General features: G+C 38.9%; 1 protein-coding gene across 1 annotated transcript; it reads left to right on the top strand.

Moving 5' to 3' along the window:
- Window positions 1–4,682: 4,682 nt before the first annotated feature.
- SEL1L2 (SEL1L2 adaptor subunit of SYVN1 ubiquitin ligase) lies at window positions 4,683–115,857 on the top strand (the record flags this gene model as incomplete). The annotated part of the gene is made up of 20 exons (XM_082856803.1): window positions 4,683–4,740; window positions 22,573–22,628; window positions 30,779–30,947; window positions 57,335–57,437; window positions 62,024–62,186; window positions 84,988–85,041; window positions 85,457–85,516; window positions 85,602–85,683; window positions 86,877–87,031; window positions 87,675–87,731; window positions 95,017–95,085; window positions 95,945–96,022; window positions 99,795–99,857; window positions 100,416–100,503; window positions 102,162–102,310; window positions 103,466–103,631; window positions 103,744–103,818; window positions 107,938–108,110; window positions 115,468–115,596; window positions 115,738–115,857. 20 exons carry the CDS (start codon window positions 4,683–4,685, stop codon window positions 115,855–115,857), a joined length of 2,067 nt encoding a protein of 688 aa, XP_082712929.1.
- Between the last annotated feature and the right edge of the window lie 9,839 nt (window positions 115,858–125,696).

Genomic DNA, 125,696 nt, shown 5'->3' on the forward strand with positions numbered 1-125,696 from the left:
CTAGAGCGCAGGCTCAGTAGTTGTGGTGCACGGGCTTGCAGTGGGATCTTCCCGGACCAGGGCTCAAACCCCTGTCCTCTGAATTGGCAGGCAGATTCTTAACCACTGCACCACCAGGGAAGTCTGCCACCTGTGCTTTCTTAGAAGAACTGCACTACTGATTATCCTTTATCTCATGTTGACTCAAAGAACTGGGACCATCCATCAACTTTTAAACTTTCTCAGGTTTCTCACATGTTAAAATAAATAAAATAAAAATAAATACAAATGCCTCCCGTGATCCCACACTCCTACTGCTAAGGGAAGTTACTTTCCAAAGTAACTTCCTCCTTTCCAAAATGTTGTGTCAATTTTCTTGTATCCCACTTTCTGCTCTTCAGTCCACTCTAATCTAGGTTCTATCCTATAAATAAACTTAAACGGCTGTTACTAAGGTAATCAATGGCCTTCATGTGATATTTGATGGACATTTTTCAATCTTTCTCTTACAAGATCTCTCAGCAGCATTTAATAGTATTAACCTCTTATTCCTCCTGACAGCATTCTTTTCCTTTAATTTTGTCAGCCTTTTGAGTTTCCTCCTGTCTGGTCATTTCTTTATAGCCTCCTTTGTTGGCCCATCTTACTTTTCAGCCATTACATTTAGGAGTTCATTCTTTGAATAATTTCATCCATATTCATGGCTTCATTTATAACTATAATTCTCAACCAGGGGCAATGCTGCCTCCCTTGGGGACATTGGCAATGTCTGGAGACATTTTTGGTTGTCACACCTGAGGGGAAAATGCTACTGGCATTGAGTGAATGTAAACCAAGGATTCTGCTAAGCATCCTACCATGCACAGGACAGTCCCCTGCAATAAAGAATGCCAATACCGTTGAGGTTGGAAAATCCTGAGTTACATCAATGACTCCCACATTTATTAACTACAGGAAAGTTTTCTTACCCCTCTGCCCTGAATCTAGAGTTATCTTGTCAAGTGTGATCAGGTCATTTTACTGTTGTAAATCATTCAGTGACTTTGTGGTGGACTTTACCATGGATTGAACTGAGTTCCCCCAAAATTCATACAGCTCACAATGTGCTTATATCTAGATATAGGGTCTTTAGGAGGTAATTATGGTTAACTGAGGTCATAAGGGTGGGGCCCTAATCCAGTAGGACTGTGGCCTTATAAAAAGGAGAAGAGTTCACACTCTCTCTCTCTCCCCTTCCCTCTGACTCCTGCATTCTAACTCCACTGTCCCCCATCATGTAAAGACCCAGTGAGAAGGCAGCCATCTGCAAACCAGGAAGAGAGCCTTCACAAGAAGCAGACCATGCTGTACCCTGATCATGGACTTCCAGCATCCAGAACTGTGAGAAAACTAACTTCTGTTGTTTAAGCCGCCCAGTGTGTGGTATTTTGTTATGGCAGCCCAAGATGACTAACACAGTCTTATAAAAACTGAATCATTTAGGAGTGACCATCACCTACCAATTCTGCTTTACCTTATACCATGCTCCACCCCCACCACCCATCTCTGATTCCAACCATAGCAGCCCTTAGAGCTTTTCAGTTCCTTGAACATGTCTTATTCTCACCACATGGCCTTTTCACATGTTTATCACTATACCTAGGACATGTTTTGCTTAGTTAACCCATTCTCATTCTTCAGAGTTTAGCTGGCAAAATTCACTCCCTGGCAAAGCCCTTCCTGATTCTGATCCCACCTGACCTCTACGTACAGCTTCCTCTTCTGTGTCCTTAGTACTCATTCATTTTCCTATAAAGCACTTTTTATACTTTTTAATTATACATTTATTTTTGTGATTATTTCATTAATATTTGCCTTTCACTCTAGACTTATAAACTCTCTGAGGACGGGAAATATATCTTGTTGCTCACCATCCACAGAAAATGCACAATACTTGGCACATAATAAAAATTTATTGAATAACTGAAAGTTAAGTGAGCATCCATAGAGAAATGCTGGCAAAACTAAGGAGGAGCACATGACACCAAAATGTGAGCCCCTAATTTAATGTGAAGACCAAGAGAGGAACTAACAAATAAAATTAATGAACACCTCAAAGAGTATTACCTTTCATCTTTAGCATATAGCAGATTTTCGACATGTAAATGAATGAGGCAGGGAGTGGTAGAAGAAGAATGAGAAGATGTGTTCAAAAGTGTAAAAAAGTAACTGCAATTCAATTTTCAGAGAAACCAATAATATGTTTTCAAGAAGATGTTTATGGTCAGAAATGTCAGATGTCTCACAGAGACCAAGTAGGATAAGAACTGAGAAAAGATAATTGGATTTATAGTCTATGTAAATTAGTGAAAATAAAAACAAGTAGTTGAAGAATAAGTGAGAGGCAACAAGCCAGAAGCAGTGATTAAGGAGTATTCTTTCAAGATGTTTAGAGGCTAAGGGATAAGTAGAAAAGATAGCAGTAGGAAGGATACGAGAGTCAAGGGAAAATTTTTCTAGGAGAGGTGGAATGAAGAGTTTTTAAATTAAGAAGAAGATTGGTACAAAAAGATTGAAACAAAAAGAGAGAGAGAGAAAAAGTTAGAAGAGAAAAGAACAAATGTTAGATAGAGTGAAGTACCAGAGAAAGTAAATGTGGAAAGAATCAAAAGTGAGAGAAGTTTGGATTTAGAATATAGGAAGTGCATTTCATCTTTTGGGATGAATTAGGAAAAAAAGAACAGATGGAGATTCAAAAATTTTTTTTAATAAAAAGGAAGGAAGTCGAGGTAAGATAGGTCAAATGGCCTCAGTTTCCATGAAAATAGGAAGCAAAATCATCTGCTGGAAGATGATGATAATTCTGGATCCAAATGGGGACTGGAAAAAAAAGGTTGTTTGAAGAATGTTTAATGGATGATATTAAGAGTTTAAATAAATTTTATTTAGATACTTTTTTGAAGTACAGCAGTTGGGCCAGTTCTATTTTGAAGTCTCTTGGTGAGAGGAAAAGATATTAGGGACACTGGTAGACTGAATAATGGTCCCAAAGATCTCCAGGACCTAATCTCTAGAACCTATGAATGTTACTTTATTTGGCAAAAGGAACTTTGCCAATATGACTGAGGATTTTGAGATCAGGAGATTATCTTGTATTTTGGTGGTGCCTAAATGTAATCGCAAGTGTCCTAAGAGGGAGACAGAAGGAGATTAAACCACAGAAGGGGAGAAGGCAAATGATGATTGTGCACAGATTAGAGTGATGTAGCCACAAATTGAGAAATGTGGGCAGCCACTAAAATCTGGATGATTCTAAGCAAGGAATGGATTCTCCCCTGGAGCCCCCAGAACCAATTAGATCTGCTCTTAATTTTAGTCCTGTAAGAATCCTTTTGGACTTCTGACCTCCAGAACTGTAAGACAATACATTTCTGGGGTTTTTTTCTGTTATTTTTAACCCACTAAATTTGTAGTAATTTGTCACAACAGCAATGAGAATACAGGGAGTAAACCTAAAAATTCAAGGCAATAAATACATCTGTTTCTGAAGTAATTACCTGAACACACTGTAAAAGTTAGATATATTTTAGGTATGATTTCTCTACTAACTCCATTCTTTGGGTATTGTTAATATTGCGATACTTTACCTAATATTCATTTTGATTTCTGGTCCTAGCCTTAAGGGTATTCATTCATAAAATGCCCATATATTTTAAGAGAGTAAAGAAGGCATTTTAAAACACCTTTTAATGAAAGTTTAATGAAACACCCTTTTTTTTTAACATCTTTATTGGAATATAATTGCTTTACAATGTTGTGTTAATTTCCCTTGTCTAACAAAGTGAATCAGCTATATGTATGCATATATCCCCATATCCCCTCCCTGTTGAGGCCCCTCCCTCCCACCCTCCCTATCCCACCCCTCTAGGTGGTCACAAAGCAGGGAGCTGATCTCCCTGTGCTATGCGCTTCTCACTAGCTATCTATTTTACACTTGGTAGCGTATATATGTCAATGCTATGCTCTCATTTTGTCCCAGCTTACCCTTCCCCCTCCCCTTGTCCTCAAGTCCATTCTCTATGCCTGAGTCTTTATTCCTGTCCTGCCCCTAGGTTTATCAGAACCATTTTTTTTTTTAGATTCCATATATATGTGTTAGCATATGGTATTTGTTTTTCTCTTTCAAAAATGTAATTGATGACTGGGATTTGTTTGTCTTGGTCCTAGTAAAATGTCAGCAGTTCCTTACCTGAACAGAGTATAAACATTTTCACCAAGATGGGGACCATAGCAGACTTGGTCCATATATTTCCTGTCCACCATAGCCTTGAGATCTTAGATTAAAGGATGATGTCAGGTTAGTTAATTGTGTTTTCACATAATTGCAGCTTGCATCTCTGGAGGTACCATAAAAATAAGAATTTCCAGCAACTCTGAACAGAATTCAGAGAGCAACTCCTACCTATTTCGAGACTACCACTTATCTCTCACCGGAGAAGTAAGAAACTAGATATGGTTCCTTCCCCACAGCCTGCTCTGTCCATCAGCTGCCTTCATTCCCCGTTGAAAGGAACTTCCTGGCCTGGCAGCTCATTGGCCCAAGAGTAAAGAAATTGTTGCTTAGCAACCAAGTCCTGACCCCTACAGACCTAAAAAGAGGAAGCTTGTGGACCAGCCACCTAGTTCTGCCTGTGTTACAGTAAGAAGGAGCTGCTTAGGTGAAAATGAAGCCCTTGTCCCTGCTAATAGAGATATTGATAATTCTTGGGGTCACAATTAAAAGTAAGTTTTTCTGTCCTTATGGTTCTCTATGAGCGGTTTTAGCACTAAAGGTGGAAGCTGATTAGAAAATCATATGTAACTTCACTATATTCCTAATTAACACTACTTTTGGATAAGTACTTTAAAATATTCAATTAGGATAAATAGTAATGATACTCTCATTTAGGACAATACGTGGGAAGGGTGTGTGTGTGTGTGTGTGTGTGTGTGTGAGAGAGAGAGAGAGAGAGAGAGAGGGAGAGAGAAGGAGTGGGCTGGGAGAGATTGAGCAAATCTATGAGAAAAGGCTTACAGTAATTTTTATAGAGTAGGGATTTGAGACAGGTTAAGTTTTGTTAAATCTAGAATATCATGAAGATCTAGTTCTAGAACTTTAAATGAAAAGTATAGAACTCAAAGAGTGGTAAAGTGCTTTAATTTATATTCTTATAGTCTCTTATAATCTTTCCACAATATCAATTCTACTTTCAAAGTTTCCATGATTCCTAACTAATTACTATCTTAAAATGGAAATTATTTTCCAGTCTTGTTTCTCTGGCCGTTTAACGAGTTAATTTTTACCCAATCCTCAGATACTTTGCTCATCATGGATTCAATTTAAGGAATATTTATTTGCATTTAACCCAGGAATGCAAGGTTGGTATAACATCTGAAAGTTAGTTAATGTAACACACCACATCAATAGATCAAATGACAAAGACCACATGGTCATCTCAATTGATGCAGGAAGAGCACTTGACAAGTCAACTTCCCTTTTGTATAGAAACTCTCAACAAACTAGGAATAGAAGGGAACTTGTCAACCTAATAAAGTGCATCCTCAAAAAACTGGCACCTAATATATTTAATGGTGAAAGACTGAATGCTTTCCCCGTATGGTCCGCCTAAGATCAGGAACAAGACAAGGTTGTCTACTCTTGCCATTCCTATTCAACATTGTACTGGAGGTTCTAGCCAAGGCAATTAGATAAGAAAAAGAAATAAAGATTGGGAAGGGAGAAGTAAACCTATCTGTATTTACCAAAGACATGATCTTATACACAGAAAATCCTAAGGTATCTACTAAAAAACTATGAGAACTGATAAATGAGTTCAGCAGGGTTGCAGGATAAAAGACTAATAGACAAAAATTGATTCTATTTCTATACCATCACAGTAAACAAACCAAAAATGAAATTAACAATTTCATTTACAATAGCATCGAAATAGATAAAGTACTTAGAAATAAATTTAACAAAAAAGTGCAGAGCTCATACTCTGAAACTGCAAAAATTGTTAAAAGAAATTAAAGAAAACGTCAATAAATGAAAATACTTCCCATGTTCATGGATTGGGAAATTTAATATTGTTAAGATGGTAGTAATCTCCAGTTTGATCTACAGATTCAATATAATCCTATCAAAATCCCAGCTTACTTCTTTGCAGAAATTAATAAAACAATCTGAAAATTAATATGGAAATGAATGTTCTTCTTGAAAAAAAAGGATAAAGTTAGAGGACTCACACTTCTCAATTTCAAAACTTACTACAGAACTACAGTAATTAAGACAGTGTGGTACTGGCATGAAGATAGACATATAGATCAATAAAATGTCATTGAAAGTTCAGAAATAAATCCTCACATTTATTGTCAATAGATTTTTGGCAAAGATGCCAAAACATTGAGTTAATGGGGAAGGGGAATAATAATTCTTCAACATATGGTGAGGGCATCTGGAAAGCCACCTATCTCATACTAGTTGGACACCTACTGCATGCTGTATATAGAAACTAATTCAAAATGTGTCAAAGACCTAAATATAATAGCTAAATCTTTAAAACTCTTAGAAGAAAACATATACATAAATCTTTGTGACCCTATATTAGGTGATGATTTCTTAGATATGCCACCAAAAGCACAAGCAAAAAAAACCCAAACTGGATGTCATCAAAATTAAGCACTTTTATGCTTCAAAGGACATCATCAAGAAACTGAAAAGACAACCCACAGAATGGGAGAAAATGTTTGCAAATCATACATTCAATAAAGGTTTAGTATTCAGGATATATTAATAACTGTTAGAATTCATCAAAAAAAAAGACAAAAAACCCAATTTTTAAATGGGCAAAGGAATTGCATAGATGCTCTTCCATAGAAGCTATACAAATGTCCATCAAATGCATGAAAACACATTCAACATCATTGGTCATTAAGAAAATGCAAATCAAAACCACAATGATATATTACATCATATCTATTAGGATGCCTATAATAAAAAACAAAAAAGGAAAATAACAAGATTTGACAAAGATGCAGAGAAATAAGAACGTTCACACATTGCTAGTAGGAACGTAAAATGGTACTGCCACTGTGGAAAACAGTTTGGCAGTTCCTCAGAAAGTTAAATTTAGAATTACCATATGACCCATCAATTCCACTACTAGGAACACACCCAAGAGAAATGAAAGCATATGTCCACACTGAAAATTTGTATACAAATGTTTATAAAAACATTATTTATTATATTTAAAAGGTGGAAACAACCTAAATAATGGATGAGTCGATAAACAAATTGTGGTGTATACATACTATGGAATTCAACCATGAAAAGGAATGAAGTACTGGAACATACTACAAGTTGGATAAACCTCAAAAACGTTATGATATGTGAAAGAAGCCAGATACAAAAGGCCACGTATTATATGATTTTTATTATATGAAATATATGTGAAATATCCAGAACAGGCAAATCCATAGAGACAGAAAACAGTTTAGTGGTTGCCAGTGGATGGGAGAAGAGATAATGGGGAGTTATTTAATGAATATAGAGTGAATTTCTGGGTTAAAGAAAAAGGGCTTTTTTGTTTGTTTTTTATTTTTTATTTTTTTGGCTGCGTTGGGTCTTCATTGCTGTGTGCGGGCTTTCTCTAGTTGTGGTGAGCAAAGGCTACTCTTCGTTGCCGTGCACGGGCTTCTCATTGCTATGGCTTCTCTTGTTGCAGAGCACAGGTTCTAGGTTCACATGGGCTTCAATAGTTGTGGCGCTTGGGCTCAGTAGTTGTGGCTTGCAGTAGTTGCTCCACGGCTTGTGGGATCTTCCCGGACCAGGGATCCAACTCATGTTCCCCTGCATTGGTAGGTGGATTCTTAACCACTGCGTCACCAAGGAAGACCCAAGAAAAAATTCTGAAACTAAAAAGAGATGGTGGTTGTGAATGCACTAACAGTCACTTAATTGTACACTTTAAAATGGTTACTTATATATTATGAACTTCACCTCAATTTTTTAAATGGTACGATGCTTTGGAAAGCAGCCTTGAAGTTCCTCAAAAGATTAAACATAGAATTACCATATGATCCAGAAATTATACCCTAGGTATGTATCCAAGGGAACTGAAAACATTCCCATGCAAAAACTTGTACACAAATGGCAGCATTATTCATAGTAGCCAAAAAGTGGGAAAAAACTAATGTTCACCAGCTGATGAATAATAAATATACTTTGTTATATCCATGCAATGGAATATTATTCAGCAAAAAAATAAATGAGGTACAATATGGATGATCATTGAAAATATTATGCTAAGCAAAAGAAACTAGACATAAAAGGCCACATATTGTGTGATTTCATACGATGAAATGTCCAGAATAGGCAAGTCCACAGAGACAGAAAGTAGTTTGCTAGTTACCTAGAGCTGGGAAGTGTAGGGGATTTGAGGAGATTATGGCTAAGAGATTACTTTTGGGGTAATGAAAATGTTCTAAAATTAAGGTGATGGTTGCACAAATCTCTGAATATCCTAAAAGCCATTGACTTATAGGGAGAAAAAAAATATTTAATAAAAGTTACGTGCCAGGAGTATGGAAAGAATATCTAAGACACAGTCCTTGTCCTTGAGTAGCTTAGAGTCTAGAACAAAAAAACAAGTAAACAGGGAATAAATTGTAAAGTGTTGTAGGTATTAAAATAGAGGCATTTATAAGATACTGTAGGGCACAAATCAGGGAGGCCAATTCTACCAGTGTGCAGAGCAGTCAGAGGGCTTCATAAAGGAAAGGACATAAACTGAATCTTGAAAGATTAGTGAGTGTTCACTAAGCAGGCCAAAGAGAACGAGAACATTTCAGACCAGGTAAAGGGAACAAAGGCACAGAGGAATAAAAGAGCATGGTATATAAATAAGTATGTCAGTTTGCTATGGTTTGGGATATAAGATGGAACACAGCAATTGATGGGGGGAGAGGTAGGCAAAGACTGTGTGATAGGCTTTGAAGTTTGGGCTTGATCCTGTGAGCAATGGGGAGTCATTTAAGGGTTTACTCATTGAAGAACATGAATAGACTTTATGCTTTTTAAAAATGACTTTGGCAGTTGAGAGGTGGATGGATTCTAGCTGTACAACTCTAGTGACAATGTAAACAGTAGCAGACTATTGAATGGCCCAAACAAGGAACTATGAGGACTTAAACTATAGCGATAGCAGTGGGGACTGAGGAGTAGATGGAAAACAAGACTAAAGAGAATAGTGTCATAAGAGTCCAGAGTGAGAGCGTGCCATGAAGATGGGAACAGCCAATAGTGCCAAATGCCGGAGAGAGTAGGGAAAAGAGGTAAGAGCCACCAAGTGACCATTGGATTTAGTAGCTGGAGAATCCACATTGCCAAGACAGTTTTATTAGAGAAGCAGGGACAAAATTTGATTTCAGTTGGTGGGAGTGAACAGGAGGAGAGAAAGTAGAGACAGTAATGATGAGTACAGAGCTCTTCCTGGATTATGACACGGTGCCAGGGTCAGATGCGTTTTCAACAGATCATTTACTGATTGCAGGTGTACAGAGACCCAAGGAAGTAGTTAGTGGGGGAGAAGACATTTGCTTTACAAACTAGTGCTAACACACCTAAGGTTCATACATAAAATCAGCCCTTAACCCCACTCTATTTTTTCTCTGCCTACCTCTCTACCCCTACTTCTCAAGGCAAAACAGGTCTGTCCTTTTTCACTCACATGTACCTTGCAAGCTTGCATGTTGCCTTTTTATGCATTTTTTGCTTGATGCTCAATATACTTCGATTTCACCTCTGTAAAAATATTGAAAGAGGGATGATGCCATAACTACGTGATTTTCCCTGACTCTGCATTCACCTCAGGAAAGTTCTAAAATAGTTACCAACATTTTTCCCTTTTAGTAAATCCTCAGGAAAAAAGTAGTTGATGCTTATGGAAAGAATGAGCAATCTATCCCAAAGTGTAGCTTACAAAATGGAAATAAAACTAATAGTGTGTTTTTTCTGTATCCACCCTATCCATCCAGATGCTGATTTAAGGTAGTATAAGGTATATAACTGAGGCAGAAAAAAGACATTGCCAGAAGTTCCAGCTCTAGATTGTCCAGGATTCAAGGTTTCTCTATCCTGTCTCTCTTTTCAGGAGTAATTTCTCACTGTCATACAAATTCTGCAATTAGAAAAAAATAAAGTAAAATTCAAATACAAGCTAAAATAGAAAGTTCATAACAGCTCTGTCCCCTGATAGTCACCCACCCAACAACCCTCTTCCTCAGTTGAAAAAGGCAAGTAGCTCATCGATCTCACACTAATCGGTGGTCAGAAAACAATTGCCTAGCAATCACATCTATATTCCTGGAAGGTCCAGAGAGAACCACATAAAGGCCAAGTCCTAGACATGTTGCAGTTGATTCTGGGCCTAAGCAGTACAAGCAGGCAATGTCTTACTGCTTCAGAAATGTACTTCCATTACCAGTTCTATTTTGAATAACTTTTGAAATCCAAGAATTTTAAATTACCTTAGCTTCCTTTCAGTTTTGTTTGTTTTTTAATAGAGTAGTTCTTTCTTTTTCAGTTAATTTTATTTATTTATTTTTTGGCTGCATTGGGTCTTCGTTGTTGTGTGGGGGCTTTCTCTAGTTGTGGCAAGCAGGGGCTACTCTTCGTTGCGGTGCACGGGCTTCTCATTGCGGTGGCTTCTCTTGTTGCGGAACACGGGCTCTAACCGCGCAAGCTTCAGTAGTTGTGGCACACGGGCTCTAGAGCATAGGCTCAATAGTTGTGGTGCACGGGCTTTGTTGCTCCGCAGCATGTGGGATCTTCCCGGACCAGGGATCAAACCCATGTGCCCTGCATTGGCAGGCAGATTCTTAACCACTGCACCACCAGGGAAGTCCCTCAGTTCTTTATATTATGCCTCTAAACAGGGAAAGAATAAATTGCCAGTATCTGGAGCATCTTTCCTTGCAGAGAAGCAGGAGGGAGCAGGTGTGTCATGGTGGGACCATTGACTACTAGAGAGAAGTTTGATTTCTGTGTTATGTTAGGGATCAGTAAGGAAGCTCATTTCTCCTTTGTGAATTGTCCCGAAATATGTAAAGCTTTTCCTTGTATTCATATCCTAGAGTCACCTGAAAGGTTTCTATATTAACCAATTACTGTTACTCTTTGGAACCATCCAGTAGGACAGCACTCAGTGGGGAGAGGGCAGCCCTCAACCTGGAGATCTCTGGGAGAATAGACGCCCCTGCTGAACCCATGAATGCCCTTGCACCAGCTTTATTTCTGGTTGCTCAGTTAGCTTTGAGGAGCTAACCTCTTCTGCCAGGTCCTTTTGTCATACCAGAAATCACTCTTCCCAATTCTACTTGATTTTGTCCATGCAGAGACTCATAATCCACTTCTACTCCATTTTCTCCATGCAAAGACTCTCATGTCTCTCTTATCACATAACTACTCCAAGAATTCTCTCTGCCAGTAATAGCCCTCTACTTGCTCCTAACTGATTCTAAGATCTACTCCCCATCTATTGAGACTGCTTTCTCAAAGAACACCAATAGCCAATGATTACCAATCCAGTGGCTCTTACTGTTCTTACTACTTAACCTCTCAGCAGCATTTGACACTATATTCTTTCCCCTCTACCTCTGTAGAATCTTCTTAGGCTCTTTCACTGGCTTGTTTTCCTCAACCCTCCCTTTAAACGCTATGCCCAAAGTTCAGTGCTTAGCTCTCTTGCTCTTCATATTCTATGCTTCTGGTGCTCTCTCCCAAGCCCCACAGCTTCATTTACCTGTGTATTTACACCCTAGACCTTCCTCTGAATCTCCAGGCCTACGTGTCAGCTGCATGATGGTCATGAACAATGTATGGTCTGCGAACATCTTAAATTCAACATTTCTTCTCAGAGTTTGTTCCTCTCAGACTTCTCTGGTGGTCCAGGGGTTAAGACTCTGGGCTTCCACTGCAGGGGGCACAGGTTCGATCCCTAGTCGGGGAACTAAGATCCTGCGTGCCTCAGAGCGCAGCCAAAAAAAAAAAAGTTCCTCTCCTATGTTTCTTCTCTTCTTAATGACATCAACATCCCTCCCAGCTCCCTTGGTTCTCAGTGTAAAACCTGCAAATTATATGATCATACAGTTAATAATGCACTAATTATCATCTAATTCAATGTTTTTACAGATGATAGCAGTGGCTCCCAGAGTGGTGAAATTAATTCCCAAGCGTTATTTTGCAAGGCCAGTTCTGGAGCCAAAATCTCCTAATCCTTTATGATTATTCATTCCTTTATTCCTTCACCAAATCCTGTCAGTTCCACAGTGCTTCTCCCATCTATACATTTTCACCATCTCAATTTATAGTCTTATTTTTGTATTTTTTATTTATATTACTGCACTTCTAACTTTCCCCTCTCTTATTCACAATACAATACTGCGGGAAATAATATTTCTAAACCCCAGATTTGATCATGATTTTCCCTGTTTCAAGCACCTACTTTATACAGAATAAAGTTCCGACATCTTGTCCAGCAGTCAAAATCCTATGCAGTTAGATCTGAACTTCCTTTATTTCAACCAATTCAAACTATGAGCTACTCAGTATACCTAACTCTCTCACTTCCACATCTTTCTCCGTCTGTTCTACAGACGGACGGTTTGCAGGAATGGACTGTCATTCCATCTTCTTCCCCATCACCACCATAGATCCACAGCATAACATCCTACTAATCTTTTAAAGTCCATTTCAAGTTCTACTCCTCCAAAAAAAGCTTCCCCAAGCCCTTCCTCATAGCACATTGTGCCTTTACTTTCTTATGCATCACAGTTTCACAACTGAGTTAGTTTTTAACCCTTCTCACTATAATATCAACTACCTGAATGCAGAAATTGTGTTTTACTTACCTTTAGTATTTCCTATAGCACATTGCAGAACTTGGCATATAATAGATGCTCAGTTAGCACTTGTAAAATAGAATAACTAACATCTGTGTAATACTTTGAAATTTGTAAAATACATTCCCAAAACCTGTGGAGTAAGTCATGTAAGTATTTTTATTATTCTAAATTTACACATTTTCAAAACTCTGAAATATAGAGTTTAGTAAAACCTGAATCCTCTAATAGGAACCAAGCTTTGTTTTTTGTTTTTTACTCCCTATCACCTGTTTGTTATGCTAAGTCTGTATTCTTCAAAGTAGACTTCTGAGAGTATTTGCCTTATTATCATATTTACTTGCCTCAGGCTATTTCTACATACTACCAAACAGCTAGATGAAAAATAAAAATGCAATCAATCTTCCAAATATTTTAAAATGTAGTATACATATGTTTGTTTCTGTATAGAACAAACAGCTAGGTGATTGATTTGCATTATTTCCTTTTCAACCAGTTGTTTCGGCAGTGTGCTGATTATATAAACTCCAACAGTGGCATTTTCTCAGTTTTTTGTTGATTTTGTAATTTTACTGCCATCTGCAATTTTTTTACAGTAGCCATCTAATTTTATTTATATAGTTTATTGCCAATGAGATATGGTAGGCAAGAAAAACTGGTTTCTTTTAAGTCTTCTTTAAGCCTGCCCCACAGACTTGGAGCCAAGGTTACATGGGATTGAAGAAATATCCCAAATTGGAAAAAGTACTGTAAGGTACACCCTGCAGCTTCCCTCATAGAAGAGTTAAAAACAAAAAAAAACCCAACTCATCAGCTCTGAAAAACAAGTGCCTTTGATGAAAAAGGAATTAGGAATACCTAAAAGACAAGAGATAGAAATGGATTGAAAGAAGAAACTTTTGCCCAAAAATGTACAAAAGAGAATATGGCTAGAAAAACATGTACAAGTGGGTTCAGGAAAAAGGGAAGGAGCCCGAGGGCAAAAAGAAAGGGTTGTTGGTTGAAAACAACATTAGGAGCAGCCTAGCAGTTCTGACCCCTACTCCCCTCATCACTACATGGCACTACCACCAGGTACAAAGGAAAAGTCAGCACTTTGATTTCTGGTAACAAAAGGCTAGGTGACTAGGTTATTTGGACCAACCCTCCCACTGAAAACATATGACACAAAAATATACGAAAGTCTTAAATTTGTCAAAGAGTTGAGAAGTTAGTAAAGGACTACCAACAAAAAAATCTACAGAATTGCTGGAATGCAGAGAAGTAAACACAGAGCACCTGAACAGGGCCTGGACTTGCCTTACCCTGGTCCCAGCCCTGTACCTGAATATCAAAACAGCTTTTGCCCTGAACAAGATAAACTTCGGCTTTGGTTTTAGTGGCCTCACAAAGCAAGAAGGACGGAACTGTAGTCCTCAAGACCTGTTAAAGGTGAGGCATCTAATAAGAAACTTTTTCATCATTAACCAAAGTCCATAAAGTGCTATACTCATAGGATAAGGGCAGACCAGAAGTAAATACACCCCTTCCAAAGTCCAGGAATCTGCAGACAGCTTGACACTTAGCAGAGCACGGAGAAAAGGAAAAGGATAAATTACATTTCTGAGAAGTTATGGTCTCAGGCCAGCCCTCCTGGAGATTTACAGCCTTGGTAATCCCAGGTATCCTGAGCCTAGAACTAGATCTAAGATGGTCCTGTACCGTAGTGCCCTAGGCACTTGGCAAAAGCAAACTCATGTTCTCCCCACAGGAAGGCAACTTCATTGTAGGTCTCAAAGAACCCACTCAGATAAGGTTTTCAGTACATAATAAAAATAACTAAGCACACAAGGAGACAAAGCACCATGAAGCAGGGGCATTTTGGGGTGGGTATTTGGGCCAGAGATGTAGGATACAGCTGCAAGTGGCTAGTGATACTCAAGCAGCCTGTATTCCAGAAGACTAGCTCCTGTCACATCCTGATAGCATATCCTACAACACTCCATTACTAGTGGCAAGCTGAGGTAATTGTTATAGCATTCACAGACAGGTTAAGAGGGAAAATCCAAGTCCAACATGAATACAATCAAGAATCACCAAACATTTGAGAAAAACTAACACCATGAGAGAAAAGCATCAGCCTACACACACACACACACACACACACACACACACACACACACACACACACACACACACACCCTGCTAACACCTGAGGAAACAGAACAAGTAGAACAAATGGTTGACAACTAAAACATAAAATGATTGTCATAAGATGTATTTAGAGAGGTTGCTATATCCTTGAAACAAGAGCAGGTCTAAAAGATGAGCTATTTTGGAAATGAAATAAATAATGGTTAAAAAAAAAAGCCTCAAGGGTAAATAGCAAAATTGAAGAGCAACCTGGAGGCTCAAAGATCAAACTGAGAAATTCTCTTAGATCACACTGCAAATGGACAGAGAGATGACATGTATAAAATAAAGGTTAAAGGCCTTGGAGGAGCCACCCAAAAGTTACAAATCCACATAATGGGATTTCCAGAAAGAGAAAATCAAAGCACTTAGAAAAAGAAATAAAGAAATCAAATAAAATTCCCCAGATCTGAAAAACGACTCAGATTTTTAGATTAAGTGCCACTGAGTGCCAAGCAAGAAGACTGAGAAAAGACCCACTCCTAGAAAATAATGGCAAAATCTTAATATTTCATGGCTAATCAGAAAATCCTAAAGGCTTCTAAAGAGAAAAAAATACATTATTTATAAGGAATAAAAGCACCATGTTGACTTCAAATTCATTAGCAACATTGGGTACAAAAAGATACTAGAGAAATATTTTCTTAGTATTGAGGTAAAATGATTTTGAATCTAGAATTTTATAATCTGACAAACTATCAGACAAGTGTAATGCCCAAATAAGATATTTACAGACAAGAGAAGATTCAGAAAATTTACCATCCACAAATTTTTAGCTGAAATATTGACTTGAAGATATGCTCCAGCAAAATAAAACACAAATTCAGGAGGAACACCAAAAATCAATGGTAAGCAAAGAAATCTTTAAGACTTATGATTACTCTAAATAAATGTTCATTTTAATTTTAAAAAATATAACAATCACAAATTCATTAAAAAAATTCCTTTCACAATAGTGACAGAAATTATAAAATAGGTAGGAATCAATTTAATTAAAGTGAAACAAGACATACATGAGTAATAAAAATGAAATTTTTCTGAAGACCATTAAAGAGAAAAATCAAAATAAATTAAGGCTATAAACCTGAATGGATCTCAATATTGTAAATATGGCAGGTCTTTGTAAATTAACATGTAAATCCAATGCAATCCCAGTGAAAAGATCAACACATTTTTAAATGAATCTGACAAACTTATTCTAGAATTTATCTAGAAAAGAAATTATGCTAGAATCCCCAAGATAAGTTTTTAAAAGAGGAACGATGAGGGTGTGTTTTGTGTGTGTGTGTGTGTGTGTATCTGCACAGAGAGGTTCTTGCCCAACCAGATTGTAAAATATGCAATTATAAATCTGCATTAATTGGAGTATTGGCAGAAGAATAGACAGATCAAGAAAATAGAACAGAGAGGTTTCAAACAGGATTTGAAAAATAGTTTTGAATGTGAAGTTAAACCTGATTATGGAGGAAACTGGAAGTCAAAATAGGAAGTTAGTCTTTGTACAATAAGACTTGTGGGTTTCTAAGTAGATGTATGCCTTGCTGGAAACAGTAGTTGGGGAAAATTATTCTGAGGGTAGATGTAAGTTAGATTAAAATTAGAATAATCATGATTAAATCCATTAGGAAGCTGTTATAAGAATGCAGGCACGAAATGATGAGGGTCTGATTTATGCTGTGCTTTCCACAGGGAACCAAATACTCACCCCCACAAAAATCCCTTTGGCAGAATTTTCTCTGGACCTTTGTAGGTACCAGCCCTCACTCTTCTAACTCCTACATTTCCAGAGTTGTTTACTCATTTCTCGCTCATCTACACTTCTATTCCCACCCTGGCCTGCTCCCATGATTTTAGTCCCAGGTTTTGGAACTGTCCTTGTTGCCAGGTTGTCTCTCATCACTTGTCTCACTTCTGCCAGCCTGGATTCCTTCTCTGGATTCTCCTGTTACCTGTGTTTTTCTGCTTTCCAGCCATCACAGTTTGATTCCCAGGGTTTTACTTCTTAAGTGGCCGCCTGTCCCAGAATCAGTACCTTATTGTTTCCTAGCTCCTGACCTCCTGCACTCACCATCTGTCCACTTCAAAGTCTTTGCTGACCCCACTCAGCTCTTAGATCATGCCAGAGAGAAAAGGTGAGGATTGAGCATTAAGAAATACACAGTCGTTAGTGGATATAAAACCAAAGAGGAACTCTAGAATAGGGGTTTGAAAGGAAGAACGATATCCAGGATAGTGTAAAGTTACAGAAACCAGTGTACTACACAGAATCTAAAAGAAAGTTTGGAAAGGAACAAATGGTTAATATTTTTATACCAAATGAATCAGGTGAAGATCTAAGTGAGGCATAAAGCACCATTTTAGAGAACTAGGACAGGAGAATCAATAAAATACTTCTGTTTAGTTTCATTTGTCAGTGTTGTGTGAACAAAGAATCAGATTTTATTTGGCTTTAACTCCCCAGGCAGATCCCCCATAAAATACAGAAGTGTTTTTTCATAACTTCAGTCAGTAAAAGAACAGTCACATTAACTGGTGTCCCAATGTTCATTTAAAGGAAGATAAACCGTGTCCTGGAAAGAAAGGAGGTGAGCAACGTTGGGGGAATTCATGGTAAAGCCAGGAGTTAATGTATATCAGGCCTTTCATGAGAAAGTGGATCTGAAAAGAACTGTGATCAAGGCAATATTGGGGGATATTATTTTTTTCTAATCCTTTTCTCAATGCTATGAATATATTATATACGGTTTATTTTGGCATCATTTATTGGTCTAATGTGGCTTCTGAGAAGTGAGAATTCTATCCAAGGAGTCCTCGTAGGCTGAAGAAACAGGCTTATTTCAGTTATCAATTGCTGCATAACAAACATCCCAAACTTAGAGGTTTGAAACAATGATTTATTATTTGTCATAATTCTCTTTCGGGTTGACTAGGTGATTTTTCTGCTGGTCTCATCTGGGATCACTCATGCAGCTTCACTCAGCTGATGATCAGTGGAGACAGCTGGGTCTCTCTCTCCATATGATCTATTACTCCTGGCATGATAATCTCAAGGCATTTTTCCAAGAGGGTAAAAGAGGCTTAAAGGTCCAAGCACTACCCTTGGAAGTTAAACAGTGTCACCTGCCACATTTCTTTTGGCCAAAGCAAGTCACAAGGACAACCCATTCAAAGAGTAGGGAAAATAATCTCCATCTCTTGATGGGAGGATTGGGCAAAGTCACATTGTAAAGGGGTATCAACGTGGGTAACGGTGATTCACTGGGGACTGTTGTTGTGACGATCCACAACAGTCTAACCTTAGACCTCAATGATTCACATCTCTCTCATGTGATTCTCCCCCTTCCAAAATTGTCCAAATCTTATCCAATTATAGCATCAGGTTCAAAATCCATGATCTCATAATCTGCATCAGGTCAAGATGTCAATGAGGCTCCTTGGTGCAGTTTTTAGATTCAGGCACCTATGAACTAAAAAGGCAAGTTACCTTCCCATTACCTCAGGCACCCAACGTACACTGGAGAGATAGAAAAACCACACTACCGTAGACACTGATGTTCAAAAAAGGGGAAGGGGAAAATGTACAACAGCCACTGGTCCATGACAATTTGGAAATCCAGCCAGGTGCGTGTTGTCAGGTTTCTATACTCCAGGAGTAGACAGTGTTGCTTGATTGGAGTATATTCCTAATCTTTTGTTCTTCTGGGTTCTGGGCAACAACCTCTCAGCTCCTGGCTCTGTCCTCTTGGTTGTCCTTCCTTCTCCGTAAGAAATGACCTGTGTTTGTAGGTGAGAAGCTTTCTCATCCTTCTTCCTACTCATTGAAAGATAGAGGCCCAGAAACCTCTTTTTATTTTGAACTATCTCAATCTCTTTTACTCTAAGCTAGTACTGTTTTTTCAACACAACTCTTAAAAATTTTGTGGTTTTTCTATAAAGCTGTTGGGGTTCACTCCATGCCCCCAAAAGGCGTATGGATAATTCTTTTGGAGGCAATGAGCTGTAGTGCTAGTTTCTTCTTTACTATTTCAAAATTCTTCTTTCTCAATGGGGGATAATAAATTAAAACTCTTGTGTACATAAAATGGTGTGTTTCACATTATGCAAATAGAGATACCCTGTAAAATTTTGTGCATAAGTCAATTTTTTATAAAGTCAGTGGACTGCATGTCATTGTAGAAGCTTGCCATTCAGTCTATTGTGAATCCTTTGGTAAAGTTGGGAGAGACAGTGGAGTAGAAAGAGGGATAGCTCTGGAGTCAGACCTGCATTTGAATCCCACTCTGCCATGTGACCTTGGACAAGTTACTTATGCTCATTTGATGTCAGTTTCCTCATGAGTAAAATAGAAATACAAATATTCTGTGCTTACTCCTTAACAACCCAGCTTCTGTGCTGGGTTGTTAAGGAGACCAGAGCTAAATTATGCAAAGCAACTGGCATATAATAAATTATAGCTAGATTACAGATGTAGAAAATAAACTTATGGTTACCAGGGGATAAGGGTGGGGAAGTATAAATTGGGAGATTGGGATTGACATATACACACTACTATATGTAAAATAGATAACTAATAAGGACCTACTGTATAGCACAGGGAACTCTACTCAGTACTCTGTAATGGCCTATATGGGAAAAGAATCTAAAAAAGAGTGGATACATGTATATGTATAACAGATTCACTTTGCTCTACACCTGAAACTAACACAACATTGTAAATCAACTATACCCCAAAAAAAAATTTTTTTAATAAATAAATTAATTAATTAAAGCTAGAGCTACAATCCTAGAGCTGAATAAAACTTTAGTCCCCTTCCAAAGCTGACTCCATATCAAAACTTTTTGATGGTATATTCTGTTGTATGTATATTTATTTATTTATTTGGATGATATACTACTGATCTAGTATATTATAAAAGACACCACAAAAGTAGAAATTATAAAGGAGATTTTTAAAATCACACATAAGTAGGTCTAATATATTCTTCCTGCACACAGTGGATTGTGTTTTTCTCAGGGAGTGCTGAAATTTGTGGCAATATCAATATTCACATAGAGGGAAGCGATGAAACAGCGGGACAGGTCTCCAACAATCACCAGTGTTTCTCAATTGATATAAAAACCTACAAGAAAGCATTGTGCAAGGTACTATTTGAAGCAGAATGGTTCCCCCAGTAGCCAATCAAAAGTTTGTTTTCTCTAGGTGAAAACCTAGAAACCTGATATTTAGGAAAGAAACACATTTTTAAAATGAGTTTCAAAGGAGGTCTTTTTTTATTGTGCAACTTCTGCTGTAAATAATGACCAACTACCTTTATCTTCTTTTTATGTTTTAAGCTATTAAATAGTTTGTTCCTTCAGTTAGATTATTGCACCTCCTCCCATTTCACTAATTCTTTTATCTGCATTTATTCTACCTTTGATAACTGCTTTTAGCCCTGTAATTTTCATGACAGTTTGATTTTCTGGTCCAGTGTATAATACAATTTATTCCATTTAATATCCATAATTTTCTTCTCTTATTCTAATACACATGACACTTTCTACTTCTTATTCTGTGTCTGTATATTCTGTGCATACTAACTCTAATTTTATTCTCTGTACTTTGGAGAATATAATAATGGGAATATACCAAATCACATTGCTTTTTCTAGTTTACTTCTTCTAGTTGTGATAATGGAATTTTTAAATTAGTAGACGTTTGCTGTGACTGTAATATCAGTCACACTGTCTGATTTCCAATACACAAATATAATTAGACTAAGTAATTTGTTTTGAAGAAAATACCTTAATTCAGAAAGAAGTCATATTATAGGCAAAGCATTAATAAATTCTAACAGAGTATTAAGTCTTTAATAATGCTTTATTCACCATAGTCCTTTTAAAATACAAATTTACATGTACTATTATCTTGAAGGCATCTTAAGTCCTTTAAAGAAGTAGGCTTCATATAACAATAATAATAATATTATTATTTTTATTATATATGTAGCTAACATTTATTAAACATACTGAACATGTATTAAGTACTGTGCTAAATATGTTACATGGATTATTTCATTTGATTAGCATAATAAATTAATGAAGTAGGTATAAAATTAGGACTTGATCACAGTCCTGTGTGACTCAAAGTCTACACGGTGGGCCATGATGCTATGTTGCCTCTGATAATGAGTATACATGGCCCCAAAATTAGCACTTTGCAAACTTGGGATAAAGAAAGTTTCATTTGTAGTAAACATTTTTATTCTGGTAAAATTTATTTTACATCCTGAAGCTAAAGAGCAATCCTAATGTACATAATTGTATGAAATATATATAATCTTTAAATTTTTCATGTGCTTTGTATTAATGCATTTGTCACCATGTAATTATTGGATTTTTATTTAGAATTTGCCAACTGTTTCTCTAATTTGACAGAAGACTAAATATCAAACAACCTAGGACCAGTTTCTTTAAGGACTGGCTTATGAAGTAAACAGAATTGTGAGACCAAGTGCTGAAGTTCATTAGTGAGAGAAAGAATAAAACATATCAAATTAATAAATAAAATGTCAGAGATAACATTAGAAAATTCGTAACCTGCTCTTAAAGTACAAGCTCATGACTATTGGAAATATAAAATTTTGACTACCCTATATTTGTCTTGAGTCAAGTTCTTCAGTCTGTAAAACGTGAATGTATCACATACATGCATTTTTTTACTTCAGGAAATATGTGGGGTCACTTTTGCTGTGCATCAAATAATTTTTCAGTAATTGAAACTGAGCAATACTAATAAAGTAGTTGACGTGTCATGAGGTATCACCCCTTTATATCAGGTTTTCAAATTCTTATTTTTCTAAATACGTAAGTTAATAAATTTCAAGTACTGTGCAAAAATGAAATATATCAACAACTACATATGTATTCTATATGGTATATATAGTCTATTCTTCATAAAAAGATTCATTAAAAATTGCCTGTGAAAATTATTTGCTTAAATTTCAAAGCCTGATATAATTATACTACTCTACATTTCTCAGATATTTATATCATTCAACTATATTCATTTTTAGTATCTCTCTGCCATATGGATGAGTCTATAAAAATTTAAAAGACTGTATTCTCTCTTCTATGTTTTAATATTTTAATATTCTATGTTTTAATATTCTCTATTAATAGATGGCTTTTATTTACCTAGATACTTTTTAATTAAATTCTAGCTCAGAAAGTTTTCAGCTGTTGTAATTAACTCCATTATTTGTGGAACTTTTTCATGTTATCTCAATTTCATGATGCTTGATTAAAGTATTTAGATTATGTCTGGTGTCAGGTTACATCTTTAAAAATTATCAGTAAAGGAATTACTTTGTAACACACTATTTGTAACGTTAAACTGTATATTATTTTAAATTATTATTTTTAGAATTCTAAGTTATCCCAAAAGTTTTTTAACAAGAAACTGTAGTGAATTTTTAAAAAGAAAATGTTTTCATATTTTATAAAAATGTTTGTATATTGCAGCTATCGAAGCAGAAAAACATAATAAAAAGCAAAAAGAAAGAAATGTCACCACACAGGTAAATATTTTGCTAAATCATTATATTTTTCCAATACAAAATATAAGCTATAGGCACTATTACTAGTGTTTACTCAGCATGCTCAGATTTTCTTAAACAACTAATTATTGACTATTGTTTCTGTTCCTTTTTTTTCATTCTCAATCAATATTTTTTGTTCATTCATTCAACAAATATTTGTTCATTCCACTGTGAGAAGATAAGAATGTCATCAGGCCTGAGCCTTTCTATACACCATGGCCTGTCTGAGGTCCTAAATACTAAGACAAAAAGGGCACAGACCAGTCTGGCTTATAGAGTCACAGATGCTTATTAACCTTTATTAACCTCAGGATGTCTTCTGACATCTTCAAAGAATTTAACATTTTCAGTCTATTCTCAACCCAGCAATCAGCATAATCCTGTAAATGTTAAGTCATTTCCTTGCAACCATCTCACACCGATGTCTTGCCTAACAGACTCTGTGGTCTGGCCCCACTGCTTTTTCTCTGACATCACCTCCCTTACACACACCATTCTAGACACACTGGGCTCTGTGCTGTTCCTCAGAAACCCCAGATGCGTGCCCACATTTCTGTTCTTTCTGCCTGTAACATCCTTGAGCCCAGATATCCACATGGCTCCCTTCCCTCTCCTCCTTCAGGTCTTCGCTCAAATGTCATCTTTTTTGGAGGGTTCTTCCCTAGACATTCTATAAAGTTGCAGTCACTCTAAAATCACTATCATAACACCTTCTATCTCCCTTCCTTGTTGTATTTTTCCTCTCAGAATTACCATTATGTAACATAACATATTTTGTTATGTTTGTTGTCACTCTCCCTCCACTAGAATATAAACTCCATGAGAGCAGGGGTTTTTGTCTCTGTTGTTCACTATTACCCCAATAACTAGAACAGTGCCTGGCACATAGCAGGCCCTCAGTAAATGTTAATTGAAGTAATGAATAAATCTTAAATCCAGATTAAAGAAGTAAACTTTGAAAAAATGTTTATATAAATTAAAAACTCTCTACATTGCAGCATTTTCTAAACCTCTGCAAATTTAGCTTTTTCCCCATAACTACCACATCCCATAATTAGCAGTGGGATTGTTATCTGCAGAAATAGAAGTGACCTTGGCATAAAGTTCAGTTTGTCCTTGAACAGGTAGAGATTTAAGGACATCTGCTTCATCAGGTCATCTTGCTTTCCTTGTTATCTTATGATTTGTAGTGCCTGCCCAATAGCATATAAAAGCCCCCTTTGGATTCGAGGACCTCCTTACTGCTTGGGACCAAGGATGCTGCTCAGGCCCATAAGCGTCCTCCCCAGTGAGATTAATAGATGAGGCCTATACAGTAAATATGGGAGAGGACCCCATCTCTACCCATGTACAGCCAAGCAAAATAGAAAACTATAAACTGTACTAGAGATCTTAGAATATTGGAAAACAAAAGCACTATCTTCCTGTCAAAGATGGAAAACATGCCAGGGTGGCCTGTTTGTAAACTATATATCTCACTCAATTCCCCTGGAGTTTCTTCTTTTTTTACCTTCCTTAGCACCAACCTCATAGAGCACAGACTGAGGAAGTGAAAAGACCAAAGACTGCAAATGATTCTAATGCAAAGTCCCTTACATCCATTCTATACTACAGCCAGGATCAAGTAACCTTAATTCACTCAACTTGCCATATTGTTTCATGACTACTTTGTAATAAATAGGATATTATCTGGCTGAAAACATTCTCTGCCTAGCTCTACCCCTACTATAGACATGGTAAATTCTAGTTATCTTTCATAATAATTACTATTTGCACCATAATTTTTTTAAACACTCACCTACGTATAGCTACTCTTTCCCTAGGTTTTCTCTTTCTGGCTTTATAACTCTAAACTCCACAAGAGTATCATCTACTCCTCCATCCCCCAACACACACTTTCTAAAAACACACATTCACACTTAAAATAATGTTTAAAGACACTTTGTTTTGTGTTAAGGATCTAATACTTTCAGGAGTTCTGTGTATTACTTCCTTCAATATTAAAGAATGATCATGATCACAGAGCGGGGGTAGACTCTCAGGTATCTAATGTCCTACCATGGAGTAACTGAGGCCGCACAATGTAGCAATTCAAGTGTATGGCTGAGGGACCATTATGACAACCACCACTACCAAGAGCAACAGTGAAAATTCTGAAAACAAGGAAAAAGTAGCCCAGCTCGCAGGATTGCACAGTTTCACCGGAGTTCCCAGTTCCCAGTTCCCAGTTCCCAGAGTCCTCAGTTCCTTTCTCTGCTTCACCTAAGCAGACACATTCTGCTTGTTTTTGAGATTATTGTTATTGTTCTAATAGTTAGATTTTTTTTTTTTACACATTTTGGTACCTTGATTTATGTCTTACAGTTATGTAATACTTTAAATTTTGTAAAATCCCTTCACATATACTATTCATTTCTCCTAACATTTCTGTGAAGAAAGTTAATTAGTTATTTAAATGATTACTTATTAACCCCATTTTACGGATCAGAATAACCAAACATGTTCAAATTTAAAAGATCTTTGTATTACAAATTTCATTCATTCAACACAATGCCTACCATGTACCAAATACAGTCACTGGAATCTGGAATTTCCAAAAGATTCTAATTTTTTTTTAGCTTTGTGAAACCTCCATTTGATATTGCTTAAACTTGATTGTGAGCTTCTAAAGGGTAAGAAGGTATCTTGTCAAACTTTTTTGCATATGGTGGATACTGTAAAGATTTACAGATTTAATTAAATATGGTGCTACCATCTAAGACTTTCATTATAAAATGGGTGGATTCTCCATCCCGTGGACTCTTATTTTTTTTCTAATCACCTATCTTGGTGTCATACTTCTCCAAATGCTGCCTTTACCTTCATTTTAACTGAAATCTGGTTGTCTCCTGAGAACTTCTTTCCCTGTAGCCCTCTTGGGAATTTTCTCCCATTGCAAAATAATATTGGTCCTAGTTGGGGTGGTCAGCATCCATCTTCCTCCTTATTGCTACATTCTCATTGGGAGAATAATAGGAGATGGGGACAGAGAAGTAGCCCATGGTCTTTGTCTCCAACTCTGCTCCTGTCATTGTTCTTAGAGACTTTAATACCCATGAATCCTAGCCTCTCTGTTCTGTTATTTGGACCTGTTAGCTCCAAGAATTGCACACTCCTCTCTACTCCCATGGTCATAATCTGGACTATGTCTTTGTCAAATTAAAATTTCAAGTTTCCAAGTCTCTAATGACCCCTGATGCTTTCCAGGTTACTCCGTCAATACTTCAGTTCCACCAGGACCTCAAGTCTATTTGTCCCTTTTACTGCTCATCATTCCCCTCACATTCTCACTTCCCTTCTTACTTGACTTAGAGTTGGCGGCTCATCACTACAGGACCACAGTTTCTTTTCTAAAACCCTTGGGAACAAGTATGTTACAGAATTCAAGGTTTTTTTAAAAAAATTGTGGTAAAATATACATAACATAAAGTTTACCCTCAAAACCATTTTTAAGTGTACAATTCATTAGTATTAGGTACATTCATTCACACTGTTGTGAAACTAAATTCCAGAACTCTTTTCATCTTTCAAAACTGAAACTTTATACCCATGAAATAATAACTCTCCACTCCTCCCCTACTCCCAGCCCCTGGCAACCACCGTTATAGTTTCTGTCTCTATGAATTTGATACTCTAGGTACCTCATATAAGTAGACACATACAGTATTTGTATTTTTGTGACTGACATTTCACTTAGCATAAAGTCCCAAAGGTTTATCCGTGTTGTAGCATATCAGAATTTTCTTCCTTTTTAAGGGACAAAACAGAAACTCTAGTGAAAGTTATGAGGAAAAAGGTACTGAAATTAATGACAAAAACCAGGTTTCTAGGGTTACCTTTTGATTTTAATTACCTGTTTATCCCTTGTACCATGAATACTTAATACGGCTATATGTTTAACTATAATATTTTCTGCTCCTTGCATGTAAAAATGCAGAATATAAATACTCTAATATGTATTGGTTCTTAATGTTCTCTTAAATTCAGAAAGCTACCCTTATAATGCATCTGCCAATTAATAGAAATGTTATATTAGCACTGTATTATTGGTATCACTGATGCTATTTTATTTTTCCCCTATTACTTTCTACTTCACCATTTTCCCACATTTCAGAAGTTATCTTTGGATAGCTGTCTACTGTTGTTATTTGGTGACTTTTGAAGGTAGATGTACAAATACACAATAAAATAATTAGTGTTGCCTTTGCCAAGAGAAAGAAATATTTTTACTGATGAATGAGTTATTTCTTCTATGTAAGAGGTAGCTATTGTTTTAATTTACAAGTGGCTATTGCCATATTTGCTTTATTTTAAAAAAACTTAAGCATGTTAGGAAAAAGTTTTCAATATTATTTTATATCCTTAACTGAATATAGTCTAGGAAAAATGAAAAATAATAAGATCATTACCAAAAATACATTTGCTTCAATTTAAGCATCTCATAAGTAAAATCTTACTTTAAAGGAGAAAAACTACTAAATCAGTGAGCTTTTCTAATTTAAAAGTGCCCGTCATTTTTCCCCAAATATATATATATATATATATATATATATATATATACACATTTATTTAAGACCTAGAAAGCTCGAGTAATCTGTTACAACTTAAATTCCTTGTTAAAAACCATAATCCAGACAATCAGCTTCAATGTGTCTTCGTTATGTGTGTAAATATCTTCACTGTCTGATGAGTGATAGAAATTTTATAATATTTTATTTGTGTACTTTAATTCCATTTTAATTTGCTGTCTACCTTCTTCACCATGTCCTAGGGCAGGGGTTCCCAAACTTTCACATGCATCAGAATCAGCTGGAGGACTTGTAAAAGCACAGATTGCTGGGCTTCACCCCCAGAGTTTTTGATTCTGTAGACCTTAAGTGGAGCTGAGAGAATTTGCTTTGTTTTCCTTCCACGGGAAAAGTCATGCCAACTTCCGTAAGGCTACAGGCTGGACCAAGTCCTCCTACCTCAAGACCTTATGTGGCTGGGCTGCTAGTGCTTATTTTGCTCTCTCTGTCACAGCTCTGTAGCACCTCACTCATCCCCCCAACAGGGGCCACTAATGAGGAAGTGCTGAGCTAGTCTGGGTTTGCCACTGCTCTCGTCCTCACTGATGATTTCAATAAGTTCTTACTTTTCATGTACTCTTTTCGCAAAGAGGTTTTTCAGCAGAATTTAGGACCTTACACAGTGCCAAGGAACAGTGACTGTTTTGGGGCATGTGAGATGGGGGGAAAAGGGGACACAGATAGTTAAGGAAAGCAAGATACACCCTTGATTATTGAGCCCTAGGGAAAGTAAGTCTGACAGGCAAAGAATCCTTACCTTCCAGTTCTTCTTTAACTTCTCCGCTATCTCCCATTTGCAGGGAATGATGCTCACTTCCCATTCCATAGCAAACATGATTCACACTTATCCCCACTTAGACAAAAAACCAAAAATATTTGTTTTCCATGTATATAGTCACACAATTTGGAGACATTACCACATGTATGTGTGTGGCGGTATGAGAATAATTCCTTCCTCCACAATTCCTCCCTGCTCCCCATTCTTCTTCATCCCTGTAACTGGAATCTCCATCAACTCAGCTTGTCCAGCCAAAAAGCAGGAAGTTATCTTCAGCTTTGTCCTTGGGGATAAGCCTATATACAGTCCCTATCTGCACTACTTCCAAAACATATCCTAAATCTGCCCATGTAATTTATCTCTATTGCTTCTACACTCATCTGAGTCCCATCATCCCTCACCTGGTTGACTACAATAGTCTCTGAACTGTACTTTTTGTTCCCACCGTTAATCCTGTGCAATCCGCTCTTCACATGTCAGCCAGATGTTCCTTCTTTCTAAAATTTAAATGAGACCCTGTCACTTAAAACCCTCCAGTGTCTTCCTCTTGTCTTTATTCTTGTTGAATAAAATGTCAACTCCTTACCGTGTCCCTATATGATATGATCCCTACTTCTCTCTATCTTTCTCTTTTCTAATTCTCCCCTTAGCTCACACTCCTTCAGTCACTGGGGCCTTATTTGCGTTCCTAGAACATACACGTTTGTCTCCACTTTAGAGCACTGGTACTTGCTATTCCCTCTGCCTGGAATGCTCTGCCCCATATCTAGGCAGGACTACTTTCCTGTCATTAAATTCTTGGCTACAAAGTCACCTCTTCAATGAGGCTTCTTGGACATCCAATCTAAATTACCTGTACACCAATCCCTCTTTACCCTGCATATCACTCTTTTTGACATCTCCTTGTTTTAGTCTCTTCATAGCATGTATTGATACATGGTACTAAATTGTTTACTGGTTATTGTCTGTCTTCTCACAGACGAATGAAAACTCCATAAGATCAGAAAATTCTTCTGTCTTATTTGCCACTGTGTGTTCAATTCCTAGAGGGTCTACTCAAATACTATCAGAGAACTTGTCCCTTAACATCCGTATCAAATAACACCAACTTCAATCAGTTCCATCCCCTTACTCTTGTCTTTTTAAACCTCCTTTTATCAGTTGACTCTTATCTTCCCCACCAGAACATCAGCTTCATGAGGACAAGGAATATTTTTGTTCGTGTCTATCTCCCCAGCTCTTAGAACAGGGTCTGAGGTAGACACTCAATAAATACTTGTTATTGAGTTATATAATCTTCAGATGCTTTTAAGAGTTAGAGGAAGGCTCTCTGTCTGCCAGGGCTCCCTGATACTAGCTCCAGCTGGCTATTGTTCTGCCCACTCCTACTAGGCGAGAAAGGAATCTAAATCAGGAAACAGCCTCTGTAGAAGGAGGATATAGAAACACCAGATAAGCAGAGGCATTTGCCAAGCTTTACTGCCTCCTCAACTTAGCTGTTGGCTATTTTTGAATTGAAAAATTCAATTTCTTTTAATAGCAATAATATATGATAATCCCATTGTACCAAAGAATGCTGGAGGCCCATCGAAGTCCATGTTCTCTTCTTCATGATACCCAGATAGATTATATTTCCCAACTCCCCTTGCAGTTGGGTGGGGCCATATGACAGCTTCAGCCAATGGAAAGTGACTGAAAGCAGTGTATGCCACTTCTCGGTCTGGCCTATAAAAGAAAATTGAGCAAAGCAAACCAAATGAAATAAAGCAAAAAACAAAACAAAACAAACAAACAGAAAACGCTTTCTGCACAAGATCTTCTGTGCTCTTTCCCTTTCTGTCTGCTAGATATAAATACTCTGGGAAACCTTGGAATTCACATGTTGAAGCTGGCACAGCCTTTATCTGCCCAGGTCCCTGAATGAAAGCACAGAGCAGAGCTGCCACTGACTTGAACACCTGGTTATTGCAGAGCGGCCGCTGAGCCATCATACACTATGGGTCCATTTGTTAACATACACTCTTTGTCACATACTTATACTTTTAAAAATTTCATGCTTATGTGAAATTCAGATTTAACTGGGCACCCTGTATTTTCTGTTGCTGAACCTGGCAACCCTACAATAAGAAGAATCACATTTAAAGTCCTCATTTATCCATACAGAAACTTGTATATGAATGTTTATAGCAACATTATTCATATAGCCAAAAGGTAAAAACAGTCCAAATGTCCATCAGCAGGCAAATGGATAAGCAAAATGTAGTATACCCATATAAAGAATAATATTTGGCCATATAAGTGAATGAAGTGCTGATACATACTACCACATGGATCAAACTTGAAAACATTATGCTAAGTGAAAGAAGTCAGTCACGAAAATTCATAGACTATGTGATTTCATTCATATGCAAATCCAGAATAGGGGAATGTGTAGAGATGTAGAACATAGATTAGTGATTGCACGGGGCTGGGAGTAGAGAGAATGAGAGAAGAGGGAGGGTAATAGCTAAAGGACTCATGGTTTCTTCTTGAAGTGATAAAAATGTTCTAAAATTGTGGTAATGATTGCACATATCTGTGACTATTCTACAAGTCGTTGAATTGTACACTTTAAATGTACAATTATACATTTATAATTATGGCATATGAATTATATCTCACTAAAGCTGGTTTTTAAAGAGTCACTTGTTTCATTTTAAAAAGCTACAAATGAAAAAAATGAGCAAAAATCTTTTTTTTTGTAGGTATCAGTGAGTGAAATCAAACAATATTTATCAAATATATTGGAACAAAAAAAATCAATTAATGTGATCAATAAAAAAGAAAATCTCTTAGAAAAAAAGAAGAATCAGCATAAATTAAGAATAAAAGGAATTCAAAATAAACATCTGTGGAAAAGAAGTAAAAATCATTGTAAGTAGAATGCCCTCTCACAGGTAAATTAAAAATGACTTCACGTACTCTAAAATCAAATTTTGTAGCTACATTCCAAAAAGTCTTAGGATATGGTCATAAAGAGCTATACACACAAAAGCCTTAAATTTTGTCAGTTTTTGTCCACTGACTTAATTTAGAATTTGTACTGATGGTAATAAGCAAGGATGAAAATTAAGACTCATGAATAAAAAAACCTCCATAATTATGTAAATAAAACATTTCAGATATTCTGCTAATAGAAACACTCATACTTTAAAGAAAATCGAAGTTAATACAGTGCTCTTTTATTTCTGGTCTAGCAATCTTAAACTGTCTCTAGTAAAGACATAACTGATTAGTTGATAGATTTCTCTGGATGCAGGAAGAGTCTAGAAAATATAAACAGTGGAAGCGCATGCTCACCTTCCCGAGGCACGCTTTCCCCTTCGCGAGTAGAGCATGGGTACAGAATGTCACCATCCTTTGCCTGATTTCATCAAACAAGCCTTCTGACAGGTCTCCCATGAAGCTATCTCCTTGCTTCAGGGCATCTTCTCCAGTATGACCCAGCCGTGTGACTGACAGGGTCATGGTGCTCGGCCAGGTGTCAGGCCTGAGCCTCTGAGGTTGGAGATCTTAGTTCAGGACATTGGTCCACCTGAGACCTCCCAGCTGCTAGAAATATCAATCAGCGAGAGCTCTCCCAGAGATCTCCATCTCAATGCTAAGACCCAGCTCCACTCAATGACCAGCAAGCTCCACTGCTGGACACCCCATGCCAAACAACTAACAAGACAGGAACAAAACCCCAACCATTAGCAGAGAGGCTGCCTAAACTCATAATAAGTTCACAGATACCCCGAAACACACCACCAGATGTGGTCCTACCCACCAGAAGACAAGATCCAGCCTCATCCATCAGAACACATGCCCTAGTCCCCTCTACCAGGAAGCCTACATATCACACTGAGCCAACCTTACCCACTGGTGGCAGACACCAAAAACAACAGAAACTACAAACCTGCAGCTTGTGAAAAGGAGACCCCAAACACAGTAAGTTAAGCAAAATGAGAAGACAGAGAAATACACAGCAAATGAAGGAGCAAGGCAAAAACCCACCAGACCAAACAAATAAAGAGGAAAAAGGCAGTCTACCTGAAAAACAATTCAGAGTAATGATACTAAAGATGATCCAAAATCTTGGAAATAGAATGGAGAAAATACAAGAAATGTTTAACAAGGATATAGAAGAACTAAAGAGCAAACAAACAATGATGAACAACACAATAAATGAAATTACAAATACTCTAGAAGGAATCAATAGCAGAATAACTGAGGCAGAAGAACAGTTAAGTGACCTGGAAGATAAAATAATGGAAATAACTACTGCAGAGCAGAATAAAGAAAAAAGAAAGAAGAGAATTGAAGACAGTCTCAGAGACCTCTGGGACAACATTAAATGCACCAACATTCGAATTATAGGGGTCCCAGAAGAAGAAGACAAAAAGAAAGGGACTGAGAAAATATTTGAAGAGACTGTAGTTGAAAACTTCCCTAACATGGGAAAGGAAATAGTCAATCAAGTCCAGGAAGCACAGAGAGTCCCATACAGGATAACTCCAAGGAGAAACATGCCAAGACACATATGAATCAAACTAACAAAAATTAAATACAAAGCAAAAATATTAAAAGCAGCAAGGGAAAAGCAACAAATAACATAGAAGGGAATCCCCATAAGGTTAACAGCTGATCTTTCAGCAGAAACTCTGCAAGCCAGAAGGGAGTGGCAGGACATATTTAAAGTAATGAAAGGGAAAAACCTACAACCAAGATTACTCTACCCAGCAAGGATCTCATTCAGATTCAACAGAGAAATTAAAACCTTTACAGACAAGCAAAAGCTAAGAGAATTCAGCACCACCAAACCAGCTTTACAACAAATGCTAAAGGAACTCCTCTAGGCAGGAAACACAAGAGAAGGAAAATACCTACAATAACAAACCCAAAACAATTTAAAAAATGATAATAGGAACATACATGTCGATAATTACCTTAAATGTAAATGGATTAAATGCTCCAACCAAAAGACATAGACTGGCTGAATGTATACAAAAACAAGACCCATAAATATGCTGCCTACAAGAGACCTACTTCAGACCTAGGAACACATACAGACTGAAAGTGAGGGGATGGAGAAAATATTCCATGCAAATGGAAATCAAAAGAAAGCTGGAGTAGCAATTTTCATATCAGACAAAAAAGACTTTAACATAAAGACTATTACAAGGCACAAAGAAGAACACTACATAATGATCAAGGGATCAATCCAAGAAGAAGATATAACAATTGTAAATATTTATGCATCCATCATAGGAGCACCTCAATACATAAGGCAAATGCTAACAGCCATAAAAGGGGAAATCAACAGTTACACAATCATAGTAGGGGCCTTTAAACCCCACTTTCAACAATGGACAGATCATCCAAAATGAAAATAAATAAGGGCACAAAAGCTTTAAATGACACATTAAACGAGATGGACTTAATTGATATTTATAGGACATTCCATCCAAAAACAACAGAATACACTCTCTTCTCAAGTGCTCATGGAACATTCTCCAGGACTGATTAAATATTGGGTCACAAATCAAGCCTTGGTAAATTTAAGAAAATTGAAATCGTACCAAAGATCTTTTCTGACCACAACACTATAAGACTAGATATCAAGTACGAGAAAAAAACTGTACAACATACAAACACATGGAAGCTAAACAATACACTACTAAATAACCAAGAGATCACTGAAGAAATCAAAGAGGAAATCAAAAACTACCTAGAAACAAATGACAATGAAAATACGACCACCCAGAACATATGGGATGCAGCAGAAGCAGTTCTAAGAGGGAAGTTTGTAGCAATACAATCCTACCTCAAAAAACAAGAAAAATCTCAAATAAACAACCTAACCTTACACCTGAAGCAATTAGAGAGAGAAGAACAAAAAAAACACCAAAGTTAGCAGAAGGAAAGAAATATGGAGATCAAATCAGAAAAATATGAAAAAGAAATGAAGGAAATGATAGCAAAGATCATTAAAATTAAAAGCTGGGTCTTAAAAGATAAACAGAATTGATAAACCGTTAGCCAGACTCATGAAGAAAAAAAGGGAAAAGACTCAGATCAATAGAATTATAAATGAAAAAGGAAAAGTAACAGCTGACACTGCAGAAATACACATGAATGTGAGAGATTACTACAAGAAGCTATATGCCAATAAAACCCTCCAGAAAGTAGGCATAGAGGGAACTTACCTCAACATAATGAAGGCCATATATGACAAACCCACAGCCAACATCAGTCTCAGTGGTGAAAAACTGAAACCATTTCCACTAAGATCAGGAAATAAGACAAGGTTGTCCACTCTCATCACTATTATTCAACAAAGTTTTAGAAGTTTTAGCCATGGCAATCAGAGAAGAAAAAGAAATAAAAGGAATCCAAATCGGAAAAGGAGAAGTAAAGCTGTCACTGTTTGCAGATGACATGATACTATACACAGAGAATGCTAAAGATGCTACCAGAGAAGTACTAGAGCTAATCAATTAATTTGGTAAAGTAGCACGATACAAAATTAATGCACAGAAATCTCTTGCATTCCATTCATTAATGATGGAAAATCAGAGATAGAAATTAAGGAAACACTCCCATTTACGATTGCAACAAAAAGAATAAAATACCTAGGAATAAACCTACCTAGGGAGACAAAAGACCTGTATGCAGAAAACTATGAACTGATGAGAGAAATTAAAGATAATACAAACAGATGGAGAAATATACCATGTTCTTGGATTGGAAGAATCAACATTGTGAAAATGACTCTACTACCCAAAGCAATCTACAGATTCAGTGCAATCCCTATCAAACTACCATGGTATTTTTCACAGAAATAGAACAAAAAGTTTCACAATTTGTATGGAAACACAAAAGACCCTGAATAGCCAAAGCAATCTTGAGAAAGAAAAACGGAGCTGGAGGAATCAGGCTCCCGGACTTCAGACTATACTACAAAGCTACAGTAATCAAGACAGTATGGTACTGGCACAAAAACAGAAATATAGATAAATGGAACAGGATAGAAAGCCCAGAGATAAACCCATGCACATATGGTCACCTTATATTTGATAAAGGAGGCAAGAATATACAATGGAGGAAAGACAGCCTCTTCAATAAGTGGTGCTGGGAAACCTGGACAGCTACATATAAAAGAATGAAATTAGAACACTCCCTAACACCATACACAAAAATAAGCTCAAAGTGGATTAAAGATCTAAATCTAAGGTCAGACACTATAAAACTCTTAGGGGAAAACATAGGCAGAACACTCTGTGACATAAATCATTTTTGACCCACCTCATAAAGAAAGGGAAATAAAAACAAAAATAAACAAATGGGACCTAATGAAGCTTCAAAGCTTTTGCAGAGCAAAGGAAACCATAAACAAAACCAAAAGACAACCCTCAGAATGGGAGAAAATATTTGTAAATGAAGCAACAGACAAAGGATTAATCTCCAAAATATACAAGCAGCTCATGCAGCTCAATATCAAAACAACAAACAATCCAATCCAAAAATGGGCAGAAGACCTAAATAGACATTTCTCCAAAGAAGATATACAGATTGCCAACAAACACATGAAAGGATGCTCAACATCACTAATAATTAGAGAAATGCAAATCAAACCTACAGTGAGCTATCACCTCACACCAGTCGGAATGGCCATCATCAAAGTCTACAAATAATAAATGCTGGAGAGGGTGTAGAGGAAAGGGAACCCTCTTGCACTGTTGGTGGGAATGTAAACTGATGCAGCCACTATGGAGGACAGTATGGAGGTTCCTTAAGGAACTAAATATAGAACTCCCATATGACCCAGCAGTTCCACCACTGAGCATATACCCTGAGAAAACCATAATTCAAAAAGAGTCATGTACCACAATGTTCACTGCAGCACTATTTACAATAGCCAGGACATGGAAGCAACTTAAGTGTCCATCGACAGATGAATGGATAAAGAAGATGTGGCACATATATACAATGGAATATTACTCAGCCATAAAAAGAAATGAAATTGAGTTATTTGTAGTGAGGTGGATGGACCTAGAGTTGGTTATACAGAGTGAAGAGAAATATCTGGAAAGGGATAACAAATACCGTAGAAAGAGAAAAACAAATACTGTATGCTAACACATGGAATGTAAAAAAAAAAAAAAATGTTCTGTGGAACCTAGGAGCAAGACAGGAATGAAGATGCGACATAGAGAATGAACCTGAGGATGTGGGGAGGGGGAAGGGTAAGCTGGGAGAAAGTGAGAGAGTGGCATGGACATATATATACTACCAAATGTAAAATAGATAGCTAGTGGGAAGCAGCTGCATAGCACAGGGAGATCAGCTCAGTGCTTTGTGTCCACCTGGAGGGGTGGGATGTGGAGGGTGAGAGGGAGATGCAAGAGGGAGGGGTTATGAGAATATATGTACACGTATAGCTGATTCACTGTGTGATACAGCAGAAACTAACACACGATTGTAAAGCAATTATACTCCAATAAAGATGTATTAAAAAAAAAGAAAATATGAACAATGTCTCCATAGATTCTGTGTGCAGGAGTTAACTAGTGCTCAATTATAAAATTTAAGACTCATTTTCAACATTTAAGTCTGATACATGAAAACTTTCTCTTTTCTAACAGATATGTATGAGTTTCTATAATTTAACATCTTATTTAGGAGAGGGAATCTTCTTGGCAGAGATAAAGTAAGAATATCAGTTTTTAATGACATTATAAAAATATGTACATATTTTAAAGTTCTTTTAAATCTAAATCATATACATTGAAACGTACATTTGACCATTTTTTGGCATAGAAACATGGGGTGCCTTTTATTTAGCATTGGTCTACTGATTGGCATTTCTAGTATAAACCACACTCAAACTGTATCATCTATGATTTCCCATCTCAGTTTTTAATGAAAAAAAGGAACTAAAAACATTTATGGAACAAGTATGGGCAAGATCCTTCCAGATATTTGCATACTTTTCTCCCAGTCATTTATAAATGCTTTGCCTACAATTAAATTTGATAACTTTTAGTGGCTCACCTTATCATGTTTTTTCATAATATTTCAATCACTTTACATAGAAACAACATTTTCTTTTTGTACTTATTTTAGTAAGTTTACATATTGTTTGGTTAAATTCTGTAATTATAATAACAGTACAATTGATACAAATAGATTTGGGATCAAGCACTCCTGATCTTTGGTAAGTATGCAAAGGGTGGGAACAGAAGTAACACCTGTACTAAAGAGAATCCCACTGGCCACAAACTAGTTCAATATGCTGTGGACATCGGTCAGTAAGTTGGATAGAAGACACGAAAATCATTGATTAATTTGGCGAATAAGGTAGGTAGAGGTTGTTTAAGAGAGCTTCTGCTGTTTAAATGAGTAACTAATGTCACCCTTCAAATGAGATCCCTTTCCCTTATATGGAACTGGTTATATTATACCTAATAATAATAGATAATAAGCTAATTCTAATTGAGCATCCCCCATATTTTTTAATGTTCACTTAACTTAAGATAGGTTATATCATTTCCACTTTGTAAGGTGTGAAACTTGCAACACAGAGAAATAATTTGCTTAGCATTATAAAACCAATATTTAGTAGGGAAACTAGGATTTGAACTTAGATGGTCTGGTCTTAGACGGTTTGGTGTCAAAGTCCTCTAGCTCTTAGCCGCTATACCATATGCATCTCACAAAAGTATGCTGACAATATTAAGAAATTTTAATCCCTTGCTTCTCAAAATGGCTTAGGGCAAATATTGAACTGTATGCTAAAGATGCTCAATTTCCTGAGCACCAAATTTACTTGAATATTTTAAGGGAAATAAATAATGGTAGAGACTACCCTTGTTGCACAGTGGTTAGGAATCCACCTGCCAATGCAGGGGACACGGGTTCGAGCCCTGGTCCAGGAAAATCCCACATGCCATGGAGCAACTAAGCGCATGCACCACAACTACTGAGTCTACACTCTAGAGCCCGCGAGCCACAACTACTGAAGCCCGCGCACCTAGAGCCCGCGCACCACAACGAAGAGTAATCCCTGCTTGCCACAATTAGAGAAAGCCCGTGCCCAGCAATAAGAATCCAACACAGCCATAAATAAATAAATTTATGGGGAAAAAAATAATGGTAAATAATTGAAAACATTTTCATTTTGGTACTAACAGTATAATGTATGCAGTAGATTTCAAAACTCACACTTTGAATTATCAAACCTAAGACTTTAAAGAAATGTATTCCTGTCCTCCACATCTCTAGGGAGTGTACATGCATTCATTGATGCCTACCTAAATGTTTCAAGGACATTTGAGAACCCCTGTCTTATAATAGTCATAACATCCATTCATCAAGATTTACACAAATTAGAAAATGTTTCCTTCTGCCAGAAGTATACATAGAAAAGTGATCACTACTAATAAGAGCAATAGATAGACATTGAGAACCAAGGGATTCCAGAGGAGAGACATGTTAGTTTTGGAGCTGGAAGGACTCTTACTGACCTAGTCTGTCCTTGGTCTTTATGAGAGTCTTGCTTCGACAAAGATTTTTAAATTTTTTTAATCTTAATATTTTAAGAGTATTTTTCCCACATTTACTCCGAAAGACTGGTTGACTGCTCATTTGAAGAGTTGGCTCTATATAGGACATAAAAATGTTGACATGCGTGTTACTTGAAGTACCAGGTAGGATTTTTGACAGGAAACAAATGACACATTTAATTTGAGTCATATGGGGACTTCCCTGGTGGCACAGTGGTTAAGACTCCGCTCTCCCAATGCAGGGGGCCTGGGTTCGATCCCTGGTCCAGGAACTAAATCCCACATACATGCCTCAACTAAGAGTTCACATGCCACAACTAAGGAGCTAGTAAGCTGCAACTAAGGAGCCTGCCTGCCACAACTAAGACCGGACACAACCAAATAAATAAATTTACTTTTGAGAAGTGATATATTTATTTATTTATTTTTATAGATCTTTATTGGAGTATAATTGCTTCTCAGTAGTGTGTTAGTTTCTGTTGTACAACAAAGTGAATCAGCCATATGCATACACATGTCCCCATATCCCCTCCCTCTTGAGCCTCCCTCCCATCCTCCCTATCCCACCCCTCTAGGTCATCTCAAAGCACCGAGCCAATCTCCCTGTGCTATGCTGCTGCTTCCCACCAGCCAGCTATTTTATATTCTGTAGTGTATATATGTCAATGCTACTCTCACTTCACCCCAGCTTGGCCCTCCCACCCCATGTCCTCAAGTCCATTTTCTGTGTCTACCTCTTTATGGAAAACAGTATGGAGGTTCCTTAAAAAACTAAAAATAGAACTACCATATGACCCAGCAATCCCACTACTGGGCATATACCCTGAGAAAACCATAATTCAAAAAGAGACATGTACCGTAGTGTTCATTGCAGCACTATTTACAATAGCCAGGACATGGAACCAACCTAAATGTCTATTGACAGAAGAATGGATAAAGAAGATGTGGCACATATATACAATAAATACTTTTTTAAAAATAAAAAATTAAATTTATATGAGTAAAATTTAGTCAAGGGCCTATTTCTAAAAGTGCAGACAGGGTGTGGAGAAACCTAGGAGAGTAACCACAGTGGTATTACCACCCCTAGGTCTGCAGGATCTCAGGGCAGTAGTGGCTACTGGGATGCTGAGAAAGAAAGCAAGAGGTATGTGGAGAGGACCCTCTGACAGAACTATGATGTGAGGTCAAGGGACTAAGCCAGCCTGCAGCAACCCAGACTTGGGGAGCTGGAGAATAAATACTCCTACCTCGTTCTCTTCCTACCCTTCGTACTTCCAGCTGGTGCCTCTCAGCCAAATCTAACCAGAAGCTGGAGGGCAAGGGAGTCCTTTGAAGAAGCCCATATGGCCATAGAGCAGGATGGAATGGCTCTAGAAAAGCAATCAGAAGACAACGAACACACCAGGTTTTCCAGACAAGGGAAATTAAATGGCATGAACTAAAAGGATGAGGACATTTAGTGGCATGCATTAGAAGCATAGTTATTAAAAGTAAAATTACAGAACCTTAGAATTAGGGAACACTAGAGGTCATCTAGTCTAATATGTCATCAGATATTCCTGGCATTCTCAAAAAACTTCCTGATTCTTAGTGATAATATCTCCTTAACTCAAGGCTCACAAACTGTGTATAAAAATTTGTTCAAAAAATGAAAGAGAAATTAAGGAGATTGGCATCAAGCTGGTTCTAGAATATGAATATATTTTTCTACATCTTGAAAATAGGAGAACTATCTACCAATTTTCAGATCCCTATCACTTTTTCCTTTACCTAGAGATTGTCAAATATAACCAATAGCATTTGTTTTCCCTTTAATTCAAGGCAAGATCTGTGCCTGGCATTGTGTCTGTCACATACTTAATATGAATAAATATTTGCTGAATTAAATTGAGTTGAATTCTTCCTATATAGAGGTAGAATGTAAACTCAGATCTTCTGACTCCAAGTTCAGCATTATCTACAATATACTACAATATAGGTGCTACATAAAAATAATAAAACCTTACAGTTTTAGAGTATGTTTGAATGGTGTTTTATAGTTGAACACAATGCTTTCATATCCCATTACATTTTTTTAATGGCATGCTCATTTTCTCTCAGGGTATCTTATCACTAGAACTTCAATAACTAATTCTTCTTTCTGAGTAAGAATTGAGTCTAATAGAGTAATTATCTTTATTAAATTGTTAAAAAGACAAATCAATAATTAATCATGCAGTGGGAACAGTGGAGCCTATTCCTGCAGGCAACTGGAACACTAGTTTCTTTGTCCTTCCTGACCAGATCCTTCCTGGCATTTCTTGGAATTAATCATCATTAATTTTGGTGATCAGACCATACAGCTCCTGTGTTCTTGGTTGGAGGGGAGTGTCTTAGAATCCTGCTTTAAGCCAGGGTTGGCATTCTTTTTTCTCACTTCTAGGGTCTGTGACCAGCTAGGCTAAGTTTATCTTTTGTATTCCACTTTATTGACTGTGGAATGTATGTGGAGGACACTGGGAAATGCCATTCAGATCCTCTCTTCAAAGAGGGACTTGTTGCCCAGTTGCTGGAAATGAAGTTCACAGACAGCCTTCAGCAGTCAGTCCCTTTAGAGACTGTCTCAGGTGCAGACAACTGCATAGCCCAAAGTTATGCCTCCTTCCTGGGAGAGGCAACTTCCAATGACTAATCAGTTCGGGAACATAAAGGCCTGACCATGTCAGTCTAACTTGAGATGAGTTAGAAGAGACATGTTAGCTCCAGAGTACCCTCTGGGGTCAAGAAAGGGTTTCACTGGGCTTGTTACCGAGTCCAAGCTTGTACTGCTTGCCACATGACAGGCCAATAAATCAAGAGACAAGTTAGTTGTTGGGGCAAGGAATAGAGACTTTATTCAGAAAAACAGCAGACTGAGAAGATGGTGGACTACTGTCTCAAAGAACCATCTTACCTGAGTTAGAATTCAGGCTTCTTTTATACTAAGATTGAAGGAGGTATGGCTCATTCTTGCAAACTTTTTGGTGCAGGAATCCTTTGTTCCTGCAGCTGTCCAAGTAGGTCTGGTCACAATGTTCCTATATAACACCAAGAAGACAATTATTATTTTCTGTTCTGCAACTTTTTATCTCTATATGTATGGAAAAGTGTTATACCTTCAAAGGTCAGAACCTTGAGAATGGGTTATCATGTATATTTCAGGCTATAAGCAACATTCTTTTACAAAAGGAGCAGAGCCAGCATGGCTGAGCACAGGCAACAGAACACAAGGGTTAGAATTAAAGGAATAGATCTGATATGGAGTCAGGTTTGTTCTTCTCTGTTGCAGGTTGCATAACAGCTTCTCTTTCTGCCTAATCCAACTTCTTCACCAGGTGTGCTTCCCAAGGGCACTTCTTCTTTCTTTTTATTTATTTATTTATTTATTTATAGCTGCATTGGGTCTTCGTTGCTGCGCGTGGGCTTTCTCTAGTTGCAGTGAGCGGGGGCTACTCTTCATTGCTGTGCGGGGGGTTCTCGTTGCGGTGGTTGTCTTTGTTGCACAGCACAGGCTCTAGGCACACGGGCTTCACTAGTTTTGTCATGCAGACTCAGTAGTTGTGGCTTGCATGCTCTAGAGCAGAGGCTCAGTATTTGTGGCACATGAGCTTAGCTGCTCCACAGCATGTGGGATCTTCCCGGACCAGGGCTCAAACCCATGTGCCCTGCATTGGCAGGCAGATTCTTAACCACTGCACCACCAGGGAAGTCCCAAGGACACTTCTTAATAAATACTCCAAACTCTTAAAGTCTGCTTATCAGGGAACCCAATCTGTGTACCATTTAATATCTTTCCTATTACTTAAAGTTTTTCTTTAAATCAACACAAGTTTTTTTGTGAATGAATTTATTTTAAAAAAAAAATCACTAAAGATCTCCTATTCTGGCAAAATAGTGGTTTAATCCAATATGAAAATCCTACTGCTTACAAATACCTAAAAATGACACCTAATATATGCCAAAACACTTTTTTTAAATGAAGGCCTGGGCTTACAAGAAACTGAAATCCCCAGGTGCTAGAAATAATGAAAAATAAGCATGTGAGTTGATGTTTTGGCAAGCTGTGATCAGAGCTGGTAATGGATGAGCCTTGGATTTTAAATCCCAGGCTGGGAAAATAAAAAAGACATAAAGATCTTTGACAAGGGAATTGAGATGAAGAGTTATGAATAAAACTAAGAGTCTCATAGAGCTGTGCATACAGTGAAAGGGGAGATTAGGAAAAAACAACAAACCACCCACCATTATATGTAAATATCAAGGAAGCTTTTCCTCCACTTCGACTCTCGCAGGGAAAAACATGTTCCTGGAAAATAACCTACACAATATCCCTGCACCTTATACAGATTTGAATTTGAATTTATGCCACCCGATTTTTGTGTGTGTGTGTGTGTGCGTGTGAACACTTTCAAGACAATATGTTCACATACACAAATTTCTTTCCACCAATAAGATGATAAATCTGGAAACCTGAAAGAAGCAATACAAAATAACTTCGTGGAAACAATTCCACAATTCCTACATTAAAAGCCTTGTTGGGGGGGTGGAGTCAAGATGGCAGCGTGGGAAGACGTGCAGTTAGTGTCTCCCCACAACTAGGGTGCCTGATGGCCACTGGTAAGATGCCCAAGGAGACGGGAGGAACACCCAAGTGAACCCCCAAGTGAACCAGCTTGGTTCACAAGCCAGGGGTCATGCAGAAGCTCCTGCGGTGGGTGCTCTCAGTCCGAACCACTGGACTAACAGAGAACCTCAGACTCCAGGGGAATATTTATCGGAGTGAGGTCTCACAGAGGTCCTCATCTCAGCACCAAAACGCAGCTCTACCCAACAGCCTAGAAACTCCAGCGTTGGAGGCCTCAGGCCAAACAACCAGCAAGATAGGAACAAAATCCCACTCATAAAAAAAAGGAAAAAAAAAATGAGACGGCAAAAAACTTTGTCACAGATGAAGGAGCAATGTAAAAACCTACGTGACCAAATAAATGAAGAGGAAATAGGCAATCTATCTGAAAAAGAATTCAGAGTAATGATAGTAAAGATGATCCAGAATCTCAGAAATAGAATGGAGGCGCGGATTGAGAAAATACAAGAAATGTTTAACAAAGATCTAGAAGAACTAAAGAAAAAACAAACAGAGATGAACAACACAATAATTGAAATGAAAAATACACTAGAAGGAGTCAGTAACAGAATAACTGAGGCAGAAGAATGAATTAAGTGAGCTGGAAGACAAAATGGTGGAAATAACTGCCAAGGAGCAGAATAAAGAAAAAAGAATAAATAGAATTGAAGACAATCTCAGAGACCTCTGGGACAGCCCTAAACACACTAACATTCGAATTATAGGGGTCCCAGAAGAAGAGGAGAAAAAGAAAGGGTCTGAGAAAATATTTGAAGAGATTATAGTGGAAAACTTCCCTAACATGGGAAAGGAAATAGTCACCCAAGTTCAGGAAGTGCAGAGAATCCCATACAAGATAAACCCTAGGAGAAACACACCAAGACACATTTTCATCAAACTAACAAAAATTAAATTCAAAGAAAAAATATTAAAAGCAGCAAGGGAAAACCAAAAAATAACATACAAAGGAATCCCCCTAAGGTTATCAGCTAATTTTTCAGCAGAAACTCTGCAGGCCAGAAAGGAGTGGCAGGATATACTTACAGTGATGAAAGAGAAAAGCCTACAACCAAGATTACCCAGAGGATCTCATTCAGATTCAATGGAGAAATCAAAAGCTTTTCAGACAAGCAAAACCTAAGAGAATTCAGCACCACCAAACCAGCTTTACATCAAATCCTAAAGGAACTTCTCTAGGCTGGAAACATGAGAGAAGAAACACACCCACAAAAACAAACCCAAAACAATTAAGAAAATGGTAATAGGAACATACATATTGATAATAACCTTGAATGTAAATGGATTAAATGCCCCAACCAAAAGACACAGACTGGCTGAATGGATACAAAAACAAGACCCTTATATGCTCTCTACAAGAGGCCCACTTCAGACCTATGGGCACATACACACTGAAAGTGAAGGGTTGGAAAAAGATATTCCATGCAAATGGAAATCAAAAGAAAGCTGGAGTAGCAATACTCGTATCAGATAAAATAGATTTTAAAATAAAGACTGTTACAAGAGATAAGGAGGGACACTATATTGTGATCAAAGGATCAATCCAAGAAGAAGCTATAACAATTATAAATGTTTATGCACCCAACATAGGAGCACCTCAATACATAAGGCAAATGCTAACAACCATGAAAGGAGAAATCAACAGTAGCACAATAATAGTAGGGGACTTTAACACCCCACTTACACCAATGGAGAGATCATCCAAACAGAAAATAAATAAGGAAACACAAGCTTTAAATGATACAATAGACCAGATACATTTAATTGATATTTATAGAATATTCCACCCAGAAGTGGCAGAATACACTTTCTTCTCAAGTGCACATGGAACCTTCTCCAGGATTGATCACATCTTGGGTCACAAATCAAGCCTCAGAAAACTTAAGAAAATTGAAATCGTATCAAGCATCATTTCTGACCACAACGCTATGAAATTGAAAATCAATTACAGGAAAAAACTGTAAAAAACCACAAATACATGGAGGGTAAACAGGGCTGTACTAAATAACCAAGAGATCACTGAAGAAATCAAAGAAGAAATTTTAAAAATGCATAGAAACAAATGACAATGAAAACACGATGACGCAAAACCTATGGGATGCAGCAAAAGCAGTTCTAAGAGGGAAGTTTATAGCAATTAAGTCTCACCTCAAGAAACAAGAAAAATCTCAAATAAACAATCTAACCCTACAATTAAAACAACTAGAGAAAGAAGAACAAAAAAAACCCAAAGTCAGTAGAAGGAAAGAAATCATAAAGACCAGAGCAGAAATAAATGAAATAAAAATAAAAACAATAGCAAAGATCAATAAAACTAAAACTGGTTCTTTGAGAATATAAACAAAACTGATAAACCCTTAGCCAGACTCATCAAGAAAAAAGGGGAGAGGATGCAAATCAATAAAATTAGAAATGAAAAAGGATAAATCACAACAGACACTGCAGAAATACAAAGGATTATAAGAGACTACTACAAGCAACTCTGTGCCAATAAAATGGACAACCTGGAAGAAATGGAGAAATTCTTAGAAAGGTATAACCTTCCAAAACTTAACCAGGAAGAAATCTAAAATATGAACAGACCAATCACAAGTAATGAAATTGAAACTGTGATTAAAAATCTTGCAACAGGGCTTCCCTGGTGGCACAGTGGTTGAGAGTCCGCCTGCTGATGCAGTGGACACGGGTTTGTGCCCCGGTCCGGGAGGATCCCACATGCCATGGAGTGGCTGGGCCCATGAGCCATGGCCACTGAGCCTGCACGTCTGGAGCCTGTGCTCCTCAATGGGAGAGGCCACAACAGTGAGAGGCCTGCGTACCGCAAAAAAAAACAAAAAAATCTTCCAACAAACAAAAGTCCAGGACCAGATGGCTTCACAGGTGAATTCTATCAAACATATAGAGAAGAGCTAGCACCTATCCTTCTCAAACTCTTCCAAAAAATTGCAGAGGGAGAAACACTCCCAAATTCATTCTACGAAGCCACCATCACCCGGATACCAAAACCAGAAAAAGATATCACAAAAGTAGAAAATTATAGACCAATATCACTGATGAACTTAGATGCAAAAATCCTGAACAAAATAATAACAAACAGAATCCAACAGCACATTAAAAGGATCATACACCATGATCAAGTGGGATTTATCCCAGGGATGCAAGGTTTCTTCAATATACGCAAATCAATCAATGTGATACACCATATTAAAAAATTAAGGAATAAAAACCATATGATCATCTGAATAGATGCAGAGAAAGCTTTTGACAAAATTCAACACCGATTTATGATAAAAACTCTCCAGAAAGTGGGCATAGAGGGAACCTACCTCAACTTAATAAAGGCCATATATGACAAACCCACCACAAGCATCATACTCGATGGTGAAAAACTGAAAGCATTTCCACTAAGATCAGGAACAAGACAAGAATGTCCAGTCTCACCACTCTTACTCAGCATAGTTTTGGAAGTCCTGGTCAGAGCAATCGGAGAAGAAAAGGAAATAAAGGGAATACAAATTGGAAAAGAAGAAGTAAAACTGTCACTGTTTGCAGATGGCATGATACTATGCATAGAAAATCCTAAAGATGCCACCAGAAAACCACTAGAACTAATCAATGAATTTGGTAAGGTTTCAGTATACAAAGTTAATGCACAAAAAGCTCTGGCATTCCTATACAGCAACAACAAAAAATCAAAGAGAGAAATTAAGGAAACACTCCCATTTACCATTGCAACAAAAAGAATAAAATACCTAGGAATAAACCTGCCTAAGGAGGTGAAAGACTTGTACTCAGAAAACTACAAAACACTGATGAACGAAATCAAAGATGACATAAACAGATGGAGAAATATGCCATGTTCTTGGATTGGAAGAATCAGTATTGTGAAAATGACTATACTACCCAAAGCAATCTACAGATTGAATGCAATCCCTATCAAACTACCAATGGTATTCTTCACAGAATTAGGACAAAAGATTTTACAATTCGTATAGAAACACAAAAGACCCTGAATAGCCAAAGCAATCTTGAGAAAGAAAAACAGTTGGAGGAATCAGGCTCCCTGACTTCAAACTATACCTCAAAGCCACAGTAATCAAGACAGTATGGTACTGGCACAAAAACAGAAATGTAGATGAATGGTATAGGATAGAATGCCCAGATAAACCCACACACATATGAGCACCCAATTTATGACAAAGGAGGCAAGAACATTCAATGGAGAAAAGATAGCCTCTTCAATGAGTGGTGCTGGGAAAGTATAAACAGATTATACACAGACCATTGATTATCATTTGGATGAAGATTAACATAAGATCCCATCCCCACCTCATATACAAAAATTCCAGTTTTATTAAAGACCTAAATGTGATTATCAAAACTTTAATAATTTTAGAAGAAATTATGTTATTGGCATAAGAAAGGGGTCTTAGAAAACATAAAAATAAAACCATAATGGCAAAATTCATAAATTTGACTACCTGAAAAAATTTTAATTTGAATATATATTTTTTATTATAACATAAAAAAAAGCCTAACAGGCTGGAAAAAACAACAAATATAGTCAACAAAGAATTAATATTTGGTTATATAAAGAACACCTACAAATCAACATGAAAACCAAATAGAAAAGGAACAAAGGATACAAATAGGCAATTCTTTATTTTTAGATTTATTTTTTATTGAGGTAACATTGGTTTATAACATTATATAAGGGGACTGGGGACTTCCCTGGTGGTCCAGTGGTTAAGACTTCACCTTCCAATGCAGGGGATGTAGGTTCAATCCCTGGTCAGGAAGCTAAGATCCCACATGCCTCGCAGCCCAAAAACCAAAACATAAAACAGAAGCAGTATTGTAACAAATTCAGTAAAGACTTTAAAAAAATGGTCCATATCCAAAAAAAACTTTAAAACATTATATAAGTTTCATATATATAACATTATACTTCTGCTTCTGAATATACTACAGTGTGCTCACCATCAAAAATTTAGTTTCTAACCATCACCTTACAGTTGGCCCTCTTTATGCATTTTGCCCTTCTCTCCCCCACTTCCCTTCTGTTAACCATTACTCTGTTCTCTATATCTATGTGTTTGTTTTGGTTTGGTTTGGTTTGTTCATTTATTTTTTATTTGTTTTTCATATTCCACATATTAGTGAAATCATATGGTATTTGTCTTTCTTCATCTGATTTATTTCACTTAGCATAATACCCTCAAGGTTCATCCATGTTTCATCTTTTTTGATGATAGCTGAGTAGTATTTCATTTTGTGTGTGTGTGTGTGTGTGTATATGTGTGTGTACCGCATATATATGTATATGTATGTGTGTATATATATATATATATATATATATAAAACATCTTCTTTATCCATTCATCTATTGATGGGCACTTAGGTTGTCTCCATACCTTGGCTATTGTAAGTAATGAAGTGATGAATACAGGGGTGCACATATCTTTTCAAGTTAGTGTTTTCAAATTCTTTGGATAAATACCCAGAAGTGGAATTGCTAGATCACATGGTAGTTCCATTCTTAATTTTTTGAGGAATCTTCATACTATTTTCCATAGTGGCTGCACCAATTTACATTTCCAACAGTGTATAAGGTTTCCCTTTTCTCCACATCCTCACCAACATTTATTTCTTGCCTTTTTGATGATAGCCATTCTAACAGGTGTGAGGTAATATCCCATTTTCCTAAAAGGTGAAAACAACCAAAGGCCAATAATTATACTTAACTTCATTAGTAATTGCAGAAACAAATTCAATAGCAAAGATTAATTATTTGACACAGATTAGCAAAACTAAAAGGTCAGATAGCCCCATGAGTGATCCAGAATGTGAAGAAACAAGAACCCTTGTACATCACTAGTGAGAGCATAAGTTTTGTCCAACCTCTTTAAACAGCAATATGGTAATATTTAGTAAAGTTTAAGATGCATATATCCCATACTTGGCACATGTACTTTTAGATAAATTCTCACACATCTGTAGAAGGAAATGTGCATGAGGATTTTTATTGTAGAATTGGTTTTGTAACACAGAAGTGGAAAAACCTAATGTGCATGGAATGAGTAGGATAAATAATGAAGCAATGAATACATAAAGTGGATTATACATACAAAGAATTTTAAGCAGACAGTTGGTGCTGTTAAAATGAATGAATGAAACTTGCTTGACTCAAGATGAATAAATCTCAAAAAGTGAAAAACCGGGCTTCCCTGGTGGCAAAGTGGTTGAGAGTCCATCTGCCGATGCAGGGGACACGGGTTCGTGCCCCGGTCCGGGAAGATCCCACATGCCGCGGAGCGGCTAGGCCCGTGAGCCATGGCCGCTGAACCTGCGCGTCCGGAGCCTGTGCTCCGCAATGGGAGAGGCCACAACAGTGAGAGGCCCACGTACTGCAAAAAAAAAAAGTGAAAAACCTAGTTGCAAAAGTATATACAGTATGATGCTATTTATACAAAGTATAGAAATAATATTGGGTACATATACGTAGTAAAATAGCTACATAGCAACTTCAGGACAATAACCCCTCTGAAGAGGGAACAAGGAGAAAGGATGCTGGGAGGAGGCTTGGGTGTTTCTGTACATTCTGTTTCCTTAGAGTTGATACTTAAAACAAATAAGGCAAAATGTCACCATCTGTTAACCTGTGTGTGTAAGGGGGGAGGGTTATAGTGTGTTTCACTTTCTGGATTTTTTTTTAGATGTTTGAAATATTTCATGGTTAATTTTTTAAGGAAGAAAAATGGAAATTAGCATCACTTGACACAAATAGAATTTACAGGTGAATATACATTAAATATATTAACTATCAAAGTATTAAAGTTTGTGTGTGTACTTCTTAAAATTATCTTATGTACCCTTTGGGAAACAGTGATCTAAGGTGTTACAAATTAGCAAGTGCAGCTAAGTGTCAACCCAGCCACTTTCAGCAGGCACTCTTGCCCACCCCAGAGGACATGGGTACAGCATGTCACCATCTTTCCCTTGCCCCTGCTCCCACTCATTACTGAAAGTCTTCCTATTATCCAAGGCCTCCCACAAGCACTGTCTTCTTACATAATCTTGTCCAAACCAACCAGACTAGGCATTGTCAGGTATGCCTAATGATGCTCTGAATCATCAAGACCAGGTTACACCATGCTCATTATCTTCTGTTGGGGAAGGTGGAAAAATATACTGTATCCTTTTTAGACAGATTTCCATCAGAAAACAGTCAAAATAAAAAGGGATATGACTCATCTAATGGGGAAAATGATTTATATGAAACATATTTTTCAATAATGTCAGATAAATGAAGTATTACTATAAATAAACAACTTTAAAATATTTATAACAAATTATAATAAGTTTATTTTTTAAATATATTTAAATTTTTTTTATTTTTTCAAATTGTTCATCATTTGATAGTAACTTTGCATTTAACACATGAGTCTGCATATTGTGTAGCTCTAAGAAGTAGTATGAGCACAGACTCTGGAGTCAGACTGCCTAGATTTGAATCCTTGTCTACTGGGTACCAGCTATATGACCTTAGGTAGGTTACTTAACCTCTCTGTGCCTACATCACCTCATCTGTAAAATGGGAATGATATGGCGCCTTCCTTTTACAGTCAGTGAGAAAATTGCCTTGGGACCCAAGTGCTTTATAAATATTAGCTCCTATTTATAACTATAACTATAGATATATATTATTTTTGATTCTTCACTTGTTTTATAACCCATATTTCTTTCTGCTAAATTAAGAGTTTTAGATTGTGATTTGTATCTGTCAGAATCCCTCTTATTTCAAGCTTTGCTTAATACATATTTAAAGAGAAAAAAATTTTTTTTCTACTGATAATTTGTCTACCATTTCTAAGAAATACCACTGGAGGTATTGATATCTGAGGACAATAATCTGGGGACAGAATGAATAAACTTGACTGTTGTAAATATCTGTGCTCTATTCAAGTGTATTTGAGTTGATCGCATCTTTATCTGACTAAACTCTGCTGAGTCATTCTTTCTTGGATGGAATGTTATTTTTAGAAATGGATCGTTATTCTCCCTCCTTATCTTAGATTGTATCTTTCTAGCAGACATTAAGGGCAAATGTGAAGAGCTCTTCTGATGCATTATTCAGAAAATCAGAAACTGAAGTTGGTTTATATTAAAGACAATTAAAATTAGATAGATACAGTGTCTGTGGAGGCAAGATTTTCTGCAGGGCAAAGATTTTCCCATTTTGTCTTTTTGTGTCATTTTAATGGTGAAAGCACCTGATTTTTAGTCAGACTAAAAGATATTCATCTCCTTTAACTCTCAGTGACAAAACATTCTTTTAACTCTCAGTGATCCTTTATGTGGTTCACAACGTAACTATAATTTGAGATTCAAAATAATGAATTCATTATTCTTTTCCCTTTTATTTTTCTAGATAATTTAGATGGTATTTATATACTTAAATTTAAGTGCTAAAGTTCTAGATTTTCTGGTGAAACATACAAGAAAGTGAGGAATGCAGGCTAGGGCAAGGAAAGGAGCTGAGCAAAGATAAGAGTTTCAGAAGTTTAGGGCTTTGAAGAACGAATTGCCCTGGAGGATTGCCCCCTTTGTATAGGCAAGGGGGCTGGGCTTTTTTACTCCCACATCAATCAGCCAATGGCTATAGGCCACCAGCACCTTGGAGGGTTAAATATATATGTTGAAAGACCTTGCCTTACTTGTTGAACCTCCTTGACTCCAATCAACTTGTCTCTATTCAAACTCCAAAACAATTGTCTCTGATCAGAGCCATCCTCCTGCCACTTCTATTCTCTCTCTTTCTCCTACCAAACCTGCCTTCACCTTCACAATGACCTCAGTTCCCTCCTCTCTCTCCTTCTTCACCCCTGTGTCCGCTCTCCTCAGTATCGCTTACTTCCGTAGCCAGCTTTGACTGCATGACCAGCCGTGACACTCAAGCTCTCATTCTTCAAGATACACTGCCCCCCAGTTCATTTGCATAGACTGTTTCCTCCAAATGGAACACCAGTTTCATCTTCTTGGCCTGACAAATTCCTACCTACGTTTTAAGAACTATCTAAAGTGCCATTTCATCTGTGAAGATTTCTTTATTTCACAAAGCCAGAGTAAGGGGCATGAAATGGGTGGGCATTTGCTGTTTGTGGGCTTCCCATCACCCATTTTACCCTTCTCACCATCCCAATTTCCTCTGAGGAATTAGATCTTCCCCAATGGATACATTTTTATAGGAAGGTAATGAGAAACCTTGTTTTCCCTGCTGACCCATCAGATTCATCATGGAGTCTTCCTCAACAGAGAGAGGAAGGTCCTAAAAGGATTGGATTCTAGTCCATCCCAGTAGCAATGTCTGCCTCTGCTTCCAGAGATACTTTGATTCCTGATCAACCCCATTGAGTCTATGAACCTCCTAATAAGTTTCTTTGGCTTAAGTCAATCATATTTGGTTTCTGTTGCTTACAAACAAAGAAGCCTCCTTTACTCCCACAGTGCCTTCTTATGTAGTGCCTACCACGTGGCCTTGTAATTTTTGGTAAACATGTTTGTCTCCACCAGGCTAAGACACAATATCTAGCATTGTGTCTAACACATGGTGAGTATCAGTTCATACCTATTAAATGAACGAGTAAACGTATGAATGACAGAGAACAAGTTGTCTCCAGCTTTCCTTCTTCTCGTTAATATCTGAAACAAGCAGGTGGGCCATTTTTGTTCTAAAGATTTGCTTCTAGTCATTATGAACAAGAGGATTCTGCACGAATTCCACAATGGCAAATGACAGGAATTAAGAAATAGACTTGATTAGAGAATTTTACAACTGAAGTATGAGCAGGATAAGGCATAGATTCCCATTTCTCCCACCATCTCACAGAAAGGTAATCTGAGTCCAAGTATTTCTGGACATATGCAAGGTCTACCTACTACACTGTACTTTGAGTACAATCATGAGAAAGTGACTTTGTCAGACGTGAGCTACTTGGGCATCCAGCTGCCTGGGAAAGTCAGATGTCCAGCACCTGGAAACCTTGGGGGGCCATGGGAAATTTCAGTCCCTCTTGCTTTTAGAAGGTAGCCACTGATCTGATCAGAAACTGAGTTTGGGGCATCCTTTCTCACAGGGAGAAGGGACAGCTTGTTTTCCTTGTGATTTGGAGTTGGCATCAGTATTAGTTTGCTATGGCTGCCATAACAAAATACCATAGGCAAGGTGGCTTACACAGCAGAAATTTATTTTCTTACAGTTCTGGAGGCTGGAAGTCCATGATCAAGGTGTTTGCAGGGTTGGTTTCATTCTAAGGCTTCTTTCCTTGGCTTACAAAGGGTCACCTTCTCAATGTGTCCTTACATGATCTTTTTCTGTGCCCGCATGCTCCTGGTGTTTCTTCTGCTTATAAGGATACCTGTCGTATTGGATTAGGGCCCCAACCTAATGGCCTCATTTAATCACTTCTTTAAAGACCTTATCTCCAAATAAGGTTACATTCTGAGGTACTGGGGGTTGGGACTTCAATATATGAATTTTGAAGGACACAATTCAGCCCATAACAGTCCCCAAGTTAGATAGGGAGTAATGATAATAAGACTGCAGAAGTAATAAAGTATCTAGAACTCTCTACAAATTATATCTCTGACAAACCCTGAAATACAAACTCATCTAGTTGGAGCACTTTCCACAATTACTGCTGCCTTAAATACTTCTCTAGCACACCTATTCTCCCTTTTATTCCTGATGCTCATCCCCACCACTTCTCAGTCACCTTAGAGCCCCTACCAGTACAAAACAGTTGGCCATTCAAAGGACTTCAGAGTCATGAAGGTCTTTTACATCAACTTCAGAATGGTCTCCTCAAATCCACAAATCATTTCCTGACTGTAATTTTCCCCAAATTTTGAAATCATTAAACCATAAAAAGAAAATCAAAGTGTTGTCAAGATAACTTTTTCTGATAATTGAGCCCTCTTGTGTTAAAGAAAACTTGTATTTTAATACATTTGGAAAACCAAAAAGAAAATTACACGTAAAGGTAAAAGCCATGGCTAGAAATCTGTAGTGGTAAATCATTTCTCATATGTATATGGATGCAGAGTCAACCTTTCAAAATTTATTCTCACTCTTTGAAAGCATGTTAATAGGAGCAATTGCTATTCCAAACACAGATGAGTAGATTTTTCCCATTATTTTTCCTCTTTAATCATAAGTATAGGTAATATACAACCCAAAGCAGAAGTCAGACACAAAACTTGTCTGGTGTTACTAAATTGATTGGATAACTTGAAGCATTCAAAATAGTTGTAAACTGACTTTTAAGTTTGTTGTGTTTGGGTTTGTTTTTTAATTTACAAAAGAAAGTGCACAACTCTGATATCTTGTCAGGAAGAAGAAAAACAAGAACCACTTTAAAAGTTCTTTGTTGTCTTGTTAATGAGGCATCAAATCCCAGAATGCCTCTCCTTTAAAATGACTTCAGCAATCTTCAGAAAGAAAAACGGAGCTGGAGGAATCAGGCTCCTGGACTTCAGACTATACTACAAAACTACAGTAATCAAGACAGTATGGTGCTGGCACAAAAATAGAAATATAGATCAATGGAACAGGATAGAAAGCCCAGAGATAAACCCACGCACATATGGTCACCTTATTTTTGATAAAAGAGGCAAGAATATACAATGGAGACAAGGCAGCCTCTTCAATAAGTGGTGCTGGGAAAACTGGAGAGCTACTTGTAAAAGAATGAAATTACAACACTCCTTAACACCATACACAAAAATAAACTCCAAATGGATTAAAGACCTAAATGTAAGGCCAGACACTATAAAAATAGTAGAGGAAAACATAGGAAGAACACTCTATGACATACATCACAGCAAGATCCTTTTTGACCCACCTCCTAGAGAAATGGAAATCAAAACAAAAATAAACAAATGGGACCTAATGAAACTTAAAAGCTTTTGCACAGCAAAGGAAACCATAAACAAGAAGAAAAGACAACCCTCAGAATGGGAGAAAATATTTGCAAACGAAGCAACTGACAAAGGATTAACCTCCAAAATTTACAAGCAGCTCATGCAACTCAATATCAAAAAAAAAAAACAACCCCAATCCAAAAATGGGCAGAAGAGCTAAATAGACATTTCTCCAAAGAAGATATACAGATTGCCGACAAACACATGAAAGAATGCTCAACATCACTAATCATTAGAGAAATGCAAATCAAAACTACAATGAGGTATCACCTCACACCAGTCAGAATGGCCATCATCAAAAAATCTACAAACAATAAATGCTGGAGAGGGTGTGGAGAAAAGGGAACCCTCTTGCACTATTGGTGGAAATGTAAATTGATAGAGCCATTATGGAGAACAGTATGGAGGTTCCTTAAAAAACTAAAAACAGAACTACCATATGACCCAGCAATCCCACTACTGGACATATACCCTGAGAAAACCATAATTCAAAAAGAGTCATGTACCACAATGTTCATTGCAGCTCTATTTACAATAGCCAGGACATGGAAGCAACCTAAGTGTCCATTAACAGATGAATGGATAAAGAAAATGTGGCACGTATATACAATGGGATATTGCACAGCCATAAAAAGAAATGAAATTGAGTTATTTATAGTGAGTTGGATGGACCTAGATTCTGTCGTACAGAGTGAAGTAAGTCAGAAAGAGAAAATCAAATATTGTATGCTAACACATATATATGGAATCCAAAAATCAAAAAAGGTTCTGAAGAACCTAGGGACAGGACGGGAATAAAGACACAGACGTAGAGAATGGACTTGAGGACACGGGGAGGGGGAAGGGTAAGCTGGGACGAAAGTGAGAGAGTGGCATGGACTTATATATACTACCAAACGTAAAATAGATAGCTAGTGGGAAGCAGCCACATAGCACAGGGAGATTAGCTTGGTGCTTTGTGACCACCTAGAGAGGTGGGAGGGAGACACAAGAGGGAGGAGATATGGAGACATATGTATAGCTGATTCACTTTGTTATAAAGCAGAAACTAACAAACCATTGTAAAGCAATTATACTCCAATAAAGATGTTAAAAAAAATAATAAAATAAAATGACTTCAGATGTGGTTCACCTAATCAGAGGTTTCAGTGAGTGTCATAATGGACTTCAAGAGGCACTGTGATACTATGGAGAGGTGTGTGTGTGTGTGTGTGTTTGTGTGTATGTGCGTGTGTGTGTGTGTTGGGGTGGGGGCTCTAAAGCAGACTCTCCTTCTAAACAGCTTTCCCCATATGTAAACCGGTGCTATGTTTTGAAAATTGTGAATTGTTATATAAATGTTTTAAAATATTATTATTGTAGCAGGTAAATTCCTGTTTCCTTATTTTCCTTAAATGCTATAAAATTTACTCTGAGTCTCCATCCCACAAGGCAAATTATTGTTGATACTCTCTCTGTGTGTCTTCTCCAAGGTCCAAAGTGTGTCTTGGCACACGTACTCTGCCCTCTTATTCCTGATGCTCATCCCCAACAGTTCTCAGGCTAGAAAGGTCTGAGAAAGGTTCTGGGGAGGAGGGGGGAGCCTTGGGCAGAGCAAAATTTTCAGGAAGATTCTCTCTTCCAATCCTAGGTACACAATGGTCATCTTGGAGATGCCCAATCATAAGATTGCTCATGAAATCTTAAGGTTCAGACAAGGGATCTGAGAGCTGAGAGCCTGGTGTCTAAGATCCAGCCTGTAGAATATACCAGGCAACCCCTTCCCTTAGAGGCCTTGCTTCCTGTCTTCTGCTTACAGGACTTTGTACCCTCTTCCCACACCTGGAACACCTCTCTCCCTCCTACCATCAGAAACATCTGTCTGTCTCCTCTACCCTCCAAGACCTTTCACAAAAGAGAGGAAGAGAGTACTTTTGTAGGCAGCTTCTACCATCTGACCAAAGGTGAGGTGATCTTGAAATGCAGAAGTTAGAAAATGAGAGAGAACCCCAAACTAATATTCAAGCACATTATTTTTAAAATATAAAACACAAAAATAATGCTATTTGTCCTTGTTTGTCCATATACAGTAAAAAAGAAAACAAAGAAAATTTTCACAGATGAAGGAGACCAGCTTTTTAAGATGGGCATCAAGATCCTCCAGCAGTCTAAAAGCCGAAAACAAAAAGCAGAGTAAGTCCATCCAGCTACTTAAGCCAAGTTCAATTTCCAGGTTGAGAAAAAGGAACAATCCAAAATCTAATTTGTCATTAAAAGCTTACTGGTATAACAAGTAAGCTTATTTGTCTGTAAGCTTTTGTTTTTAAAAGGATCAAATGGTGTTTAAAGAATCCTACAAATTATCCAGCCTACAAATGGAAGGACAATGTGTGAAATTGCGGTCCCTACACATTAAATGAAAGGCAGAATTCAGCCAAAAATATTCTGTTTTGGCTTTAATTGATTCAAATGAAATAAAACATGTATTATTTGAATTAGAGAAGTTATTGTTTTAGAATGCTTTATTCTGCCTAACAGCATTTGTACATCACTTTATGGTTTTCAGAGCACTTTCGTGCATGTGACGTCATTTTATCCCCAGAACAGACTTATGAGTTAAGAAGAGTTTCATTTTTTCCCCCTTTAAAAAGTTGAGAACAGAGATTCAAGGATGTTAAAGTGAAGTGATCACAAATGCACAGCTGGGAGGTGACCAAGCCGTGGCCACATGGTCTCACACCATGTCCATTGTTTCTCTTTTCGCTTATCTATTTTGTCTAAATGGGAGGCAGAAATATCTTCTACCCCCAGGAGAGGGGCACAACTTGAGGTCCTATCAACTCTCTAGTTAAAACCTTGGGATCACACTCTGGCTCTGTCACTACTGATGTGATCCTGAGCAAGTTACTTAACTGCTTCGTGCCCTGGATAATGCAATCAAGCTCTTAGAACAATGTCCTTAGTAATAAGGAGATAAGTGTTTGCTATTTTTTTTTTTTTTTAATTTTTTTTTTTTTTTTCGGTATGCGGGCCTCTCACTGTTGTGGCCTCTCCCATTGCGGAGCACAGGCTCCGGACGCGCAGGCTCAGCAGCCATGGTTCACGGGCCCAGCCGCTCCGCGGCATGTGGGATCTTCCCGGACCGGGGCACGAACCCGTGTCCCCTGCATCGGCAGGCGGACTCTCAACCTCTGCGCCACCAGGGAAGCCCAAGTGTTTGCTATTTTTATCTCTAGTCCTCTAAATGGTAAGTGGAAGGTGTGGAAGAGAAGAAGGCAAGTGTGTCTTGAACCATAATAGAAAGAATGGACTCTGAGCCCTCGACAAGGAGACTTCTTTTGTTTTCACACAAATTAGGCATACCAGCCCCACGGGAAGCATCCCAGAGCTGTGGTAACCAGCCCGAGGCAGGCAGCCGCAGAGTCCATGAATTCTTTCTGAAAACTCAAAGACTTTGAGAAGAGTGTAAGAGTGTAGAGGATGAGGGTGGGGGTGGGGCACTCAACTGTGAACCTGGTTATAAAAACATCACAACGTCCATTTTTCAAGGTCCTTCTTTGTGTTAATGTTGTAGGCATTTATGTGTGGGATATTACTCATTGCTCATGATGATACTGTAAGACATAAATTATTATCCCCAAATTATGGAGGAGGAAATGGAAGGTCAAAAAGATTCTGATTTTTCCAAAGTGACAAGAAGAAGGAAGTAAGGGATTTGGTCCTCTCTCTAGGGAAAGTTAAATTAGAAGCTCTTTATAAGAGCAAGGGAAACCATTCTTAGCAAAACTCAAGCCTCATGCTGAGCATTCCTGGGGGCTCTCATGATGAGGATGGAGTTAAATCAGACCCCAAACTACAATCCAGCCTGATGGGGAAGTCAGCTCACTCAGGTGCCAATGAGTATATGAGTAAGGATAGGATTTCTCAAGCTGGCCAGGCTAGATGAGAGAACAATGGGAAGGGCTGTTCCCTGAGATTTCAGACTAGCTCTGCCTATAGCCTGTGAACCCAAGATGAGGGGCTCCATCAAGTCCAAGGAAAGCCTAGATTCAGCCTGATGGGACAAAACCACTCTTAGAAGGTTCTGCTTAACCTTGATGCGTGCCTTCCTTTCTGGCTTCAAGGATGGGGAGAAAACCCAGACCTTCAGTGCAGGACCATCCAGTAGTGCAGGAACCTTCATGCCTACCTGGTGTCATTCAATCTCAGGTTATTCTTTCCCAGTCTATCCTGCTCCAGTCCTTGCCCAAGAATCCGAGAAGAACAGCTTATTTCTGTAGCAGCATAGTTACATGAGAGGGTACATGAATCTGAGTCTCCTGACCCTTCAGCATGTGTAGCAGTGGAGACCTGAAACCAAATATGTTCATAACAAAAGACCCTAGGAGTTTGTGGGCAAGATGGGTGAAATTCCTTCAGTTTTCAGGATGGTCTGCTCTCCACTGAAGCCAGTTACATCTAATACAGCCATCTTTAAGATTCTGGTCAGACCAAAGAGGAATCATATCTCTCCTATTCATCTTCTACCCTACCCCCTCCTTGCTTCACCGCTTCTCAGATGAGGGTAACATCAGTTAGAGGGGCTAGTAGAATTTTTGGCTCATCCACACCCACATCTTGGTCTATTTCATTTATTCAGTCTCTTCATATATAGGAAAGGAAAATTGTTGAACAAGTCAGTGCTGTTGGAAGTACAGATGTTAAGCAAGCATATGTCAGGGAAACACAAACTTGTCGGAAGGAGTCAAGAAACCTCTATGACATCCCAGGTTAACTGTCATTAAGAATTACTCCCCATCAGTGAAGAAGCTGTGAAGATAAGCTGCTGCCCCACACCAAGTTTCTGATGTGTCCTAGAGATGCATTTAGCCTCCTCCTTCCCCAGCACCCAACTGAGCGTCCAATGCCAGATCCTTTACAGATAATCTGGATACCTAACTGAACTTTCTTTTGGAGATCTGCCCCTGCAGCCCAATTTCTCCTACTTTTTCACTCTTGGGGATTGCAGTCCAGATCTTAATCCCACAAACTTTACCAACACCTTTCTCCTGCCCTTGGTCCTGCTTCTGGTATTCCATATATCACCTTGGACTTTCCTGACAGGGGACCTAAGTACCCACCCCTCCCTCAGAATCAAAGACACATAGAGGGGTTGGTTTTGCAAACTTTTGCTGCCCCCTGGGACCAGTGACTGGATATATTGCTGGCCCCTGTAGCCCATCTCAGGTTTCTCTGCCCTGGACCATGTCGGTGCCCTTCTAGTCCCAGCAGACTATGTGGTTGCAGCAGCAAGCCATGCAACAGAAGAGCTCCCAGGAGTCTGTATCCTGTTGCCATGCCCATCCCCTGATGCCAGACGTTTGAATTCATTGACCTTTGAGACCTTCTATTTTATTATTTGCCTTCTGGTCCCCAGAACCTCTGCTTGCTTTGACCATGGCTAATTTCTTGCTTGACCTCCTGGCTTCTTTTTGTCCCACTGGGGTCTACTCTCTGTTTGCCATCCAGGACCCTAATGCGTACCTGGATGTCACTCATCCTGGCCTTTGTGGCCCATTCTGTTCTGCTCCAGCTTTTGACCAAGAGCAGCTTATTCTAGCAACAGCATGGGTAGGGGTACATAAAGCTGAGTCTCCTGATCCTTCTGAATTGGTAGCTGTGGTAGATTTGTGTGTTTGTTCCGGTATTTGAGTCAAGGTCACAGGCTTGACTGATCTTACTGCTACCAAAAAGGAAGTTAAAAGAGTAAAAATAAATCCCCAAAGCACTCTCTATCTCCAACACAAGTTTTGACCTTGCAAGTCTCTCCATCATTACTTGCTACACAGATCAGGTCCAGGTGACTTCTGACTAGAACTCATAAAATGCGCTGTGAGGCAATCCTCTGGCATCTATATTGGTAATCATTAAACTTTACGTGATTTACCCACTAATTATAGGAGAAAAAGTACCATGCTATAAAACTTTAGAATCTATGCAATAGTCCTAATAATAATAATAGCTGAATTTATTGAGTGCTTACTCTGTATCAGGCAGTATGCCAGGCACTTCACATGGATTATCTCATTGAATCTTCTCAGCAACCCTATGAAGTAAGGGCTTTTATTATCCCCATTCCATAGATGAGAGAGGCACAGAGAAGTTAAGTAACTTGCCCAAAGCTCTCAAACTAAATTAGTGGTAGAGCCAGGATTTGAACCCAGGCATTCAGACTCTAGAGCCCTAAAAACCATTAAGGTTTTGTTTGGTTATTGTTTTCCCACACAGTCTGTCTTTGCTGTGCTGAATAATATGTTCTGTTTTAGAAATTTATTTTGGAATATAAAGGAACTGTTCTCATGATAGTAACTTCCAAGATGACATTCCAGTTTTGATTATTTTTAATTGATTTTGATTATATTGTTATGTATTTCAGAGTTCATTTTATAAATCAAATACTCATAATTAATGGGAGTTGCCATGGGAGAGTTCACTATTTTAAGACAAGTGCCCCAATTTTTCACTTTTCTTGGTCTATAAGCTTGAAGCATGATATAGCCTCAATATTTCTACTTTTCAGCAGCTTCATTATTTGTCAGATATATTTGAAATTATAATCTTAGACTGGCCTAGGGCTGAAAAAAATCTACTGGTCTAGAAATGTAATGGACTTTAGCCAAACTGTATTGTTAGTAGCAACATCAACCAGGTCCTACTTGTTAGAGAGAAGCAGTATGAAGGAGGGAGCAGCAATTTTCATTTTTGATAATCACACTTCTAACTTCGTATTCTTCAAACAGAGCCTACAAACTCTTTGCTAAAGCGTCTGACATGGGAAACTTGAAAGCTATGGAGAAAATGGCTGATGCTTTGCTATTTGGAAATTTTGGCATGCAAAACATAACAGCAGCTATCCAATTATACGAGTCCTTGGCTAAAGAAGGATCATATAAAGCCCAAAACGTGAGTTTTGAAAGAAAATTAAACTTTAAATAGCTATGTCCTGAAATAATTATAGGCAAATAACATGTGAGAGGAGTTGAGCCTCTACTGCATGAGCCCAGGCCTAGGAAAGTTACTGTAATGCGCTAAGTGTAATGTTCCCGTCAGGGCAAGAACGAGCAGGAGCCCGGGGCAAAATCTTCTAGCTCTTGAGTGACTTTCAGGAATGGAGCAGAGCTGCTCTCTAATCCACCTTCCCACCATCCCTGTCCATGTGTGTGTTTCGAAATAATGTGAGAACTCTGAACCCCTAACATAGTTAAATTTTATATAAAATATATTCACCTATGCAAAGAAATATGGAACTAAATCTCCTACCTTAGGATGCCTGGTTTTTACACTTCAAATATTTTATAAGCTATATATATTTCCTTTTCTATTTTAATACGTGTATGTCATTTTATTCCAAGAATAACATAAGCATTTCATAGAAAATCTGGAAAACAGGAAAAAAAAAAACCCTTCACAAGCCAACCATCCTGACTCAACTACTGTTAGGACTGCTTTGTATTTCTGTTTGGCTTCTTCCTCTGTGCATCTTTCTTTTAAAAATATCATCATAATCACATGTATTATGATTATGATGTATCATTTTGTTTCTGGCTGCTTTCACTTAATGCTATAGCAAAAGTATGTTTTCATGTTGCTGGTCGCGCTTTTCTTTTTTTAGATGTTGGGGGTAGGAGTTTTAGTAATTTATTTATTTATTTTTGCTGTGTTGGGTCTTCGTTTCAGTGCAAGGGCTTTCTCTAGTTGTGGCAAGCGGGGGCCACTCTTCATCGCAGTGCGCGGGCCTCTCACTATCGTGGCCTCTCTTGTTGCGGAGCACAAGCTCCAGATGCGCAGGCTCAGTAGTTGTGGCTCACGGGCCTAGTTGCTCCGCAGCATGTGGGATCTTCCCAGACCAGGGCTCGAACCCGTGTCCCCTGCATTAGCAGGCAGATTCTCAACCACTGCACCACCAGGGAAGCCCTTTGCTGGTCTTAATGAAAACATTTCTTTCTGATCACAAAAGAAATTTATGCTGATTACAAGAAAAACCGGTGAATTCAGAAATTATGAGGAAGACACTAAAAGTTGTCTAAAATCTTTTCCCATAGATCATTTTTGTTTCCATCCAGTAAAGTGTAGAAGCTAAGCTTTGGAGTCAGGTAGATCTAAGTTCAAATGCACTCTACCACTTGTTTATTGGATAACTACTTAACAAAACCCTTTCCCCTTCTTCTGCATGAGAATTTGACCTTTGGTTCACTCTCTACTTCTGTTTCCCTGGTAATATGATAGGAGTGAAATGTTAACTATGTTTCTAGATAGTATTGCTTATTGTTGAAATGACCTCTACTTGGTAAACTACCTTTGGACTGGGAGAAACTGTCATGAACTATAAATACCTGATGGTGGTGATGATTCTTACCGGGATCCTGGACATGATGCCTATGGAGTTGTTACAGGGGGAATATGAGGCTTTTATGTCAGGTTGCCTGTTGCACCACCCAATGTGCAACAGGGGATCTCATCCCCTTGTGTCTGAGTCAGCTGAGGGACCAAAGATGAGGGCTGCTGGAGGACTATGTGACCTGCTGCAAGGACTCCCACGGAAGGGAGGCCTGATGCTGCCCTGCTGGCAAACTGCGATTCCTGTGCTACATCTACCTGAAGAAACTGATGGCATGTGTAGCCTGTGGGAGTCTTGTGAGTCTGCATATTTATTTGAACCAGAAATTGGACGAGAGGAACTCTAATGGGTGGGATAACCTCTCTAACTTTCACCTGTAGAGTTAGGATAATGATAAAACACCAGGTTCTATGTCTATCTGGTTCACTGCTATATCTCTAAAAATTTAGTGCAGTGCCTGGGACAAAAAATATTAGTTGAATGCTGAATTAATTCATGATGAATGAATTAATGGAGTTGTGAGGATTAAAATAATGTGTGAAGCCACTTAATTCCATACCTGGAACTTTATAATCATTCATCATAAAAGATATAAATGCAATTATTACTCTTACTATTATTCTTCAGAATTTTTCCTATAATTATGTAGAAAATTTTTTACAAAAATGAGACATACTTTAATTGCTGTTTCTTATTCTGCTCTTTACTCACTTAATAATATATCACAGATATCTTTCCCTGTGAATATATCCCATATTTGGTTAATCAAAAATATAAAGTTCCAAAACAGACCAAATGTTACCATCATGACCACCACAACAAATAATGTCACCTAATTCCTTTCTAAACTAGTGAATATGTGCTTTTTCTGTTAGTGGGTATATTAATTAATTAATTAAGTCAACAGTTGTTTCTTGGACACTTACTATGTACCACACATAATCCTGTTGATGGGGAGAAAAAGATCAATAGGCCAAAGTCCTTATGGGCCAATCTGAAATATAAACAAATATATAAATATATTTATATAAATATATTTATATAAATATAAACAAAAATATAAACAAATAATTTCAGCATAATTTAGGTGGACTAGAATTAAGGTGTGTATAAAGTGCACAGAAAAGGGTCTGACTGGTTTTGCCTGAGGCAGGTAGGGAAGGCTTCAAGGAAGAAGCGACATTTGCTCCCAGTCTAGAATATTGGATACAGGCAACATGAAGGATTTGTCTATATTTGAATAAAATATTTGATGCAAGGGTCAAAGTACTACTTTCAGAAAAAAAAATTCCAAATTAACATAATTGATACATAAAACATATGGATTTTAAAGCTGAAGTCAGAGTTTCACTCCACATACTCTAGTTAGAATTGTTCTATCGCATGGCCCCAGACCTCCTGTCTATTTATGTGTGTTTGGTCTCAAGAGGACAAGAAGACAAAATGTGGGTGAGGACAGACTTATCACCTGAAAGGCTGACATTGACCTGATATGCAAAATTCAGCTACACTGTTTATTGAAATGCTACAACAGTGGTTGGAAAAAGTCTCTGCCCCAAGCTCCTCTTATGCTCTTCCTGACAACCTGAACACCCGTATTCTTCACTTGGACTTCCCCCTCCTCCCTTCAGCTCCCGGTGATCTTCCAGCCAAAGTGTTATCTGGATGGGCAGGGAGCTTACAGGACCCTGTTCCAGTGCTACAGCTGGATTCTATTCTGAAATTAACTATCATCCCTGTCATCACTATAGGAAAATCTGTTTCTGATAGAAAGTCCTCTTGCAGTTGAATTATCTCCTGATACAAAGAACAATTAAAGATATTCCATGGTACAAACAATGCTTTGTTTGATGGCTGGTTGCTGCGACAAGGCTGGCCACGTGCCATATTGATCACAGCTCTTTAACAGGACTGGCCAGGTGACCACCTTTCTTCTCAGGCTGTTTGTGCCAGCCTGATACAGGAATCCAGCTGCACTGGTAGGAAATATTGCTGGGAACTGCAAGGACAATGTAGCAACAGAAATGTGGCTGAACAAGCTGAAATGTATACTGAGAATGATAATGAAAGAGGGTGAGAGAGATAGACATAAAGATAGAGAGAAAATGAGAATGAAGACACCTATCTCTGGGGGAAAAGGGTAAGAACAATCGGAAATACTGAAATGTTATAGATGGGAGAAGCCTGGAGTGCCAGAGGGCTAGTAGAGACCTGATTTAACAAAGAAAACAAAAAAGATATGAACTCAGATTCATGCAGGCATTGAGGGGGTGGGGGAAGAAATGCAGTTTCAGGCTATGTATAAAAGGAAAGCTGGATGGAGGAAAAGAGGCATACTTATTTCTTTTCATGCACCTTGGATGGTTCATCACAAAAAATCCAAATAAACTAAAAGAAATCCTGATAAGGGCAATAAAAACAAATAAGATTGTGAACAGACTCCATTGAATTGATTTGCAAAGAATCTGTACCTTCCAAATAATGAAAACTATTCACTAATGGTGTAGTCTTCATGAAAATGGTGAAAATTGAGGAAAGAACAAACAAAAAAAAGCCATATTTTAGAGGATGTCATAAGATATTGTAGTATACCAGCTGGAGGTAGATAAATAATATATTTTTTATTTCTCTGATCCTCATTTAAGGAAGCAGAGATTCAGAATTAGAAAGACTCATTCTTTTCTTGATACTGATGAACTGTTTCAATAGAAAATTTGTCTGTTAATTTGCCAAATAAGAAGGTAGGGTTTAAACCTCATTTGCTTTGAGAATCAAGAAATGGATCATAAATGGATAACTAATAAGAACCTGCAGTATAAAAGAATAAATAAAATAAAATTTAAAAATTAAAAAAAATGGATCATTCACATTGTATCACCTTAAAATTAACTTAATCACTGTAATGATTATTAGCACTGTGCTACTACTGAAAAAAATCATTTTTAGTATCAAATACTCGCTTTGATAATTCTAGGATTACCTGTGTAGAGCATTTCTTTTTGACGTTAATCATCTTTTTGTATTAAGGGTGCAAAAAGGATCTGAGTTTTCCATCAGGGTTGATTCACACTTCTGTTTGGCATGCAATTTGAGCTAAAAGTAATGACTACAGACGGTTTCAAGCCCCGTACAACAATTATAATAATTAAATGCTTAATCTTTTTTCTCTTTTAATAATTCCTTATATAAAGAGAAAAAGGAGGAACATTTAATTTTTATGTTGTTATTATGGTACCTGAGTAATTTGCTTTGAAATATACTAAAATATCCTGTACACTTAACTCTTTCCACTCAAATCCCAGTGACTATAACACAGCACAATGGTTGAGTTCAGGGTCTTATAAACAAATTTAATTTGCAGAGCTTGACATTTTAAAACCACTGAAAGTATCATTGATGTCATCACTATAGTGTAGCTTCTCTTCAAACCACAGCATTTTTTTTCTGGATTAAGATTTAATCATTCTAGGGCTTCCCTGGTGGCACAGTGGTTAAGAATCCGCCTGCCAATGCAGGGGACACGGGTTCGAGCCCTGGTCCGGGAAGATCCCACATGCTGCAGAGCAACTAAGCCCATGCACCACAACTACTGAGCCCATGCACCACAACTACTAAGCCCATGCACCACAACTACTGAGCAACTAAGCCCATGCACCACAACTACAGGCACTCTAGAGCCTGAGAGCCACAACTACTGAGCCCGTGTGCCACAACTACTGAAGCCCACGCACCTAGAGCCCGTGCTCTGCAACAAGAGAAGCCACCGCAATGAGAAGCCCACGCACTGCAACAAAAAGTAGCCCCCGCTCGCCGCAACTAGAGAAAAGCCCGTGTGCAGCAACAAAGACCCAACAGAGCCAAAAATAAAATTAATTTTAAAAAAGATTTAATCATTCTATAATCCATTTCATTTCACCTCAGCCTTATCTCAGAAAAAGCCAAAGACCAAAAACTGACTACTGTAAAGCTGTTAGGTAACAATGCCTAAGTGTAAAGAAACAGGACAGCCCTGACTATAATTGACATATTTACTACATGACAGCCCATAACATCTTTTGTCTTCCTGCCTGCCATGCTTTAAGTAGTGGGGGAAAAAAAAAAAAAAGTTAAGCCCTCCAGAGAATTAATTCAAGATCATCCATTGTTATTTTTCTGCTAAAGAGAGAGGAAGCATTCTCTTTGAGTTGATTTATTTGAGGCTGGGAAAATCATGGTTTTAGCCCTTTATAGAATGAGTTTTATACAGAGAAAGCTCTCCATCCCAATCACAGGATGGAAATTAACTCCCACACAGTCCACTACACAACTTCACGACCTCACAATCTTCTCCAAGAGGATCAGGCCAAAAAGTGTGGTAGGCTCTGCACAAAATGATACACTGTTGGTGAAAGCATCTTATAATACAAGCTCAACTGAATAGAACATATCTTCATTTTCTTATGTAAAGGTCAGTATATTTGTATATTATCAAAGTTTCTACATAAACAAGATTCTAAATGGAGCAGAATAAAAAATTGCTAAGAGTTGCAAGAAAAATAAATTATTTAGCCAATAATATTGGCTAAAGGTATTTTTACAAGGAGCCAATTTAGCCATTTAAAATATAACTACAAGGGTTAGAGGAGTACCAGGATTCCACTTTCCATTTGTAATAACAGCCTTCATGATCAACTTTCCTGAAAAGGGAGGCTTTGAGACTAAAGAGGAATTGGCAGAATCTTAGATTTTTTTTTTTAGTTTATGGATTAAGTAGATTGCAAATTATAAACCACATGTTAGAGCTATTATGCTTTTAAGAACTGAACTCTGCAGTCAATTCCCTAGTTTAAAAAGTAAGATTGTTCTTTATCCTTGAAATTTTAATAAAAAGTTTAAGAAATTATTCATTTTCTGTTTTGATGGAATTATCAGACCTTGTTGTATCTTGACTTTAGGGAGACATTTAACAAAGTCTTGCATCATGTTCTCATGAGCTAGATGAAAAAGTAGAAACGTGGGCTTTGATAATGGTAAAGTATAGACTAATAGGTTGATGCCAAGGTGAAAGCAATTCTGGTAATCTGCCTCAGGACGCTGCCTATGACCCTGTGCTCTTCAAATATTCCATCAGCTATTAAGCTGAATGGCTAATACAAAATTGTTTTTAATTTGAAGCATAGAAAGAAAGGCATATTACCCATGATTTGCATAAGAGTGTAGAATGAACTTGTAAAAATGGTGATAGGAATAATAAAGCTACAAATGAGTAGCAACTTGAAAATATTAGGAACACCAAAACAGACTATTACAATTATGTTCTGACAAAAAATAGTGTTATGACTCTATTGAGAAGAGGAGGAAGGAGAAAAAATAGTGATGTAGATGACCTAAATCATCATCTATCATCTAGCAAATCTATAGCTAATGTGCAAAATACATAAATTAACAGCAAGTAGTAGCAACTTATCAGGAGTCCTAATGGTGGTAATTATTAGAAGAAAACAACTAAAATAATTAAAAGTGGTTATCTTTGAGGAGACAAATAAGGAGTAGCCTAGAAAGGAGCAGGGCATTGATATTTATATTTTAAGCCCTCAGAAGTATTGGAATTTTAATTTTTAATACATCTCTTAATTTGATAACAAATATATAAAAAGTTAAATTTAGATATTAACTCTCCCCCCCAAAAGGAATTGTGCTTAACAACAGAAGTCCTCTCCCACTGAAAAGAAAGCAGAATCTTTGGAAAATGTCAAATTCTGGGTATGGGGCAAGAAATATACAAGATGATGTTGAAACATCTTATCCTACTTGATGGCAAGGACACTGTAAGAAAATACTAGGATTGAGAATTCCCTGGTGGTCCAGTGATTAAGACTTGGCACTTTCACTGCGGTGGCCTGGGTTCAATCCCTGGTCCGGCAGCTCAAACAAGCACGAATTACTAAAGATGGAACAATTGAGCACGAAGATGAATAATGACCACAATGGACTGAAATTACCTCAAATGTACTTAAATCCATTAGTTCATAATGATACTTAGAAACAACACTCTTTTTTTTAACTTTTTTTTTTATATTTATTTTTGCCTGTGTTGGGTCTTCGTTTCTGTGCGAGGGCTTTCTCCACTTGCGGCAAGCAGGGGCCACACTTCATTGTGGTGCGCGGGCCTCTCACTACCGCGGCCTCTCTTGTTGCGGAGCACAGGCTCCAGACGCGCAGGCTCAGTAGTTGTGGCTCACGGGCCTAGTTGCTCCACGGCATGTGGGATCCTCCTGGACCAGGGCTCGAGCCCGTGTCCCCTGCATTGACAGGCAGATTCTCAACCACTGCGCCACCAGGGAAGCCCGGAACAACACTCTTTAATCACTTTGGAGGATGTTAGAGAACCAACTCTCATTATTTTGAAAACTGATAAACAGACAGGTTCAAACATTTATTGACTTTTCTTCACAAACTATATCTCAGAATATAGGAGACCAAAGAAAGTTTTTCTTTATAAAATTATTCCAGCTAATAAATAAGGAAGGAAAGACAGAATTAGAATGGTATCTTTTTGCCACCCCTAATAAGTCAATGGACCTACGCAGTGGTCATTACTGGCTGCTAACATCACAAAGTAGAGACAAGAAACTATATACCTCCTGATGGAAATACATAACACTTCCTATGAGACAGTCTTGCCAAACACATTACACCTAAGTTTGATCAAGCCTCTAAATCTGACTGCCAGCCTGTAGAAAATACAGTATTGTGATCAACAAAATCCAGGCTAAGTATAACTCTATAGGAGAAGTGACTGGTTTTTTCAACAACAAAAAATTACAAGGAGAAAAGAGATGGATAAGAAACTTAGATATTAAAAAAGACTTGAGACTTCCCACGCAGTTGCAATGTATTGGCCATATCTGGATCCCAATTCAAACAAACTGTTAAAAAAAGAAAAGAAAAAGTTAAAAGAAAAATAAAGAACATTTATAAGGCAGTTGGGTAGATATAGACACTGACTAATGATATTAACAAATTTATATTAATGTTTTCAGTGAATAATGATATTATGATTTTGTTTTTTAAAGGTTCTTTCTTTTAGAGGCACATACTGAAATATTTACAGATGAAATATATATTGTCCAAGATTTACTTCAAAATAAGCTGGATGGCCAGAGAAAATCAGTGTGGATATCAGTGAAGGCAGATTGGGCAAATTGACAATGGATAATGATTGGGTGATGGATCATGGGTTTTTTATATTACTTTATTTACTTTTTCATATTCGAAGAATACACAGATGGAATAGGTGTTAGACTTGAAGATTAATAACTAAGAGGAAGTGGAATATCTCCACACCCTTCTGGTTTTTGTTGAGCAGTATGGCATTTTCCCCCCAAAATGGCCACAGTAATATTTCCAGTCCACATGCTATTTCAGACCCCTAATCAACATCATCAAAAAGTAGAGTCTACTTTCCATTTGCTTGTATGCAGGTGGGCTTGTGGCTACTTCAAACAATAGAGTTTGCTGTAAGTATTGCTACATCACTTTGAAGGCTAAGTCATAAAAAAGGATATAGCTCTGCCTGGCTCCCTCTCTCTCAGGATGCTCACTCCTGGAACCCAGCTACCATGCTGTGAGGAAGCTCATACAATAGGAGAGGACACATATTGCTGTTCTGGCCATTAGTCTCTGCTAAGGTCTTAACAAACAGCTAGAATCAACTGCCAGACGTGTGAGTGAAACAGCATTCAGATTATTGCATCCCTAGCCTTTGAGTATTCCAACTAAGACCCCCATATCATGGATCAGAGAAAAGCCATCCCCACTCTACCTTGACCAAATTCCTGACCCACTGAACCCTTAGCATAATAAAAGGTCATTTTATGCCACCAAGTTTCCGGTTAATTTGTTACACAGCCATAGTAACTGGAACAAAGACACAAACATTCAGAATTTAAAGGGCAGATTGTACTTTTCTCAGAAGCACCTGATGCCTTGGCATCCTTGTTGAAAATCACTTGACCATATATATGATGGTTTATTTCTGGTCTCTCTACACTGTTCCATTGCTCTATATGTCTGTCTTTATGCCAGTACTACAGGGTTTTGATTTACTGTAGCTTTATGCCAGTACCATAGGGTTTTGAATTACTGTAGGCATCTAGCTTTGGGGCTTTTTCCCTCAAGACAGATCAACTATTTTGTGAGTTTCCATATGAGATTTTATATAAATTTTAGGATGGTTGTTTCTATTTGTGCAAAAATGACATTGAGACTTTGATAGAGGTTGCACTGAATCTGTAATCTCTCTGGGTACATTCTAACAATATTAGGTCTTCCAGTACATAAGCATAGTGTATTTTCCATTTATTTATGTCTTTTTAAATTTTTTTCAGCATTGTTTTATAGTTTTCAGTGTACAAGTCTTTCACCTCCTTGGTTAGTTTATTCCTAAGTATTTATTCTTTTTGATGCTATTGTAAAATGGACAGTTAAATTCCTTTTCTAAATGTTGATTATTAATGTATAGAAAAGCTATTTGTTTTTTGTGTTGATTTTGTATCCTGCAACTTTGCTGAATTTATTAGTTTTAGCAGATTTTTGTGAAATCATTAGGGTTTTCTACATATAAGATTATGTCATTTGTGAACAAAGTTTATTTTACTTATCCTTTCCAATTTAGAGGTCTTTTTTTTTTTTTTCTTGCCTAACTCCTCTAGCTAGAACTTCCAGTACCATGTTGAATAGCAGTGATGAGAGTACATCTCCTTGCCTTGTTCCTAATCTTAAAGGGAAAGCTTTCAGTTTTTCACCATTACATATGATATTTGCTATGGGCTTTTTTATACATGGTAATTATTATGCTGAAGTAATTTTCCTCTATTCCTAATTTGTTTAGTGTTTTTATTATAAAAAGGTGTTGAATTATGTCAAATGCTCTTTCTGCATCAATTGAAATGATCATATTTTTCTCTTATTTTGTCAATGTGGTACAGTAGGCCCTTGGGATCCATAGGGGATCGGTTCCAGGACACCCCTACTGATACCAGAAATCCACATATGGTCACATACATTATATTGGGTGGGACAAAATGTGCCTTCAGTTTTCTAAGTAAAAATAAAACACACATTTTTCATTTTCACCAAGAACTTTACTGAACAACATATTCACCCTTTTGTTCCACTACCTTCTGTCATTTTTCATAATTCCATCTTCCCAAAATATTTTTAACATCTTTTTGAGACCATAATTGCTTTACAATGGTGTCTTAGTTTCTGCTCTATAACAAAGTGAATCAGCTATACATATACACATATCACCATATCTTCTCCCTCTTGCATCTGCCTCCCACCCTTCCTATCCCACCCCTCTAGGTAGATAAAAAGCACCGAGCTGCTCTCCCTGTGCTAAGTGGCTGCTTCCCACTAGCTATCTATTTTACATTTGGTAGTGTATGTATGTCCATGCCACTCTCTCACTTCGTCCCAGCTTACCATTCCCCTTCCCTGTCTCCTCAAGTCATTCTCTACGTCTGCGTCTTTATTCCTGTCCTGTCCCTAGGTTCTTCAGAACCATTTTTTTTTCTTTTCTAAGATAACATATATATGGTTAGCATATGGTATTTGTTTTTCTCTTTCTGACTTACTTCACTCTGTATGACACACTCTAGGTCCATCCGCCTCACTACAAAAAACCCAATTTTGTTTCTTTTTATGGCTGAGTAATATTCCATTGTATATATGTGCCACATCTTCTTTATACATTCATCTGTTGATGAACACTTAGGTTGCTTCCATGTCCTGGCTTTTTAAAAAATGAACATTGCGGTACATGAATCTTTTTGAGTTATGGTTTTCTCAGGGTATATGCCCAGTAGTGGGATCGCTGGGTCATATGGGAGTTCTATTTTTAGTTTTTTAAGGAACCTCCATACGGTTCTCCATAGTGGCTGTATCAATTTACATTCCTACCAACAGTGCAAGAGGGTTCCCTTTTCTCCACACCCTCTCCAGCACTTATTGTTTGTAGATTTTTTGATGATGGCCATTCTGACTGGTGTGAGGTGATACCTCATTGTAGTTTTGATTTGCATTTCTCTAATGATTAGTGATGTTGAGCATTCTTTCATGTGTTTGTTGAAATCTCTATATCTTCTTTGGAGAAATGTCTATTTAGGTCTTCTGCCCATTTTTGGATTGGGTTGTTTGTTTTTTTGATATTGAGCTGCATGAGTTGCCTGTATATTTTGGAGGTTAATCCTTTGTCAGTTGCTTCGTTTGCAAATATTTTCTCCCATTCTGAGGGTTGTCTTTTGGTCTTGTTTATGGTTTTCTTTCCTGTGCAAAAGCTTTTAAGTTTCATTAGGTCCCATTTGTTTATTTTTGTTTTGATTTCCATTTCTCTAGGAGGTGGGTCAAAAAGGATCTTGCTGTGATTTATGTCATAGAGTGTTCTGCCTATGTTTTCCTCTAAGAGGTTTATAGTGTCTGGCCTTACATTTAGGTCTTTAATCCATTTGGAGTTTATTTTCCTGTATGGTGTTAGTGAGTGTTCTAATTTCATTCTTTTAAATGTAGCTATCCAGTTTTCCCAGCACGACTTATTGAACAGGCTGTCGTTTCTCCATTGTATATTCTTGCCTCCTTTATCAAAAATAAGCTGACCATATGTGTGTGGGTTTATCTCTGGGCTTTCTATCCTGTTCCATTTATCTATATTTCTGTTTTTGTGACAGTACCATACTGTCTTGATTACTGTAGCTTTGTAGTATAGTCCGAAGTCTGGGAGATTGCTTCCTCCAGCTCCATTTTTCTTTCTCAAGATTGCTTTGGCGGGCTTCCCTGGTGGCGCGGTGGTTGGGGGTCTGCCTGCCGATGCAGGGGACATGGGTTCGTGCCCCGGTCCGGGAACATCCCACATGCCATGGAGCAGCTGGGCCCATGAGCCATGGCCGCTGAGCCTGTGCGTGTGGAGCCTGTGCTCTGCAGTGGGAGAGGCCACAACAGTGAGAGGCCCGCATACCGTAAAAAAAAAAAAAAAAAAAAAAAAAAGGATTGCTTTGGCTATTCGGGGTCTTCTGTGTTTCCATACAAATTGTGAAATTTTTTGTTCTAGTTCTATGAAAAATGCCATTGGTAGTTTGGTAGGGATTGCATTGAATCTGTAGATTGCTTTGGGATGTATAGTCATTTTCACAATGTTGATTCTTCCAATCCAAGAACATGGTTTATCTCTCTGTCTGTTTGTATCACCTTTAATTTCTCTCATCAGTGTCTTACAGTTTTCTGCATACAGGTCTTTTCTCTCCTTATGTAGGTTTATTCCTAGGTATTTTATTATTTTTGTTGCAGTGGTAAATGGGAGTATTTCTTTAATTTCTCTTTCAGATTTTTCATCATTAGTGTATAGGAATGCAAGAGATTTCTGTGCATTAGCTTTGTATCCTGCTACTTTACATATTCATTGATTAGCTCTAGTAGCTTTCTGGTAGCATCTTTGGGATTCTCTATGTATAGTATCATGTCATCTGCAAACAGTGACAGTTTTACTTCTTTTTTTCTAATTTGGATTCCTGTTATTTCTTTTTCTTCTCTGAGTGCTGTGGCTAAAACTTCCAAAACTATGTTGAATAATAGTGGTGAGAGTGGACATCCTTGTCTTGTTCCTGATCTTAGTGGAAAAGGTTTCAGTTTTTCACCATTGAGAAAAATGTTGGCTGTGGGTTTGTCATATATGGCTTTTATTATGTTGAGATAAGTTCCCTCTATGCCTACTTTCTGGAGGGTATTTATCATAAATGGGTGTTGAATTTGTCAACAGCTTTTTCTGCATCTATTGAGATGATCAAATGGTTTTTCTCCTTCAATTTGTTAATATGCTTTATCACAGTGATTGTTTTGTGTATGTTGAAGAATCCTTGCATTCTTGGGATATCCTCACTTGAACATGGTGTATGATCCTTCTAATGTGCTGTTGGATTCTGTTTGCTAGTATTTTGTTGAGGATTTTTGAATCTATGTTCATCAGTGATATTGGTCTGTAGTTTTCTTTTTTGGGACATCTTTGTCTGGTTTTGGTATTAGGGTGATGGTGGCCTTGTAGAATGAGTTTGGAAGTGTTCCTCCCTCTGCTATATTTTGGAAGAGTTTGAGAAGGATAGGTGTTACCTCTTCCCTAAATGTTTGATAGAATTTGCCTATGAAACCCTCTGGTCCTGGGCTTTTGTTTATTGGAAGATTTTTAATCACAGTTTCAATTTCAGTGCTTGTAATTGGTCTGTTTATATTTTCTATTTCTTCCTGTTTCAGTTTTGGAAGGTTATGCTTTTTCTAAGAGTTTGTCCATTCCTTCCAGGTTGTCCCTTTTATTGGTGTATAGTTGCCTGTAGTAATCTCTCATGATCCTTTGTATTTCTGCAGTGTCAGTTGTTACTTCTCCTTTTTCATTTCTAATTCTGTTGACTTGGGTCTTCTCCCTTTTTTTTCTTGATGAGTCTGGCTAGTGGTTTATCGATTTTGTTTATCTTCTCAAAGACCCAGCTTTTAGTTTTATTGATCTTAGGTACTGTTTTCTTCATTTCTTTTTCACTTATTTCTGATCTGATCTTTATGATTTCTTTCCTTCTGCTAACTTTGGGGTTTTCTTGTTCTTCTTTCTCTAATTGCTTTAGGTGTAAGGTTAGGTTGTTTATTTGAGATGTTTCTTGTTTTTTGAGGTAGGATTGTATTTCCGTAAACTTCCCTCTTAAACCTGCTTTTGCTGCATCCCATATGTTCTGGGTGGTCGTGATTTCATTGTCATTTGTTTCTAGGTATTTTTTGATTTCCTATTTGATTTCTTCAGTGGTCTCTTGGTTATTTAGTAGTGTATTGTTAGGCCTCCATGTGTTTGTATTTTTAACACGTATTTTCCTGTAATTGATATCTAGTCTTAGAGCGTTGTGGTTGGAAAAGATACTTGATATGATTTCAAATTTACCAAGGCTTGATTTGTGACCCAAGATATGGTCTATCCTGGAGAATGTTCCATGAGCACTTGAGAAGAAAGTGTATTCTGTTGTTTTGGGATGGAATGTCCTATTAATATCAATTAAGTCCATCTTGTTTAATGTATCAGCTAAAGCTTGTGTTTCCTTATTTATTTTCATTTTGAATGATCTGTCCATTGGTGAAAGTGGGGTGTTAAAGTCCCCTACTATGATTGTGTTACTGTCGATTTCCCCTTTTATGGCTGTTAGCATTTGCCTTATATATTGAGGTGTTCCTATGTTGGGTGCATAAATATTTACAATTGTTATATCTTTTTCTTGGACTGATCCCTTGATCATTATGTAGTGTCCTTCTTTGTCTCTTCTAATAGTCTTTATTTTAAAGTCTATTTTGCCTGATATGAGAATTGCTACTCCAGCTTTCTTTTGATTTCCATTTGCATTCAATATCTTTTTCTATCCCCTCACTTTCAGTCTGTATGTGTCCCTGGGTCTGAAGTGGGTCTCTTGTAGACAGCATATATACAGGTCTTGTTTTTGTATCCATTCAGTCAATCTGTGTCTTTTGGTTGGAGCATTTAATCCATTTAAGGTAATTATTGATATGTAATTTAAGGTAATTATTGATATGTATGTTCCTATTACCATTTTCTTAATTGTTTGGGGTTTATTATTGTAGGTCTTTTCCTTCTCTTGTGTTTCCTGCCTAGAGAAGTTCCTTTAGCGTTTGTTGTAAAGCTGGTTTGGTGGTGCTGAACTCTCTCAGCTTTTGCTTGTCTGTAAAGGTTTTAATTTCTCCGTCAAATCTGAATGAGCTCCTTGCTGGGTAGAGTAATGTTGGTTGTAGGATTTTCCCTTTCATCACTTTAAATATGTCCTGCCACTCCCTTCTGGCTTGCAGAGTTTCTGCTGAAAGATCAGCTGTTAACCTTATGGGGATTCCCTTCTATGTTATTTGTTGCTTTTCCCTTGCTGCTTTTAATATTTTTGCTTTGTATTTAATTTTTGTTAGTTTGATTCATATGTGTCTTGGCATGTTTCTCCTTGGATTTATCCTGTATGGGACTCTCTGTGCTTCCTGGACTTGATTGTTTCCTTTTCCATATTAGGGAAGTTTTCAACTATATTCCCTTCAAATATTTTCTCAGTCCCTTTCTTTTTGTCTTCTTCTTCTGGGACCCCTATAATTCAAATGTTGGTGCATTTAATGTTGTCCCAGAGGTCTCTGAGACTGTCCTCAATTCTTTTCATTCTTTTTGCTTTATTCTGCTCTGTGGTAGTTATTTCCAGTTTTTTATCTTACAGGTCACTTATCCGTTCTTCTGCATCAGTTATTCTGCTATTGATTCCTTCTAGAGAATTTCTAGTTTCATTTATTGTGTTGTTCATCATTGTTTGTTTGCTGTTTAGTTCTTCTATGTCCTTGTTAAATGTTTCTTGGATTTTCTCCATTCTAAGATTTTTTATCATCTTTAGATCATTACTCTGAATTATTTTTCAGTTAGACTGCCTATTTCCTCTTCATTTGTTTGGTCTGGTGGTTTTTACCTTGCTCCTTCATCTGCTGTGTATTTCTCTGTCTTCTCATTTTGCTTAACTTACTGTGTTTGGGGTCTCCTTTCTTCAGGCTGCAGGCTCATAGTTCCCGTTTTTTTTGGTGTCTGTCCCCAGTGGGTAAGGTTAGTTCAGTGGGTTGTGTAGGCTTCCTGGTGGAGGGGACTTGTGCCTGTGTTCTAGTGGATGAGGATGGATCTTGTCTTTCTGGTGGGCAGGACTGCATCCGGTGGTGGGTTTTGTGGTGTCTGTGAAATTTTTATGATTTTCGGCAGCCTCTCTGCTGATGGGTGAGGTTGTGTTCCTGTCTTGCTAGTTGTTTGGCATGGGCTGTCCAGCACTGTAGCTTTCTGGCCATTGATTGGAGCTGGGTCTTAGTATTGAGTTGGAGATCTCTGAGAGAGCTTTCACGGTTTGATATTACTTGGGGCTGGGAGGTCTCTGGTGGAACTCGGCTCTCCCACCTCAGAGGCTCAGGCCTGACACCCGGCTGGAGCACCAAGACTATGATTGTGGAGGCTTGGTGAATACAAAATCTGATATAGTAGGCCAGTAGGATGGAGACTCTGGGAAGAGTTGCAGCCCAAATGAAGGCTGCTGGCAGAATCCTATCCTCTGGTCATTGGCAGGAGGCTTCATTTCCTTACCATGTGGAGCTCTTATTAGGGCTGCTCATAACAAAGCTTCTTCCATAGAATGGAAGAGAGGAAAAGGGGGAGAGAAGGACAGAGAGGGAAAGGGAGAAAGTCAGGGGCTGGGAGAGTGGGCCCCAAAACTTTTTATCTTTTTGAGCAAAGAACTGTTCCAGGTGCCTTTTACAGTCTTCCAGGGAATTGAAGTTTTTTCCATTAAGAGAATTTTGTAAAGACCAAAATAAATGGAGATCCGAAGGTGCAGTGTTTGGTGAATACTGCAGATGAATCAGAACTTCCCAGCCAAGCTGTAACAGTTTTTGCCTGGTCATCAAAGAAACAGGCAGTCTTGCATTATCCTGATGGAAGATTATGTGTTTTCTGTTGAATAATTCTGGATGCTTTTCATTGAGTGCTGTTTTCCGTTGGTCTCATTGGGAGCAGTACTTGTTGGAATTAATTGTTTGGTTTTCTGAAAGGAGCTCATAATAGAGGACTCCCTTCCAATCCCACCATATACACAACATCACCTTCTTTGGATGAAGATCAGCCTTTGGTGTGGCTGGTGGTGGTTCATTTCGCTGTCCCACGATCTCTTCCCTTCCACATTATTGTACAGTATCCACTTTTCATCGCCCATCTCAATTTGTTTTAAAAATGGAACGTTTTCATTATGTTTCAGTGGAGAATCACATGCAGAACTATGGTCAAGAATGTTTTTTTCGCTTAAATTATGTGGAACTCAAACATTAAAGCAATGAACATAACCAAGCTGGTGCAAATGATTTTCAGCACTTGATTTGTGTATTTTGAGTATGTCAGCTCTCTCCTGCATGGTGTAACATTGATTGTTCTCAATTATTGCTTTGATTTGATCACTATCCTCTTCAACTGGCCTACCCAACCATGGAGCCTCATCCAGTGAGAAATCTCCAGCACGAAACTTCGCAAACCACTTTTGACATATTCGATCAGTCACAGCACTTTCTCTATACAGTGCACAAATCTTTTTGTGCATTTCAGTTGCATTTTTACCTTTCTTGAGATAATACAGCATAAAATGCTGAAAATGTTGCTTTATTTCTTTCATCTTCAATATTAAAATGGCTATACAAAAATTCACCAGTTTCGTTGTCTTTATTTATTTATTTATTTTTTGCGGTACGCGGGCCTCTCACTGTTGTGGCCTCTCCCGTTGCAGAGCACAGGCTCCGGACACGCAGGCTCAGCGGCCATGGCTCACGGGTCTAGCCGCTCCACGGCATGTGGGATCTTCCCAGACCGGGCCACGAACCCATGTCCCCTGCATCGGCAGGCGGACTCTCTACCACTGTGCCTCCAGGGAAGCCCTGTTGTCTTTTTTTAAATGCACACTGATATGACAGCTGTCACATACAATCTAACAAAATTGTTTGGAATAAAGTTAAAGACAACTAAGTGCTACTAGAGCCATCTTATGAAAAAACCGAACTAACCTTTGGCTCACCCGATAGAATGATGTAGTATTTGCATATAACCTACACACATCCCCCTGTATACTTTAAATCATCTCTAGATTACTTACCATGTAAATGTTATGTGAATAGTTTCCAGTGCACAGTAAATTTAAGTTTTACTTTTCGGAAATTTTTGGAATTTTAAAAATATTTTTGTTCTGTGGTTGGTTGAGTCTGTTGATGCAGAACCCCCCAGATACAGTGGGCCAACAGTATATATTTTGATCTATTTTATATGCTGAACTGTCTTTGCATTCTAGGAATAAATCCCATTTGATCATGGTGTACAATCCATTTAATGTGTTGTTGAATTCTGTTTGCTAGTACTTTGTTAAGGTTTTCTTTTCATCAATATACATCAGGGATCTTGGTCTGTTGTTTTCTTTTCTTGTAGCATACTTGTCTGGCGTAGTGGTGGCCTTATAAAATGAGTTTGAAAGTATTCTCTACTCTTCGGTTTTTGGGAAGAATTTGAGAAGGATTGGTGTTATTCTTTAAATGCTTGACAAAATTCTCCAGTGAAGCCATCAGATCCTGGGCTGTTCTTTGTAGGAGGTTTTTGATTACTGATTTAACCTCCTTACTAGTTATAGATCTGTTTAGATTTTTATTTCTTCATGATTCAGTCTTCATAAGTTGTGTGTTTCTAGAAATATATACATTTCTTGTAGATTATCCAATTTTGGGGTGTATATTTTTTCATACTACTCTCTTATTATCTTTTTCATTTCTGTGGCATCAGTTGTAATGTCCCCTCTGTTATTTCTGATTTTTGTGTTTTGGGTCTTTTTTTCTTAGTCTAAGCATTTGTCAATTTTGCTGATCTTTTGAAAAACTAGCTCTTAGTTTCATTGATTTTTCTACTGTTTTTCTATTCTCTTTTTTGTTTATTTTTCCTTTATTCTTTATTATTTCCTTCCTTCTACTAACTTCAGGCTTCATTTGTTCTGTTTTCTTTAGTTGCTTGAGGTATAAAGTTAAGTTGTTAATTTGAGAGCTTTTTAAAGTAGATTTTTATCTCTATAAACTTCCTCTTAGTACTGCTTTTGCTGCATTGCCTAAATTTGGTATGGTGTTTTTAGTTTTCATTTGTCTCAAGATATTTTCTAATTTTTCCTGTGATTTTTCTTTGACCCATTTGTTATTCAAGAGTGTGTTGCTTAATTTGTGCATATTTGTGAATTTTCCAGTTTTCTTTTTGCTATTGATTTCTAGTTTGATTCCACTGTGGTCAGAAAAGATACTTGGTATGATTTTAATCTTTTTAAATTTGTTAATATTTGTCTTGTGGCCTAACATATGATCTATCCTGGAGAATGTTCTATGTGATCTTCAGAAGAATATGCATTCAGCTGTAGTTGAGTAGAGTGTTTGCTATATGTCCATTAGGTGTAATTAGTCCTTGGTGTTGGTCAACTCCTCTGTTTCCTTATTAATCTTCTGTCTCGTTGTTCTATCCATTATTGAAAGTGGGGAATTAAAATCTCCTACTGTTATTTTATCACTATTTCTCCTTTCAATTCTGTCATTGTTTGCTTCATGTATTTGGGTGCTCTGCTGTTAGGTGTATATACATTTATAATGGTTATATCTTCCTGGTGAATTGACCCTTTTATCATTATATAATGTCCTTTGCCTCTTGTGACAGTTTTTGATTTAAAGTCTATTTTTTCTAAGTGTGATCATCCCTCTCTTTTGGTTACAGCTTGCATAGAATATCTTTTTCCATTTTTTTCACTTTCAGCCTAAGTTTGTTTTTATATCTAAGGTAAGTCTTCTGTAGACAGCATAAAGTTGGATCTTGTTTTTTATCCATTGAGCCTTCTATGTCTTTTAATGGAGGGAGTTTAATCCATATAAAAATTGAGAGTAATTACTTAAAGAGAAAGACTCATTATTGCCATTTTGTTCATTGTTTTCTGTTTGTTTTATAGTTATTTTGTCCTTCTTTTCCTCTCTTGATGACTTCCTTTGTCTTTCATTTATTTTTTTGTAATGGCATGCTTTGATTCCCTTCTCATTTTCTGTGTGCATCTTCTGTAGGTATTTTCCTTGTAGTTACCCTGGAGATTACATAAAACGTCTTATAGTTATGACAATCTATTATAAATTGATATCAACTTAACTTCAATCACATAGACTCTGCCCTCCTCCCACTTTATGTTATTAGTGACACAAATCACTTCTTTTTATATTTTGTATCAATTAACATAGGTTTTTAGTTACAGTTATCTTTTATGCTTTTATCTTTTAAATTCTCTACCAGAATTAAAAGTGACTTATCCACCACCATTACGGTATTACATGATTCTTTGTTTGTCTATGTATTTATTATTACCAGAGAGCTTTATATTTTTGTATGCTTTTGTGTTGTGGGCTAACATCCTTTCATTTCAACTTGGATTTCCTTTAGGAATTCTTATAAAGCAGCTCTAGTGTTGATGAACTCCCTCATCTTTTGCTTATCTGGGAAGTTCTATATTTTGTCTTCATTTTTGAAGGTTAGGTTGTCCAGATACAGTATTCTTGGTTGACAGCTTTTTTCTTTCAGCATTTTGAATATATCATTTCACTCTCTTCTGGCCTGTAATGTTTCTGTTGAGATATCTGCTCATAATCTTATGGAAACTTCCTTGTACATGACAAGTCTCCTTTCTCTTGCTGCATCTGGTGCTCTATGTCTTTGTTTTGATTATAATGTGTCTTTGTGTTGGCCTCTTTGAGTGGACTCCCTACTTGGAGTTCTTTGAACTTGAATTTAGATACCTATTTCCTTTCTCAGGTTTGGGAAGTTTTCATCCAAATTTTATTAAAATAAGCTCTCTGCCCCTTTTTCTCTCAGTCTTCTGTGGCTCCCATAATGTGTATAATGTTCAGTTTTTTTGTGTCCCTCAAGTCCCTTAGGCTTTCTTCACTTTTTTAAATTCCTTTTTTTTATGTCCTCCAACTCAATCATTTCAAATGACTTGTGTTCAAGTTCACTGATTCTTTCTTCTGCTTGACTAAGTCTGTTGTTGAACGTCTCTAGTGAAATTTTCAATTCTATTAATTATTGTATTCAGCTCTAGAATTTCTGTAAGATTTTTTTAATAGTTTCTATCTCTTTGTTGATTTTCTCATTTTGTTCATGCATCATTTTGCTGATTTCATTTAGTTGTTTATATGTGTTTTCTTGTAGCATTTTGAGCTTAAGATGATTGTTTTGAATTATTTGTCTGGTAATTTGTAAATCTCCATTTCTTTAGGGTAATTTTTAAAGATTCATTTTATTCCTTTGGTTGGGCCATATTTCCCTGTTTCTTTATCTGCCTTGTTATTTTTTGCTGTGATTTATGCATTTGGGGAAACAGCCACCTTTCCCAGTCTTTATGGACTAGATTTATACAGAGGAAGACCTTCACCAATAAACACAGCTAGAGATTCTGGGGGTCTCTCAAATATTTTCTGGGAATGTGTCTTCTCTGGATTTGTGTTTGTAATTTCCCAATTACAGAGGTTTCTTTTTCAGGAGGTTGTAATCACTTGCTGTCTCTCGTGGTACTGCCTTCTGTGGTACTGCAGGTTCTCTAGTGTTGCAACAAGCCTCCAAGCTCTCTTTTTTGCTTAGAGGCCCCCAGCATCTAAAGCATTCCATTTCTGTCAGTGCTCCAAATCAGATGAGATGAAAGCCAAATCTTCGATCAGCCCCTCTTCAAAAGTCAGAATTCCCACTCTGTTTTTCTCTTTCCTTCCCAAGGGAGAAGCCATGAGGTGGGCTGTTTCTCCTGATTGTGCAGAGTTGTGCTGGCTGCCATCTGCAGTATGCTATAAATTCTCTGATGCTGCAACAATCCCATGAGCTCTTTTGTTCTCAGAAGCCCCCTGGGGAATCGAAAGTATGCTGGTTCCCCATTAGCACCCTGTATCAGTCAAGACAGAAATCAGTCCCTCAGGCAATCCCACCAAAAGCTGGAATACTGGACCTAAGTTCCACTCTCCTCTTTCCCTCCCAAGGGAGAAGCTCCAAATTGGACTTTTTCTGCTGATCACACCAAGCTGTGCTGGCCTGGGGGAGGAGTGATTGCAGATTAAATAACCTTAAAAACCTGCAATAAGATTGCAGATTAACTAATGGCTTTTCTAACCTATTTTAATTGGCTGTTCTTTGCTGTGAGCTTGACTGGGTAACTACGATTTCTTAACTGGCTTCTGAAGTTCTCATAAAGGCTTTTTGGACTGTGTATTTTGGATACATTGGAGAAACAAGGCTTGGGGCTTCCTATTCCACCATCTTGCTCTGTGTTCAGACTTTCACTTTTTATTCAATATAATTCTTCCTGTTTGAACTTTTTATATCTATCACATTTTATTTTTAAAATATATAAAAAAGTATTCAAATTAAAATTTAAAAGTATTGGAGAAAAAAGTCTTTTCATTGCCAAGAAAGGTAAACACAGAGAGCATTGGTTTATACTATTTTATTACTATAATTATTCTAAAATTCAGTAAGTATTAGCTTATTTTCCCATATATTATACAAAACTTCCACTATTATAACCTTTTCCAAATTTTTCTTGTTGCCTTAGCAAAAGTGTAATAAGGCAATTTGCTATGGTATAAGAAATAAGTTAACAATATAAATAATTATAGAGCAGATATTTAAAATACCCCTTACTGATGTAGGTGAGAATAGCTGTAAAATAAATGGATTTGTTGAGTTTTTCTTTTTCTTTTGGGCTTTAGGCATTAGGATTTTTGTCTTCTTGTGGAATAGGAATGGAATACAATCAAGCTAAGGTAAGGTCATTCTATTTTTTTCTGGAACAAAAATGATTTTTTAAAGGGACACTGAATTGAGAGTCTACTCTTTAAGTGAAGAGCTCACTCTAGTGTGGTGGTTAAGAGCACAGCTCAATAGTTAGAGAAGTTTAGGGTCCTAATGCCATTTGTTTCTTAATGTTCCATATTATCAAGTTTCAGATAATATCTACTCCATAGGGGTTTTGTGATGTTTAAATGAAATATCATGTACAATCCCCTTTTCACAGACTCCAGAGCTCAATAAGCCCCCAGTGAATGGCAGCCATCTTTACAGAGAAAGAGAATGAAATTTGTAATTTATTTTGGAGTAGTTCAAGGTTAGGAATAAAAAGGCAATGATTGGGTTTGAGTTCCAAATTTAAATGTCGAATAACCTTTTTTTAAACTTTAGGCACTGATATATTACACCTTTGGAAGTGCTGGAGGAAGCATGATATCCCAGATGATTTTGGTTTGTAATTAAATATTCTTGGGCCCAAATAGGTGTAGTATAAATATAACATTGTCAAAATATTAAGAATTTATATGTGTTTTAGGGGTACAGATATTTGTCAGGAATCAGTGTTCTACAGAATTGCGAAGTTGCCCTAAGTCATTACAAGAAAGTGGCAGATTATAGTGAGTAATCCACATAATTTATTTTAAGATAAAGAGATTTGCCAAGCAATTAAAAAAACAAATCAATACTAGTTGAAATATTTATGAAAGTATTTAAAGACTGTGCTTTAACATTGGTTATAATACAATTCTTTTAATACAATGTAGAGTTTCTGATTTCTTAATAGTTACTTTTCCAAAAGTTTTAAATGATTGTACTCATCTTTTATTTTTGTTAGTTCATGTCTCCAAACAATTCTATTTTACTTGATCTTGTGATCTTCTTTCCTTAAACTGAGAATTTAAATATAACATGAATAAATATTAAGCAGTTTCTGTAATTCTAACATGAAGAATATAGGATGACCTGTTAAAAATTCCTGAAGAAATGGATGTAAGGTACATACCTTGGCAATCTCTATTGTTGCACTTGAGAACAATTCAAGTAACCATTATTCTATTACCCTATCCTTTGTCTACAAAAAACAGAGCACAAGGTTAATATATATTCCTAGAATCATTTTCAAAGTTGCATGTAATATTTCCTCATGTAACATCACTGAACCAGACTACATAACAGAGTTTTAAATAAAAACCTTCCAAGAAGTGAATAAAGTGAATAAAGTCCATGGTTAATTTCTATGATCAGAATAACATCTGAATTTACATCTTTGACATTATTAGGATCTGAGAAAAGAAAGAAAAAAATTACTTTTGAATTAAAGATGTTATATGTATCAAGATGTTTTTGTATGCTTAATGAAACTGGAATTACCAGATATATTTCAAATTGTGTATTTTGTTAGGTTTACTCAACCATATTTGAAATTTATTTTCAGACTATCCATAGGAAATAATTAAGAAGCGGTTCTTACTCTTGTATTGTAGTTTCAATATACCCAGTAAAAGTCAGTGATAGAAGGAGTTGGTTGCCTTCTTCTGAAATCTGTCTTCTTTCCTGAGCCTGCTTGGCTAGGGTCTTACATATATTGATACAATATTTGTATAGGCTGCAAAAAATAAGTAGTGTCTTGTACTTTTCTGAGAACCAAATAAGCAAAATTCTATCTCCTAAGGATATTTCTTTTCTGTTAGTAGACCAGATCTCTGCACAATTTAAAGAGAATAGGCCTAATAGTTTTTTTCTGTAAGCTGACTGCTGTCTCTTACAGTCTGTGTATTCTGGCTACTCTCTGGCTTGTTTCTATTCACAGTTGCTGACAAATTGGAAAAAAGTGCAGGTGTTCCAGTGGAAAAAGTGAGACTAACTGAAAGACCTGAAAATCTGAGTTCTAACAGTGAGATTTTGGACTGGGACATATACCAATACTATAAATTTTTGGCTGAAAGAGGAGATGTTCAGATACAAGTAATGTATACAGATGAGCTTGAATTTTTAGAACATGCAAATTACAAAGGGCTTAGTTCTCTCTGAGTCCTAGAAGGGTTAACAATGCTCCATCCTGAATGGGAAAGGGAAGAGAACCCCCTCTTTGTTCTACTTTTTTGTCTGTATCTTTCAGTTCCTTATAGCCTATGGGAGAACCAGTTGCAATAGTAATGGCATTGTTTTTTGCATTTACTCCTAAAAAAATTATTACAAAAAAAAAAAACTAGATTGTAATTATAGAAAAAAAGTACCATCCAATGTTGGTTTTAATATGAATGAACTCTTACCAGGATCCAGAAATACCCTGTCCTTGGAAATGGGAATGGAAATAGAACAGCATTTGTGTGACCTTTGAGAACCAAGAGTTAAAGCCACTAGGTTTGCGTGCCCGGGTGTTGCTGTACATCACCAGGCCAGCTTTCTGGCCTTGAGGAAGCCATATGACCAACATCAACCCAATAAAACACGGAATTGGGAACGGTTTTCTGCTTCTTTTTTAAGACATGCCAATTGTAGCAAACTGGATCAATATACTGCATTAAAATCATCAAGTAATTTTTTTCTTTTCTTTATTGAAATGAATACTACTACTAAAATAATTGTCAAAACTCATCATTTCTAGGTATCTCTTGGACAGTTACATCTAACTGGGAGGAAGGGTCTAGATCAGGATTACTATGTAAGTCAATCTCAAGCTTCAGTCATGTGGGGTGGGAAGGATAATGGTGAGAGAGGTTGGCGGGGCCATGAAAGGTGAGAGGGTGGGTGGAAGAGTTGCTGGGGAAAGCCCACTGCTGCTTCCTTGGTCAGATCTGCTTCCCAGTTTTTGAGGAAGAACAAAGTTCACTAGAGAAAGCACTTTTCCTACCTGCCTCCAAGTACAAAGGGGGTAGAGGCCTGTGAAGGAGTAGCTGGGGCTGGGGAGTTTCCATGGTCCCACTGAACCCTCTCTCTTCCCACCCAAACTCACTGTTGAACTGGGGTTAGGTGAGGAGGATACACCCATTCCCAAAGGCCAGCTGTGGAAAGTCTACCTGGGAGTTAACGCCTCAACCCCACTTGGCTAGATTAGAGGACAGACTGCTTCCAATATAATTACGTATATTATTAATCATCTTTATACATTTGCAAAGCTCCTTTCAATCACTTTGCTTAATCTTACCTGATCCCAGTGAGGTTAGAAGATTAACTAACAATTCACATTTATGGTGGAGAAAAAAGCAAATAAACTTGACCTACACAGGATCCTCCTCAGTAAGATGCCAAAGACGTTGGATGAGATCTTGTTGTAATCCTGATTGTGGTTTCAAGGCCTTAGATCCCCACAGATCTGGGAACTAACTGGGATTCTTTTAAAAGATGATTTTGCAGCCCTTGTCATTTTATACAAGCCATGTGCTCACTGTCTCAAAGGAACACACACTCTATTTCAACATAGTCCCAATAGCTAAGCAATAGAAATAACTAATTTGTGTGGCAGTTACATAAAAGACTGATCTGTTATTACTTTCTGTTTCACTTTATATTTTATTTTATGAAAGTACCTTTGGTACTATAGTTTGTGTTTTATATGAGGTACTGTACTCATTAGGTAAATGTCAAAGTTAATTTTATAAGATGTGATAAAATAGGTAGCAATTGAAATAAGCATATGCATTCCAAGACAGCTCAACTGAAGGTCTTCAGATTTTTTAAAATCTTCACAGTAACTAAGGTTTTAGCTTCTTAGATGAGAAGTTCTGGATTCACACGATTCCAACATCAGATTTCAGCCTGCAATGAGTTTCTCCTGTTAACTATAAGATGCATAACTGAGAATTCCCCATTTTCCATAAAGACAAAATTTGATTGTGAAGGTGCCCAAACCATGCCTATATGGAATGCCCACTAAGCTTTGCAGAGTACATAAGATCCCACAAAGCTAAGCATTGGGCTGGCCAAAAAGTTCATTCGGGTTTTTCTGTATGATGGTATGGAAAAACCTGAACGAATTTTATGGCCAACCCAATATTTGCAGTCAGCTCTAGCCACCATGAACACCAGATGGGAGCTGTAGCTGCCTCTAGGTGAGAATGAGGTGCAATCCCAAGGCTGGCAATAGAAGAGTCTGGTGCTGTAGTGGCAACAGCTAGGCAGTTGGGTATCACCCAGGAGCCCAGTCAGGCTCTACTGTGGGCTCATTCACATTCATTATCTCTGTTTTACAGATGAGAAGCTGAGGCTGGAGAGATGAAGTAAATTGTTTCAAATCTCACAGCTAGGTAGTAAGATTGTTAAGGAGTAAAATTTGAACTCAGGATTTCCACATTCAAAGCCTGTGCTCTTTTCTTTAAACTTTGCTTACTCTTGACCTGGGCAAAAACAAAACACAAATTAAAAAAATGCAGCCATTGAAATCTAGTTTCCTCATTTGTAAAGCAAGAAGAAGGAATGATATAATCACTCAGGTTTCTCCAAATTCTCTGGTGGTATGTTGGGCCCCAATCTTCCCATCTAGACATCTAAAAAGGCTGGTTTAATTCCAGAACCATCCCAGTAGTTGGGCAAGCACAAGCTGGTCCTTCCTGCTTTCCTCAGTCCAATAAATCTGAGCTTGCATGGAGGACTCCAGTCAAGGTATCAAGACTGATTGGCTTATATATCAGTTAGCTTAGGCTACCATCATAAACGCCATTCCCAAAGTTAGGGGGCTTAAAACAACAACCATTTATTTAATTCATGATTTTGGCAGGTCAGTAGTTGTGGCTGGGCTCAGCTGAGTAATTCTTCCGGTCTGGGCCAGGCTCAACTAATCTTGGCTGGGCTTACTCACACATGTATAGTTAGCTAGAGTTTTGGCCAGGGCTGGCCCATTTATGATGGCCTCATCTGTGACAGCTGAGATGACTGGGTCTCTCTTCATGCTCTCATCCTCCAGCCAGTTGGCCCGAGCTTTTCACATGGCAGTCAAAGGTTCTACAAATACAACAGCAAAAGTCTCTTGAGGCCTAGGGTTGGAACTGCCGAAATCACTTCTGCCATATTCTTTTGGCCAAAGTAAGTCACGAGGCCTGCCAGCATTGAAGGAGTAGGAAAAAGAATTTCTGCTTTTAATAGGCAGAACTGCAAAGTATTGTGGCCGTTTTTGCAACTTGCCACAGCTTAGCTGCATCAAAATCAACTTGGAAGAGCATGGGAGATGCAGAGGGGAGAGAGAAGATAAAAGGATAAAGCCAATTTCTGAAAGGCTGTTGCTGCAGCTCTTCCCATGTCTAGCTTCTCATCCTTCAAGTCTTACTGCCTCAGAGAGGGCTTTCTTGATCAACTCTACTTTTTTTTTTTTTTGCGGTACGCGGGCCTCTCACTGTTGTGGCCTCTCCCATTGCAGAGCACAGGCTCCGGATGCTCAGGCTCAGCGGCCATGGCTCACGGGCCCAGCCGCTCCGCGGCATGTGGGATCTTCCTGGACCGAGGCATGAACCCGTGTCCCCTGCATCAGCAGGCTGACTCTCAACCGCTGTGCCACCAGGGAAGCCCAACTCTACGTTTTTATCACTTATCCTATCATGCTGTGTTTATTTTTCTCTAGCCCCTCTCACTCCTTGTACTATACTGATCTTGACCTGTTTGCTGTCTCCCCATGATGGAATGTAAATTCTTATCTATCTTAGTCATTACTGTGTGTCTTGTACTCAGATTAGTACCTTGTACATATTAGGTACTTAGTAAATATTTACTGAATAAATGAGTAAATGAGTGAATGAATGAATGACAGCATCCTAAGAATTAGACATTTTCCCCAGCCTAAGAACCACCACTTGAATCAGTATGCTGATGTTTTAGTCCACCAAAGAAAATTAGTAGTGTAAGGCTCTTTATAAATATAAGTGATGCCCAGTACTGCCCAGCAGATTAAACATCAGAATACCTGGAAATGACTAGCTTGCCTTTTTCCCCCTCCTCATTGTTTGATTGAATTAATTTCTCTTATGAGTTGTCACCACAGGCAACACCCTTCACCTTACCCTCCCCACTACCAAATTCTTAATTATTGAAAAGTATTGTATATGCAATTCTTGATTACATTGTCTTGAATTTGTACACATATATTTTAACGTCATTTGCATTTCTAAATATATACAGGCTCAGAATTAATTGGATTAGGAAAGCTGGGTGTTTTGGTGCATATTATTAAAGTGGATAGTGCATAATTAAATTAAACCTAGTGGAAGAATAATATCAAGTATGTAAAGGCAACAGCTTTGTCCACCCTGCCACCTATTAAAAAGAACAGAGCTAATACCATCCCCTTTAAGAGTGGCTTATAGAACCTGTGATAAAAGAAGTTTCACAAATGTTTTTAGAACAATACATTTTCTTGGCATTTCATTCTAAAGGAAATGTTACAAACTGATTAAACTAGGGACTTCCTTAGAACCAACAAAAAAATCATGTCCATTTTTTTTAAAAAAAGAGATGTGCATTCAAATAATGAAACTTCACTTAGCATAATGCCTGAGACATATTATAGTTCATCCTATCTAAGACACCATCAATTATAAGATACATTATGTTCTACTGAGGAAGAGAAAACACTCCCAATATAAATTATATGATGCCATTGATAGTAAGAAATGTCCTGATTAAAATGGGAGAGGAGTTGGGGGCTGTACATCTTAGAATCAGTAAAATATGATGGTGGGTGCTCAGTAAATATTTGAAGAATGGATGGATGGATGGATCGTGTCTTAGTCTGTTTGAGCTGTTATAACAAAAATACCACAGACTGGGTGGCTTATAAACAATGAAAGTTTATTTCTCACTGTTTTGGAGGCTAGAAGTCTGACATCAGGGTACCAGCATGATTGGGTGAGGGCCCTCTTGCAATGCAGACTTCTCCTTGTATCCTCACATAACAGAAGGGGCAGATTAGCTCTCTGGGGCCGCTTTCAAGGGCACTAATCCCATTCATGAGAGCTCTGCCAGTCACCTCTTAAAGACCCCACTTCCTAATACAATTACCTTGGGCATTAGGTTTTCAACATATGAATTTGGGGGGAACACAAATATGCAGACCATAGCAGATGGATAGATGAATGGATGGATGGATGGATGGATGGATACTTGACTCTTTGAGAGCAAGAACTCAGGTTTGCCCATGCATAGCCATCAAAGTAGCTTGCATGGTTCTTTCACATAGTGTTTAATAAATGTTTATGCAATTGAAACAATAGCATTAAAGGCAGGTTAACGTAAAGATAAAGAAAAGAGAGCTGAGATGCCAAGTAAGCCAGGAAAGAGGAAGGGGAAATGAGAGAGAGCCTCAGTTCCTTTGGTCTTTACAAGATCATTATATTGAAGGATGGGGAAAACTCCAGGATTCTTATTTGCTTCTAGGGAATAGACGATTCTCTTTTTTTTTTTTTTTTTTTTTTTTTTTTGCGGTACACGGGCCTCTCACTGCTGTGGCCTCTCCCGTTGCGGAGCACAGGTTCCAGACGCGCAGGCTCAGCGGCCATGGCTCACAGGCCCAGCCGCTCTACAGCATGCGGGATCTTCCCGGACCGGGGCACGAACCTGTGTCCCCTGCATGAGCAGGCGGACTCTCAACCACTGTGCCACCAGGGAAGCCCTAGACGATTCTCTTTTAACAGTTCAAATCTAGAGTCCCAGAATGTAACTTTTTCCCCAGAGCTCTCTATTGCCAAATATTTGAGCCCAAATTCTGAAACTGGACTTTGAAAATGATTTCATAGAATCATAATGCTAGAGCTGGAAGGGACCATAAAAATTAAAATCCAGTCCCCTTGTTTTAGAGATTGACAAATTTATCTTTTCATTCAGTCATTTATTCTTTCATTCCAGAAATATTTTCTGAGTGCCTAACATACAGTAGACACTGTGCTAAGATACAGAGAATTCAACACTGGGGGAGACAAAAAATTAAGCAGACAGGTCAATGGATGCATGCCATGATAGGGAAGGACAGGGTTCCCGAAAGCACAGAGGAAGAGAACATGAATGAAGAAACCAAAGCCTGGAGCAAATTTGTACTATGACTTGCACAAATTATAGTTACTGATGGATATATTCGGGTCTTGGCTCAGTAGAGATATTCATAAGAAATACAATTATTTCTTATACTGATGTGTTCTGATAAATGTGATTGGTAAATCATACGTTTAGTCATACCTTTGATTTATTTACCAATATGTAATTGGTAAATCATACATTGCTACAATTGTCTCCTATCCAATTGGCACCTACGTGATTCCAGACATTTTAGACAGCATTTGTTTCGAGACTACTTCATGCTCATAAATCTCCAATGGCTTCTATTTTTTACCAAATAAAATGAAAGTCCTTAGCCTGGTATTCAAGACTGTTTATAATACGGCCCCATCACATTTTTGCTAGTCCTAGCTTTTGGATGTTCTACTTCAGGTGTACCAAAGTAACTACTATTTCCTGGACACACCTTGGACACTCCCATCTCCATTCTTTGTTCATGTTATTCCCTCAGCCTGTGATGCCTTCTGCACAGTGAATCCTTTATCTTTTGTATGACCTTTATCATTTAAGCCCTCCTTCTTTAAACCATGAAGGCAGAGTGCCAAGGACAAGGGAATTGGATTCAGGCTGCTGGCGGGTTGCCAGTACCAACTGCATGACTCTGAGTGTCACTAAATAGGCGCAGATATTAATAATAGCTTCCTTACGGTGCTGTTGTGAAGACTGAGTGAGAAGAAGCTTGTAAAACACTTAACACAGAGCTGCATACAATTTCTATTATTCTAAACCCATCTAATTCTTTTCAGTGTTCCTTTTATCTCACCTATCACTTATTGTCTTACTGCTATTTACATCTACTCCTTTTTCTCAACAGTATTGTTAGGGAGCAAATGTAGGGATAGGGTTTTTTACTCATCTATGAATCACCTATAATACCTGCCATACTACCATATGTATGGCAGGTTTCAACCAAGTTCTTGAAAGGATAAGTGAAGAATAGAAGAGGTGGATGGGAGAACGGATGTATGATGTGATGAGGTCCAGGATGGTAGCGTTTGTATTTACTTTATGTCCACAAGGCAGACCGACTTTAGTAACAAGTGTGTGGTTCTCAAATAAGTTGGCAATATTTCTAGAGCAAATTTACGTATAAAAGAACGACCTGCATTTCTTCCTTAAACATTCTCTTCTCTTTGGGAAGGAGTGGATCCTTGCACATCAATCTAGTCAAGGCTTTTTAAAGAGAGAAGAGTTGTGTCCTAATAAGACACTTTGGAGAGTGTGTCTTCATTTCTCATTCCTGGGGCTTATTTCTTTTATTTCTCCATGTGGTCTCTGAGGAGAACTGATGGAAGGTCAGGATGAGGCCTAAGGAATGAGGCAGCAGGAGACAGGTCAGCTCCCATGCGTTCTAGACTGAGCATTTCATTTAACGTTATGACCCAGAGAGGATCAGAGGCTTTGCTGGCCCCCTTCAGTTTGATTTAGAAAGAATTGGTCTGAAGTTCACCTCTGCAGAAAGGCCTGGGCTCAGCAGGCAGCCAGCTGTGTCTAGTCTTACTCCCTCTGCCTCATAAACATTAGGATGCTGTATATCCAATTCTGCCAATTACACAAACTGTCTTATGCAATAAGTACATACTGACAACATACAAGTGTACTTTTTTAAAATAATGGAGTATTTAGTTCTGCAGCTGGGATTTATCTGTCCTCCACAAAGCCACATGCCTATCATGCCTTTCCAAATGTGAGAAACAAGCCCTAACATTCTAAAATTATATATATGAAATGTATATATTTATCTCCCACTCTTCAAGTTTGTGACTGAAATAGCACTTGGAGTAGTGCTTTAAACAAAGTGGGCATTTCATAGATAGTTTTTAATGCATGTTTAATGAAATAAAATTTAGTTCAAAAGCTATTTTGTATGATATGTTCATTACTGTCAATAATGTTGTTTCTTTTCTCTCCAGAAAGCATTATACTACTTCTTAAAGGCAGCAAAAGCTGGGAGTGCAAATGCCATGGCATTTATAGGAAAGGTACAAGCTTCATCTTGACCAATATTTTTCATTTCTTAAAACCTAATAGTACCAGCTAATTGAACCCAGTGTATGGTGACAGGGCTGCACACCTCCTTCATGGAAGCAGCTAAGCGGGGCATTCGGCTACAAACTGAGAGTAGCATTCTTGAGGTGACAGTTTGGGAAGAAGCCCCATACAATAGTGGTCCTTAGCCAGGGCACCAAAAGCCGTCTTGAAAGTGAATGTGGCCCAGGGCTCCCGGCTGAGTGTAGCTCAGAGCCCCTCTGTTGAGCCCTTGGCGGGTAACAGGAGATCTGGGCTAGATTGGGACAGGCCTCGACCCATCGAGGGTACCTCCTTCCTCCATCCCTGGAATGAGAACCAGCTCCAGACTGACGAAACCCAGCTCCTCCCTGACTGATGGGAGGAGCTGTTGTGGAGTGTCCCTCTGGAGAGGCATCTTCTTCTCTCCTTCAAAGACCACTCACACCCCTGTGTGCTGTCCTTGGCTCCCCGCAGCCAGTCTGCATCAGTAACCATGGGGACAAGTGCCCTGCTTCCAGAGGGCTACATACAGTAAATTTAGATGCAAGGAAACATGAAAAAACACAGATAGGATCCTTTTTTTTTTGCCTTGGGCAAGGGCACTCCAGAATGTATGTAATAGATTGTATCCTTAGTTTTTCCATTTATAAAAATGGAGGTGAAATTCAAATAACATAAAATTAACCATTTTAAAGTGTACACTTCAGTGGCCTTTACTACATTCACAATGTTGTGCAACCATCACCTCTATGTAGTTCTCAAAGATTTTCATCACCCTCAAATTCCTTAGTTTTTACATCTTTTCGTTTATTTTATTTTATTTTTTTGTAGATGTATTTAGAAGGGAATGTTGCAGCACCACAAAATAATGCTACTGCTTTCAAATACTTTTCTATGGCAGCTAATAAGGTATGTATTCAGCCCATTTCTGTAAAAAACACTTGCCTTTTATTACATGCAGACTGGTGTTGAAGAGTTAAGTCCAAAGCCCCATGCCAGACTAATGGGCCTGGGAGGCGTTTAGGGTCCCGGGGAAGAAAAATATCGTTGACAATAAAATATGGGGTTGGGGGTAGGCAGAGACACGTCTCACCTTCTTGGTAAATGGAAAATGGCAGTGCCTTGTGCTGTCCTAGCTGGAGGCCAGACAGAAGCTCAGCTCTCCCCTCCACCATGCAGTAGATGAGGCCATCTAGCTCAGGAAACAGGAAACAAAAATGAGGACTGAGGAAGGGAAAACTCAGTCAGTAACTGCAGTAAGTTGAGTACAAAGACAGCCAAGAAATGCCCAGTTTTTTCTCCTTTGATCTTACCCAAAGGCTCTGGCTCAGGCAGAAGTTTGTCGGGCAGCCAGGACAATATGATTGAGAGCGTGGCGCTGGAGACAGAATCCCTGGTTTGAATGCCAGTCCTTCAACTTACTAGCTGTGTGACCATGGACAAGTTACTTAACCTCTCTGTGCCTCAATTTTCCTATCTATAAAATGAGAACATAGGAAAATTTGCCTCATATTGTTGTTGTCAGGATATAATGAGTTAATAGTTATATGCCTCCTATTGTAAAGTACCTAAAGCAGTGCCTGGCACACAATAAGTGTGTGTGTCAGCTATTATCTTTCGAAGTCTGGGGCCAGTAAGGTAGAATGAAGTTCAAAGCATATCCGAGGCAGAATGGATTGGATCTGTGAGGAAATATAGAAATTGCGTAGTGCGGCTCCTGCCACTGAAGTTCTTGCCTTGGTTCCTAAGATCAGTGAGGCTGGTATCTGTCAGGTGAAATTTAGCAGACTCCCATAAACCCCTGTAGTGCATAAAGAACGTCCTCATGACAACACTCACCAACCTACCGTTGGAGAACAGCCTTGATAAACTTTCTAATCCTGCACAGTGGGAAGCATTTTGTTGTCTTCCACTGTCTTACAGCAACACAGGCAGGAGAGATGTGCTCAAATGGAGAGTATTTTCAACTGTTCTCGGTTTTTAAAAGCCCACACTGCTTCAGGAGCCTATTTATAAATGACTAGCACCTCGGAGCTGCTGCTATTGTGGTTTAAATGACTGAGAAGGCTGGTATTCGGCTCCTCTCCTCTCCCTTGTAATTTATATGAAATTGTTGCTCCACGAGACAGGCATCCAGAGTACCATTAGATTAGGATGACAAGGAGAGCAGACTGAAAAAGAGGTGGTATAATGTAACAGAGGAAGATCTCATGTGACTGGGCAGATAATGCTGATTTGTCAGCGCAAAGGAATGATGCCAGGGAGCTGAGTGTGTAAATTAACCCAGCTCCCCCAAGTTATTCAAGGGCTGTGTAACCAGTAGTGATCTGAGCTACTCGTGTTCTAAACCTGAGCTACCTTCCTTTATGGGCATTATTATGAATGGCATCAGGTGGACATAGCCATGTAATCCTTCACCATCTCCTGGACAGTTTATGAGATTCCTCACTTGGGGTCACTATCAAAGTAAGAGTTTCTGCCTCCCACTCTTGCACACCCATACTCTTCTTTTACAACTATTTTTTAAACTGTTGCTTTTTAAATTTGTTTTTAAGTCATATCGGTACCAGGATGCAAAGCTATAGACTCTATGACTTCTTGTGTCTTACTCAGAAACATGAACAGTTATCCTGTGTTGGGCCCAAGTTGGACCATATTCTTCTGGTTTCCTCTCTCACACCTCTGAACACATCAGGCCCATCCCCGTCTTCACACTTCTGTCATTCCCCCCTTCCCAGAATCCCCCATTCTGAATACCCATCCCCCAGAGCAGAGCTCGATCCTCTCTCCCTCCACAAAGCCACCCCTACTCCCTTGGCACACATCTTTTCCCTCTTCTGAACTTGCCCTGTGTTCACTCTGTGTACTGCTAGACACTTTACTGCTTCTACCCTGTGCCTTCTCTCCTACTGTCTGAAGGCCATGTCTCTTCACCTAGAGGAGGCCAATGGTCTTAGTGCCTTGTAGGGGTTCATCAAATATTTGCCAAATATGACCATCTGGTCCCTAAGTTCATGTCAGTTAACCTGAGCTAGAGCATTGAGCCCTAAGGCAGAAGTTATGTATGGGGTGGGGGGGTTGGTGCCTGCACATATGTTTTGTTTGGCTCAGAAAGAGTTTTAAAAATTAGGAAATTTCATATCAAAATCTGGATGTTCGGCTTTTCTTGGAAAATGAGAAGAGCTGTCCACGTGAGGCGGCCTTTCCACATGATGACAGTTGGCTGCAGCAGAGAGCCGGGGAGGTGCTGCTGCCTTTGGACAGGGCAGGTGCTCTCTGGTTTGCCTCAGTCTCCACCACTCCCCCATCACCGGGCTTAATGTACTTCTTACATTACTTGCATGGCTCTGGAGGTATCTGAGTTGGCCACTCCTGAGCTGAACATTCTATACAGGTACTCTGGGCCTTAAACAGTTGGTGAGTCATCCAATGAGACCCTGGTTTCCCAAGGATTCTCTTAGAGAAAGAAATGTGTCCCTAGTATTCTAACCTTTCTCCTCCTTCTCCCTTCCTCTTTCCTTCCTCTCATGTCCCTTCCCTCCCATTTTTTCTCAACATCTAAATGAAGATAGTTAAAAGGAGACAGACTCACTAGACTTTACCACATGGATCACACCAGGCCTTACTATCCCCAGAGCAGTCTATCCTAAAACTCCTGGAACCACAGGTAGTAGTCAGGGGAGAAGAGGGAAGAGGATAGTAGACATATACCAGCTGTTTTAAATACAGGTGGACCGTCCTCAAGAATTCTTACAATAGCTGGCCCTTTGACATGCATAGGCTCAAAGTCTGGAGTCTTGAAATAGTTGTTGAACTACGCCTTCTCTAGTTATGTGCTATTCCTGTATCACCGAGGAATATTCTGGTTGCATCAGCAATAATTACATTTCAATTATTAAATTATTAAAACTAATTACAAATAAATACATTTAAGTGGTAAAGAGAAATTTGGAGAGTTTTCTAACAGAACTTAAGTCCCTGAGGAAATACTATAAACCTTACAAGCAGTAACAGTGCTTTACCATCCATAACAGCTAGATTGAAATTCATAGAGTCTCCAAATATTATTTGGCCATTTACGTCAACCTCCTTTGACCAAAGCAGGTAACAAGTGTCTAGATAGACTTCTTCCTTCTGAAAAACTCCTACACATCGTTTAAGACCCAGCTCAAATGTCAACACCTCCGACAACTCAATCTGCTCAGTCCCTAGTCTCACCCACCATCACCTAAGCCTCCCTCTTCTAGGTGCCCACAACACTCTTTATCTGTTTCTACTATAGGACTTACCACATTTGACATGATTAAGAGGTCCTACCTAGTGGCTCAGAGCCCAGGAGTCTATAAGGCAGGGATTGTGGTTTATTGATCTTTTGACTTTCATCTCCTACCTCTGCCCAATGCCTGTTACGGAGTCACACACAAAGCAAGCACTAAATAAATGCTGAATGAAAGACTGGAGGAAAGATTTGACTTTCATCTCCCTCTTTTCTAGTCAGAGGTGGGTTATGAAAGTGTGAAAGGAGAAACTAGAGAGGGTCAGAATAACACCAACTGCCTTATTCACCTGCCTTAGTTCATCTCCTACCAGCTGCATTTCAAATATTGTGAATGATTTTGCAATACTTTTCCGTATGGTAAATTCTTCTGGGACTTTACTTGGATTTTTAAACCTGTTCCAGGGCAATGCCATTGGTCTTCATGGGCTGGGTCTTCTTTACTTTTATGGGAAAGGAGTTCCTGTGGTAAGTTAAATAATTTTCTTATCTTTTTCAACATTTCTAGCAATTTATTAGGGTGAAATTCATGATCACTGATTAATCTAAAGGAATTAGTCTCTATTACTTGGTTTGCCAAGGTATCATATCTAGTAATAGAGAATAAAATAATTCAGTGAAATATTTGCCAAAGAGACATAGAACAAGCTTGTGACAAGAGTAACAACGCTAATTATATCTTAGAATCACAGATTCTAAGTAACCTTAGAAATCATCTAAGCCGTGAGGATTTTTTTTCATAGAGAAATTTATCTTCTTACTTTGTCTTTTGAGTGACCTTCCCCCAATATCTAACAAAACCTACTGTCAATGTAGGAAAAGACATAATTTACAATGAAAATAAGATAATTATTTCTTAATAGAATCTAATATAATAATGAAATAAAATGTATAATACTTCTGATACTACTTTAATTAGCCTAAATCACATAGGGCACTAACTATGCTCTTAAAAAAAGTGGAAGGCAATTGTTACCATGGAGTTATGCATGTACCTTTGAGTAACAAAGTGTAATTATCTTGCAGAATTATGCAGAAGCACTTAAATACTTTCAGAAAGCTGCAGAAAAGGGATGGCCAAACGCACAGTTTCAGTTAGGCTTCATGTACTACTGTAAGTGCTACACATATGGCTGCTTTACTTAGAATGATAAATGCAAAGTCTGCTCCTTTTTTAAGACAAATCAAAGGATTGGTGAAAGTGGTTTAGACAGAACATTCAGGCAGCAATTTGAGGAGGAATTTGAAGAAGACAGGAGGAAAAGGACATTTGGGGGGAGGAGGCAAAGAGGTGCAATCAGAAAGCTCACCTTTGAAAATTTTAAGTTTGAAGTGCCTTGTGACACTCAGCGCACAACCCAGAAACAAGTGTGAAACTCACAAGAAAGGTAAAACTTGGAGAGAAAGATTTGGGGAGACATCAACATACAGGCATTAGTAAGAGTAACTGAGGTTGCAGAGGGAAAGGAGACAGAGTGTGAGAGGAAGGAGAGTGGGCCATGGTGAGAAATCTGATGATCCTTGGTGCCATATTGAAAAGACGGGCAGAGAGGGGGCTTCCCTGGTGGCGCAGTGGTTGAGAGTCCGCCTGCCGATGCAGGGGACACGGGTTCGTGCCCCGGTCCGGGAAGATCCCACATACCGCGGAGTGGCTGGGCCTGTGAGCCATGGCCGCTGAGCCTGCGCGTCCGGAGCCTGTGCCCCACAACGGGAGAGGCCACAACAGTGAGAGGCCCGCGTACCACACAAAAAAAAAAAAAAAAAGACAGGTCTGGCATTTTCCACAATAGCCCAGGTGGAGGGCCTGTTCTCTACGGTTTTGGGAGGTTGCCTAAGATAGCCTTGTTCTTCTAGTTTATTCCAAATCCCAGGCCCAGGGTCTATCAGATTCCTCAAGCATCTAGAATAAGAGTAATAGTTATGGCTAATGTTTAAGTCTTTACATGTATTTACTCATTTAGTCCTCTCAACACATCTAGGGGGTAGCCCACCATTTCTAGATGAGCAAACTGAGCCATATCAAGGTCAAACATCTTACACAAGATCATACACTTGGTGGAGCTGGGACTCAAACCCAAGTGACCTGCCTCCAGAGCCTTTGCTCTTAGCAGCAACATGGCACTGCTTCTAAAGGCTAAGAAATGTTAGAGCTGGAAGGCAGTTTCAGAACCACCTAGTGAAAGCCCTTCCTTTTGCAAATGAAGTGCTTATGGGTGCCCAGGTCACAAAAGGAGTAATGGGAGAGTCAGGACAAGAATCCCAGCTGCTGGGAGTAGCTGATTCTCCATCCTAGCTCCAAATGCTTTGCTCCAAGCAATGAGCTGAGTCTGAGCTGGGCCTCCTGGAGCTGGGATTTACTGGCTCCAAACTCCATAGTTATGGCTGGGAGGAGCTATACTGGTCTCCTGGTATGGAAGGATGACAGGGATGGTGACACACATCATGGAGGGCCTTCTGGTCCTCAGAGACTACCACTTGGTTTCCTTTTCATTAATTGCAGTTATACCATATTGAGGAGATGTTTTCATGAGACTAAACAGTCCATCTCCTTCAGTTTTCTGAATGGGTCGAGAACATACATTTCCATATTCTTACTTAAAATCTGACTCAACTTTTTTTCCCCCAGATAGTAGATCTAGAGTAGCTTGACTTTTGGTTGGCTTTTCTCATCCTATTTAAAATAGCAGGAATCACTATGAGCATTACATCCATAGATGATAATGTAAAAAACAATGTAAATAAGGGGTGGCTCAAAATAGTTTTAATTTTCAGCTGGCTCTGGAGTATGGAAGGATTATAAACTTGCCTTCAAATATTTTTACTTGGCATCTCAGAGTGGGCAGCCCCTCGCCATTTATTACCTGGCCAAGATGTACGCCACAGGAACAGGAGTGTTAAGATCGTGCAGAACTGCTGTGGAGGTAAATCACGGGCTATTTCTAAAGCACTTTTCATTTATCACAGAGAGGAGGTGATACTGTCCTTAGATTGTTGGTGTCTTTGATTTTATAGATATTATCTTGTTTCTTCCAGCTGACAATGTGGACACTGACATTTGCCAGGGAGGAAAAGCAGTGATGTAACTCAGACTCGGAAAGGGAGGAAGAGAAATGATCCCTCCTGTCTTGCATCTGGCTTTTCATCGAGTTCAGAGCTCGCCTCCGAATTCAGTTATGGAGCTCTGTTTCAGCTTTCAATCAAATCTCCAGGGCAATTTGGCACTTCTAGTAGCATTGGGAGTTGCGACTTGGGACATGAAAGGCTTGATTTAGCCTAGAAAATGTAGCTCACTTCTTCCCAGAAAGCCAGGTCCTTAGGTTTTTCTGATGATTTGGATGACAATTGAGAAAGTGAATTCTTTCAGCCTGGGATCGTGATGCAGTTTTCAAAAGAAGGCTTTTAGGACCTTAATGTCCTTCATTGATTTATGAAACACTTCCCCTGCACCAATATAAATACCTTCCTGTTGCAACCTGGCCCCTCTGAAATTCGTTTCAAAACCTGCCAGCTAATAATCTATCTTTAGATTTGCTCCTTTGCCGATTCCTAATGAATTATGTATGGTTAACCTCTTTTGGTTACATAAGGGCTATTCAACTAAGTTGCCTGTTGTCCCCACAGAGCTCTGCACACCTCCCTCACGGTTATGTCACCTACACCCTCAGGCACTGTCTTCCCTTCATTCTCTCTTCTCCACATCAGCTGCAGCCTTATAACGCACCCTCCCAGGGCAGCAGCATCCAGAAAATCCCTTTTATTAAAAAACAGAAGTCGTTACATTCTGTTGTCCTGCCAAATAGCCCCCAAGTCAGAAAAGTTCATTTACACCTATTTAAAACAAGCCTCAGGAAGTGTAAGCTCAAGACAAAAAAAAAAAAAAAAAATACACACCTGTAATCTTCATGCCTGTGAAAGGTATTAACACCTCACCCTAAATAATTTTCAAAAGCCATGCTTTAGACCTAAAATCCTTGCCTGACCAGCCAGCAGGAACTGAAGACTGAGGTTATTTATCGTTTACCTGGAATGAAGTGTGTTGGCTAACTAGTCTGCTTGATTTCTCTTTGTATATACAGCTTTATAAAGGTGTCTGTGAACTAGGCCACTGGGCTGAGAAATTCCTGACAGCATACTTTGCCTATAAGAATGGCGATATAGATTCTTCTCTTGTTCAATATGCACTACTTGCAGAAATGGGTTATGAAGTAGCTCAAAGCAATTCAGCATTCATTTTGGAATCTAGTAAGATACGTTAAAATTCTCTGCAATTCCCCAATCATACATATGCATATATGACTTTACTGTAGGGGTATTTTAAGCCTTCCTAATGGAATGTCTCCTTTTTTTTTTTTAGAAAAAGCTAAAATCCTTGAAAAAGAGAAGATGTATCCAATGGCACTTCTCCTATGGAATCGAGCTGCCACTCAAGGTACAGAACTCAGATAAAAATGAGCACTATTTGGCCCCTGTCCACTATTATTCATCTGATTTGCTCTGGCTGAGTTCTTGGGCACATAGGCAGAAAGGTGCAGAATATCTAGCAGGTGGTATTTCAAACTGATGTTAGGGTCAGTCTTTGGTTAGAGGTCATTTCCAGGAACTTCTTTTGTTATTCTCAAGGTCTCCAGTTTAGCAAACCATAGGAATTTTTCTACGGCTCTGTCTCCATGACACCAGAACGGTTGTTTGAAACATGGCAGTTTTACTCAAGAAATCAGTTTTCTTGGTCTGGCTTCAGTCACTCATTTGCTGAGTTTTTCTAAACTTATCAGAGATATGACCTATGTTTCAATGAGTTTATACAGGTTAAATTACTTATGGCTCTAAGACTTGTTTGATTTTTCTTTTAGAATATCACATTGAGGATTACCACAAGCTTCAGATCTCTATTATAACCATTAGCATGGTAGCATCAAGGGAAAAAAAGAATTAATTAGCAAGATCCTCCCCCCTGCCGTAGGGAGCGCTGGTGGGAAAGCAGTGGCAGGTGGCATTTGCATCACTATGTCTCATTCCATTCTTTCCCTAAATTATGTTACTAATAGCAGAGAGATTCTGCAAAGCTGTCACTATTGGCATTTGGATATGTGAGGTGCTCTCTTATGGTAAGAGAGCAATTTTACTTCCAATTAAGTTTCTTAAAATTGTCTCAGGCTAAGGCCAAATCATCCCTTTTCTATAAGAATTGAATGGAATAAAAACAATTCTCAGCTGATGCTAATATGAGGCAGAAGCAAAAGTCACAGTGGTGCCTTCTCAGGTCCAGCTGAGCTGGTACTGCAGCAGCAAGCCATCTGTGTGATTTTAGTGAGAAATTCCCTAAAAAAAGAAAAGTCTCTGTTTTCTAAAATGTTTGGAGTAAGGAAACAACACCAGCAACCCCTCAGCTATGGCAAATCATCTGAATTGTAACAAATACAGGTTTATTCCAAGCCAGGAAATGCTGTGGAAATTGCACTAAGGAAAAGAGACATTGAAAATGAGAGGACATTAATATTAAACAGAATTCACCAATATAAAACTGTCAGACCACTAAAAATAATTGTGTGTCACCAGAGAGGTCAGGCATGATTGTCCCCAAAGATGTGGTTGCTGAATGGCTGTCTTGAGCTTAGGAAATCTAGTAATGGAAGTTAGGTTTCCAATCAGTCATTGGCGATGTTTCTTCCAGGAGTGTGAGGAGGGTGCTGAACCATAAGGACTCAGCCACCAGCCTGTGACTGTGAAATTGGAGGGGAAATCCCTCCCACTGTCTAGTGACCCCCTAGGAGCCTGTCAGGATTGCCACATGACCCCACCCCCATCAGCCCCCTAATTAGGGTGGAGCTGAATCCTCTGGAGAATCTGCTTGTTCACAACATTTCATTCTTAGAGACCTCAGGGGTCCTGCTTTACTGCTTGCAAAGCTTGAAAATGCAGAGTCCTGTTCTTTTGTGGCTATGGTGCAGAAGGAATCTTCGGGTCAAAGGAAGATAGCTTTGGGCAAAATTAGAAATGGAGTGGGCTTCTCTTTAGAGCTCGAGGGGTCTCTTGCCTCTGCAGGCCCCTCTGAGCCCCTCTCCCGGACGTCATTTCTATGAGGTCTTACCCCGAGCTACCTGTACATTTTGAAGCACCTGAGAAGCAAACCCTGACAACTAATATCTTTTGCAGCTTAAGAAGTTTACGACGTTACTTCTACTCCAAGAAAGCTAAAGGCGGCTCATGGTATTACATTTTGGTATAGGGTCCCAGAAGACTAAAAGAACTTCAGAATCCAAAGGAATCAATTCCAAAAAATGTTAGGCTTTGCGTTAGGCCAAATGGGAAGAAAAACTTGGAAGGAGTCCTATAGCTCTTAATGATACACATCAGACCATACCACACAGGGTACTTTGCCCTTTTCCAAGTAAGCCTAGACTGTGCCAGCGGGGTTAGCCACAGCTGAAGTGGATGTCCTACATGAGCATTCCCTCATCTTTTCAATCAACATAGCCCTAGTGAGTGGAAACATGGGCCCCAAAGAGACGCTTAGAGGTCATCCCTAAGTGGCCTTCAAAAGACTGAAGTCTCATATCTTAAAAAGTCACGTGAATTTTTTTCTACTCTTGAATATTTTCATGTTTGTTGGAAACTAAGATTGTAAAATACTTAACATCTGGGGGAAGCATTTTCTAAAAAGTTTCCTACCCTGTCTATCCATTCATTCCATAAATATTCATCAAGTACCATTCTCATCCTGGTACTGTATCAGTGATCAAGAGCTTCAAAATTCTCTCTCATGAAAGAGAGAGAGAAAATAAACTAGTAAACAAATAAGATAAGAGAGATACATGCTGTGAGGAAATAAAACATGGAGATGGGATGGATAACTACTGGGATGTAGTCTGACAAGGTAGTCAGAGAAGGCTCTGGAAGGGAAGCGAAGTTTGCAGTGAGACCAGAATGATGAGTCAGAGGAACTGCAAACATGCCAGGCAGAGGGGCTTGAAGAATCTTACTGCAGGGATGCTGAGGCAAGAATGAGCTCGGTGTGTTGAAGGAATATTAAGAAGGCTAGAGCATCCCAAGAAAGTGACATGTGGTAAGCCCAGCCAGGGAGGCAGAAGACAGATAAGGCACAACTTGTAGGTCAGGTAAGGAATCTGGATGTTATTCCAAGTGCAAAGTGAAGCGCTTGGGGGTTTTAATACAGGGAATAACGTGATTTGATTTTACATTTGAAAAAGATCATCTTGGCTGTTGTGTGGAGAACAGATCGAAAAGTGTAGCTAAAAGCACATTTTGGAGGCTGCTGTAGTATTCCAGGCTTAGACTAGATGGTGGAGGAGCTGGAGAGAAACAGGTGTGTTTTAAAGGTAGAACCAACAGGATTTGCTGATGGATTTGATAATGAAAGTGAGGGGAAAGAACTGGGAATAATTCCCCTAGATTTATGGCCTGAAAAATGGTGGTGCTGGCACTGATAGAAGAAAGGAACTGATGACTTTGTTTGGGGGAAGGGGTAGCAGGGAGTTAAGAATCTCTAGTGGATGTTTTAAGTCTGAGATCCAGGCAGAGAAGTCAAGAAGGCAGTTGTAAGAATCTGGGGCTTAGAGAGAGATGGAATATAGATACAAGTTCAGAAATAGGAAACATAGAGCCATGGAACTAGATGAGATCACCTGGAAAGAGAGTTGAGATAGAGCAGAGTGGAGGAGAGAGGAGGGGAAGGGAGGAGAGGAGAGAAAAGAAGGGAGAGGAGCTGGGGAAAAAGGAGTCAGTAACGAGCCCTTGATATTCCAACATTTAGAAGCTGGGTAGAGGAGGAGTCAGACAAGAGTTTGAAAAGGACAGGCCTCTGAGGCAGGAGGGAAGTCAAGAGAAGAAAGGGCGTGGGCAGACAGCACCAGTGATTCCAGTGCTGCTTAGTGGTCCAGTGAGATGAGGACAAGAAGTGACCAGGGGATCTGGCTGCGTGGAGGTTATCGACCACCTTAAAAATAGCAGTTTCTTGGAGGAGGGAGCAGCAGCCAGAGTGGGGTGGGTTGAAGAGTATGTGGGAGGAGAAGCTTTGGAGACAGTGAGTGTAGAACACACTTTTGAAAAGGCTGAGTGTGAAGTGAACAGAGAAATGGGGAGTAGTTACAAGGAGAGGCCATGGGATAAAGGTTTGGTTTTGTTCATAGAAGATACCAAAGTGTGTTTGGATGACTCATGGGACTAGAACAGGGGCAGAAACTGGTGATGCAGGAGAGCAGAGCTTCAGGAGTGAAGGCTAAGAAAAGGAAGGGTGGGATCCAGTTTCCCAAGAATTGACCTACCTTCAAAAAATGAATCTAAAAGGTAAAATTGATAATTTTTTATTCTTTAAGAACATTTGTACTATACGGTGGAAGTTATCCTACAATAAAGACAGCTAGCATTGTGTGTCATATCCATAAATCATATCTAATTCTGATTCTGGGATTCGAGTGTTTTTTTCCTTTTTTATATAGATTATCATTAGGCTGATACTAATGATTTACTAGGAGCTACACATGAATCATTTGAGTTATTATTCTCCTTCTCTTTCTAATATTTCTATCAGGCAATGCATTCGCTAGAGTGAAAATTGGAGATTACCATTACTATGGCTACGGGACTAAGAAAGACTATCAAACAGCAGCCACGCATTACAGCATCGCAGCCAAGAAATACCACAGCGCACAAGCCATGTTCAACCTGGCCTATATGTATGAACATGGTTTAGGTATCGCAAAGGTAATTGTGCTGGTAATAATCCAACCTAGTAACGGCAGCTGTACAGGAAGGAAAATTTATAATGTTTTACATTTCATTGATGTCATCAATGTAGAGAAAAAGACTTAATATTTGCTGAGTCCCTCCCACATGCCAACACATATTATGTATCCTGATATAACCCTATGAGGTAGAATTTATTTTCTCCATGACGCCCAAGGATGGAACTAACGAGGAGAATAAATCTAGTCTTGGCCAATTTGATTCATAGTAAATTCATGCTTTTTCCAGCAACACTAGTAGGCCCTGCCCCCACTGCCTTCCACCCACAGGCCTTTTTCCATTAAAATTTCCATTGACTCACAAGCTCTCAGTAATAAGGAGAAAGTGAGAATGAGATCAGAGCTGGATACAGAGGTGGCATTAATCCAGAAACGTCTTTTGAAACACCCACTGTGTACATGACATAATGCCGAGTGCTCTAGAGAAGCCCAAGAAAACAGATCTCCATCCTTCAAAGACTACACCCGACTTGAGGAGATGAGACGTATTCATTAAGAGGGCTAACACTACAAGGTGATAGCGGGTAGATCCTTCAGACAGTCAGTGTAGTTAAGGCAGAAGATGGCATTAGGGTCTGACAGGGTGAGAAAGGTGATTACGATAGCCAGGTGTTGGCGTGTTATGTATACCATGTCATTTAAGTCACATAACCACTCAATGAGACGCATCCTATCATTGTCCTTGTTGTTTGCATCAGGAAATCACAGTGCAGGTTAAGTCATAGGGCCGAATTTGCAGGGCTCATTGGTGGTGGAGCCATCATTCGAACCCAGATTTGGCTGACCCCACATTGCTGCTGGAAAGAGTTGGGCCCGGCACTTCCTTCCAGTTGTGATAGTAACGGAATTATTGGTGGGGAATTTCCTAGCTGACAACTGCTCATGTGCACACGGCTGCAAGAGCTTCTCATTCAGGTGCCAACAATCCAACGGTACAGACCCCTGCCTTCGGGTGCTCTCCTGTGCCTGCCTCTTGACGGATCACTTTTCATCATCCCCAGAACCCTAAGCAGTAGAAAGAAGGTCAAATCCAAATGCAGTCTGTTTTCCCCATTCCTAGCAGGTGCAAGCTTCCTGTTTTATAACATTGGGGCGGGCAGGACTGGATCGAATAGCTAGAGTGGATGATCCTTTGGATGTTATTAAGCCACACTCCCTTCCCCTCCAACTGTCATCCACATCTGTAAAACAGAACAGTGATACAAGCCCTGCCCCAGGCTTTGAGGATAAAACCAATAAGCCTTTGTGAAAGGGCTTTGTAGTGAAACAGTGTGTGGAATGACTTTTTTTAGATCAGAAGAGAATGTGAGCGATTGCTAAGTAAGGCTTCAAGAGGATTAAAGCTTTTGTTCACCATTCCCCATGTAAAACATAACAATATTGGTGAGAGGAGCATTGTCTGTATAGGATAAAAGTGACCCCACCCCATGGGTTAAATTCAGATTAGCTCTCCTGCCCCCATATGAATCCAGAAGGACTTAACAGCCCCATTGTCCTCACAGTGAGGTCATTTAGCAGTGACTCCCTGGGGTGGGGAGAGCTGTCCTCTCAGGACACAAGGCCGACTACACAGCCCACTGTGTCGGGTGTTCAGTTTTCCTCCTTCAAGTCACTGCTGGCTCTCTCCTAGGCACTTTCTTCACAGTGTCCAAAAGCAGTTGTCGAGACATATATTTCATACATCTAGAAAAACTTTGAAGTTTCTCTCTAGCCACATTTCTGTTCTTTTCGGTCAGGGTTCTTGTTAAATCGTGGGTAGTTCATTTTGATCAGTCTCTCTGTCACAGATAAATTTTTTCCTACAGAAAGTCTCTACATATAGAAAAAAAAAGAGGCTGCGCTTAACCTCAGACCTGGACATGGGAATTTTAGAATTAGTTAATGAGGGAATTTTAGATTTAGTTAATTTAGTTAATGAGGGGCCATTGCTCTTTGTCTTTATTAATTTCTTTTGTTTAGCAATTAGTAAAATAATTACCAAGTACCCAGGGGCCAAGTTTATTAATCTTTCTATCTCGTAGTCAAATTAATGAGGAATATCACCTCTTCTAATTTTTAAAATGAATATGCTGATAATTGAAAGTCCAAAGCTTGTTCCATTTATGGTTAATGAAAGCAAGGCAGTTAGAACAGGTTTTCATAGCACCCAAGACATCGAGTAATTATGCATGTCTTCAGCAAGGCTCTTCGCAATCCTCTCTATTAGTTAAACCTCATGCAAACCAGTGGGACAGGTGAGTCTAACATCATTACCAGGATGTCTCTGAGAATCAAAAAAAGTTTTGGTAAACTCTGAATGTAAGCCCCCTGGAAAAAGGAAGTAAGGTATAAATCGACTCTTGGTAAATCAGTGTAAAAATATGGGTCATTATTTTTCTCATTCGTCTTTAGGAAAGGATTTGGGACTAGGGTGATGTAGGTCAATTATCCCAATAGCTTCACTGAGAAACATCTCATTCCCCAGTTTCCGCCCTTGAGTTAAGCTCACTTGACTTAACTGTGGACCAGGACTGACTGTACCATTGTTTTGGGAACACAAAATAATACCTAGGGAGAAACTGAGAGATGACCTGAACTAATTTAGAAATATAAGCACTCGGCTCACAATTTGTTATGAAACTCCTTCTCAATTTATACTTGATTCAGAAGTCCTTCAAAAATTTAATAACCATGAAAAAAACCTGTTGCCCATCCTCTCCTGCCCATTCCTTCTGGCCTTATCCCGGTTCAGGCCAGAATTTCTACTTGTTGTAAAGGATTCTCAGGGGTCTCCCATTCTAGTGTTCTTCCTTGAACTGTGTGGCCAGAGAAAGCTCTGTCCACCAAAGATTTACCACCAACAAGAAACATCCACACTTGACTGTTGAATGTGTTAAACCATTGAAATTTGGGGGTTTATTGGTTGCAGATGTTAGCATTACTTTAGTTAACACACAGTACAGCTAACAAAGCCCCACTGGGTTATTCTGGATAAAGTATAACTCTAGTACTGCTACCCCTCCACCACACTCCTCCCAAAAGATGCACACACACATGCACACAAATACAAGCCAACAAACACAAAACTAAAAGAATCTTACTGACTTTCTATTGCTTAATGAAGTCCAGACTTCTTACCCTGGCATTCAAACCCTCCCTGACCTAATCCATCTTGACAATAATGGCTTGATATGCCACTATTTCCCTATATATCTTCTAGACTGCTTTTCCTTTCCCCGCAAGACCTTGAACTGCACCCTCCTGACCTTAGGTCACATCACCCCATTTGTTGGAATGATCTTCTCCCACATTTTTGCCCATTGAAGACCAATCCATTTTTCAAAGAATAGCTCCAGTATCATCACCTCTATGAACCCTTCAATGAAGCCCTAGATTTAAAAGACATCTGCTTCTAAACTACCATGGTAACGTGCCTTGCTTTTCTTCATTCATTTATTTACTCAAATATTTATCAAGTCCTTGTTTTGTGTCAAGAAGCATTGTGTCAAGAAGGATCCAAGAACAAGACACCCTTCAAAGCGTTCATAGTCTACTGTGGAAGAGACACGTCCATAACTAAAGTGAAAGCCCAAAATGATGTGCATGCATGCACACACAAGTGAAATACTATAAACTTGTTAAAGAGGAAACCATTCAGGTAGAGGAATCAGTACTGTCAGATTCTGTTCTAAAATATTTTTGTAACATAGAGTATAAGACACACATGATGCTCTTTTTATGTTTTCATTTTTTTCCTTTGTTTTGTTTTTAAAATGGAAGAAAGCAGGTATGTTTTAAGATACTGACTAGAAAATCTATCTAAATTAAGAAAAAAGGTGAGAGGAAATTACCCTTGGAAATGAGTTTCAATATATATAGTTAGACCTACTAAATAACACATTTTTTGGATCCTGCAGGGAAAACAAAACCACATCTACTGAATAAATTATAAGTAGATCTGTCAAAAATAAAAGTAATTATGGCACGAAGCATTTTTATTTTTTTCATTTGTCTGGTCTGACCTCCTATTGAGTGTTAGAGCTGAAGCTTTAAACACCAGAATAGAATTATTTTCTGGAAAGGCCAAACTAAAGTTTGACATTAAAATGGCCCCCTCGGAAATATGACAGGACAAAATATACATCTCTTAGAAATGGTCATAACCTTTCTTGAAATACATGTCTATTATCTAATGAAATAATCAGAAATGTGCAAAAAAATTTGTGTGTGTATACCTTTATTTATTAGAAAAAAACCCTACAAACAACCAAAATACTCCAAAATAGAGAACATGTTATATAAACTATTGTGTGGTGGTATACTACTCCATTATATACTTTATGGCCTAGTGACTGAGTGAGCAGGCTAGGAGCAGACTCTCTGGATTTGAATCTCAGCTCTGCCATTTACAAGTCATATGAATTTAGATAAGTGACTTAACCTCTCAGCGCCTCAGTTTCTTCATCTTTAAAATGAAGTTAATAATATCATCTGCCCTACAGAATTGTAACAGGGTTTAAATAAATGACAGTGGTGAATGTCACACAGTAAATATTTAATAAGTACTAGCCATTATTATGAAATACTGTACAACCATTAAAAATAAAAATATTATAGGCTAAAGGAATATCTTAGGACATGGTATATTTTTTGAAATACATCGTTAACTTAAGAAAACAGAAGGCAAAGTATCATACAGAATGAAAAATTCCTAAATTAAAAGTATGTATGTATGAATATATACAAAAACACTGGAATGCTGAAAGGATGTGTATGAAATATCAGTAGTTACCTCTGTACAGTGAGATTGTGGGTGTTTTTTCCTTATTTGTTCACCTCTGTATTTTCAAAGTTTCCTCTAATTAACATATTTATAATAAGAAAACAAGAATGAATTATTCAAAAAACTACATCTGTCCCAGTATAAGACATTTTTGATGACACCCAAAGATACGGGGCTGGAAAACTCCTGAGTCATGTAACTGAACAATTTTCATAAACCAGATCCTTTATTGCTGGAGAATTCTATGGCTTTGAGTTATAAGCAGCTTTTGAACATGTGAGCATAGGGCGGTACTTTGGCACACCTGACATTAGAGTCAGAAACACTTAAGAAGTCTGTAGATAGGTTTATATAATCTCCTAAATCACTGAATTTAAAGCAAAATAAACTCAAACGTACCACAGAGAAGTTAAATGTAAGTGGACTGGATGTGCAATGGACTTAAATAATGAACCCTAGCCATCATCAAAGCACAATTTATCACGGGGAATTTTCTTTGTGTGAATGGTTTGGATTTTTTTTACTAAGTAGGATCAAAGAACAAGCAGTCTTTTCTAGAGTCTAGTAATAAAATTTCTTTTATATGGGTTGCCCTAATTAGACAGAAGGGTTTAGGATTTTCTTTCTCTGCGAATTTTAAAGAAAGACTTTCCTATTGCACCCCACCCCCATTGCGAATCGTGAGGCCACCTCGGCCGGGAGCCAGCTCATCCCACTTTAAATGGTACTTCTCTGCTATTTTTCATTATAAGCTAAGCAACTGAATTGTGATGTTTGTGCCTCAAGAAATAAATTAATAACTCTTGCCTGCCTCAAATAAGAAGGAAGGAATGAGATTTTGACAAAGGTTGCCTCTCCTTGAACGTCCCATCCAAGTTAACATGCCTGTCACGTGTGGAGGTAACACCGCTGTTGTGATCTGTAGGGTGCTTTCAAGTGAACACCCTCTGAATTTGTTGGAATCAGAGACACAATTTAGAGTTTTTATAACATCCATTTTCTCTGTTGCCAGGAAGATTTGTTTGGAACAGTCTCCTGAATTTTAATTATTTTAAGCAAGCATTATTCCTCTTTCTCAAACAAATACATTTACCAGTCCACGAAGCTTTGGAAAAAATTAAGAAATGACAAGCAAAACATAGCTGAGAGGACACCACCCAAGAAATGGGTTTAGCAGAGGCCTCAAGGATTCACAACTCTTGAACCCTGTGTAACGGGGGTCTGGGAGATGGAGAGGAGAAACAGAGAGATACTGGATGAGCACAATTTGTGAAAAATCCCTCTTCTTCCCCTTCTTTTGAAAAGAATCCACAGGCACCCAAGCAAAGTATAATCCTGGCACTGGCCTAGGGTGCTTCAACCTTTAAAAGCAATTCTACTTAGCCTTTTCATTACTCGGTTTGGGAAAACAAAGCAAATATAAAGCAAACAAAAACAAGCCGTAAGTAGGTGAAAATGAAAGATTTTTGATCTACCATGGCGTAATTTAATGGGGAAAAGCAAGTTCCTAAAAATATAGTACGTCATTTATGGAATCAAATTCCAGCCTGAGAACGAAAATAGTTTATTCACTCATTCCTCGTTTATTCACTCATTTGATAAGTATTATCAAAGACTTGCTATGTGCTTAGCACTTCATTAAGCACTAGGAATTCAGGGGTGAACAGGCAGTGCAAGCCCTTGTCTTCAGGGACCTGGAGACAGACAATGAATAAACAAATCCCATAACTTCGGGTATGGTAAGTACTCGGAAGTCACTATCTGTATTGCCATTTGTTTGGGGAGATGTACTGTTAGTGTCTGTTCTCCTGCCCCTTTAATTGGAATTATACTTAAGGTCTGGTCCAGAGATATCCAAGAAAGCTCTTTGGAGTCTGTGTTGGTTTTCTATGGCTGCTCTAACAAATGACCACAAATTCAGTGCCTTAAAACCACACACATTTATCTCACAGTTTCTGTAAGTGAGAAAGCAAGGTGAGCTTGACCGGGTCCTCTCTGTAGGGTCTCACAGGCTGAAATAAAGGCTGTGTTCCTTACTGAGGACTCTGGGGAGAAACCTGCTTCCAAGCTTATTCAGGTTGTTGGCCAAATTCAGTTTCTTGTGCTTATAGGACTGAGAGCCCCATTTCCTTGCTGGCTGTCCACATTCCTTCTCCTGTCTGCGTGGCCTCTCCACAAGGGCAGGTTGAGTCCTTCCCATCGCTAGAATCTCTGACTTTTCCTCTGCCACATCTCTCTGCCTTTCTCTTCTGCTCTCTGAGAAAACTCAGTGTTTAAGGGCTCATGTGATTACACTGAGTCCACCAGGTCATCCAGGACAATCTTCCTATCTTAAGGTCTGTAACCTCAATCACATTTGCAAAATTTGCTTTGCTATTGTAACATAACATATTAACAGGTTCCAAGGATTAGGGCATGAGCATCTTGTGGGGGCCATGGGGGAAGAGTGTTCAGCCTACCAAAGATAAGTTACTGTATTTCAAACTATGGATTCCATTTAATTTCTCCCAAAGAATCTGTACCTAATGAGTATGGGCTGTTCTTCTCTTTCCAGGACGTTCGCTTGGCCAGGAGATTATATGACATGGCTGCTCAAACAAGTCCGGACGCTCACATACCTGTGTTCTTTGCCCTCACAAAATTGGAAACTGTGCATTTGTTTCGAGATATCCTGTTTTTTAATGTAAGTTTGTCTCAAATAGGTCCCAAAAATCTCTGAAAACTCCAGTGAGCAACTCTTGGGAGATGGGATGGAGGTAGATGATGGTTCTGAATGAAGTGGGAGGCTTCGATTTATTTTTGACAGAATGTCTCTTGCCAGCAGTTTACCATGAGATGGAAATGGATGAAACTGGACAATACCCTTGGACCATACTGGGATTTATTTGTGATTGGCCTAATTGTTGCCGTGCTGATCTTCTTGCTTAGAAATCGCTACCTGTAGGATCTGGACCACAGAAAAAACCTGCTCACGGGGACCAGTTCACTTCAAGTCATCTTCACTAAATAAAAAATTTCCCCGTCAGACTCAGGAGTCTGCTGCTGATTTCCCATATAGGCCTGTGATGGAAAATGGACAAAGGTTGGGACCCATCCTCTGAGAAACCATTCCAGATCTCCTGCTTAGTTGAGGTGACCACTTGGGGAAGAGGGGATTGCTGGAGACTGATCACCTAAGATTTCCTTACAAGCTTCTCATCCTGGGGATCTAGTCCTGAGTTAGGGATAAAGACCACCCATTTTCACGTGGTTGTGACAGCCTGTCCCCTTTCGAGAGGACAAATGGGTTTCTTGGCTCCTACAGACATACTGAAGTTGGGAGAAGCGGAGTTTTGGGAGGGCAAGAACACAGATCCCTCAGAATGTGATAAAGGCAAAAATTACAAACAGATGCTTTGTCTTATGGGAGTGATCTGGTGAACCACATTCTATCTCCAATGAGCCGAAATTCCTCATGGCATTGCTGTGCCAGGGGGACTGACTCAGCATCCTCAGCCGGGGGCCTTCTATCAAAGCTCCCTTAGCAGCTGTGCAGTGAACGGCACCATTTGGGGTCTCTCCAGCTTGTACCCCTCTCTTCCATTCCTCACTGGACCCCTGTGGAATCCCCTTTGGAGTATCCATAAAGGGAGAAATTACCAGCCTCCTAGGACAGAGGCTACAGGGCCCAGTTCTTTGTTTCCTTCTGACAGGTGAAGCAGAGCTGCAGCCCAGTGCTGGGGACAGTGCAGGGAGAGAAGAGTGCAGGAGGCCCATGACTTATGTGAAGGGCCAGTCTTGGATCTCACCCTCACTGAGCCTCAGTTTCCTGATCTGCAAAGTGGGAAGATCTTCGAGATCTTAGAGAGCTGGTATGAGAATGAATGGGATAATGTATGTAAAGGCATTATCACAGGGTCCGGCATCTGGAATAAACTCCATAAATGGTAACTTGTAATATTCTCTAGAAGCTCATGGCAAGTTGCTTGGAATATGCGGACAGCTGAGTTGATAGCACTCAATGCGGTTTCAGTGCCCTGCAGTTGGTTCTCCAGCCAAAATGCTGGGTGTTTATGTAGGAAAAGATTGTGCTTGCCTACTTGAAAACCCAAACTAGGGACAGGAAAAGAGTTAATTAATAATGTCGATCGTGGGAATTACCTGGCAGTCCAGTGGTTAGGACTCTGAGCTCTCACTGCTGAGGGCCCGGGTTCCATCCCTGGTCGGGGGAACTAAAATCCCATAAGCCTCGCAGCACAGCCAAAAAAAAAGAAAAAATGTCAACCATGATCAGAAAGGGGAGGGAAATGGATTTGGAACCAAGCCTGGGTTTGAGGTCCAGCTCTGTCCCTTAGTAGCTCTATGACTTTGGGCATAATTTATCCAAACCTGTTTTTCCTCCATAACATAGGATTAATTCCTTCCTGACTGGAGATTTTTGCAATTTCAATTAGCCTGACATCACAAGTGCTTTGTAAACATTGTACACACACATACTAGCCACAGTCATTTACCTGGCCGTTGACTACCCAGGCTTGTCTGAGGTCCGAGTGTTTACAATTTCCTGACACAATCCCTAACTTACTAGAGAGTTCCAGTTCCAAAGGAATGATAAAAACCCCATTCACAAATGTGAAAGGAAGGAGCAGGCATCCAAACCTCAGGTCAGAGCCTAACGGACAGGAGGCCCGTGCAATTATCGCTCTCATGTGTCTGGAATGTGAGCACATCAGAGACGGGATAAGTGCAAAGAGGGGAGCGTGGAAGGTGAGCCCCAGTTCCAAGACTGGGTGAAAGATGAGCTCCTAGGAGGTAAAGCCTGTGAAAATAGCTGCAGGCGGGGTGGAAAGAGAGACTCTGCGGCTCGCTATGTAGAGTAGAACGCTGCCTGAAATACAGGAGCAAGGGCAGCGTGAGCTCATCAATTTCCTGTTTCAGCTCGTTGTTCCAAGTAAATGTGAGCCACAGGCTTTGAAAGAGCAAGTGGTTGGTTTAGGGTGTTTGAATCATTCAAACGTCTGTTTCTGGGCCTCTGCTCCAGAGCCTCCACTGTAGCAGCTCTCACCACCACGGCGCATGGACTGTACACCTGCCCGCACTGGGGCAGCTTTGCAGTGACTGACCACTGGTCACCGTGCACTATTCTGCACAGAGCCTTCACATAAGTGTCTCAATCAGAGTACTTTTGGTTGCAAGAAAATACACCGTGTCAGCTTCCCCGTGGTGTCCAGCCAGCCCAGCTGCGAGCCCTGTGAGAGTGGTGGCTAGGCCTTCTCACCTCTAGGTATCCAGGGCCTCAGATATAGTAGGTGCTCAATTAGCACTGGATGACCAACTTGCCCACACCCACCTTCCTCACATCCAACCTGGTCCAATCCACCCTCTTCTCAACACAAGCTCGTCACGAAGTGCACAATGACTCATGTTTTTATAACTAGCACAGCAGCTGGTCCTTCAGAGTTCCCAACTACAACGCAAGGGAGGTTAAAATGGAGTTTATCTGTGATTCATACAGTTTTCTCTCCTCAGGAAAACGGATGCTCTATACCTTTTAAAACTCCCGATGCCAAATTAAACCAGAATCTCTGGGGGTGGGAGCCAGGCAACAGAGCCCAGGTCGAGGTCTACTGTAACCCGCAACACTGAAATGTGCTCTAAACAAATTCGGTGTAAGGGGGTGACTCTGGGTTTTGCAAAAGACTCAGTACCGAAGACCCTTGGATGGAGAGCTGTGCCAGGGACGTTCACAAATGTACCTCCTGCAGGGTGGGTGCAGTGGCTGGGCCTCAGCTCTGCTGGGGTTGCATGAGTGACATCAGGCCTGCCGCAGGGCGCTGGACAAGACTCTGGAACATCTATGTTCCAGGCCTGTCCTCCAGAACCAGCTAATGACCTCAGGCATATCAGTCTCTCTGTGGGACTCAGATTCCTCAACTGCAAAATAAGAAAGATTTCTCTGATGTCTTACACCTCAAAAGTTTTATAATTCCAATCCAGCCTCTCAGGTATAACATTAAGATCTATAACAGAAAAACGCCTTAAAATCTTTCCATGTGTGGCAAGAATAGAATTACTTTTTAGGCTGTGAGATTATTTCAATTCTTAGCTTTTTTTCCTTTTTTTCCCGCCACCTAATTAATTTCATCCAGCATTGGTACCTGTGTTTTGATATGGAAGCATTTTTTGTGGTGTGTGCTTGTGTGAAATGAGTTATCCTAATTTGTGTTTTATTAATCAGAAAATAATTTCTAGGTAAAGATAAAGTGCCTCTGGAAAAAAAGAATATTCAATCTTCGCCTAATAGAATATTAGAGCAAATCTCTTATATTTGAGATTTGGATTTTGCCATAGAGGCAAAACAGCTGTCTGAGGTCCTATGACTTATTCTTTTTTAAAATGGAATAGTGACTCTAAGTGGCATGTGTTTATTAATCAATCTTCTTGTGTGAGCAAGAGGGATTTTATGTAGGACAAATGGTAAGCTAGCATCACAACAGCAGTCAATAATTTGTTCTTGAAAGCTTCTCTAAAATTCATTCTATCTAGGAAAATAAGAGCTAACATATCATGCTTATAATGTGCCAGGCACTGTTCTAACCGAATGTATTATTAACTCGTTAGAGCTTTACAACTACCTTCCCAGGAGGATACTGTATCATCTTCCCTCTTCTCCAGAAGAGGAAGCTGAGGTCAAGTAACTTGTCCAAGGCCACACAGCCAGGAGGACCAGGTCCAGAGTAGAGCTTTTAACCACTGCACTGGATTGCCTTGAGAAAGTTCATAAACAACTTTTGCAAGATAACTGAATGTTAAGTTTTCCTGCAACCATTCAAATTATTTAACAAGCCTTCACAATGCCAGGCATTGTGCTAGGCTAATGTTTCCCCAAACATGTTCAAAGTCTTTCAGGGTGCTCCTTGATAAAAGGGTTATTGGGTCATTAAGTCTGGAAGATGCCATAAAATATAGACTCCTCTGGGAGAGTCACAACAACATGAGCACATTAAAGATTCTGAGAAGTCTTATAGGATATATCCATTTAATTTTGTTTGACCCAGCTTTTCCAACCATATTTAGCTCCGGAAACTCTTCCTCTCCCCCTGCTCTAACCGCTACCTTCTTTTGTAGCACCTATTAACAGCACTCTGTAATCTGAGGGCTACTGCACCGGACATGTAAGTCATCTTATGAGCTTGGCTTTCCAAGCCTTCGGAAAGGGCATTTACGCTCTGCTGGGCAATGTACTAATGCGTCTAGGAATGGCGCATGTCAGCAGTTGAGTGGCTTACAGAAGGTAAGCTGGTTAGTGGTAGAAAGGGGATTCAACAGGCAGGTCTGATTTCATAAGTCATGCTGATCACGCTACCGGGCCACCCTGGTATCTAATGACAGCTGGACATCTTGCCTAGCCTGGAGACCTATCATCCCACAATATAAGGCCCAGTCATCTCTGTTGTAGGCCTTGATGTGACCTCACATCACGGTTCTAATCTTATTCTCCAGGACGAAGCCCTTCCCTGTTTCCTCCCTGTTTCCAGTCCACCTGCCCCTTGCTATCCGTGTCCATGTGCTGTGCATGATACCCAGATTCCACCGGGATAAGAGCTTAGCCTGGAATCCCAACCAAGTGGCTGATCCCTGGAATTTGAAGCTGAATGTGTCCGGTACCCACTGCCTGTCTTTCCAGCATCCCGCTGCTTGATGGGCTCACGGGGATCCCCGTTGTCTGCCTGGCAGCGAGTCCGTCTGGGCCATCTCTGCGGCTGACAGAACCCTGGTTATAGCAGTAGCACTGCTCAAGGGGTTGAACACTTAGCTGAAAGGCAGAACTTATGGACAGAAAACATCGTATAAAGTGCTAACGGAGATGGAACTCACAAAAGTTCAGGATGGCCTGGGACAAGAAGGCAAGATTAAGTTGAGCTGGATAACCGACTGAGCTGAGAGTGGAAGGGACCTGGAAGAGTTTGGAGGGCAGGCGGCTCCACAGGGACAGATCCCAGCACAGGGCTGAGCATGTGTTAGAGGATGGGGTCACCTGCCTGGTTCCAATATGCTGGTTGGGATGTATGTTTATGGGGGGGAGTGGAGACATGGAGAAAAGAGTGGTCTCTCACACAGAAGGCTCTGGCCTCCAAAAGAAGGCAGCGTGATAAAATTAAGTGCTTTGTCCCATACAAGACTGAAGTCACATATTGGCTCTGCCATGTATGTGACCTTGGAGAAGTCACAACCTCTGTGAACTTGTTTCTTCATCTGCAAGATGGGGACAGTGTAGAACTAGTATCTACTCGATAGGGAGCTGTGCTGATGAAATGAGAATTGAGAATGCTTATCAGAGGCTCAGCACACTGCCTGGCAGGAGCATAATACACATTGTTTTAAAAGGAGCGCTTGGCCAACCCGCGGCACCTTGGTACAGGGTAAGTGAAGCTGCTTTTGCTGAGAAGCTTAGCTGGCTTCAGATGAAATCTAAAGTTAACACTGAAGGGAAAAGAAGTCCCCAGATGTCAACATGGAGACTGAGAAACTGCAAGGATGGTAGGGCAATCCTGGCTACTTCTGTCTTGGGACCCAGATCTTGGGTTGAGCTGAATGCTTCTGAAATCATCCTGCTCGATGGCTCACAGCCATTTCCCACCGTAACGTAGAGGAGGGATGTCTCATGCTCCCCTCAGTGACAGGGGCTCCAGGTGGCCTTGACTCTCAACCAATGGGTGGAGGGTGGAAAAACATTTCGTTTGAAAAAGGCCCTCAGGAACTTTCTTGGAAGGCAGGCCTGTGGCCTCTTTTGAGATTTGAGTACCAAACCTGCAGTTCTACAGATGAAAATCCTGAGGTCAGAGAGATGGTGACGGCCCACGTGTCAGGAACCAGTAGGGCCAGGACTAAACCCAGACCCCCCGACCCCCAGTCCCTGCCCTTCCCTCTATTTCTGGGTTTTTGGCAAGGGCTGCCAAGTCCTCCTTTGGGATTCTCCTCCCCGCCGTCTCCTACTCCCAGTCTCAACCCAGGCTCCTACCACTGTGACCTGGAGCTGCCCCGGACGGTTCTTCTGCAGGGCTGGCTCTGACACAACGAGTGCTGGCTGTCCTGAGCACACGCACGGGACTCCTGTACGAGGAGTCTGGGAACCGGCCGGATTACAGCCGGACTTGAAAGTGCAGGCAGTTTATCTTTGCCTGGTTTTGTCAATGGCCTGCAGGACCAAGACAGGATCGACTCTGGCTTTTAAAAACCCTTAACCATTTCCACAGCGCTGTGCTCACCTGAGAGCCTGGAACAAGCACGCAGCATCAACAGTCCATCCTGATAACAAGCTGTCAGCAACTCAACAGCTGAGGCAGGAGGGACTGACTGAGAAAACCACAGCCGCTGTTACTTCACTGAACTCTCAAGGTCAGAGCCTTCCTTCTCACGTTCCCGGGTTTCATTATGGACTCGCCCCATCAGGTTTCTAGAAAATTGATCCTCGTATGTATTCCTAGGAAATGAAATTTGAAGCCTACTAAATGTACCTTGGGAGGTTAGTTCTACTTCGAGATACCATGGACTCAAACCTCAAGGTAAGCGTATCTTGGGCCCAGTTTTCCCTGAGAACAAAGGTAATATGGTAGTTTATGCTGACTTTGTACAATTTCAAGTAAGCGGAATATGTTCTATACTTCAAGGAACAACTTGGCATACCCTGGGCACCTAACTTTTCCCAAAGTGAGCATATTAGTTATCTAAGGCTGTGTTAACAAATTACTCCAAACACAGTGGCTTAAACAACAGACATTTATTATCTCAGTTTCTGTGGGTCAGGAACGTGGAGTGGCTTAGCTAGGTGGCTCTGGCTCATGGTCTGTCATGAGACTGCCGTCAAGGTGTCACCTGAAAGTCACACTGGGGTTGGAGGATCTCCCCCGGATTGGCTCCCTCGCTGGCAGGTCTGCGCCGTCCTCTCCCGAGCACTGCTTGATGCCCTCCACGAACGGCGCTGGCTCTCCCCGAGGTTGTGATCTCAGACACAGCGAGGAGGAAGTGGGCCTCTTACTACCTCCTCAGAAGGGACACACCATCACTTCCATATTCTATTTGTTGGAAGCGAATCACTGAATTCAGCCCAGACTCACAGGGAGGGGAATGAAGCTCCACCTCTTGGAGAAAAGAGTATCAAAGAATCTGTGGATAGATTTTAAAACCACCACAGACGCCAAAGCATTATTTCCCTATTTATTAACAACAGTACGTTCCGCTTTCTTCAAATTTGTTTTTTTAAACCAGCGAGATAAATACCTGTCAAGTATCCAGGCAGAGAATTAAAGTACCCCAATTTCTGGAAGGGCAGGTCCGCTTATTAGTTTCCTGAAGATAAACTTCACATTATTAACAGCAGCAATAACAACCGCCCCACCTCGAGCCCCCCTCTAAAAAAAACCTTCAAAACTTTCTTCTTAGGCAAGAGAGGCTAAAATAATAATTTACAAAGGAATAAAATAATCACTATGCCAAGTATTCTTCTTTTCCCCAAATGTCTTTTAATGTTTCTTTCCTACACAGATGCCAATCCATGGTTAAATACTTTTTTTTCATCCTTACTTAAGGGATACACACTGAGTTATAAAAACTGTATCTTCAATATAGGCCATACTGTAATTGTTTCCACCTAGTGGATAAAAATGGTACTAAAAGGGTCTGGAAAACAAAACTTGCTTCATAGCTACTTCAGGAAGTACACCTTTCTGTAGCTGTAACTTTTTACATTCATATCACAAACTTGGTGTCTATGGGTAGCTTCCATCTCAACAAATCCTGAAGAAATTCTTTGTTTTAAAAATGTAAGTTTTCATGAATACTGCCACCTCTGTAATTCTCTAGGCCAACAACCTGGAATACTGCTAACAACCAGGGAATAATCCAAAATGTATCCCAGCAGCCAGCAGATGTCCCAGGTCCACCGCCTGAAGCCATGTTAGACTGACGAATAAGAGCGCAGAGAAAAGTCGGGAGCCCGGCACATGGGTCTCCATGGGGATCTGTTAAGGGAACCAATAAAGCCCATGCATTTTACTCCAAGAGTCCTTCTCGCAGAACCTCCTCCCTCTTTCCTACCTTAACCCCGTCCTAGAAACCTTCCAATCTGAGTTCTAATCTTACACATCACAAAGGGCAAGAAGAACTGACTCAAGAAAGGTCGTTTCTGTAAGGCCATTGAGATTGACAGCAAGTAAGAAAAATGCAGGAAAAGAGACAAACCACCTCATTCTCGGGGCCAGTCAGTGTAGGAACAAGCAATGCAGTACAAGCTGTGATAGTAACTGTCAAGTTATAAAGTTATAAAGCTATAAAGAAAAAAAGTTGTGATAATAACTGTTGAGTTATAAAGAAATGGTTATGTTCTATACACTGTTTAAAATGTAACACATTTTGGAAATATTTTTTAAATTTTGTGGCTTAAAAGGATGAGTCCCTAATCATTTGGAAAACACAGCTATTCAGAAAAATAAATTTCCTGAAGGTTCCAAACAATTAAAGCTTAATAGGTACTTCAAGCAGATATTAACTAAAAGAAATAATTTTACTACTGTCACTCACATTAAAATAAATAATTTTACTACTGTCACTCAGGTTAAACAATAAGTGTTCTCAATTCATTGGGTTAATTCCTCTTTATTTTTTTAAACCAATGGACCTTGTTTTTGAGATCGCTCAAGGTAGATTCCTCCCCAGCTTCACCCCACCACCCACATATTCTCTGTTGGCATGAAATAAATGAAAGTTAATATCCTTGGTAAGAAACTTCAAATTTTACAGAAAGATTAAAAAGTCAAAGTACAACCCTCCCTCCTAGCTTCTGCCCATCTCCTGCACCCCTGACAGACATTCAGACACTGGGACAGGTGCAGAGACATCTGGTTCCTCAGTCCCTGTCCTCAGCAATAACCACTTAACAATTCTGCATGCATTCTTCAAAAACAAATATCAATACCTATAAACGCCGGTCATTTAGGAAACACAGACACCGTGGAATATGTCCTTTCCTTAGGCATCAGTTCACACTTTAATATGTAGGAGTATTTTGTTTTCCTTTCAAGTCAGAAAATTAAGCTAAACAAAACCTTCCCCAAATTCTGCTGCCTAGGTATTCTTTTCCTTTGTATTAAAAACAAAAAAGCCACAAAGAGTATCCCAATTTCTGATATCAATGAATGTCCTAACTGAAGAGAGCAAGAACAGTAATTTCTTTTTCTCCTACAAAATTCTGGTTTTTAACTGTAACTTAGCCTATGAAAGGGTACATTTTCCACATAATTTAATTTGATTCAAAATGGAGCTGAATATCTACCACGTAAGGCATAGCCCTGGACTCAGGGAGAGCTTGGTGCTCATGTGGCAGAGGGAGGGAAGGCAGGTGGGAGAGACACAGAGAGAAGCAAATCCTACAGTAACTCCCCTAGGGCTGAGGAGGAGGCAGGGCCATGCGCATTAAATGAAAAGGACAGCAAATGGCTCGGCACTGACTGGTGAACACACTCGTCCTCACTCTTGGGTGCTTCCCAGCTTCCTCCTGGCTGCCTTATCACCACTTCTTCCATCTATTCTACACTGTCTGAGCTTGACTGCTTCCAATTCATTTTGATCATGACAACGGGACAGTGGACCTGGATTAGAATAATATTACCAAAGACCTCAAACAACAAAGGGAAATCAAGCAAACAGCACTTTTCATCGCTGTGCAGATACCTTACATGTAATTTTGCCTCTGTAATTCTTTAAAATGTTCTCCTCTTAACTAAGGTAGTATATAAAATGATAGGG

This window comes from Leucopleurus acutus (genome assembly GCF_964270905.1).
Source record: "Leucopleurus acutus genome assembly, chromosome: 16".
Classification (NCBI taxonomy): domain Eukaryota; kingdom Metazoa; phylum Chordata; class Mammalia; order Artiodactyla; family Delphinidae; genus Leucopleurus; species Leucopleurus acutus.